Source organism: Cervus elaphus, chromosome 4, assembly GCF_910594005.1.
Source record: "Cervus elaphus chromosome 4, mCerEla1.1, whole genome shotgun sequence".
Classification (NCBI taxonomy): Eukaryota; Metazoa; Chordata; class Mammalia; order Artiodactyla; family Cervidae; genus Cervus; species Cervus elaphus.
Window position 1 is genome coordinate 4,357,716 of NC_057818.1, and position 104,095 is coordinate 4,461,810.

A 104,095-nucleotide genomic window follows, 5' to 3' on the forward strand; every position below is an offset into this window, starting at 1 on the left:
CCTCGGGGCTAGGTAGGCGTCTGGAGTCCTTTCTCTTCTTCCCCGGGTTTCCTTCCCACCCCCGGGACCACCGCCGCCCCCCGCCCACGGGAGGATTCCCCCTGAATGACCAGCTGCTCTCTGGGGCTTAAAGGTGCCGCGTCGCCTCTCGTTCAGACCGCGCGCGGCTCGGGTCACTCCGGCCCCGAGGCGGCCGGGCCGGGCCGGGTGGGGCGGGCGGGGCGGTCGAGACGGTCGAGGCGTCCCCGCCCCGGGTCCCCGCCCCGAGTCCCCGCCCGGCGCCGCGCGGGCCGCGAAGGGGTTAACGCGGGGGGCGGGGGCGCCGCCGCGCCTGCGCGCTGCCGCCCTCCATTGTCTCCGCGGCGGCGAGGAGCGCCGGCGAGCGCAGCCCGGGAGCGAGCGGCGCGGCCGGCGGGGCCCGCGCGGCAGGGCCGAGAGCGCGACGCGAGCGCGGCTTCGCGAGCTCCGCGGGCCGCCGGCGCCGCAGCCCGCCCGGGCCTCGGGGGTCCGGGCCGCCGTCCCGGCCGCGGCGTCCTGAGGCGGCACGCGCCGGCGCCCCCGCCCTCCTCCTCCGGCGGCCGCTGTCGGGCGGGCGGCCTCCTCCCCGCGGCGCCCGGCCCTCGGGAGCCCGGGGGCGGCCTGGGGCGCGCTGAGCCCGCGCACCGCGCCTCTCCGGACCGTGAGGGGAAACATGCGCCGGGCTTGGGACGCCTGCAGCCCGTAGTCTGGGTCCCGCCCGGGTCCTCTCTTTTTCCTTCTTTTTCCCTTCCCCTCCGGTCTCCTTTCTGCGCCCCCCGTATGCCCGCCCAGCCCTGCCCCCGCCGCTGAGGACAGGGGGAGGGTCTCGGCCTGCAGGCTCCCGCCCCGCCGGGGCCCGGGCGAGCATGGGCGGCAAGCAGAGCACGGCGGCCCGCTCGCGCGGCCCCTTCCCGGGGGTCTCCACCGACGACAGCGCCGTGCCCCCGCCGGGAGGGGCGCCCCACTTCGGGCACTACCGGGCGGGCGGCGGGGCCATGGGGCTCCGCAGCCGCTCGGTCAGCTCCGTGGCGGGCATGGGCATGGACCCCAGCACGGCCGGCGGGGTGCCCTTTGGCCTCTACACCCCCGCCTCCCGGGGGGCCGGCGACGCCGAGAGGGCGCCCGGCAGCGGAGGGTCGGCGTCCGACTCCACCTATGCCCACGGCAATGGTTACCAGGAGACGGGTGGCGGTCACCATAGAGACGGGATGCTGTACCTGGGCTCCCGAGCCTCGCTGGCGGATGCTCTACCTCTGCACATCGCACCCCGGTGGTTCAGCTCGCACAGTGGTGAGTCCGCGGGCGCTGGAGGCCTCGGAGGGTGGGGTGCCAGGAAGGGCGCGCCGAGGTGCCCCGCACCTTCGCACGCGTGCACGCAAAAGGTCTGGAGGTAGAGTGCGCGACCTGGATCTGGCTGCCGTCCCCTTGGTTCCCGAAGCCAAGGGATGAATGGAATACCCACCCTCTAGAAATGAGGCTTTCTGAGAGGCCGAGGAGAGCCAGGTGTGTTAGGACTTAAGGCGTTGGTTCACTTGTGGATGCCTGTTGAAGTCTCATTCATTGGCCTCCCCATCCTCAGAGAAGTCTGGCTGGTAGCAAGTCGGCCTCCGTGCTTCCTTTCTGATATTGCTGCATTGTGCTGGGTATTCCGGTAACACAGAAGGATCCAATTTGACCGAGCATCTCAGACAAAGGGTGTGAAAAGAAAATTGGGGCCAAGTGGGGTTTGGATGAGGGCAGTTGCTCTTGCTGGAGAAGTGGGTGCCCAGTTTTGCGGCTGTGTTGGAAATCTGAATTGTTTAAAATGGAGCGGCCGCCAAACTGCTGCCATAGACAGGTGTGGCCTGCTGGTCGGAGGGCCCAGCCAGGGAGCCTCCCTGGGAGGCTTTGCGGGACCGGGGCTCTGGTTACCCGTGCTGCATGCAGTAGCAGCTTTGGCTCAGTGACTCTTGGATCCCTCCATCTTTTTTCTTCTCCTCCATGCTAAAGTGCTTGGGTATTCTGCATCTTTTTGTGTCCAAGACATGGCAGTTCTCTTGCCCGGCTGTTGGCACATGTCAGGGGGAAAGGAGGAGTCAAAGGACCTGGTTGAATTCATTTTGTGAACTTCTGGTGACAGGTCAGCAAAAAGCTGGAGGAGGATTTCCTAGACTCTGGCAGGGCAGAAAAGACACTGGCAGGCGCTTCTGGAGGAAAACAGGTCTGTCTGCTTAGCTAACCTGAGAAACCAGGTTAGGCCTCTAGAAAATTGGTCAGAAGGGGTGTGGGGCCGCTATTTACTAATTGGCAAGTTGGAGTGAAGAAGTTAGCATATTCAGACTCCTTTGGGCGACTTCAGAAAATTTAGATACTGTGTAGAAGAGAGATTGCTCTATGGAGGATTTATCTGCTTGCTTTTGTGAAATAGGGGAGACACTTTGGATCTCTATTTCTGGAAGTGATGTTCTTTTTTTTTTCCCAATTCTTTAAACTGATTGTGAAATGATTTTTAGGGAGGAATAGTGACTAATTTAGGTTAATCCTTGAAAGTGGCTTTTAATTGCTAGGATGGAATTTTAATCCCTTTACAGATGTCTAGATATCATGGACTCTGCCTTGGAGAGATGTAGGGCTTGATTACCTCTGGCACTTTCAGACATCATTTGAGCAGGTTTAGACATCTTGAACTTAGTAATCTTCCTTATAAAATTTGGTCCAGAAAGGATCAGGTGTATTTTTGAGGTGATTGTAAGTTAAGTTTTTAAGAGAACTGTCATTAGTGTCTGAGTTTAAACAGAAAATCACTATAAGGCGGTTCTCAAAAGTCACAGGTAGAATTTTGTGTGTTGCAGGAATGTAATCTTAGAGAAGGAGTTCCCTTTTCTGCTCAAATTTCTTGTCTGTCTTTTACCAGAAAGTTCTTTTTCCTTATTCCACCACCAAGTTCCATGCTGGAGTTATGAGCTTGCATTTGGATTCTAAAATTCAGACCCCTCAGCTGTAAAACCTTAATTTTTTTTTTCTTTTTCCAGCCAGAGGTTAGGAAGAGCCACTGAACCAGGGACTACAGGAAAAGTTGAAGCATATTAATCCCTTTGAGGGGTTGACATTAAAGTGTGTGTGTTGGGGGCGGCTGTTAATATTTCGAGTAATATAGTCATCATAGGGCCATCTTGGCCTTTGGCAGGACATTGGACATACCTGGCTCTGCCATTCAGCACCCACACAAATTTCAGAGCGCTCTTGGTTGGGGCCGAGTGTCACCTGATTGAGAACCACTGCCTTAGGGATTTGTTGTTTTATTCGAGTGAAATAATCAGTTTTTCCTGTGCAGCTCATTTGAGAGGAACTTTGATGCTTCCGCTCTTCTGCAGCGGTGGTTCTCTCTCGCCTTCTGGAACAGGCCACAGGTCCTTCCTTCCAGGACATCCCTTTCCTCTCTTGTTCGCCGCTCACTTGAGATGTTGAGAAACTTGTTTCCATCCTAGGGCCTTTGGGTAAGGTCCCAGCAGTTCTCACTCTTGTGTCTGAGGAGCAGAGGAGTAAGGATTTCAGGGCACGGTTGACTAGGTGTCTGGAAGTTGTTGTGATGTCGTTGTTTGTGTTTCCAAGGTGCTTCTGGATCTCTTCATGGGCGCAGAAAACAGTTGTCTGTGAAGTAAGTAAGGGAGTTCAGTGAGCACTCCTCCTTCTTGGAGGAGCTGAGATCTTGGATGAGACAACTCAGCTCTTTTAAGTCTTTGTTATTTTTAAAATACAGATACAGCCTCTAAAGGTTGTTCCCCAGATCCTGCGAGGATACACGGCAGTCACATTTGCCTTCGCCAGGGTTGTGACCCTAGCTTGCTCTGTCTCTTTTGCCTGGAATGCTTTCCCTTCTATTCCGTACATGGATAACCTTTTATGATCCCTTTAGGCTTTACTTAAATTTCTCCTCAGGGACCACTCAAAATTGCCTCCCTCCTGTCAATCTCTCCCATCACTCACCTGTTACCTTAATAGCACTTAACACACTTTAGTTATCCATACACTCTTTCTGTTTACTTTGACTGAATATTTACTCCCTGAGAGCAAGACTTTGCCTCTTGATCACTGTTGTGACTCCTACACTCCGTGTTCCAGGCACAAATATTTGTTGAGTGGATGAATTTGAATGCTGTATGTCCATCACTCACCACTGTAACAGTAGGAGGTAAAATGTTTTTATTCCCATTTTACAGGTGAGGAAACTGAGGTGTCGAGGGAGGTTAAGGAACCTCCACAAGGCCAGACAGCTAATGGGAGGTAGAGCTGGGATTGCAGTGCAGGCCTGCCAGTGTCAGAATCCACTTGACCTCTTAGCCATTACCGTCTGCTTCCTCTCATCCTGAAACACAAGGAAGCTGGGGGACCTTGTGGCAATCTCACCGGCCTGCTTGTCAGAGGGCTGGGCTCCTCTCCTGCTTGGGCTGCTCGGCTCCTTAACTGCCTGACTTGTGACCTTGTACAAGTGAGTCATTTCACCTCTAAGTCAACCGTGTCTCCACCTGTAAAATGGAGATAATACCTGCTCTGCTTACCTTGCCAGGTCACTGTTGTGGTCTCAGGAAAGGGTGTTTACGAAAGCCAAGTAACATGGAATGGAAAGTGGTTATCTTACAGGGGTCACTTCTGTAGTCCTCTGCCTTCTTTCACCTCCTCTGAATCTGCTGGGCAGAAAAACTTACAGTCGTGTGAACTCTTTGTCCAGAATGAAAGCAAGTGCTCTCTGCTGAAATCTGACCTGTATTGAGGGGGCCATCCATAATAACTAGTGCCATTTGAGAAGAGCCGCCTAATAGAGTCTGAGTCCCTTCATTTCCACATTAAAATGTGTTTTGCTGTAAGGTTTTTTTACTCCTAATGGTTGCTGGGTGGTATTCTGGAGGTCTGGTCATCCTTTTATAGTCCTGTTTAATTCAGAACGCAGATGGCCAAGTGTGGGGGAGATACAGAGACCACCATGTTGGAAGGAAGAGGTTGCCCGTTTCCTGGGCCTGAATATAAAATGACTGGTCATCGAGATCTCCCTCCGCCTTCTTAGTCATATGTATGTATGCACGTGCATGTTCAGAAAACTAAACTGTTCTCTGTGGTCACCAAGCCACCAGAGGGGCCAGTAGAAGGTGACTTTTGGTAAGTCTTTGAGTCTGCCAGCAGGATATCTCATGGGTTCTGTTTTGCTGGCACTCTGGGGTTCTCAAGTGATTTGATCTTCTCTATTCTTAAATAATTAGAGTTGCCAATTCCACCGGAGTAGATCAGAAAGCTTCTTTGTGCCTCACTCTAGGTGTGCTGGATATAATGGTCCTTTCCATGGTTTCTGGAGAAGGAAAACCATTCCGTGGCCTCCAAGTAGCAGGATGAGTCCTTGCCTTGCAAAAGTTCTATTCTTAATGAAGACTAGTTTTTTTTTGGGCGGGGGGTGGGGGAGACTTTTTACAAAGCAGAAGTTTTTAGTTCTCTATTACCATGAGGGCTTGTTTTCTATAAAAGAAAAGTAGGGTTCCCTTGAGGAGAAGATAATTTCTTGAAGGTCACAGTTACTTCTTCCTCATTGAGGTTTGAAAGGTGTTGCAAAAAAAAACAAAACAAAACAAAGTGGTTTCACTCTTAAATGTGTGTTTTATGGGATGTGTACATTTTGCCATTAAACAGAGATACACCCCAAATAGGTCACAAGGAATACTCTCTGAGCCAAAGCCACTCTTTACCAGAAATGCAACTCTAGTTGCTTTTGGGAAAAGGAACATGCTTTGTATTTTACAGATGTGATATTCAACCCAAGTTTATTGGGCACTTATAAACCCAATTTTAAAACTAAACTTCAATTTTGACAGTTTCAAAATTGGGAGAAATGTCATAGGGCAGTGGTGGTAACTTAAATGGGCTCTTGGTCTCGCTCTTACTAACCCTTAAGTAGGGGGTGTTTTTAATGACTGGGTCACTGAGGTTGTGGTACCAAAATCTTGAAGTTAGTCCAAAACTTAAATCCTGTTCCTAGTCTTGTGAGGAATGCATACAAATTTTCATCTGTCTCTTTTCCAAGCTTTGTCATGGCCTGTCTCAATCAGATGGTTCCTAGTGATTATGGTGGGGGTAGGCTTGAATATGAGACCTGGCAGATTTCACCTCTGAATCTTTATTTCCTCAAAAGGTCACATGTTTATCCTTGAAACCAACAGTTGGGTTCCTGATTTTGATAGGCTGAATGGATGAGGGGTGAGTTGCCGGTGTGAGTGAATAACCTGAAGAGCAACCCTCAGGTGTGAAGCAAATAAAGAACAAAGTGGAATCTTAAAGCAGCAGCTGGGGTACTGAATAGACTGGCGAGACTGTTTACCTTGAGATCTCCCTGGAGTTGCTGGAATTGAGAGTACAGCCTTGCTCTGCTGGGAGTAAAGAGGAAGGAGGAGTTGGCTTTGCCCTGTAAAGTTAGAGGACGCATGGTAAGAACTTACAGTGCGCTCCCAAATCTGTAATGAGAAGGAGGCAGATACAAACACTGATCTCTCCTGATTTCTGTGAATGGTTCACAGAGTTTTCAAACTTGACTCTGCCCAGTATTCTCCAGAGCCTCGTTAACAAATGCAGATGGCAGGACCCCACTCCCCGAGTTCAGTAGAACCTGAATTTGTCACAAATGATCCTAAAAATGTAGTCAGAATACCCTCTCTAAATGAAAGGCACCCCTACCATGGATTTAACTTTTCTCTCCCCAGAGAATTCCGAATGCTTTTCTTATGCATTCATCCCTTTCAACATCTCTAAACTAGATTCCCAAGTGGAATCCACACAGATCTTCTCTTCTGTTGCTCCCAGAGGGTGTATTCACCCAGCAAGACCATTGTTCAGTCTTTGCCCGCTTTCTTTCACTCGGTACAAAGCGTTTTTCTCCTACAGGCAGGCCTGAGCCGGTCTGCCTTGGTCCCCAGTTGCTCAGAACAGAAAGTGGTTGTGGCAGGGACCCCTCTCCTCCTGTGCGCCTCCTCCCCTGGTTTTTCTCCTAAGGCGTGTTTGCCGTTAGCTGCTTGGCTGCAGGAGGGCTTCCTGAGTTACATCCTCTTTCTTCTATCCCCAGCCGGGAAGCTAGACAAGTCAAGATCTTAGGATAAATCCAGACTTTAAAGTGGACAAAATACCTTTTTCATTTTATTTTTTAACTGACAAAGTATGAAACCGTATGTGTAGATCTGTTGAACTAAGACACTGATGTATTCAACTGAGAGTGATTGCTTCCAGTATACCTAGGTGCCGGGCATATATACTTACGATGAAGATGATTAGCATTACTTTGTTCTTTCCAAGAATCCTTACTTCCTCACTCCTCTGAGAGAGAGTCTGAATCCTGCAGCCTGTGGAAGATTTGACCTTCTTCAGCGTTCCTCTGTTGAACACACAGACAGATTCGTGTGCTTGTCCATGAGGCTGCTGCAGGGATGGTCTCCTCTTCTTTCCTCAGTCCTGTGTCTGGGCTGGGGCAGGTCATCTGTTCTTTGTGTTTCCAGTCAAGAGCCTACCAAGAAGAAATTCCTCATATGTGCCAACACGAGCAGTCCTCTTCTCAATGGAAATTGCAAAAGAAAAACATTTGTTTGAAATTATCTTTGCCCTTCAGTATCTTTGTCATCCCTAGAGCCTCTGTTCTTTCTGGTCACTGAACACTGTTTTCTGGATGCCTCATTCACCACTTGTTTAACCCATGTCTGTAAAATTCATCCTAAGCCAAAATGTACTTCAGGAAATGTAAGTAAGAGTTTTTCCTTCTTGGTCTTGTTTTTGTCTGTGAGCTCCAGGACATTGACACTTTAGTGCTGTTTTAAGTAATTTTTAAAGGCAACGCTGGTGACCGAAATGTTATTTCTCCCCCAGAATAATTTTTAAATCTGTGTTATATTTGAGTGTTTTTTTTTTTTTTTTTTTACCCAAAGTAGAGAATATAGAAGAATGTTCCATGCTGAAAGGCTTTATGTAGACTTTGGCTGTTGAGGTGTTACCTTAGTCTCTGAAGGATGATCTTTGGAGAAACCTCTCCTTGCATTTCTGTGTATGTGGACTCTTGGTGAATTACACTCGGCTTGCCATGGCTCCAGCTTGCTTATTGGTCTTACCTTCAGCCCTTTACAAAATGTAATTAAATAAGCCATGCTTCAAAAAGAGTTATTCTGTAATCAGTCACCTCTGTATTGTACAGTGTCTTTTAAGGTCGAAGTTGATTTTTAGCATGTGGAGAAACTTAAATCTGGAGTTGCCCACACGATCTGAGACAGAGGTAGGAGGAGAATGCAAAACTGAGACCCCCCAAGACCTTAGCCAACTTGGTCATTTTGCCCACATTTCTCCAGTGTTTGGAGAACACCCCTAATCCCCCACCCCTGCTGAGATGGTGCTTTTCCTTAGAGAAAGCTATTAGGATTCGTTATCGTGATTCCCACCTTAGTACTCCAGGAATCCTGCAAGGATTTGAGGGAGCCCTAGGGATTACAGTCTAAACTGATGGAGCACTTGGTCTACCATCAATACAAATGAGTTTTCTTTTTTTTTTTTTTTTTTTAAATATGGAACGCTTCACGAATTTGCGTGTCATCCTTGCGCAGGGGCCATGCTAATCTTCTGTGTATCGTTCCAACTCTAGTATATGTGCTGCCGAAGCGAGCACCAAATGAGTTTTCTGTAATATTGTTTTATTCGCTTTAGATCATGCACACTTCTAATACCCTCAAAGGTACAGCGCCATGTAAGTCAGCTTTTCAAAGGAACTTTGTGACAACACTGCCCACTACTGTGATAAGCATTACAGACTAAAAGGTTAGATTTCCTCAATCCTGGTCAGAAATGGCTGAAAGAGTCATACCATTGTAGCCAGTTGCCCTGGCGAACTCTGGTTAAATTCAAGGCCTGTGCTCAGGACTGGCTTGCAAGCTAGCTGCCTTCCATCTTAATATCTGAACAAGCCCAGTCGTGTTGGCTGTGTTTAATCCATCCATTTCCTACCTTCTCTCCACCCAGAGGCCAGATGCAATGTAAAAGAATAGTGAGTCTAAGCATCTCCAGTATTTTGAGGTATAGGAATCTCCTATGAAGTGGCAGGCCTTTGAGAAATAGTATTATGAGCTGTTCTGTTTTTGCCCTGGCTTTGGAAAACCTTTGGATTCTTCTACTGAACATTTGTTTGAAAAAAAAAAAAAAATCTTTTTAATGAAACAGTGTGAGTCACAAAGCAGCCACTCCTTCTCATAATAGCATTTCTCACCAGGGGAATTTTTGGTAGCTGTTGGGGGAGGATTTGAGTAGGTTGTGGAAGATAAGTCCCTCGGTCGAACATAACCAAGGGGCTGCCATGTCGGAACTCTGGTGCTTTCCGGGCTGACAGCAAGCCTTGAATTCAAAGTGCAGGGCAGCAGAATAGAATGGGGAAGGCCTGTGCTCAGAGAACTGTCAGAGTCCTGACCAATGAGATTGGAGTTTCAGCATTCAAACTCTTCATTAAAACAGCATTGTAGTGTAAAAGGATCAGGAAACCGAGTCCTTGGGTTGGAGGGCCTGAGGCTGTGTACTAGAACGACCTCAAATCCCTTGTATTTCTGGATCAAGGGATGACTGTGGTCCTGATGATGAGACTCGTAAGCCACGAGCATGCCTCCTTTTTCACACTGTGAAATGGTGGCATGGTTCCTGGCGCTGACCACCTCAGACAGAGAGGATTTGTGCAGGGTCTGCGCTCTTAAGACTTCAGATCTAATAAAGCACTTAGAATAACACTCAAAGGGAACCCTTGAGCCATTGTCTTTGTGGGATGGTGAAAAGGGGATGCTCGAGACACCGAGACTTCAGAACAAGCCAGGATTATACTACCAGCACCCAGAATGCCTGTCTTCAGCCTCTCTGCCCGCCGGAACCCGAGTTTTCACTGTTTCCAACCTCAGTGACTTAACAGTGCTTCTTTGGTCCTCGTGTCTGAACCACGTCTTATGTAAGCTACAGAGAAGGAAAGTCTGAAAGGTTATTACAACTGTTGAGATTTGCTTTCCTTTGGAAAGTCAGAGCTGTCTCCATTCCGTGTTTTCCTGGCTTTGTACTTTTCTTCAAAGCCTTTTACCAGTTCCAAGTCTCCAGAGCTCAGTGAGGGGGAACAGGAAGCCAGCGTTTGATGCCTAAGAGCCAGCAATAACTAAGAGAAAAGGGCAGAAGCAGGGAACTGGGAGGGGGAGTTGTGGGCCTTGAAGGTATCCAGGCCTCTAAGATTATGGATACATCCTGCAGAGATGACTTTAACCAACTTGCTCAAACAAGGAAAAAGCAGTAGGAACCTCTGTTCTGAGAATTCACATTTCTCTTAGATGGTATAGTGGGGCTCAATATTCTTAATTGATGACATGCTTACAAAATGCCTTTTGCCTAAGGAGTTCAAAACAATTTCTTAAAAATGATTATCACTTTTATAAAATAGCAGAATAACTTTCCTCTCTTTTCCCGGAGGGTCCCCAGGGTACATCTTGTCATGGGATCCAGGCTGGAGCCTGACCCTTCCTTTTCCTGTCCGTTCACATTAGATGAACTCTGTGAAGCCCCAGTCCTGTGACTGCAAGATGGAAGGGTCACAGGGGTTCGTTCTATTTCAGTTTTGGTTTCACTTGCACATTTTAGGAAATCAAATATTGGTGTGACTCTGAGTAGGAATTCTTGTCTCTTGGAATCTTTTCAAAAATGAGCTGTTTCAGGCATTCAAGGGAGAATGTGCTTACCTACCAAGCAGATAAGTGAATAGACATTATAGATGTAACTGTATGGACCTCAAGCGATTCATGTTTCTCCTTCCCTCCCAAAGGTAACCTCTGCCCTGACTCGCCTGTTGATCATCCTATATATGTTCCTACTTTGTACTGCCTGTTTCTGTCCAAGAGTATTTACAGGATTTAACTTAAACTTCATAATGTCTCATCTTTATATCTCTGTCTATAGATAGACCTCAAAATTGGATTTGGGATCTGTAAATCCACTTTACTATTTGTTGCTCTAGCACATTCATTTTTGCTGCTCTTCTCTACTGTATGAATATAGCACAAATATCACCATTCATCCACCCATTCTCTTGGATATCAGTGGGTATTAAAGTTATTTTCAGTTACTTTGAGAATATTTTGCTGTTTCCTTGCATATTTGAGTGAGAGTTTTTCTAGAGTACATTCTTAATCATGAGATTGCTGGGTCATAGGCTCATCAAGAGGGTCTGACTCTTGATTAAATACTGCCCAGTAGATGACCAGTGTGCTGGTACCAATTTTATACTCCCCAGATAGCATATATTCACTTGTTCCATGTTCTTGCCAAAACTTGATATTGTCATACTTGAATTTTTGGCAAACTCTAGTTAAAGTGTGAGATGGTGTATCATTGTGATTTTTGTTATTTATATACTTGATATAATAAAATTTACATATAATATGCTAATGTATTTTTAATCATCATGCTTGTTCTTGTCTTTTATCCATATTTATATTGGATGATTCATCCTTTTCTTACTAGTCCATATAATATGAATTTGTGTTTTTGTTTCATTTGTTTCCAGGTACACATCTGAAGCATATGTCATACAGATGTATATCTCCCAGTTTGTGGGTTATCTCTTTATTCTCTTTGCAATTTCTTATGGTTAATTTACCTTTAATATATATCCCAATGTTTTCCCTCATGGCTTATGCATTTTGTGTCTTAAGAAAGGTTGTCTTTCCTTGAGGTCAGAAGAGATAACTTATATTGTCTTCTGAAAGTTTCTGAATTTTGTCTTTCATATTTAAGTCCTTAAGCTATGGAGATTTAAGTTGTTTGAATGGGATAAGATAAGGGTATCTTTTCCTTCTTCCATATGAATAGCCAGCTCTCTCAACAGCAAGTGAGGAATGATAAAGCCTTTTCCTACTGATCTGTAAAGCTACCTTTATCAAGTTTCAGAATACCTCTATCAAAATAATCAAGTTTCCTTCCAGGCATAGGTTTGTTCCTGGGCTTTTTGTTCTGTTCCATCAGCCAAGTTGTCTATCCTTGTGCTAATACTTTCTTAATTACTGTAGTTTTGTCTTGCTGTGTGGAAGGGCAAATCCTTTCAACTTGTTATTTATTCTCTTTCAAAGCTGTGTTGTCTAAATAAAGCTTTCTAGGGGACAAAGAAGGGAATCGGATAGAATCAGCAAAATGAAGTACACAGTACCAGGAACTGCTCTGTTTATATCTGTTTTTCTTAATGACAGGACATCTGGCAAACTGACCCTAGTGGGCAGTTTCATATTTTTTCCCCTACTATATTGCACAAACAATAACATTTCCCTATGTCTTTGTATTGCAAGCAGCAGAATAAACAGTTCTGTATGTTACAGACAACAACAATAAAAACACAAACTGGTTAGTTATTTTTGGTGCCTTTTGCTTCCATATAAAATTTAAAATCAGCTTTGTCAGCTTCTGTGGGGAAGGAACTGTTAGGATATTTATTGGAGTTTTACATTGTGTCTTTATAAAATTAGGTCTACCCATGAACCGGATGGGAATGGACTTAACAGATATAAGAACAGAATTTTTTTTTTTAACTTTTTTTAAGCTTTGAAATAATTTCAGACTTACAGAAGGAGAAGGCAATGGCGACCCACTCCAGTATTCTTGCCTGGAAAATCCCATGGACGGAGGAGCCTGGTGGGCTGCAGTCCATGGGGTTGTGAAGAGTCGGACACGACTGAGCGACTTCACTTTCACTTTTCACTTTCATGCATTGGAGAAGGAAATGGTAACCCACTCCAGTGTTCTTGCCTGGAGAATCCCAGGAACGGGGGAGCCTGGTGGGCTGCCGTCTACGGGGTCGCACAGAGTCGGACACGACTGAAGTGACTTAGCAGCAGCAGCAGACTTATAGAAAAGTTGCAAAATAAATATTGCATTTCCATTAGCCAGAATTTTCAAATGTTACTAAAAAGTCTTGAGTAATTGAATATCCACTAAGTTCTTGACTTTGCAAAGCAGCATAAAGTCCTAATATGTGAAGCATCTCAAGTCTGAGGAATGTAGATTGATCTGTTGCTAGGAGTGGGAAAACCACATGATGTTAAAGTGACGTGGTGTCTGAAGGGGTGGCTAGGCCTCACGTGGAGGTCTGCTTTCTTCCGAGTTGGTCTGTGTCCTTATGTGATCTGATGTGTATCAGGTCCCGGTGTGTGCTGTGCTGTGATCTCATCTGGTACAAAAGGGGCTTCTTGCTTTCAGTTGAGAGTCTTAGACAGCTGGACGCTGGGTAATTCCGGTCAAGTCTGCCTCTGTATCACCTGAGAATGTCTTTTGGAGCCTTGACTTGTCTGAGTCAGAGGTTCCTGTATGGGGGATGCCTGCAGTGAGACTCCCTTTCATGGAGGACACCTGTGCTTACCACTGTATCACCAATGCACACGAGACACCCCTTCTTGGGAGAGGCAGTGTGGGGTGGTGGTTAAGGTTAAGTGAGGCTTATAATAATTGTATCTTTCATATGTACTTTGTATCAATTAAATGAGCTTATTGACATATCCACCTCTCTCAAAACAGTGCCCAGCGGATAGTAAGTGATCAGTAAAAGTAACTTCTTTTTTTGTTTTTCCCCACCCCCAGCCCCAATCCCGGGGGCTGCCCCACCCCCAGCCTAAAAGTAACTTCTTAATGTCTCTGGGTGAAGCTGAGTAATTATCTAAAGATCTCGAATCTTTTTTCATGAGATTTATCCGTAGGTACCTTATAGTTTTTGTTATTGCTGTAAGTAGTAGTTTAAAATTTTTTTATAACTATTTCAGGTTTCTGGTGTATTCAGCAGACTTGCTGAACTCATAGGTCTAATAGTTTTAATGGAAAGCATCTACAGAGAAAATCCGAGCGAATCGCGTTGGTAAATAATAATGTTTCATTTCTTCTTTTCGGATTCTCTTGTGTGTCACGCCTCTTTCCTACTTTAGGATTGCTGACAGTTTCCTGTGTTAAAAGGTTTATTTGAATCTATATAACCATGGGCATTCTTGTTTTCCTCCTAGTGAAGAAAGTGCTTCTTGCATTAAAAGCATTGTCTGTGTTTTTGTTGGATAGCCTTCATTCCCTCAAAGGTGAATTCCTTTCTGTTCTTAATTTGTTAAATTAAATATTACAAATGGCTATTTTATCAGATTTCCCCGTGCATTTATTGAGATTGTTTTTCTTTATTATTTCACATACTTTTTCTTTTGGTCTATTTTGTTTGGTATTAATGTCAGTGTTCTTTTTGTAACTGTTTGCTGGTGTCTTTTCCTGTCCTTTTATTTTCAGCCCCTGTCCTAATGTCTTGGATGTATCTTCTGTAAATGACAGATAGTTGGATATTTTTTCAGGCTAATCTGAGACTGTTTAAAAACTCTGAGTGGGGGGAAAAAACTCTGAGACTTAATTGGCACATTTAATTCATTTAAAAAATATTGTGAATACAACTATATGTTAATTTAATATCTTACTATATATATTGTTATTTTGTGTTATATATCATGTGTTTTGTTTGCATTTTTCTGCTTTCCTTCTTTCTACTATATAACTTGTTTTCTTTATCACCATTTGGGAACTTTCAATTCTTTAAGAGGCTACTCTTAAATTTTTGGCCTGCATGTTTGAAAATAATCTAATGTTAAATTAATATCACTACTGTCTTCCCAAATAAAAAAGAACCCACAGTTTGTCTTAAACATTGTTGAGATTGAGTATTCTAATTCCACTTCATTTCTGTTTTTATACTCTAGAATTAGCCTCTTATTTGATAATGTCTGCTTGGTTGGAGTCACCACCTGCTTAGCAGATTTTTTGCCTACTGTTCCTTCTTTCATCATACTTCAGCCTTCTGAGTTAATTTCCTTCTTCTAGAGGTAGGCGTTAAATTTTTTCAGTGAGAATATGTTAAACATAAACACTTTATAAAATTTTTATTTATTTATTTTTGGCTCTGCTGGGTCCTCGTTGCAGCACGTGGGCTTTCTCTAATTGCAGTGAACATGGGCTGCTCTTTAGTCGGTGCCTGGGCTTCTTGTGGCAGCTTCTTTTGTTGCAGAGCATGGGCTTTTGGGCACTGTCATACCAAAGCTATGGTAGGTGTGGTGTGTGGGCTCAGTGGGCATGGCTCATGGGCTCCAGAGTACAGAGCCAGCAGCTGTGGTAGATACCCATAGCATGTGAGGTCTTAGCTCCTGGACCAGGGATCGAACCCAGGTCTCCTGCATCACAGGAGGATTCTTTTTTTTTTTTTTAACTATTTATTTAACTGTGCCAGGTTTTAGTTTCGGCATGTAGGATCTTTTTAGTTGTGGTATACAGGATCTAGTTTCCTGACCAGGGATCGAACCCAGGCCCCTTGCATTGGGAGCGCAGAGTCTTAGCCACTGGAATACCAGGAAAGTCCTGGCAGGTGGATTCTTAAAGTTCCTAAACACTTTTTTTGCTTGCAAATAAAAAAATGTTTTTATTTGCTGTAACTATTGAGTGATAATTTAGCAGAGTATAAAAATCTGTTTTGGCAGTAATTTTTTTCTCAGCAATGTTTTTGGGCAATGTTATTCCATTTCTTTATCTTCTAGCTTTTGATATTGCAGTTGAGAATTCTGATTCTCAGCTCTAAACAGTTAATTTGTGTTTTCTCTTAACTGCTTTATAACCTTTGTTCCTGGTATTCTGCAAATTTACTGTTCTGTGTTTAGGGTTTGATCTATTTCTATATTTCTTCTTGCCATTTGTCCTTGAATATGAGAGTTCATGTCTTTCAAAGTGTCCAAGAAGTTCTCAGCCATGTATCCCTTCATATTTTGCCTTTGTTTTATTCTCTCCCATCTTTCCTTTTGAGAAGCTTAGAAGTTGTGTATTGGACCTTTTTCTTCTGTCCTTCCTGCTTCTTAAACAGTTCCATATTTTCCAACTCTTTATTTCTGTATATGCTGCCCTCTTGGTAATTTTCTATTGCTTCCCTGGTGGCTCAGACAGTGAAAGCATCCGCCTGCAATGAGGGAGACCTGGATTCAGTCCCTGGGTCAGGAAGATCCCCTGGAGAAGGCAATGGCAACCCACTCTAGTATTCTTGCCTGGAGAATCCCATGGACGGAGGAGCCTGGCAGGCTGCAGTCCATGGTGTTGCAGTCAGACATAACTGACCTTTCAGTACAGTAATTCTTTCTCACCTATTTTTTTAACCTGCTCACTCAGTTTTATGTTTCATTGAACTGTATTTTAAATTCCTTGTGGGTTGTTTACTTTTTTCCTCCAATTGTGTAAAAAGACTTTTTCATGAGTAAATCATCTCTTATGGTTCTAGTTTTTCTCTTTGGGAAAATCAGTGTTCTGTTCTCTTCCTGCTCAGAAATTCCATGAAGCCCTAACAGTGGCATCATACTGTTGCGTGAACACTGTGAACAGGGAAGCGGGAAGCGGGAAGCTGGAAGCCCATCATCATTTCGTTCTCTGCTCCCAGAGGAAGAGCACCTCCTGAGTCATACAGGGCAGACTTTCAGCACTGTACCTCTTGGAGGCTCATGGCTCTTGCAGGGTCTCTTTCTATGGCAGTAGAGGACCTAACTCTTCCTCTGTCCTCAGGATATGCAGAGGGAAGTTACAGGGTAAACTTTTAGAGCTTTCCTTTTTTTTCTTTTTTTTAAAACAGAGACTGGATATATTCTCTTTCTTCTGTCCAGCATAGTATAGTATAGTCGCCTCTAGTCACATATGGCTATTTAAATTACAGTCAATTAAAGTTTGGAATTTCCTTTGAGTTCCACTAGCCATATTTCAGGTGCCCAGTAGCCACAAATTGCTAGTGACGACTACAGTTGGACAGCACAGATACAGAACATTTTCATTGTAGCCGAAAGTTGTCTCCAACAGGGCTGTTCTGAACTCTTACATAGTATTCTTATGGTAGACAGAAGGGGTACATGTCGTTTCACAAAGTGAACTTGTTGATAACCAGAACCTGGAAGTCCTTCTTTCAAGTTATCCCCATTCTGTGCTATCAGTATGCGGGAAGAATACAGAAAGGGTGCTGCACTCAGAGTGATTTACGGGTGAGGTGGTAAACCCAAGCTTACCTGTCTTAACCTGTAATGTGATACCATGGGGACGGGGTAAGTAGAGAAGTGAGTGAACCTAATGTTGAACAAACTTTGGGGAACATGGAAAAGGATTACTGCATGGATCTCTTGATTTTATGCAATTGTGGTTAAACTGAGAATAGGGAAGATGGGTTGTGAGTGGAGCAAACCAGCCCAAGGTCTTATTACTTGAAGTTTGACTCAGATTGGAAATTCCTTGTAATGAAATCATCTTTCTCCACCCCCTTAAACTGCCATCTCATTTTCCTTTGAGTTGCAGTAGAACCTTCAGGATTCTCAAGAAAAGAGATACCGCCTTTCTCCATCCCCCTCTCCCCACCACATAGACACACCCACACCTTCCTCAAATTTAGCAACATTTCACAGTGACTGGACTCAAGATAGACCAAAAATAAAAACAGTGTGGGTCATACTAGCCTGGCCCCAGCAGGTTGTAAAGAGAGGGAAAGAGCCAGTGACCCTAACCTTGTTTTTGCCTATGAAAAGAGAACATACTTCACAGGACTTCCCTGGTGTTGGTTCAGTGGCCAAGACTCTGCATTCCCGATGAAGACGGGGTTTGATCCCTGGTCAGGGAACTAGATCCTACATGCTGTAACTAAGACCTGGCGCAGCCAAATAAATATTAAAAAAAAACCAACCAAAAAACATACTTCAGTCTTTATTATGGAGGCTGCAAGGATGCAAGGACTCAGCATCCTCAGCACGGTGCTCAGGTGCCCAATCAGACTGACTGGCTGGAGCTGGTATGTGAGACTAAGCCTGTTGTTTGCTAGGATTTGAACTTGAAGTTTGCTGTTCTGAGAAGGAGCATTGTTCTGGTTGACTGCAAGTACCTATTGTGAGCCAGATATGGTAGTTGAGAAATTTTTAAAATTCTATCTGGAGTATGCATGGCTCATGGTATAGAGTAGGTACCCAAATAAAAGTTGTTCAGTGAAGATACATATGAAAAAATGATGTTAATTTTAGAGGTGAAGATAAAGATAATTTTATGGGAAAGAATCCATTACTTATTAGTTCATCCTGGTGGATTTTGTAGGCTTGGCAAAAGTAGCTTAGAGGTGACTTTTTGGAAGAAATTAATCTGAAAGAAAAAGATAGCTTATAAGATGACTGGGAGGGGTTTAGAAAGAATTCAGAGACAGCATTTCTAGAAGAAAAAAGGTTGTGAAAAGGGAAACGTCCTGTAACAGGCTGGAAAGGATAAGGTTGGAAGAAGCTGCAAACGATGAACCAATAGGCGCTTGGCAGAAACAGAAGTTAACAGACTTTTGTGGTTTCTAGATTAGCAGTTTTTTGTTTTTCAAGCAAATCTGGAAGCATAGGTTCTTCCTAGGTTTTTTTCCCGTCATGGAAATAATCAGAATATTCACTGTAAAGATTTCAAACATTGATACAGAAAGTAAAGGTTCTCTGTGATCTCTTTGGTATGTGTTTCTCCAGATTTTTGCTTGCCCCTGTGGACTAATATGTTTAAAACGGTAGAAATCACATTCTGCTTATCTCATTTCACAACCTCTTTCATTTAATCTTTTCTCCATTGTTCCATGTCACTCCTGGATTTTGTTTTGCTTTTGTCTCTGTTGTAATTTCCAGAAACTTGTGCCTGTGGGCGGGGGGTGGGGGGAACCTATTCAAAGTGGATCTGTCCCCCTCACCTTCCAGCTGTTGTGCCTCTTTGAGTGAACTCATAATGTCACAGGTTGATGCGCAGGAAGTTTGCCCCCAAAGAGCTTTTACCCTTTCTCTTTGCTCGAGAGACCATGCCTCTCATTTGGTCAGACTTCCTTAACTGTAAGTTGTTAAAAGGATGTCACAGGGAAAGATCACATAGCCCTTCCTATAAATTTAGTTTGTTCTCGGTAGAGCAATTAAATTATAAACTAGAAAGAGCCCAGAGCTCAGCCCCAAATACTGAGAGCATTTGGTAAGTAGACAGCTCCAGGCAGTAGGCTTCACAGGACCCCACTCTCTCCCAGCCATCAGTCCTGAAATAATCCGACTATGTCGAGCCTGTTCCCGAGTTCACAGCTTCTTCTCATTTTTACTTCTGATGTGATAATTGGTTCTGCCAGTAGCTGGACTTGCAGCATAAGAAATTTTTACCTTGGATGCACAATCTGAGCTGCCCTAAAAGAAAACAACAGGTGGGGGGCCGGGGTGGAAACATTTCAAGCCAAGCCTGTGTGAGGCAGCTAATCTCAGGGCTCTGCACTCGGCGGGTGCTTTTGCTTCCTCGGGGTTCTGCAAACAAACTGTCAAAGAGGCAGCATGCCAGTGGGGCCTGCAGCGACCCTCTGGGACCCAACACTGCGGTGGGATCCCGCAGAGGAACCTGTCAGGTGACAGGCGGGTGAATAACTGATTCTCCTCCTCCTCCCAGTGACCTGTGGAGCAATAAAATGACCAGTAACCAAGCGTCTTATTTAAACTGTAGAAGAAGTCTGGTCTCTCTTAAATGGACATGTGAAATGTTCCTAAATTAAAAAAAAAACACCCTTTCCTAGGGTGTAGCTTTTTTTTTAAAGATGTTGCTATTCCATGTGACTATCAAGGCCACCTATGTGGGCAGGAAGCTGGCACAGAACTTAGAAATTGAGTTTCAGTTGAGGTTGAACCCATTACCCAACAGCACAGTTAATGTTTATGGAGTTTCTGTGAGCTCACAGCCCTGTTGGGTGGCACGTGTTATTTCTCCCATGTTCCCAGGAAGTGGAGAACCAGGAGCAGAGTGGGAAAAGTGCTTGGAAGAATTCTGTAATGACTTGAGCCTGAGCCAGGCTTCATACTTGAGTCTGAACTCTTCCCTACTGAGTAGACTGTTCCTTTTATAACAATCTGTTTTTTGTTGGTTATTACACTTTTTAAAATTAGGAAACGTGCACAGTCTTAAACTGTAGTATGTAAGGCATTATTGCTAATGGCACACATTTATTTATGGCTTACTAAGAGCCAGGCAGAGTTGCATGGGGCACAGGTTTGATCCCTGGTCCGGGAAGATCCCGTGTGGGCACGGCCAAAAAACAAACAAGAAAAACCTCTCTTTCCTTGTTTCTCTGATTTTTCTCCTTCTAGTCTCCTTGAACCCACTCTAATCAGGTGTTTGTCCTCACTTCTCCGTCAAACTGTTCTTCTCAAGGTCACTGAGAAACTTCATGTCTGCTCAGGCAGTGGTTGCTTCTCAGTGCTCAGCTTTGGAAAGACAGATGCATTTGACAGGTTGATCTCCTTGAAACACTTGTTTCACTTGCTTCCAGGATACCACACTCACCTAGTTTTCTTCTTGCCTCTCATTGATCACTCTACCTCTAGCATTGAAGAAAATGGGGGCTTAGTCCTTGGACCACTTCCCATTTTTTTGTGTAGCAAAACCCTGGAGAAGAGTTCGAGAATACTGGTTATAAATGCTGTATATAATAACTCCAAAATTGACCTCTCTAGCTCAGTTTCTCCTTTGACCTAATTTTTAACTGCTTTATTGAGATGTAATTCACATGCCACACCAATTACGGATTTTCAATGTACAATTCAGTGGTTTTTAATACATTGAGAGTTGTGCAGTTATCACCACAATACATTTTAGAACATTTTCATTACCCCAAAAGAATCCCCATAGCCATTAGCAGTAACTCAGTTTGTCTCAATCTACCTCAACCCTAGACAGTTACTAATCTGCTTTCCACTGTATGTATTTGCCTATTCTGGACATGTAATAAAAGTGGAACTGTGTAATGTGTGACTTTGCGCATGTCATTCTTTCACTCAGCCTCATGTTTTAATGGTGTGTCCATATTGTGGTGTGTGTCAGCACTGCATTCCATTGTATGAGTATATTACATTTTGTCCATCTGTTGATGGATATTTGCATTGTTTCCACTTTGGGGGCATTAAAAACAATACTACTAAGGACATTCAAGTGCAAGTTTTTGTGTGGATATGTCTTTTCATTTCACCAGTGTATATACCTTGGAGTGAAATTGCTGGGTCATATGGTTACTATGTTTAATGTTTTTGAGAAACTCCAGATTATTTTCCAAAGGAAATATACCATTTTATATTCTTCCCCCACAGTATATGAGGGCTCTAATTTCTTTGCATCTTCTCCAGTACTTGTTACTATATGTTTTCTTGATAATAGCCATCCTGGTGGTTGTGCAGTGGTATCTCACTGTGGTTTTGATTTGCATTTCCCCAAGGATGTTGGGGGATGTCCCTGGGGGCTCAGCTGGTAAAGACTCTGCAGTGCAGGAGACCTGGGTTCGATCCCTGGGTTGCGAAGATCCCCTGGAGAAGGGAAAGGCCACCCACTCCAGTATTCTGGCCTGGAGAGTTCCATGGACTGTATAGTCCCTGGGGTCACAAAGAGTCTGGCATGACTGTGCGACTTTCATTTCCACTTTCACTTCCAAGAATGTTGGGCATCTTTTCTCATTTGTTGACTCTTTGTATATCTTCTTTGGAGAAATGTCCATTCACATTCTTAAGACAATTTTTTATTTGGATTGTTTCTTTTTTGTTATTGTTGTTGAACTGTAAGTTTTCTGTATGTACTTTGGATCCTAGTCTCTTGTCAGCTGCATGATTTGCAAAAATTTACCCATTCTGTTGGTTTTTTCATTTTCTTGATAGTGTCCTTTGAGGCACACAAGTTTTTAATTTTGATGAAGCCCGATTTGTTTTTTTCATTTGTTTCCTATACTTTTAAAAAGTTGTTGCCTAATTTTGGATCAGAAAGATTCACCTGTGTTCTAAGAGTTTTATAGTTTTAGGTCTTTGATCTGTTGATTTTTAATCTGTAGTGTGAGGTGGAGTTCCACCTTCGTTCTTTTTGCATGGAGATACCCAGTTTTCCCCACATCATTTATTGAAAACACTAATCTTTCCCAGTTGAATGGTCTTAGCACCCTTGTCAGTTGACCATGCGTTTATTTCTGTACCCTCTATTCTATTGGTCTGTGTGTTTCTCCTATGCCATACTGTTTCGATTACTATAGCTTTGTAGTTAATTTTGAAGTTGGGAAGTATGAGTCCTTCATCTTTGTTCTTCTTTTTCAAGATTGGGTTGCTTGCAGTTTCATTTGAATTTTAGACTCATTTTATCCATTTCTGTGAAAAAGGCAATTGAGATTTTGTTAGGGATTGCATTGAATCTTTAGATCAATTTGGGGAGTATTAACATCTAAATAGTACTAAAGTGTTCTAGTGTATGAACTTGAATGGGATGTCTTTATATTTTTGAGGTCTTCCTTGATTTCTTTCAGCTGTTTTGTAGTTTTCCATGGTCAAACCTTATCATTGCTTTCATAGTTCATTTTCCATCCTAGTTGTTTCAGCACCAGTTGCTGAAAAGACTATGCTTTCCCCTATTGAATTGTTGATTCTATTTACAGATAAAGAAAATGTGTATATACAATGGAATACTACTCAGCCATTTGCTATAATATAGATGGACTCTAGAGTATTATGCTAAATGAAATAAGTCAGAGAAACATAAATATCATATGGTTTCACTCATAATGTGGAATATAAAGAACAAACAGACAAAATGAACAAACTAGATGAAAATCAGTGCATAGATAAAGAGAACAGAGCAGTGGTTGCCTGAGAAGAGACGGTGGAGAGGGGAGGGTGAAATTGGTCAAAGTGATCAACTGTATGGTGATGGGTGGAAACTAAATTTTTGGTGGTGAGTACGCTATAGCGCATACAGAAGTAGAAATATAAAGTTGTATACATGAAGCTTGTACAATGTTGTAAACCAGTGTTATTACAAAAAAAAGAAAGGAATAAGGAAAAGAAACTGTTCACCATAGTTTATATGGTAGGTCTACTTCTAGACTGTATTCTTTTCTGCTCTCCATGTCTGTCCTTATGCCAATTCCACACTCTTTTGATTATTGTGGTGGTATAATAAGTCTTGAAATCAAAACACTATAATTCTTCTATCTTATTCTTCTAAGTTATTTTTTAGAGTATTCACTATCCTTTGAATTTCTGTATACATTTTAGAATCAGCTTGTATGTTTCCAGGAAAAAAAGCCTACAGGAATTTTGATTGAGATCAAGTGAAATTTATGAATAAATTTAAATATCGCAGCCTCAAATCTGTAAAAATAGTATTTCTCTGCATTTATGTAAGTGTTTTATTAGCGTAAAGGTCTTGCACACATTTTTCAGCAGTGTTTTATTAGCGTAAAGGTCTTGCACACATTTTTAAACATTTATCTCTAAGAATTTCACTCTAAAATTAAAACATTGTAGTAAACAGACACATAACGTAAAATTTACCATCGTAATCATTTTTAATTCAGTAGTGTTAAGTATATTGGCCAGAACTTTGTCACCTTGAAAAACTGAAACTCTGTGCCCTTTAAGCAGCACCTCGCCATTTTTCCCTCCCCTGGCCCTTGGCAACCATAATTATGCTTCTGTTTCTGTGCGTTTTGATGACTCTTGCTACCTCGTGTAAGTAAAATCATATGTTATTTGTCTTTCTGTAACTGGCTTATTTCACCTAACATGATTTCCTCAAAGTTTATCCATTTATGGCAAGTACCAGTGTTTGTTTCTATTTTAAGGCTGGTTAATATTCTGTTGCATATGTATCACATTTTGTTTAACCATTCATTCATTGATAGACACTTGAGTCGCTCCCATCTATTGACTATTGTGAATAATGCTGCTATGAACATTGGTATACATACGTCTCTTTGAAACCTTGTTTTCAGTTTATGTATACCCAGAAGTGGTATTGCTGGACCATATGGTAATTTTAATTTTTAATTTTTTGAGAAATTGCCATACGATTTTCCATAGTGACTGTACCAGTTTACATTCCCTCTGACAGTGTAGAAGGATTCCCTTTTCTCCACCATTACCAGCATTTGTTATTTCTTTTCTTATGGATAATAGACATCCTGACAGATAAGGTGATAACTTATTGTGGTTTTGATTTGTATTTCCCTCATGATTAATGACGTTAAGCATCTTTTTGTGTGCTTGTTGACTATTTATATATCTTTGGAGAAATTCTGTTCAAATCTTCTGTCCATTTTAAAATTTGGGCTGTTTGTTTTTTGTGGTTGTAGAAGTTCTTTATATATTCTGGCATTTTTTTTTTTATTAGTCTATTTTATCTTCACTATGGGCTGTTTGGGATTCCCAGGTGGCTCAGTGGTAAAGAATCTGCCTGCCAATGCAGGAGACATGGGTTCAATCTCTGGGTCAGGAAGATCCCCTGGAGGAGGAAATGGCAACCCACTCCAGTATTCTTTGACAGAAAATCCTGTGGACAGAGGACCCTGGTGGGCTACAGTCCATGGGATCATAGAGAGTCCAACACGACTGGGTGCCTGGCACAATCACCGTAGCACATGGGCTTGTTACCAAGCTTTTTACATATTGGCTTATTTTTTTAGTGGTTAGTCTAGATTTTACATCATACATCTTTAACTTATCATAGTGTACCTTCAGTCTCTATTATAGTATTTAATGTATGGGCTTCCCTAGTGGCTCAGATGGTAAAGAATTCACCTGCAATGCAGGAGACCTGGGTTTGATCCCCTGGAGGAGAGCATGGCAACCCACTCCAGTATTCTTGCCTGGAGAATCCTGTGGACAGAAGAGTCTGGCGGGCTACAGTCCATGGGATTGCAAAGAGTCGGACACGACTGAGTGACTAAGTACAGCACAGCACGTTTAATCTATAGGGAAAGAATTTCCAGTGGTATTCTTCCATTCATTTGCCTCCAGCAGAAGATTTCTAAGTCCGTCACTGCTGCCTCAAGTTCTCAAGTTCAACCACTGGACCTGAGAGGAGGGGTGAGTTGAGTAGGCCTTAAATAATAAAACTGTGATTTCACAGTTCATATAGCAGACATTATAAGATTTGAGCAAATCATAATGAGACCTGAAAAGCACATGTAGTCTTATTTTTCTGGTTCTGTGGTTCAAGTGGATAAAAGAGTGAGGGAGATTTGAGTATAAAAGAAACCGGTGAAGATTGGGCTAGCTATAATTAGTAGGAGGCTGCCAGTATCAATTTAATGTCAGTGATGAGAAGATTCAACTTACTATCTTATGTAAGAATCAAGAAGGATCCCTGGAAATCTTCTGTTTCCTAAACCCTAGCAGAACTAAGCTCTGTACCTGCTGGTATTCTTCTGAATACGAAGACTTTGTCCTGTTTCAACCAAAGCCTTCTTCTCTCTTAAGACACTACTTCCCAGCACTGAAGTGTTCACTAGCCAGCTCTCAGCTTTGAGTTGGGATCATTAAGACTTGCATAGCTGCTTTAGGCTCAGAGCGCATCTCTGCACTTCTCCTTTTAAGGATCTATCTCTGGACAAGCACGGCCTGTTCTCTGGCAGCTAAGTTATCTTCTCTGTCGTCTAAAGAATTTTGGGCAACCTGTTCAGAGACGTGGAAGCAACTTCACTAATTTTCTTTCTCAGATGTTGAAATTGTAAACACTTAAAGGGATGGTAGCACCTGTGTGGTACTTGGATGAGTGAGATTTATTCAGTGTACTTGGATACTTAGGTTTAATCTCCCTGAGCGCTATGAACTGAGCCGTGTGTGATTCAGTTTCTTTATTGTGTTTGCTTAGAGTACCTTCAAGAAAATCCTTGGGCTATGCAATACTTTACAGGTTTAGTTGCATTGATTTGGGTGAGAAGAGAGAAAGTAAACATGAGCTTGACATTTCCTGAGTGCTTGTTCAGTGCCAGCCTCCCATCTTATAGATGGGAAATGACAAAGCCAGAATTTGAATCCACCTGACTCAGCATCTGCCTTTGCATCTTTGTGCTGGGTTGCATCTTAGATATAATTGCGTTTAAACTCTCTTCCCTATTGTAAGATTGACAGGGCGTTCTGGTATAAAGGGGTTTTCCAGGTGGCGCTAGTGGTAAAGAACCTGCCTTCCACTGCAGGAGATGCAGGAGATGCGGGTTTGATCCCTGGGTCAGGAAGATCCCCTGCGGGGAGGGGGCACAGCAGCCCACTCCAGTGTTCTTGCCTGGAGAATCCCATGGACAAAGGAGCCTGGTGGGCTACAGTCCATAGGGTTGCAAAGAGTTGGACACGGCTGAAGTGACTTAGCACGCACACATGCTGGTATATCAGAGGGAAGAGATGAATGGATGAGACTATAGAAGGCTACATCTTTAGGATCCTTTGTGTCTTCTGTTTCAGTAAACTCTTAAGATAAGTGGAATCACATTGATAGGTTGGTGTGTAATGGCAATACCGTGCCTGATTTGGCCTTTCATAGTGAAGTCACTCAGTCGTGTCCGACTCTTTGTGACTCCATGGACTGTAGCCCACCAGGCTTCTCTATCCATGGGGTTTTCCAGGCAAGAATACTGGGTTGCCGTTTCCTTCTCCAGGGGATCTTCCCCACCCAGGGATCGAACCCAGCTCTCCTGCATTGAAGGTAGACGCTTTACCCTCTGAGCCACCAGGGAAGTCCCAATTTGGCCTTTAGGAAAGCACAAAACTCATGTAACCTGATTCTTTAATACAAAAATTGGGAAGCAACAAAATCTTTTGCCAACAGATATGGAAAAGTCTTTGAAGCAGACTGAGTCTTACTTATGATTACTTATTTTCTTTCCCTGGTAACTGGCTTTCAGGCTCTTCCCACCCCTGAGGTGTAGAAAACTAAGTCTGTACATGTTGACTAATGTCTGCCCATCATTTACCAAGAACATTTGAGAGCAAACTTGAAACCTGTTTTTGTTTTCTCTTGTTAGGTAACAAGACCTACCCCAAAATGTGATGGCTTAATTAAGACCACAGCTGTTTTATCTTCGCTCATAATTCTGTGGCACAGAAATTGAGGCAGGGCTCAGCTGGGTGGTTTTCATCTGTGTGGCCGCAGGCGGGGCATCTCATGAGGGGTAGTTAGTGAAGGATGTGGGGGTGGAACATGACATCCCTTCACTCACAGCTCAGGGACGCTGGTTGGTGTGGCTGGAAACTAGGATTTTTCCCTTTCCATGGGGCTTTCTCACCTCTTGTCCAGCTTAGGTTTCATTACATGGCAGCTGGATTCCGAGAACAAGCCTTCCAAGCAGGGAAGACACAGCTGTAGCTCTCTTACGGTTTAGCCTGGGCAGTGACTTGCTGCATCCCCTCCATATTCTGTGGGTCAGTAACAGGAGTCAGGGCTAGGAGAGGGGCCTTGCAGAGAAGCCTGTGGGGTGGACAGTACTGTTGTGACTGTCTTTAGAAACATCGTTTTATCGTCGACTCCTTGCCCTGGCGAGCTTGAGCCCCACCCCGGGCCATGTCAGTCAGAGTCGGAAAAAGCAGTGAGGTGAGGTGCTCTCAGGGAAGGCCCACGTGCGCGCTGCTCAGCACCCAGTCTGGCTGTTTCTGGCCTCTGCGACCTGGCATCCAGCGTGCAAGGCCACTCCCACTCTTTTGAGCCATACCGATAAGAGAAATTGAAAATAATTTAAGTGCTTTTTTTTTTCTTTTCCTAGAACACAGTCCTGTCTCTGTAAAAATTTCCCGTTCGTGCACTCACTGATGTTGGGTGCTGTTGTTTTTATGATACTAAAAAGAATGGCTAATTCCCAGTGTGAACTAGGTCTTCTGTGTCTTCTGTGATAGCTGAGCATTAGACTCCAGTAGTTACTGAGTTGAACCATTAAAAATGGCACCAGTGCTGTTGAATGTTATCTGTGGCAGTCAGAATTGTGATCCTATAGATCAGTTACACATCCTTGTTAAGAATTCAGAAAACATGTGATCGTGCACTGAAACAGATTTAAAACAGATTCAACCTGAAAAGTAGCCTAAACATTTTTAAAGGAGAAATTTGTTTTAAAATGTGGAGCCGTATTTAGATTAGAATACCTTGAATGAATCCAATATACTTCTCTGCAAATTACTTTGTTTAGAAAGGCCTAAGGCAGAACCCCATCTGATTTTGAACCGTGTAAATCTATAGGACATTTTCAAAAGAGGAGCACACAGATTTTACTCTTGGAACTACTTCAAGTCATTGGAATTAATTGCATATGAGAGTGTTACAGTTCATGAAGTGCTGAACCATGAGATTGAGCATGAGATTCTCCCATACAGTTGGCTGGCTCTCTTTGTCCACAGGTTCCCAATCCATGGATTCGACCAACTGTGGATCGAAAATATCCAGGAAAAAAATTCCAGAAAGTTCCAAAAAGCAAAACTTGAGTTTGCCACCCCTTGGCAACTGTTTGTATAGCGTTTAGATTGTATTAAGTATTATAAATAATCCTGAGATGATTTGAAGTGTATGGGTGAGGCTGTATTTAGTTTTGTGCATCTTCTATGAGGGATTGGAGCATCCGTGGATTTGGGTATCCACGAAGGGGTGGTGTGTCCTGGAACTAGTCCCCTGTGGACGGTTACTGAGGGACTATACCTGTAAGAGGTGGAGATATCCCAGGGCCTCCTTTCCTAAAGATTCTATGTAGTAGATCTCTGGTGGGACTTTGAAATCTATTTTTACTGCATGTTTCAAGAGCTTCTTAGAATTGCACGTTCGTGGGCTGCATCCTAGACCTGCTGAATCCATATCTGGGATGGGAGGATCTCTGGGTATCTGGGTTTTAACAGGTTTCCAGGTGATTCTTACATGTTTTGTGCTAAAGCTTACGAATTTTATGCCAGAAAGTTCATCTGTTGTGGTGTACAATTTTGGGATTTTTTAGTAAACTGACAGAGTTGTACAGCTATCACTGAAATCCAATTTTATAGCATTTCCATCCCCCCAAACATTGTATCTACTTACAGTCAATCCCTGCTAAGCCCCGCTGGTCTGCTGCCCTGGACTGGTGTTTTCTGGAAATTTCCTATAAATGAGATCATTGAATATGCAGTCTCTGCATTTGGCTTCCTTCTTTTAGGTTCATCCATGTTGAGGGTGTTGTTCCTTTTTATTGCTAAGTAGTATTCCATTGTGTGAATTTACCACGTTCTGTCTGTCGATTGATCAGGTGGGTTGTTTTTACTTTAAGGCAATTATGAATGGTGCTGCTGTGAACATTTATGTGTAGGTTCTTGTGTGGACATGTGTTTCCACATGGCAGTTCTTTGTTTAACCTTTCAAGAAACTGACAGACTTTTCCAAAGTGACTGTACATTTCAGCCAATGGATTGGGGAGGTGGGTATGCCAATTTTGTCACATCCTCAAAACCCCTGGTATTATCTATCAGTCTTATGAATTTATAGCTATTCTAGTAGATGGATAGTGGCATCTTATTGTGGTTTTAATTTGCATTTTCCCAATGACTAATGATGTTGAGCCTCTTCTCATGTGCTTCGTATCAATTCATATATCTTCTTTGGTGAAATGTCTACTCATATCTTTGCCCATTTGTTTTTCTGTTTTTTCAAATGGGTTGGCTGTTGTCTGAGTTGTACACTGAATTCTCTGTGTATTCTGGATATGTGATTTGAGAATATTTTCTCCCAATATGTGAGTTGTCCTTTCATTTTCTTATGGTGTTTTTTAAAGAGCAAGTATTTTAGATTTTGATTGAGTCCAGTTTCTCAAGGTTTCTCTTTTATTGATCATGTTTTTTATGTCATATATAAAAAGATCTTTGCCTAGTTCAAGGTCACGGAGATTTTTCTCCTGTGTTTTCATCTAGAAGTTCTGTAGTTTTAACTGTTACATATGTTTCTATTCCAGTTTGAGTTAACACTGGGGTATAGTGCAAGGTACAGGTGCAAGTTCTGTTGTTTTTTTTAAAGAACCACTTGTGCATTCAGTTATCTTCGCACCATTTGTTGAAAAGACCATTCTTTCTTCCCACCGAATTCCCTTGGCAAAATCAACTGGCTGTAAATGTAAAATAAAGGTTTATTTCTAGATTCAGTTTTGTTCCATTGATTTATATGTCTGTCATTATCCTACTTACTTATAGCTTTATGGTTAAGTTTTGAAATCTGGTAATGTATGTTCTAATTTGTTTTTTTCAAAATCATTTTGGCAATAGCAGGTCCTTGTATTTCCATCCAAATTTTTAGGATCAGCTTGTTGATTTCTACAAAACAGTTCTCTGTTTTTGAATCTTGATATTTTCGTTCAGGAGTCCTTGTGACTTCTCAGAGAGAAAATGAAACTGACTCTGCTCTTTGATAGGTTATAATGAATGATTCCTGAGAGACACTTGCTGTACTGGCCTCTCTCCAGCCTAGGCGTTCGGCAGGTTGAACAGCTAATGAGAACACAAGCCAAGGCCAGCTCCAGAGCAGTGATGGCTGGGGTGTTTCCCTTCACCTGGCTGTCTCACCAGTAGCTGGCACCCCATAAATGCTTAATAGGAGTGAGAGAGCATCTGCAGTAAAGAACAAGTTGAGGATAATGTCTTTATCTTCTCTGTTCTTTTTGAGCCTTCCTTATTTTAAAGCCACCCTGTGTAGCCATGAGTTGTGAAGCGGCCTGGCCAATTCCAGTTCCCCCTTCACTGAGTTACCAGCAGCTTCATGGTTTTATCAGATTTTTTTTTTTTTCACCTGTTCTTGCCTAAGCCTGTAACACATTATCACTCAAAGCAGACATGCTTTTATCTTTTCAGAAGCTTGCCAGAGGAAACTGGTATTTCCCTTCCTCAATTTAACTTAGAGGAACACTTTATCTGTGTCTTGCAGAGGATGGCTGTTCATCTTTTAACATTTTAAATGTGTAGTTCTTTTGAACAGGCTGCCTTCCAGACTATAGTTTTTATCTTTATTCTCTTTCACCAGGCCTCTTTGGGCCAGATTTGCTTAAACCCAGCTTGTGTTTGTTTGAGCATTTGACTTTAGGCAGGGTATCATTCTAGGCCCTAATAGATCTGCAAAAAATGGGTAACACTTGGTTCTGGCCCTCATGGAGTTTATACTCTGGTCAGAGAGAGAGTGTGTTGTGCAAGTGCACAATAGCTAAGAACAGCTATAGGACGGAGCAGAGAGGAGAGAGGACGACCTCGGGTCGAGTGGAGTACTGGTCTCCGAAGAATCTGCATGAATCAGAAACCACCGTTGCATATTTTAAAACCCAGATCTTGACTTTCAGAGTTTAATCCTTCGGAATTTCTTGCCTGGTTTAACCATCAGCCTTGCTGGGTAGAGAGCAGGCCCCTTATCCTGTTGACTCAGTTTGGTGCCATTGGTTTTGCAAGGATCAAATTGTTTGATGGACATTCTGTTTTCCCTTGGGAAAAAGGGCTGTATATGTAATGAATGAACCAAGAGTGACATATGGAGTAACGATATTTTAAGCACGTTATCTGTTATTTCATATTTTATTCTTCAAGGGGAGCTTAACATGGTTCTCTGTCACCCACCATCTGTTGAAAGTGGGATTTTTTTTTTTCCCTCCAACATAGTGAGATTTTTTTTTTTCTCCAACTTTGCTTAATACTTCCACCTGAAGGAGGCAGTGGAGAGGATTTGAAGTAGTGATTCTGTTAGCTGTCTCCCTTGTCCCTTTCTGTGCCATGGGAAACCCTTGTCTTTAGCAGAGTCTCTGGCAGATGACCTGGTTGGCCCAGTGGGCAGTGCTCGTCTGGAGGCCTCGGGCTCCGTGAGGGATGTGTAGTTTGAGCACCTGTTGTGAGACTTTTGTTTGTTTCTTTGTTTTTAATCTAACTCACACCCATGCAAAATAGGTTTCCCCATGCCAGTACCAGAATAACCCTGGCCAGAGCTCAAGAAAAACCTGGTAACTGACCTAAAATTAAACGCATGAACTCTCTCTGCCCTTTGCATTACAGTTTTTTATTAGGTATTCTTGATCCCCTCCCCCCCCCCCCCCCCCCACCTTAGGAAAAGGCTGGGAAGTAGCAACTGAAGTCATTACCCTAGGCATAGAGAGAGAATGGATGAGTGGGGAAAGGTGACTGCTAATAAGCAGAGAAGGGGCCGCTGCAGGTTTTACTGGATCCAGGATTTCCTTTTTAACCTAACTATAAAGTTCCTTGACATTATCAGTCCCTGGCTTTATCCAGGGTATCCCAGTCATGGTCCTGAGTTGACCTGAACCTGGTGCCTGCAATCCTTTGACTTGGCTGAGAATTCTCTTTAATGACCTCGCTGAGTGCTCCCAGGTGGAAAATGTGGTCTATTTACATTCCTGGCACCTTTCAGATTACAGGCGATCACACAAGCCGTGAGAAAGGGGCACTACCTAAAGCTGGTTTTTATTCTGACTTAAAAATTAGGTGTCTTGAAACCTAAATGGTTTTCTCTGCTGGTTTTATCCTCCTGCTGGGGTAGGAACAGTATGGGAGTGAACTTAAAGAGTCCCCTAAAAAAGCACATGTGTACAGATAGTAGAGAAGAGTACTGTGGGGCTTTTAAAATCATGAACCCCTTAGAATTTTATGTTTGCATTTATCTGGACCTCACAGAGTCTTCTATTTATATCCAAAAAATGAAGCCTTTCAAATACATAGAACAGTACAGAAAACGACATGGCAAACATCTGTGTGCCTATCACCAAGATGAAATGTCTCACATAAACACCCTGCCTGTGGGTTTATCTGCGTTTGTGCTTATATGCATCTCCATGACTTGTGTGTGTATTGAAAATGAATAGATAGAATATATCTATTTCTTTGTAACTTGCTTTTGTTTGTTTGTTTGTTTTTAATTAAGAGTTGTGTTTTTGAGATCTATCTGTGCAGATCCAGCCTATTTATTTTAGAAATAACTGCTTTGTAGTGTTCCCTTGACCTGTGGATAAATACAGTTCAATTTCTTTATCCGTTTGCACAGTGAGGGACAGTTGGTTAAGGTGCCTGTTTGTTCTCTAATTGTCAGGAGTGTTTCGGGAGGAGCGCTGTTGACTTTCTTGTGTGTGGCTCTCACATCTGGCGGTTTTACTGAGCACTTATTGGTTCTAGCAGTCTAGATTCTCCTGCCTTTCCTCACGCAGACAATCATAGCACGGCAGTGCTTCTTCCCTCTTGTATCTTTTGTCACTCCTTACTGTGTTAGATTGCCAGGGTTGCCATAGCAAGGCACCACACGCTGAGCAGCTTGGACAGCAGGAATTTCTTACAGTTCTAGAGGCTGGAAGCTTATGATCAAGATGTCCACAGAGGTGATTTCTTCTGACCCCCGCTCCTTGGCTTGTAGACGGTCTGTGTCTTTACATGGTCTTCCCTCTGTGTGCGCGCGCTGATCTCCACTTGGTGCATGGACACTAGTCATATTGGATTAGGGCCCATCCTGATGACCTGATTTTACCTTAGTGACCTCCTTCACGGCCCTGTCTCCTAGTACAGTCATATTAAGGGTTACTGGGCGTTAAGACTTCGACATGGAAATTAGGAGGGACACGCACCAGCCTTTGACACTGTGCTGTCTCAGCGGCTTACACACCACTGAATGGCTGTCCTTGATTCGTTCCTGACCACAGAGGGATTTTAAAGGGAATTTTCTTAACTCTCGCCTCTGAAAGTGCTCGTGGTTGTGACTTGTAGGTGCTTTCCCTGGGCTCGAGAAGGTCCTCTCAGAGCCTTCTTTGCTCAGGAGTGGAGGATGGAGACTTTCCAAACCAAAGAGGGCCTGCTTTCATTGGTTAGAGCTCAGAAAACTTGAATACCTGGCTCTCCTCACAGCAGGGTCCAGAGAGATGACCTGGGCCCCGTCCAAGGGCTGATTTGGAAAGAGCAGCTTGAGGCCGTGGAGGCGGTGTGTGGACGGTCAGATGCTCGCATGTAGGTGGCATTGGGGTGGTGTGGGTGGTGTGATGGTGGCGCTTTGCTCAAGTGTCCCGAGGTGGGAGGCTCCTTGTCGGTCCACTTGGGGCGTGGTGTGTGTGGCCTTGTGCTCAGAAGCTTAGCTTCTCTCCAAGTTACTCTGCCACCATTAACCTTTTTTCTGCCTAAACACCATGATTGTTTTCTGCCGGGTGCTTTGCTTTTTTTTTTTTTTTTGGCCCATTTGTCCTCCCTTTCCTTCTATTTGGGTTTACTCTATAGTCTTCCTAGGTTTTTACTTGGACACTCTCGCTAACGATTTTCCATTATTTTTGTTTTCTAATATATGCATTTTCACAACTTTATTGAGATACAATTTATATATAGTTCATCTATTTGAAGTACACAATTCTTTTAGTATTTTCAGAATTGTGCAACCATCATCACCATGAACTTAACCCCCCAAAGAAGCTCCACACCCCGCATCTTCTCCCCCACCCACCGACCAAGTCTCCCAGCATCAAGCAGTCTACTTCCTGTATTGATTTGCCTGTTCTATGTTCTGCTTTGCTGTCACACAAAAATCTTTTAATCCATAGAGGAAATTATTTTTTTTAATCCTCTTATATTGTTTCTTTCTAAAAAAATCACTTTCACATTCACATAAGAAGCCTTTTGCTAATTTAGTATTCAGGATTCATGGCTGTAGAATATCTAGTGAAAACATTATTCTTAGATCTTTTGGTGAAGTTGGCAATTACATTTCCTTAGATGATCCAATACAAATGCATACTATTATCGGCTCTGTTTTAAGTAGTATGGAAATGAGATCTCCTGAAGTAAATGAACTAACTCTCCCTCAAATGATCTTCTGGGGACTTCTTTTTTTCTATATGTTAGTTGGATTGAAACCACATTAAATCATTCATTAATTGCTTCTAGTTCTTCTGTTCTTTTTTAACCCCCACACTCATTATCGTATTTAATTACCTTGATACATACATTGGTTTTTATGTTTATGAATGTATAAGATATGCTTTTCTTTTCCCCAACTCGTTATTTTGAAAAATTTCAGTCCTACAGAAGACTTAAAGAACAGGACTACCAACACCTATATTCATTCCCCTCAGCTAGATCCAGCCAGTTAATGTTTTGCCATATTTGAACTCTGTTCCTTCTCACTCCCTTACCTCCCTCACGTATAATTTTTTCTGAGCAGTTTAGAGGTTACGGTGTAGACGCTGTACGTATCTGCAGTGTCTGTCAGATTGTGCTGTTGGGAGCCCTGCCCTTGGTGGGCGGTTTTCCCGTGTGAGGTGTAATTTTTGACTGCTAGCTCTTGGGCACCAGAATAGGAGGTGCAAGCCTGCAGCTGCCAGAGCCCAGAAGAGGCCTTTTTTCTCATCTGTAGCGCAAGCAGGCCGGCCTCCTCCCCACTCGTACTTTCTCTTTTCAGTTCTCTCGGTTTCTGGTGCTTGGGGATTTCCAGCTCTTTCTTGTGTTCGCCAGCAGCATTAGGTATTTGCAGCAATAGGATTTTCTGGTTTTCTGGGCTATCATATTACTGTAACTGGAAGTTCCCCTGGTTTTGATTTTCACAATTGAGAGACTCGGCACTTCAAATCATTTTTAAGGCTTAGGTTTATTCTGTGAACTTTTAGCAAGTGACTCAAGTTGTTACCTTTCTCACAATTTAACAAGTCCCGGAATCTTCGCTTCCAGCTTATTGTTAATCCTGATTACAAAAATCTTACAGGTTATTTTTTCTTAATGGTTGGGGGCTGAAGAAGGGATGGAGCAGAGAAAAGCAGCAGGAAGGACAGTGAAGTTGTCGGGCTGTAGAAGCTCCAAGTGTGTCCTGTTTTGCTTAATCTTCCAGTTCTTAAGGGCATCAGCACATCAGCATTTAAATGTGTCAGAATGGTTTCCTTTTCAGTGTGATCAAGCAGGAGCAAAGTTATCGCATTTTAAAAGATGAAAAGAATCGTGGTTTACTCCTCTGCTGAGGTTGTAGTCTGAAGGATTTATGACTTTTTTAACATTTTCTTTTTTTAGGCAGGATCTTACTTTCAACAACAGATGGAAACAGCTGTGTCTGGAGCATGTCCCCCTCTGCTTCTCACGAAATTTACTAGCAAATAATGGCTTGGGAGCTCTGAAAGCTGAGAGAAACCCCTTTTGACAAATCTCAGCTTGGTTGTGAAACACTCAGTTTTTTAGAAACTTCCCTCTAATTTTTAGTTTGCACATTTGCAGCTGCTCCTTTGTAACGTAGCATCTCTCTTTTTTTTTCCTCTCCTTTTGGTCCACTTGACCCACCTCTTTTCCCCCAGATTACCCGTGTGGATGATCTCAATCCTGATATTTCATGTAATGCCAAGAATGCCTGTCCCAGGGATGGAAGGGGATGTATTTAGACACAGTTGGCTTAGAAATATCAAGGAACATTTCTGACACCTGATCAAGTTTAGTTCTAGAATTAGAAGATAAACTTTTTTGTGATTGAGAGAACTCTGTAGAATTTTGATTTTTCTTCTCTATAGTCAGTGATTAGACTGAATGAGTAGTCCTTCACTAGGAAAATTTGGAATTGTCTGAGGAGCTTTTGTTTAGCTTTTTACTTTGAGATAATTATAGATTCACAGGAAGTTGTAAAAATAGTAGTGATCCATATACGTTCATACAGTTTCCCGCAGTGGTGTATATCTTATGTAGCTGTGGCGTTATATCAAAACGAGGACATTGGCATTGGTACCTTTGGGACGACCCACAGACCTTATTCACATTTCACCGTTTGATATGCACCCGTGTGTGTGTGTGTGTGTGTGTGTGTGTGTGTGTGGTTTGTGTAGTTATAGCACATGTGTCAGATGGAGCATCCATCACCACAGTCAAGCTATAGAATGTATCACCACTGAGTTCTCTAATACTTCCCTTTATTGTCATACTCCACCACCACCCCGCCCCATTCCTTAGTGTCTGGCAACTGTGCTGATTTGTTCTCTGTCTCTATAATTTTGTGATTTTGTTAATGCTCTATAAATGAATCACACAGGTATATAACTTTCAGGATTAGCTTTTTTTCATTTAGCATAATTCCCTTTCCAGGTTCTGTTTATCAATAATTCATTCCTGTTTTTGTTGTTGTTACTAAACCGCAATTTGTTTAATCCACTTGAGGAACTTCTAAAAAAATACTTGTTTTGCTGGTATAGTCATATCACTGCAACCACCACTACCTACCCCAAATACATCTTTTTTACTCTGCTTGTTTTATCACCACATTTCTTTTCTTTTCATATCGCCACTCAGTCTTATTTTTTGATGCATTTCAAAGTAAATGCAGCTATCTGTATGCTTTCCTCTGAAGATTTCAACATTCATACCATTAACTGGTTTTTAGTATTTGTTTATAGTTTCCCTTGGCATGAAATTTACGTACAGTGAAATGCACACATTTGAAGTATATATTGACTGAGTTTTGACAATGTATACACAGGAACAACACAGACCTCCACCAAGATAGAAAAATTATATCACTCTGCCAGCCTCAGCCTGTGGGTCAGGAGACTTACAGTGGGGCCCAAGCATTAGCCATTTGCAGAGGTCCCCAACTTTGAGGAGGCTGATTCTGATGTATGCCTTTGTAAAGAGTCCTTGGTGACCTGACAAGCCGCCTTCAGGCCAGCAAGCCTGTTTAACGTGAGCCCAGGTCTTCTGATCTCACATACGTGAGCAATTTCCTTATTCCTGCAAGGCCACCTCCATCCTCAAGCAGACGGACCCACCAGAGACAGCGCAGCTGGGAGAACTGTGCAGTGAGCACCCACGTAACCACCACCCGGACCCCACGGTCGGCATTTTCCTACATTTGCTTTATCATGAACTCATCAGTGCAGTCCATGTGATTGTTTTGATGCATTTCACCAAATACAGGTTTTTTGTTTTTATTTTTATTGGAGTGTAGTTGATTTATAATGTGCTAGTTTTAAGTATACAGCAAAGTGAATCAGTTATACATATACCTGTACATATATACACTTTTTTTTAGATTTTTTCCCCCATATAGACCATTATAGGGTATTGAGTTGAGTTCCCTCTGCTACACAGCAGGTTCTTACTAGTTATCTCTTTTGTGTATAGTAGGGTGTATATGTCAGTCCCAATCTCCCAGTTTATCCCTCCCCTTCCCATCCTGTGGTAACAAGTTTGTTTTCTACATCTGTGACTCTGCTTCTATTTTGTAAATAAGGTTAAATGCAGTTTTAATCTCTCCTTGATTCTGCTCCTTTGTGGCACCAGCTTTTAAAATTAAAGCAGAGTTGGTGACCCATGTGAAAATGAGGAGAATCTGAGCCTACAGATGGGAAAAGCATTTTCATTTGCTGCCGTCAGGGGTAAGACACATGTGTTCCCAAGGCCAGACATCCCGCCACTGCTCCATGAGGCATGTGTGCTGGGAATGAAGGAGGAGCCTCCCTGCGGAGGAAACGGACTCCTCCTTACAGCCCCGCCCCAGGTAGACCAGCTGTCTTCCTGAACCTGTGTTCATAGATCCTGGAGGAAATCTCCAGGGTTTTCTCTCACTGCCCATCCCACCTTTTAAAATTAAATTAGTTCAGGTGGGTGGCTAGAACCTTAACGTTAAACACTGATTATCTAAATATATGTGTAAAATGGGAACTGAGGGTCAGAAAATAATTATATTCTCCAAGTTGAGGACTCCAGCTGGAGAGAGGAAAACTGTAGCCATTAAGGGCTACCTTTGGACCTAGAGGCCTTCCTCTTCTTTGCATCTGTAATTCCCATCACAGGTGTGCCTCATGCAAAACGCAAGGAAGGGATGTATTGAATAAGCAGACTTGACTCACAGAAATAGAGGTTTTCTTCATGCCCTCAGATGATATCTCTTCATTTCTTGCTTTGAGATGACCCGTCACATTTTCAGGAAAATCTGCACTTGAGAAACATTTCTTCTGGGGTTTCCGGATCCGTCTGGCTCCTGGGCGGCCTGTTCAGGCCTTAGTCTCTGCTGTAGCATGGTCTGCTGGCTTGTCCGGCTCGTCCTGGTAGCTCACATTCTTCTGTCAGGTTCCTGCAAGTGGCCAGCATCTTCCCAAGCCCAGGGCAAAACTTTGCTTTACTTGGATTAAGTCTATGTCTCCTCTCACAGGTTTGCCCCATCCTTCCCTCCTGGTTGACAGTCCCTTCGTGCTCCGTCTCCACCCAGCAGGACCGCTTAGTTCCCTTTGGGTTTGGGGTTCCTGGTGGAGATGGCAGTGCCCATGTGGAGAATAATCGGCCTGCTGTGTGTTTCAGAGGCATAGCGTTTTCATGGACGCGTTTTGCCTTCCAGAGCCTGAAGGGTCTTGTTAACCTATCGATTCAAAAATGTGGTTCCTGGTTTGAGGAAGGAAACGAAAACCCAGCAACTGTTGTGAGCGGCAGGGGACTTTCAGGGTCTGGTTCTGGACTTCCAGTTAGGGTCCTGCTGGGGGAAACCGACTCCCGGTTGCCTTCCTGATACCTGGCTGTCCTTCCGCCTTGCTGGCGTCCGTGGCTCTGGGGACAAGCTAGGTACTGGCTTGTGGTCCCTGGTCTCAGATCCCGGGTAGAGAGGCAGTGTGGGAGGGCACGGTGGAGCCGGCATGGAGCTGCCTGGGGCTTTCTTGGGTCTTATGCTGGGTTTTCAGCCCTGACTCTGACCTCTGAATCGCGCGTGTCTGATTAAAGGTCTAGAATCATTGCTTTGTACTTTAAGAAGTAACTCAGTAATCTGCCCGTCATTTGTAGCAGCGTCCCGCGCTTCCCTGACCGCCTCCTCCGCCGGCGTCCTGGGACGGCAGGACCACGTCGCGCCGTGGCTCCTCTCGTGGTAAACCCCACGGGGGGACTGGCCTCAGCTCTTCCGTGGAGCGTCACCTCTCCTGGAGCGTGAGGCCAGCTCTGGGCCTTGGCTTTCACTGCCCCCGTCAGCTGGACGGTCTCAGCACTCCTGGGCTCTCGTACGTGGCCTTTCATAGTGGTCAAGTCCGAACAAGAGAGTCCGAGTCTCTTCCCGGTCTGCTCTGTGTAGCTCTCTTGTTTCAGAAGGGTAATAAAGGAGCAGGGCGTCTGGATGAGCCTGCTCCTCCGATCTTACCGCTTCCCAGAGCAAAGGCAGAGAGACGGCTGTGGAGGCGGCAGGGCGGGGTCCTCGCTCGTCTGCGGGGCTGGCGTCCCCCTCCCGCCGGCAGGGCCAGGCGGGGCCCCGGGCTGCGGCGGTGCGGGGAGAGTGGACGAGTGTGGGAGCATCACTCGGGCTTTCCCCCGCTGTGCCCACTTGGTGTTTTCTAAAGGAGGCGTTCCTCGGGTTTGAGTACATGGCAGCGCTGGCTAACTAGAGTGAAGGACCTCGGTGTGTGTTCAGTCTGCTTTCCTGCCCCCTCACCTGGGGTTGAAGAGTTTCGCCCTTTGTGTGCAGAACCAGGGTCCTGATTTCAGGCTGTTGGTGACTCTTGTGGAAGAACTTGGTTCCCACACTCGCCATGCCCTGGGCCCGCTGCGGGCCCACTTTCCTCTCGGAAAGGCCGTGGGCCTCATGACGGCTCGGTCGCTCCTGCTGCGGGGAGAGCCTTTCCTCTGCCCACAAAGCCAGAGGCGGCTGTGGACGCAGCAGCTGCCACCTGGAGCCAGAAAGCCCTTGCTTCTGGTTTGTGGGGAGTCACTTCTGATGGAAAGGCGTGGAAATGATGCCCATGACCTCTTCAAGTGAGCTTGGAGACAAAGGACCTTGATTTTACAGAAAAGCAGCATAAACACGTTGTCCGTAGGGGTGATTATTGCCCTTCCTTCCGAACTGAGCTTGCCCCGAGAGAGTCAGCCTCATCTCTTAACTGCACATGTCCTTGAAGGACCCAGATGGGGTCTCTCACATCACCAGCTTTGGAGAAATCAAGAAGAGTTTCTGCCCCGGTCTTTCCTCAGTACAGACATTTCTCTCGCCATTGACCCAGAGCCATTCTGGAGCTTCTCAGAATCTAGATCCGTCCTTGCTGAGCTGGCAGGTTATATTTATGTGTAATCAGGACTATTTGTTGCTTTAGAAAACTCTGAGGGCTGCAACCATTTTAGCTACTAATAGCTGGTGGTTATTTTTATAGGTCCCCCTTACCATTTCGCTTCAGAAGTTTTTTTTAAATATGTTTGAAATAGAAGGATCTGTAGGACTCTCCTGACTGTCCAGTGATTAAGACTTCACACAATCAGTGCAGGGAGCACAGGTTCAACCCCTGCTCAGGGAACTAAGATCCCATGTGCCAGGTGGCCAAAAACAGAAAGAGAAGGATCCACAGAGATGAGTCAGAATCTTCCTCGTCAGAGCTCGGGCATTTGGAGGTTGACTGTGAAAGGACTGTCTACTTCCGTAGGTTGCAGTGACTCCGATGTTCGTTCGCGTGTCATTCGGCGGCTCTGGTCAGAGGCCTTGGAAAGGAGGTACTGGGCTGAGCAGTCCTTCCTTTCTGATGACAGACTGCTCATCGATTCTAGTGATGGTTGTGGCCAGAACAGATTTGCAAGTCAGGTAGACAGTTCTTTCCGATGTCAGTGGTTAAAGAATAACGGCAGCGTGAGCACTCTAATGAGAATGGGACCTGTGTCCCAGTACAGACTTAAAGGGACTGAAGTTCACGAGTAGAGCGTGAGAGCAGAAGTCACCGTGTTCTTTCGTTGTTATATTTTTAATTTTTTTTATATTTATTTTAGTTGGAGGCTAATTACTTTACAATATTGTAGTGGTTTTTGCCATACATTGATATGAATCAGCCATGGGTTTACATGTGTTCTAATCTTATAAGCCATGTTCTTATCTAATGGAAGAGACTTTTCATGCCCGTAAGTTCAACCATCTACTTTGAGGATTCCCTTGAGAAGCAACTGGCAAACCCAGGGCGTCTGGCTCTGGACATCCTCTTGCCAGAAGAAGGCCAGCTGTCCTTCCCCAGTGCCTCGTTCAGCCCCACGGCCTCTTCCGGTTCAGTTGCTTGGCTTGTTGGAACTCAAGATGTAGGGTTCTTGTTATGATGGCGTTTCTCCTTACGGAGTCAACGCCCTTTGTATTTTCTTTCAGATTAGTTCAGTCTCCTGGTGTTTTCCTTCATTCAGAAGCCGATGGCTCCAGGGTCTCTTTGAAAACCTCCATTTTGCCAGCCTTCTCCTCCATCTCCCTACTCCTCTGACTCCTGTGTAATCCAAATGCTTATTTTTTTTCATGCCAAACAGATTTCTGATCTAAACAGATTTTAGTGGGTTATTCCAGTACAAATAGAGTTGGCAATAGAGTTTTGTTTGCTCATCAAGAATCACCAGGTTTGATCAATACTTTTTAATTTTTTGACTCTGCCACACAGCTTGTGGGATCTTAGTTCCCCAACCAGGGATGGAACCTGGGCCCTCAGCAATGAAGGCATGGAATCCTGACCACTGGACCACCAGAGAAAAATCCCCTTTTAAATGATTTTTAAATGATTTAATTTGGCCCTTGACTGAGAAGGCCCTGAGACTATAGAAGCCTTCCCTTAGCCCAGAGGTTGGCTGATTCAGGGAATCGAGGTGGCCTGATTCCTTATCGTTTCTCTGGGTCTCTGTCAGTTTTGAAGCTTCTAGTTCAAGTTCCAGAGTCAGAAATCTTAGGAAGTAGGATTGAAAATAATCTTACAGGAGCAAATGAAAACTTTATAAACAAGGGATTCATCACTCCAGGCCGCGGGATGGTCATCCACAGCTGCTCCGCGCGGAAGGCAGGGCCGCCTGCCTGCCTGCCTTGGGAACTGAGGTTTCAGCCTTGTGCTGAGTATCGGGGTGCGGGCGGGCAGAGCCGCTGTCGGCACCTCAGCATGCGTGGGGTCCAAGAGAGCAGAGCCTCTCTCCATGTGTCTGGTTCTGTAAATACTCTGATCCTTGACCTGCCCGCTTTCCTTTCCTTTGCTTTCTCTGCAGGAGTGTATAGACCTGATGGTAGCCTGGGGCCGTCCCATTCGGTGGGCTGTTCTCATCAGTGGTGGGCAGCTTTTTCCTTTTTTGGCTTCTCACTGGCCGTGTTGCAAGGGGCACTCTGAGAATAACACTGCAGAAGCAGTCACGTCCAGGGATTACTCCTCCGTACCTGCTGGCCCGGCGGCACTGCAAGCAGGAGAGGCTACGGGACAGGAGAGCAGCCAGGGCCTCGTGGAAGAGTGAGAGAAGTGTTTACAGTTAGGGCAGCTTGGAGGGGAGTCGGAGCCCTGTTGGACAATGGGGGTTCCAGCCCTTCGTGTTGCACTTGGGCACCAAACCGGTAGTACTTCTCATCACGCTGTCTGCTTTGGACAGAAATGTTTAGACTGAGTTTGATAATTTGTTAAGACATTGAAAGTGAAAGTGACAGTATTCAGTGTCCCACTGTTTGCGACCCCGTGGGCTGTACTTTCCATGGAATTCTCCAGATTAGAATACTGGAGTGGGTAGCCATTCCCTTCTCCAGGGGAATCTTCCCAGCCCAAGGATCGAACCCAGGTCTCCCACATTGCAGGCGGATTCTTGACCAGCTGAGTGACAGGAGAAGCCCAAGAATGCTAAGATGTTAGATAGCAGTAACTCTCAGTACTTAGGTTTGCTTTGGGTATAGCTTTTGCCAGTTGGATCCTGAAGTGTTTCCTTTCCTTTTCTCCTTTAAATAAATCAAGTGTGTAATTAACCACTGCCCAGTTGGTTTTCCCCATTTGAGTATAAATAACTAGATCCCGGCTTTGATCTCCAGCTGTGTAGTGTTTGGGATCTGTGAAGGAAGCCTTCAAAACGGCCCAGACCCGGCCCTGCAGGAAGGCCCCACTCTTGGCTGTCTTGGGCTCAGACGCTGGGCTCATTACAGACTCTTGGCGGTCACCTTCCCTTTTGCAGGCTTGGCGTCAGATATCTGTGGGATTTGAAAAAGAACATCATCATAAATCAAGATGGAGCACAATAAACCTCTGGTATCAGAGAAAACCAGTTTTTCTGCCATCAAAAGACTCTGGTTCTTGACGTTTGTCCTTAGGTCTTATTTGATCCTCCCAGTTGTGAGCAGAGAAGTATTTGGAGCCCAAAGCTTGAGTTTTTTTACTCTCCCTGTCGTGATTAAAAGTTGCCTAAATCAGTTTTTAAATGGACTGAAGATCTTAGGCTGGTAGATTTGACAGCTCCCCCCTTCTTCAGACTGGCTTTGTTTCATCTGACCCTTGAAAGTCATGTTGTTTTATCTTCCTCTCCGCACCCACCACCTCCCCCCCACACCCCGCCACGTTTCTCCCATCTCTCCTTTGTACTTACAGAGTCCAGCGATGTGGAGAGTTGGGGAAGGTCTGTATGACCAGACAGCTGGGTAAGTTAGGCTGATCCTACCTGGACCAAAACAGGAGGGATAAACTCTTATTAATATCTACTCATTTGAGCACCAGGGCCATGAAACCCACCCTAGCACACCAGCCTCAGGAGAGTTTAGGAGTCCAGACCCCTGGGTATTAGTCTTGGCTGTCCTCTTGATCTGGGGGAAGACTTCTGAAGTTCTCTCTGCATTTCTCCTCTGTACTCTGAGGGTGCTGGAGCTTCTTAACCATGAAGGAGGAGGCTAAGAAAGCGAGGCAAGAAGGTCTCAGGAAGACTGCCCAAGGGTTACAACCTTTCAGGGGGACACACGTGAATTCAGACCTGCAGTGACGTTCTGGTGTTCACACTGCAGGCTTTGTGATGGATTTAGTCAGAAGTAATCGGGGGAGGCGGAGAAGGCAATGGCACCCCACTCCAGTCCTCTTGCCTGGAAAATCCCATGGACGGAGGACCCTGATAGGCTGCAGTCCATGGGGTCGCGAAGAGGCAGACATGACTGAGCGACTTCACTTTCACTTTTCACTTTTATGCATGGGAGAAGGAAATGGCAACCCACTGCAGTGTTCTTGCCTGGAGAATCCCAGGGATGGGGTCGCACAGAGTCGGACCCGACTGAAGTGACTTAGCAGCAGCGCGAGGGGAAGGAGGACATGGAGAACATCCCTGTACCCGAGTATAACTTTCACTCCCCCAGCTTTCTTTTACAGAATTAATCATCTTGTCACCAGCTCGGTTTAAAGTATTAATTCAAGGAATTTGGTTTGTCACAGCTTCTGACCTGGCTGAGGCCTTTTAATGAAAAATTGGCCTAAGTGCAGTATTACCATGAGAGACTGCCCTTCTGAAGAGCCTGGCTGCTGAGACACTGGAAGACACTGGTTTATATTGTATTTCCTCTCAAGTTAATCTGTGAAACATAAAATTATACTTTTGACTTGACAGAGTATCAGTGTTCTCCCTGCTACCCTGCTCAGAAGGATCTAAGCAAATGTCTGCTCAGCAGCTTCAAAGGAATTGAGACAGTTTAAAGAAGCTGCTTTGACAGACTTGTTACATCTCATTTATAATAACACGCTTGGAACCTTATTTGTTTAAGAGCGTCTCAGAAGAAGGTAATGCCTTGTAGTTGCTCCTAAGCGCTTGAGAGGTTAGGGTGACAGAGGCAGACACCCCATGTCTCTTCAGAAAAATGCATTTCTCAGTCATGTGGGAAATAGTGCTCTCTCCTCAGAACCTCTCTAGGCGTCTCCAAAGGCAGCTGGAGAAGTTCCCTCCGACAGCAGCCCAAGGGGAATGCTTTGACCGTCTACTAAAGTTGACAGTTGCCAAGGTGAGGTGAATTATTTATCAGAAAGGGTCGATTAAAAGAGCTTAAGTAGAAGGGAGTGCTAATATGGAATACGTCTTTACCTTTTCCCAGCAGCTTTGGCTGCACACACCTGAGTTCTTTGTGAGAGTCTCTCTCCTCAGGTCACTGTAGGTGTTGGAGGTTTTGTAAGGGAGGGCTGGGGGAAGAATGCTATGTGGTGGTCCATGGAGAGTTGTCAGAGGAGGAATCTTCTGAGGTTTAGCAGTCAGCATGTGAATAACAAGTATCTCCTTGCCTTTTCTAATAGGGGCTCTCTCTTTTATTAAACAGGAATATCAATTCTGAAAATATTTTAAAATATTTACCATATGTGAGGCCTGAGGCTTCCTAACTCTTTTAGCTCACCTGAAAATAATACTGCTTTTCTGCAGGGGCAGCAGAAACCAAGGGTGTTGGGAAATCCCTGGGGTTTCAGCTGTTAGGGCTCCGCACTCTCACTGCCTGGTTGGGGAACTAAGATCTGATCCCACAAGAAAAAGAAAACTGAACTGAAGAAGACCCGCGGTCGTCACTAATTTCAGATTCGTAAGCCTTAGAATTAGAAGGAATCTGAGAGGCATGAGCCAGTCTCCTCACTTCACAGGTGAAAAAGTGGAGACTCAGAAACATCACGATTTATAACCTTGATAAGAATGCACATATTTTAGCTTCCTGCTTAGTCCCTTTCCCACTGCACAGGCTGCAGGCTGGGCCCTTGGAGCCAGGAGATACACAGGCGTGCCTTTAGGGAGGGCGGAAGGAGCCTCCAGCCTGGTGGTGCTGAGAGGTATTTACATTCCTGGAGGCGGGGGCTAGATCCCCGCCTGGCTTGGGACAGGCACTGACAGCCAGGCTCCACTTGGATGTCCTTTTACCTTATCCCCTTCATCTCCAGCTCTCCTCCCGCCTCACCTCGCTGGCCTCAACATTTGCCTTGGATAGATGTCCGTGTTCTGTTACTTTAAAAAATATGTATGGTGGAATCTCGTATGTATATTTTAAATCTCAGCCCAAAGGTCTTGATCTGTTGTTGAAAGTAAATGAAACCTTGAGTGGAAACAGCGCGCCAGTGGTTTTGAGAGCAGACACTGAAGCCTGTGAGGCTCTCTGTGAGCTCTGAAGCTGCGTGGCTGTCAGCAAGGTGGTCCTCCTGCCACCTGCTCCACAGGTGAGGGAGAATGAAGAGGGGAAACTCTGGGCCCAGAGTCACTGCTTTTGTCCTCAGTAGAAAGCTGGGGACAGGCGGGCTGTGGCCTGCCTCTGTGTGTCAGCCTCCCTCCTGCCAGGGGGAGGCCTGGAGGAGAAGTGGAGGTTGTCTTCCAGCTCAGGACTCTGCTGAAACACGGGGCCACTCCCCATTATCATTATAGTTCTTCCTCTGTGTTTCCAGGTCATCCCAGGGAGTCTAGGAGCGTTATTCCTGAAAACTTCCCCCCTACCTGGAGTCTCACGTCTGTAAAGTAGGAATAATCGTGGTGCCCAGCACGGAGGCTCAAGGGCTTAAATGCAGTCGTGCAAATGCAGCGCCCGGCGGCGCCTGTGCCTGGAGGCTCTGCTCCGGAAAGGCGCGCCTCTCTCCTCTTTCCCGCCCTCCTCTTCCCCCCCCCCCCCCCCGCCCCTCCTGCCACCTCCTGGATGGATGGAGACCCTGCGAGCAGCCGGCGCAGAGCTGCTGCGTGCTGCAAGAGCATGGAGACCTTCCCAGGCTGCTCTTGGCACCGCGTGTCTCGCGTCGGTGAGAGCCAGAGAGGCTCTTTGGAAGGACTGAGGGCCCACCCTGCCCTCAGCTCACTGCGCGTCCTCTCTCCGCGCCCCCAAGAGGACCCCACGTAAGGCGCTTGGAGCACCCGCCGGTGTGCGGAGCTCAGAGCCGGTCGCCCGGGAGTGCGGTATTTGGTGAATTGAGACGACACAGCTGCTCTTCCTGGAGCCATGGGGTGTTTCTCACCTTATCTAATGCGATGGGGGTCCTGGCTCCTGTGGTCCTTGCTCAGTAACTCTTGTGCCTTCAAATAAGGGAGAAAGGAGTGTGCTCTCATAGAGCGAGAAGCTGTACCAGTCCCATTGCTTTGGTGATCACAGTAGAACACGTGCTGCAGGCAGGCAGGCGAGGCGGAAGCGGAAATGACGGAAAGCCGGAGAGGCTCTGCGCTGCTGCCTGGCCTCGTTGCCGGGCCCCTGGAGCTCCCACGCGCAGGCTCACCCCGGGTGTTTCAGTCCGAGTCGTTCGTCAGGCCTGGACCACTGCTTTTGCCCTCTTAATAAATAGAAGTTTCAATCACTGTGGTTTTCACCGAGATCCAGGGATAATTGGGGTGGGGGTTAGGGAGTGGGAGGACGTAACAAAAAATCTTCTTTGTTTCTTATAATTCTGAAAGTAATTGAGTTCATTATCACAGGGTCAGACCCTGCAGAGGGCTGAAAGTAAAAGCTTGTGCTCCTCCTCCCGCTGCGGCAGCCTCTGGTCCGTGGGTAACCAGGCAGCCCCTGCCACGCACGGGTGTGTCTGCGGATGTGTCCAAGCTCGTGCTGCGAGCACGTGTGGGCGTCTTTGTTTTCTAAGGGTGTCACACGCTACATGTTGTTCTGCAACATTTTTAAGTTTGTGGCCAAATTTTAATATTTAGAACTCTTTTTTTAATTTTTAATTTTAGTTGTCCGCTAGCCCGTCATATGGACGTTCCACAAATTATTCACCAGACTTCTATTAACCTTGAAAATACGGAGAGAAAGTCTGAATAAGGGCCACTTGTCACCTCATCTCCACCCGGTAACCTCCCAGCTCTGCCGCAGTTGGGAGGTATTATCTCTGGAGAAACTGAGATGGAGTTTATGAACTTAGGCAGACACCAAGGAAGGGAAGGTGGGGGTGAGGTACCAAGCCAGAGGTAGGAGTGTCAGATGAGAGTCCACACTGTACCCGGAGGCTCCAGACTTCCTCGCCTGTTTAGTTCCAGAACTTCTACAGAAGGGGTGCAAGTTTGAAGGCTCTGTACTTGAAGAAACTGAACTTATTACAGAGCAGAAGTCTGGTCACAAATGAAAAACCTCCCTGGCATTCATATTACCAGAATCCCCAAATAGGAGATCAGCTATCCAATTCAGTAGTGTATTGAGAACGTCTACAAACAAGTACTGTTTCCCACCCCCCACCCCCAATACAGGGATGGTTCAGCATCAAAAAATCTGTGATATCAATAGACGAAAGAAAGGAAAATAGGATCTCAGTTGATACAGAAAAATGATTTGTAAGTTCAGCAGCATTTTTTGTTTTAAATACTCAATGAAATAATGAATAAAAGAACTTAATTTGACAGAAGTTATATAACAAATCTATAACAAACATTGTATTTAACTGAAGAAATGGTTTAATTTACTGGAGATCTTGATCAACAGATTAAGGAAAGAAGAAATTCAATGTAAGAATTGGAAGGAAAGAGATAACATTTTCACATGATGTAATCAGATATAAGATGAATCTATTAGTTTAAGTTATATATCCCTATGCTAGCAGGGATCAACTGGAAATTTAAGAAATAATAGCAGAAGAAACCATATAGTTTCTGGTGTTTAACAAAAAACAAAAATATATAGAACCTCTGTGAGAAGGGCAAATAAATGAGAAGACAGTCTGTTCTTGCATGAGATCTGTTATTGTACAGATCATAACCCGCCTTTCACACTGATTTATAAACAGGGCTATTCCAATAACTGTGGAGTAGCAAATTCCTCCAAAACCGAATAGCTTGAAACACTTTCTCTCTCACAGCTTCTATGAGCTAGTGATTGGGGAGCAGCTCTTGCAGGACTTCTGTCTTTTGGGGCTCGTTTGAGCTTGCAGTCAGATGGTAGCTGTGGATGGGACCATCGCAGAGGTGCTTCTCTCATGCACCAGTGCCTGGTCTGGGAGGACCCAAGCATTTGGGGCTTGAACAGCTGGAGATCCTTGGGCATCTCTGTGTGCAAGCTTCTCCTGTGATCTCAGCAGCATGGTGCCTTCAAGGTAGCTGGGCTTCTTACTAGGTGGCTCAGGGCTTCCACATTCCTTTGTCCCAGGAGGGAACCACGGGAAAGCCTTTTTTGACCCAGCCTTGGAAGTCACATGGCATCACCTCTGCACATTATTGATTCAGGCAGGTTGCGAAGGTCACCCTAGGTAGAAGAGAAGAGAACATAAACCCCATGTATCGATAGGAGAATGTTAATATCATTGGAGAAAGAGTGTGTGGAATGAAGCATGTGCTGGTGCAGCCATCTTTGGAAAACAGAGGCTGCCAGAGCCGCAGTTCCATTCAGAATTAAACTGGATTTTTAGGGGGACAACTTTTATTCTTAAAGGCATTTGAAATAGCAAAGTAAACTTTTACCAAGAAAAAGGGGACTTTTGGATCAGATACAAGCTAACAAGCCATAGTAATAAAAGAAGTATGGTATCTACGCCAAAATAGGTGATAGACAGAAATGGAATAGAATAAAGGTCTCAGAAATAGATCCATGTATATGTGGGAACTTAATATACTATAAAAAGGTACCCCAGGGGACTTGTCTTGTGGTCCAGTGGCTAAGACTGGACCCAGTGCAGGGGGCCCAGGTTTCCCCACTGGCCAGGGAACTAGATCCCACATGCTGCAACTAAAAATCCTGCATCCGGCAGCTGAAAGAATGAAGATGGAAGGTCCCACACACTGCAACTAGGACCTGGCGCAGCCAAAATAAGTAAATGAATATTTTAAAAAACAAAAAGGCACCACAGATCAATGAGGAAAGGATGAATTGCTTAGTAGATAGTGTTGGGAAAATTGACTCATCAGTTGGAAAAACATAAACCAGTTTACCACGTCATATCACATCCGATGGTAGATTCTGAGAGAATTAAAGGCCTAAATGAAAGTGGTAACACCACAAAATTAATAGAGGCTCACTCTCCTTTATCCACAAATGTGAAATCCAAGAAGCTCTGAAAACCAAAAGCTCTTTCATAACCCACATGGCAGCAAAACATGAGGTGAAACGCTTTGTACATTTCCTTCTCCTGCTGAATGCGAATATCACACATTTCACTGCAGTGTTTTATCAGACTTACTGTGAAAACTTAGAAACATTCAGAAAAATTAAAAGGGTTGTCCAGTGGGCACCCATATATCTACTAGCTGAACTCAATACTTATCATTTGGGTGTATTTTATCTATATATGGGTATGTGTGTGTGTGTGTGTGTGTGTGTGTATGTTTTTTTCCCTTTTTTACTAAACCATTTGAAATAAATTGCAGACATTGTGATACTCTATACGTACTGCTATGTATTGGCATTTCCATAAGGAAAGAGCCATTATCCTACAGACTCATAATAGTCAACATTTAAAAAAATTAACAGTATAATATCATAATAATATAATATCTAGTGCCCACATTCACCCCTGTCCAGTTATCCCCCACATGTCTTTCCCCACTCAGCACGTGTTTATTGAGCATATGAGCATTATCTGTTTACTGTTCATTGAATAATGTTCAGTGGACATTGTTGAACACCTGCTATTGAGGTCACTCGGGAAAATACAGAAATAAATTTAGATGTGTTCACTGTCCTCGGGAACAGTCCAGTGTGGGAGAAACAAACAACAACCATACACCAAAAAAGAAAAAAAAAAATACGATGCAGGACAGGCTGCAATAAACACCATGGTACTGGCAGAAATAAAACTCTGGAAGGACGTGAAGCAAGGAATCATTGATTTCTTCTGGAGGGGGTTTCCTCCTGCTACAGCTTTGTTGGGAGAATAGCTGACTTCTTTTCCTGGTCCTAACTCATTCTCTCTCTGTTCAGACCTTAACGTGATTCTAATTTGAGGGACATTTGGCCTTAAAGAAACCAAAAATTTACTTTTTTAGATGGCTTTATTGAACTAAGATCCAGCCAGGATTCCAGCCATTATGTTTGGTTAGTATGTTTCTTTCATTTCTCTTGATCCAGAACTGTATGTGAGTGTGTGTGGGACATTGACTGCCTGTAAAGACCAGAACCAACTGACTTATAGAGTGTCCCTCATTCTGGATTTGTCTGATTTTCTCATGGTGTCATTTAACCTGTTTCTCTGGGTACTAACTATCCCTTGCATCTCTTTATAAACTGAAAGTGAGGTCTGGAATAATTTCCATTTGAACATTTTTGGCGAGACTTCAGGTGTGTTGTGGCTATGTACTTCATATTGTGTGATGTAAGGAAACACGTGATGAAATGTCAGGCTTTTCCACCCTAGTTCTGTTAAGTTTGATAATTTGGTTAACATGGTGACTACCAGAAGTTTCCCTTGTAAAAGTCCTTTTTTCTTTCCTTCCCTCTTTGTAGTTTGCCAGTTGCTTACAGGGCAATTCATTGGTGGCTTGCAAATATCCTGTTCTCCAGTGTCCAAATTATTTTAGTGTTCTGATGATAATACCTAATGGCTTTATTATCCATTGGTGATCCTTACCTTAATTATTTCCTTGGTGGGTCACTTCAAAGCTATTAATGTGTGTAATATGTGCTGTTCTGGACTTTAATTAGGAGTTATTACTTGATATCACCTTTCTTAAGTCTGGAACAGTCTGAATTCCAAAATTCCTCTGGCCCCAAAGTTTGCAGATAAGGGATTATAAAAAAGTAGGGAGTAGGACAGAGTATCTCCCTGTCACAGGAGCAAGGAGGAGTATTATAAAGCACAAATAAGGCAAAAAACACAGATGGTATTTAAAGCCTTGAGACTCAGAAGGGAGAGGATGTAGAAAGAGAATAATAGGGGAGTCGGCACTGAGCCTTGAAGCATAGACCGTTATTATGTCTGTGCTTGTGGTTGGGAGGAAGAAGAGGAAATAGAAACGTAGACAGTGCAACCAGCGGAGTAAGAGGAAAACCAAGACAGTCCAGGTTAGAAGCCAGGTGGAGAAAGTGAGTCACAGAGGCGGGAGCGCCGACCTGGCCCTGCTCCGGGGAGACCTCAGGTAGCCAGCACCAAAAGGTGACGGTCAGGTGTGGCGGCCTGCGTGCTAGTGGTGCCCTTGACAAAGCAGTTTCCGTGCAGTGCTGAAGGCAAAAATGTGGTCAGAGTGGGCTTGGGGTGAGAGGGAGGAAAGGCATTATCAAATATAGACAACCTTGCAGAAGAGTTTTTGATACAAAACCATGAAAAGAAATGAAGAGACAGCTGTCAGTTGAAGAGGAATCAAGGCATTTTTCCAAAATTGGAGAAATACTAGCCTATTTGTTTGCTGATGAGGATGATAAAGAGAAAAAATAATAATAGTCACGTAGCCAAAATGTCAGTCCACATTTTGCAAGAACACCTATACACCAGAGGAGGCATGTGAAGTAGATTGAAATGGTTGCTCCCAGGGGAAAAGATCTGCAGAGCGGAGAATGGACTGACCCTTGGGAATGAAAGGACACAAGAAAAAGGCCTCGCTCAGGTGCACTGGAAGATTGAAACAGGTCTGGGAAGAGACGTTTGGCGTCTTACAGTGAAACCAGTCAGTCAGCCTCCATCAACAGACACGTGAGGATAGAATAAAGCCATTCCCCAGGTCTTAAAATGTAATCATCAATAATTACTTCCAGGGAGTTGAACCTGGGGACTTTTACTTTTTCCCTTGTACTCTTTTGTAGCTGTGGTTTTTGTGAAGTATCTGTGTCTTAACTAAGCAGTTTCACTTTGTGAAATTTACCCAAGGATGAAACCGGACAAGTGCTGCCAAGACACGACGTTGTTTGAAAAACTGAAGACACCCTAAATTTAGTCTAGCTGTAGGAAATTGGATACATAAATTATGTCTCCATACAGTAGAATCCCGCACCTGCCAGTGTAGGAGACACAGGTTCAGTCCCTGGGTTGGGACGATTCCCTGGAGGAGGAAATGGCAACACACTCCAGTATTCTTGCCTGGGAAATTGCACAGACAGAGGAGTCCGGCAGACTGTAGTCCATGGGGTCTCAAAAGAGCTGGATGTGACTTAACCACTGAGTGCTCACGCACAGTAGGATCCTACATAACTGTTTCTGAAAGAGACGAGGGAGATTATCCATACATTTCCATAGAAGAAAATGTATTTAAAAATGAAAAAAGTAGATTTCAGAATAGTGTAGATACAAAAAAAAAAAGTCTCAACATATAACCCAGAAATATATTTTAAAAATAAAACCCTTTTCTGTCACATAAAATTGGCCTCAAAGTTTAGAGCTGAGTCAGCTTTCTCCAGGGGTGCAGTACCCCGGAGAAGCCTTGAGCAGGAGGAGGGTGGCACTCAGGACTGGTGAACATTTTGTAACATGCTTGAGTGACGGAGAACAAAAAAAACCCTCACGCATGACACCATCCCCAGCAGTGGAACAGAAGGAAGGGGCTCACCGGACCAGGGGGTCTCACTCTGTGCGGAGGGCAGGCAGTGGGGCAGCGGCCCCCGAGACGAATCCTCTGTCAGGAGGCCAAGCTGGGTTCTGATCCATGCCCGCTGTTCCTTTTTTATGGATGATCTGGTTGATTGGTCTTGCCTATTAAAGCCAAACTCAAACACTTCTCTGTCCAAAAAGTTAAAGGCCCAGTGATCTCATTTTGGAGCATGACCTTTGGAGGAAGGGAGCCCCAGGTGTGTTCGAGGGTCTCCAACACCAGCCGCTGGGGTGAGTGACGCCAAGGGTGGTTCTAGGGTCTGAAGTCAGCACAGCAAGCTCCAGGTCTCCAGCCAAGAATCTTGCCTCCCTCCAGGGCATGAAGTGTAATCACCCTAATCCAAGCTTAGGAGTTGGCCCTGGTGGCCAGGGCTGTAAGAACACACTTGCCTTTTCACCACGTATCTATTTCCCTATTTGTCTGGGCCTTTTTCCTCTTTGTGAAATGGGCCTGAAGCTCCCTCACCAGTTTATTATACTATGAATATACTATTCTTACCCACTCCCTTTTACTTCCAGTCTCCACCGTATGTTCACATGTATTTCAGTGTGGTCCCATCAATGTTATTTTCCCTCCAGGCTCTGACCTGAATGCTCACACACTCTCCTAGACTGGGCTTATCTGTTCCCGTGGGTTTTTTCTCTCTGACTGTGTCTACCTTAATCCATATCTGCAGTGTAGATCTTCTCTCAGGGTCCCAGTTCCTTACACCAGACACACCATCGGCTCTACTTCCGTCTTGCTCACATGAGTTCCCCAAACTGAACCCAACTGAACCATCATCTTCATTCCTGCCCCCTTTCTGTTGGCCAGTCTCCTTCTAGGATTTGTATATTCATGAAAACCACGGTCTACTCAGTTTCTGAAGCCAGAAACCTGAGCATCGTTTTTTGACTATGAATACTTTTGCACCCATTCCTCTGACTTCTAAGATTAAAAAATAAAAATCCAGGAGAATGAACACGTTGGAGATCTTTTTTGGTGAGGAGACACCAAAAAACTCAGTAATCAAGGAAAATAATTGTTCAGAGTCGAGTCGACCAGATGTCCTTTCTGGATTCTAAATCCACCAGATGGCCCATTGGGCAGCGAGTCCAGAGGCCCCCACAGCACAGGGGACCCTAATGTTTCCCCAGGGTTGGCCGGCAGCAGCACAGCCTGGCCCCCTCATCCACAGCATCTTTGGCCTGAAAATCCACAGCAACCACATAACTGTTGAAAATGGGTTCATCTTTCAGTGTCGCCCCACTGGAGACTGGCTTACGCACAGAATTGAGCATTAACAGTGTAACACACAGGATTAGCGGTGTTGTAACACACGCACAAGCTCAAGAATGAGAGCAGGGAGCAGTTTTGGGTTTCGACTGTCCTGTCCGCCCCCTGCTCTTGCAGGTAAAGGTTGTAAAGCGAGCTGTGCCAGGAGTCATCCAGCCGGAAGCTGGAGCCTCCCGGAGCCGCAGCCCCAGGCCCGCAGCACGGGGGCCCCCTGCCCGCGCCTCCGAGCTGGGACCGCGTTGCTTCAGTGATGAGCCCAGCGCTGCCATCCACATGCCCTCCCCAAGCGCCAGCAGCAAGCAGGAGTGAGGCGCCCTTTCAGCCGCCCTGCGCTCTCCCTTCCCGGTCCTGGGCCATGTCAGCCAGTTATCTAGGCAGATGGAAAAAGGCACTTCAGAAGTGGAGACCAGGCTTCCCTTCTCAGGTTCGTCATTTGCCAGCTTTTGTTAATAGGGAGCCTCCCCCCGTCCCCCCTTCATCCTTAGACCTGCCTCCGGTGCAGAGGGTTGAGTTAACGACTCTGCTCCTCTGGTTGTGGCGTGCTGCCGCTGGTCTGGGTGAGGCTGTCCTCTTGGCTCTAGGTGACTGTACGTCGGTTTCCTCGCTCTGGTTCCTGTTCTCCATCCCCTGCCCTTGATGCCAGCCACGCAAGTGTGCTTCATGTATATTCTCTCGTTGTTGCGTTAGGAATTGTTGCTTTGTGTGCTGTGTTTTTATTTTTGTTTTCGGATTTCAGTGACCACATGTATATGTTTTTACCTTAAATGGCTTGGTGCTCCAGATCCTTTCGTATCTTTTCTCCACTTGGCACTGGGTTCAGATTTCTCCTGTGTGTGCATTTGGTCCATTGCTGATGCCTGCCGCACACAGACACGCCAGTGTCCACACTCTGCATGGCACTTAACTTTCCTGCTCTTCATCCGGGCTGCCTGCAGCCCGCTGTCGCCCCACGGGTGTGGTGGGGAACTTCCCGAGCCGTCTTCTGATGGGCCTGGAGGAGGATTTCTCTGGGAAACCTACCAGAAATGGGCTCACTGGGTCATAGAGCAGTGAACTTTCTACTATCATTTCTTCTAAAGATTCAAAAGAAGTGATTGTATCCCACTTCTCTCCCTTTTCTCTCCTAAGTATTAAGAAAGTATATTGCATAGACTGCCCCGGCTTTTAGCCTGCCTCTGAAATCTTGCAGTGATACCATCCAGAAAACAGGGACGAAGATTGGGGCTGTATTCTCTTGTGGGTGGGTTTGAAGTATGAATTCCTTTACTCTGAATAGTTCAGACTCACTCTGCTCTTTGTGTGTCCACGTGGAAAATGATCCACCGTGCTGAGGGTTGTCCCAGGGCCCCGTTGTCCACGGCTGTTTCTCGGCCTCTGCATGGAGGCAGCGTGGTGTAGTGGAAGCAGGCCATCCAGCGGAGTCGCAGCTTGAATCAGTGCACGTTTGGCTTCTCCACACGCTTGGCTGCCCAGCGCCTGAGCCGGAATCGTGTCGTCGGCCCACAAAGTGGGTATGGAGGACCCCGTGCACACAGCCTTCCAGGGTGGGCAGGTCGATACCTGGAGTGCTGAGATGTATTAAAGTCTCTGGAACCACATGTTGAAATATTTATGAATAGACTTACCTGAAATTGACTTCAAAATAATCCAGGTGGGTGGGGTAAAGATCAGGTGACCGTATAATTTATTGTCCAATCCTAGGCATGTCTGAGACTGAACAAAGTGAAAGTAAAAGTCACTCAGCTGTGCCAGGCCAGAATACTGGAGTGGGTGGCCATTCCCGTCTCCAGGGGATCTTCCCAACCCAGGAACTGAACCCAAGTCTCCTGCACTGCAGCCTGATACAAGGGGGCTAGTAATTCCGTCAGGACACCAAGTTTAAACCGTGAGTGTCCCCACACACTAAGGCATGGCCACCCCAGGGGAGAGACTGACTTGATCTGAGTTAATCACTGCTGAAGCTGGGTGATGAGTACCTGGGAGCTCATTATATCCTATATTTTGTTTGTCTGAAATTTTCCAAATAAAAAGGCTTTGTAAAAGGAAATGTATCTATCCGACTGTAGAAGCATTCAGAAGCTTCCCTGTCCAGGAAATGGCCCCTGGGATCCTGGTGGCCCCCACCCTGGGGTGGAAGACCCAGGTCACCAGCTGCTGCTCTTCCGCTGCCCCTGGGCACTGCCCCGAGGGGGCAGGGTGGGGACGGGCTCTGCCCGCCCTTGTTGCTCGGAGCAGTGGGAACTTGAGGGTGTTCTAGCCCAGTGAGGCTTAGTCTGGGGGCAGCGTGGGGGCAGCGCTGACCTTTTTCCTGCCCCCAGAGCTTTCAGGGCCTGCCCAGGTGTCAGCCAAAGCCCCACATCCGCTGCACACTGCAGTGCTGGGGGCAGGCACCTGCAACCTGTGCACACGCCCTCTCGGGGACACAGGCGTGGGCAGGAAGCAGCGTGACCGCAGTGGGTTCTGACGACGTCCTGTCTCGCGCGCTGTGATCCCGCTTGGTCCTCGCCGGGGTGGCAGTCGCTGGAGCCCCGGGTGGTAGCGGGTGAACGTCTGCTGGGAACCGGCTTAGTCTGACGTCGCCTCCGCTTGTCTCTGCCCGGCCACACAGCTGGAGCCTTCTCACCCGCTTCCACACAGTGTGGTTTTTGTTCACCTGACAGATGTTTTCAGGAGCCCACCCTGGGCCACCCTTGGGACATCGCAGTGGAGGCCTCCAGGGAGCGTGCGGCGGCGTGGGGGTGATACAGGCGCAGCGGCCATGGGTGCCGACGGGGTGCGGCTGGAGAGGGCTGGTGTCCCAGGAGGGTTGTCTGAGACAGTGCGAGGAATGGACCGACCTCAGGGAGGAAGCCAGCGCAGCCCCATGGGACAGGGAGGAGGAGGGTCGGCTTTCTCAGACAGTGCTGGTGGTTGGAGAAGCGACTTGCAGATACCGCCACCTGGGAGTCGTTGGTAACCTTGGTGAGGGCAGTTTGGGGGTTTAGAGTTGTTCAAGAGGGACTGTAAGGAGGCGGGGAGTGAAGAGGACCATTGCAGACAACTCTTTGCAGGTGCTTTTCATTGTACATGGGGCAGTTGCTTAAGGTGGAAGTGGAACTGAGAGAGGATTGTGGTAGGGGAGGTCTGGCCCGCACGTGCTGACTCAGTAGAGAGGGAAAATGCATTTAATGGAACTTGTTGTAAAGACCCTGATCATAAGGAAGAGCCCTGGAGGGCTTGGTTCCCTGTGTTTGTAATCTTTCTCTTGCTATCCAAATGGTTCGGAACTTTGGGGTTTTAAACCCAAACCCTTCTGATAGTCTAAATCTACAGATTCATACCCAAGGAAAACACTCCTATCATGTTGTTTAGGGAGGTTGATGGGTCCTCTGATGTCTGTTCCAGGAGCACCCAGGTCAAGAGGCTACACATCATATATGTTGCCAACACCGTCAGTCCCTGCAGGCTCTGGAAATGGTAGGAAAATGAGAGCCCCGTGGCCTTGCTTCTCTCTTCTTCCTGAGATCTCAGTTCCTTGAGGGTAGAGATGGTATAATGTTTTGCCTTGTTTCTTAAGCTTAGTGACTGGAGTAAGAGTGAGGGGACAGACTGCCTGCCTGCCTCGCTCGCGGCTCACCCTGCGTGAGAGCACAGAGCGGCTGGCCGTGCAGTCCTCACTGATGCCCGAGACAGGACACCACGCTTTGGTAACTTCCCGTCAAGCCGACAGCTCCCCTTTAACAAGTTGTTCCTTTGGGGAAATAACCTTGTCTCCTGTTAAATTTTGTGTTGGTTTCCTGTTATGGGTGTAACAAATGATCACAACACAAATTTATTGTCTTATGTTTTTGGAGGTTAAAATTCTTGAAATGGCCAAGGTGTTGCCAGGATTGCATTTCTTGTGGTGGTTCCAGAGGAGAAGCCATTTCCTTGCCTTTTGGAGCTTCTGGAGGCCACCCGCTCTCCTTGGCTCACGGCAACTTCCTTTGTCTTCAGAGCCGGCAGCTCCTACTTTGAAACGTCCCTCTGACGTCTGACTCCCTGGCTGTCTCCTTTACCTTGTGAAGAATCTGTGACCACATTGGGCACCCCCGAATGATCTGGGATAGTCTTCTGTTTTAAACCCTTAACTTATCCCATCTGTAAGGCCCTTTTCTCCATGCAAGATAATATTTACATAAAGTAACTGTGCTACAATAAAAAGTATATATTTATATCAAAAAGGTAACATTTGCAGCTTCCAGAGGTTAGGGTGTGGACACCTTGTAGGGACTGTTATTCTGCCAGCCAAACATTTCTATAGCTATTTACACATATATTCTCATTCAGAGGCTCGGTTGGTAAAATTATTCCTGGTTTACAGGTGAGAAAATGGAAGCTCAGAGAGGTCAGGTGATTTCCCCTTGGCTCCGAAATTCATGACTTGAGTGCTGGAATTCTGAGTCCTAACCACCTTGTTCCATTCTGCTTGGCTGCTCGTGTTTTAATTCTCATATCTTCCACGGATTTCAGTTAGTGATATTTGTCAGTATTTAGGTTCCTGAAATATTTGGGGAAGTTGATGTGCTGACTCAGTGAAATAAGGAAATGTCAAAACCTATGTAAATGAGGTTATCACGGCAAAAGATCAAAGTGAAGAAAGAATTTAATTCCAGTTTGCATGGCCTTCCCATTTCTCATCAGCATTCGTGTGTTAAGGTCCAGTACAGAGACTGCTTAGTGGCTTAATATTTTGTCTACTGACATATACTTGATTTTCATGTTACAGCATGTTACTAATATTTTGCTTGCCAGCCAGTCAGATTATGTATCATTAGGAGATCCCTGACTTTTTAAACCTTGGAACTATTATGAGGAAGATGAGGCGGTTTTGCCATGTTCCTGCTGCCACATTGGAGTCTCTTCCTTTGCCCTCCTTGCTCCCCCACACCAGCCTCTCCCATTTTTGTGTCCTATACTCCAAGGGGTCATTCGCTGCTTCAGGGACCTTAGAATTGATGGCCCTTCCTGCCTGTGCGTTGTGTCTGGAGGGTCCCTGGGAAATGCTTTTTCACTCACTGGTCAGTACCTCGTAGCTCTCTAGGGTCTCCTCATCTCTCTCTTTGTGGTACTCAAAGCTGTGGATGACAGAAAATCAAGGACTGAAGCATGAAGGTCTTCTCTTGCCCTGACAGTTCTCTTTCACAGGATTGATCACTCTTGAGCTCTCAAAACAACCTCACTCTATTCTTTTGGCTTCTTCCTCTTTAGATGCCATTTCAAAGCACAGTTGTGGCTGACAGGATCATGTCCGCCGAGTTCCTGCCTGCATCTCCTTCTGTGTTGGAGGTGCAGATGAGCAGCGGATGCCCTGCTGAGAAGGGGCCAGGTCTCTAGGCCCAGGCGAGACGCCAGCCAGCACTCATCCTTCCAGATAACCCAGCTCAGCCTGCCGCATGGCAGGGCCCGACCAGAGCTGATGGTTTCTATGGATCGCGTACAGCAGCGTGAGATCCGCATCCTGAGACGATACTGGGGGATGTGGAGGGGTCTTCTGGCAGACCTCCAGTGATGCGGAGGCCAGGGCTGTCAGCATGAGTAGGTGCAGGTTCCACAGTGCTAGGCAAATGGCGTTTTTCAGAATGAGCGGTCACTCAGATAAGAGTGTCATGTCCCTTTGCCGGATGAGTCAGATGCTGGCTGAACGTGATCTCGTGGTGTGTTCAAGCGTTTTCTTTCTTGTAAGTGAAAAATCTCTATCAGGCTTATGTGCATCAGGATGGACAGTGCCTTCAGAAACCCAGAAATAAACTCTTGGTCCTCCATGGATTTTATGCAGAAATTTCCATCTTTGTCCTTTTCTCTTTGCTAACTCTCCTTCTCCAACTCCACCTTCTCTCTCTCTCTTTCACACACACACCATTTTTTAAAAGTTACTTAAAAGTTGGAAATTTTAAGTATATTGATCAAGATCCCAGGACTTGGAAGAGTGTAGACTGACAATAGGGTGATTCCAAGCATAGACCCGTTTCTCTGGGAACGTCAGCTGAGGGCGCCTGTTAGGCGTGAGGGTAGACCTGCATGGCGCATGTCTTGCTCAAACAGCGTCCCCCTAGGAATCGGAAGAAGCGAGGCGCGCGTCTGCCGTCGCTGTGGGGGCAGTCCCCACGTCTCTGAGGGTGGTGACTGCCTTTTCTGCCTAAAACCCGGATGTTACGTTCCCTTTGTCTCTTCTGAGGTGGGGGGCTCCTTGGCCCCGCTTGATGCAGTTGAGTTTATGAGGAGAAGCCTGAGCAGTCCTGCCTGTTCTCAGATGTGCTCTGGCATTGCCCAGACTCCAGAAACTCCCTCTGGCCGCGGCTGTGGGTGCTGGGTCCAGGGGATGTGGGCCTGTGCTGTGTTGGGGCTTGGAATGGAGGCAGGACCTCCATTGGGAGGAAAGCTTGGTACTTGGCTGCGTAACTGGGCATTTCCTGGCCAGCCTTGTCTGTCCTATTGCCTAGCTAATAGATAAGCCTAATATCTAAGAATCTGAAGAAATTCTGCCTTGATCCTTTGGGTCCTGGGCCATCTTCCTCTTTCAACAGATGAGCTATCCTTTAATTAAGGCATCTCCAAACTAAAAGCCAGATGTTCATCTGGAGACCACATCCATACTTTGAGTCCTGATTGGCTGCCCCTAAACTTGGCCCGAGCATGCTAGCCGTGCGGTGAGGGGTTATCATTTGACAGTAATGTTTCCTGGCCAGTGCTTCAGGACTTGATCCCTCTCACACGGAGCCTTTCATCCTTTTTGTATTTGTCCTCGCTCAGGCCCAGGTCATCAGACTGTCATGCCCCTTCTTGCTTCTCTCCACCCAGTAATCCTTCTCCTAGATAGTCCTTCCAGGGCCTCTTTCTGGAAGAAGTGGGTTAGAGGGTCAAGGGGAACGGGACCAATTAACAGCATAGTTCCTGCTCCTGGCAAATGCTTTTCCCGCTTTTCTCTTGGCTGGAGTGATGCTGTTGGGCTGCACCTGGCAGGAGCGGAGCCCGGACTTGCTGTGGCCGTGGGCGAGTTTGAAGTCGCCGGGCACACGACCACATGCTCAGCCTGCAGCTCTTGCCTTTGTTCCCACAATAGGTACTCCATTGAGCCTGTTCTCATTTTTAGCCAATGAACGGGATAGATGTACTGATTGGGATTCAGCCTGTATATTTAAAGAATATTTATATATGCATTTTTCATACATCCATTGATTCTAAGGCACATACATTTCACAATTTAACAACTAAACACAATTTAACTCTAAAATTAGGATGTGTCCTATAGTCACATGCCCAAATTATAACTGACAGCTTTTTTCTCTCTCTTGGAGGTTCATAATGGTGCCTCTTAAAATTGATGGCAGAGGGGCGAAAAACTGAGAGAGTAGCATTGACATATATACACTGCTGTGTGTAAAATAGATAACGAGTAGAAGCCTGCCGTGCAGGTCAGGGAACTCGGCGCTGTGCTCTGTGGTGACCTGGAGAGGTGGGACCTTGGGGGACAGGGGGGAGGTTCTAGCGGGAGGGGATGTGTGTATACTTGCGGCTGATTCTACTGTTGAATGGTAGAATCTGGAACAGCATTGTAAAGCAGTTATACTCCAATTAAAAAAATAAATTGATGGCATCTTAGAGTCCACAAAAACACACTATCTAGGATCAGCTCATTTTTCACTTCTTTGCCCAAAGAATTTGTATATTTCCTCAAATAGGCAGATTTACTAGCGAGTCTCTGTGTATTCAAGTTGCGCTAGGTGCAGCCAAGTAAAATGGGCACCTCATATTTCACATGAGTTTGCTCTGCACAGAGCACTTGCATATCCACTGTTGGTTGGATTTTAGAATATATTGGAAAGAAGGCAGGGTGCTATCCTATGCATATATTACTGAGGAGCTTGTACAAGGCCACCTGGCTAGTGATAGAGAGTCTGTTTCTTCTGATCCCTAATATAATTTTCTTTCTTCCAGACCAGTCAGCCTAGAATCCAGAAACAGCAAAAATACACTGGTATGTTCTTCCTTGCTTAGAGTGGAGATCACTACTGAGAGAATCTCTATAGTAGGCAACAATTGGGGAATCTAAACACCCACAGAAGAAGATAGCTAAGCACAATATATTATTACTACAGAATGCAGAGGCATTGAAAATGACACATATGTGGACTGTTACTGATCCAAAGAGAATGTATATTTAAAAGAGGGAAATACGGATATCTGGGCAGAGAGGATTCTAATCAGAGTGCACGTCTCATTGCTTTGATTCTGCTGCCAACCGTTGACCTCTTCCAGCAAGCAGGGGCAGGCAGGGCCCAGAAGAGTCACAAAGGCTGAACTCCTGAGCAGATGCTAAGACAGAGAAGTTATGGAAGAGGAGACAAGAGACCCGGAAGATGGAACCAAGAACTTGACATACCAGTAGTAGGGGCACTCAAAGGAGAAAAAGGTAAAGGAAGGGGGTATCAGTGAGGACAGGTTAGAAATAGGTTAAAATATAATAGCAAACAGTCCACAAGGTCAGTAGTTTAACTCAACAAGTTTATTTCCCCCCCCATGATGCAGTAGCCAGTATAGGTATGGGACGAGGGGGTTTTGCTCGTTGTTATTCAGGAACAAAAGGTGACAGAGGCTTTGAATCATGAACTATTAATAGCACTTAAAGTTGGCTTGGAAGTGCATATATCACTTCTATTTTATTCACCAAAGCAAATCACAATCCCACTGTTAACTTCAATGGGAGGCATATATGTTCCTACCATACAGCTGGAAGGAGGAAAGCTAGAAATATTTGGTAAACGGCACTCCTGACCTACCATGAAGGGGAAAACTAAGATACATCTAAGAGTATCCCAGTAATATTGCTTAACTCTTAGGATGGAAAGAAGAATCTTTCAAGCTTTCAGGCCAAAGGAACATACCATTTACAAAGGAAAAAGAGCCACACTGGCATCAGATTTTCTATTTGCAACTCCAGGAAGCTAAAAAATGATAGAATTTTATCTGCAGACCACTGAGGAAGAAGGAAGGCAACTCAAGAATCCTATACCCAGGCAGACTTTTATCTAACATGATTCAGTTCAGTTCAGTTGCTCAGTCATGTCTGACTGTTTGCGACGCCATGGACTGCAGCACGCCAGGCCTCCCTGTCCATCACCAACTCTAAGAGCTTGCTCAAACTCATGTCCATCAAGTCGGTGATGGCATCCAACCATCTCATCCTCTGTTGTCCCCTTCTCCTCCTGCCTTCAATCTTTCCCAGCATCGGGTCTTTTCCAGTGAGTCAGTTCCTCACATCAGGTGGCCAAAGTATTGAAATTTCAACTTTAGCATCAGTCCTTCCAATGAATATTCAGGATTGATTTCCTTCAGGATTGACTGGTTTGATCTCCTTGCGGTCCAAAGAACTCTCAAGAGTCTTCTCCAACACCACAGTTCAAAAGCATCAATTCTTTGGTGCTCAGCTTTCTTTATAGTCCAACTCTCTCATCCATGTGTGTCTACTGGAAAAACTATAGTTTTGACTAGATGGACCTTTGTTGGCAAAGTCATGTCTCTGCTTTTTATTATGCTGTCTAGTTTGGTCATAGCTTTTCTTCCAAGGAACAAGTGTCTTTTTATTTCATGGCTGCAGTCACCAATCTGCAGTGATTTTGGAGCCCAAAAAAATAAAGCCTGTCACTGTTTCCCCATGTTTTGCCATGAAGTGATGAGAATGGATACCATGATCTTAGTTTTCTGAATGTTGAGCTTTAAGCCAACTTTTTCACTCTCCTCTTTCATCAAGAGGCTCTTTAGTTCTTTTTTTTCTGCCATAAGGGTGGTGTCATCTGCTTATCTGAGGTTACTGATACTTCTCCCAGCAGTCCTGATTCCAGCTTGTGCTTCATCCAGCCTGACATTTCACATGATATCCTCTGCATATAAGTTAAATAAGCAGGGTGACAATATACAGCCATGGCATACTCCTTTTCCAATTTGGAACCAATCCATTGTTCCTTGTCCAGTTTTAACTGTTGCTTCTTGACCTGCATACAGATTTCTCAGGAGATAGGTCAGGTGGTCTGGTATTCCCATCTCTTTAAGAATTTTCCACAGTTTGTTGTGATCCACACAGTCAGGTACTAAAAGTCTTAGCCATAGCAATTAAGCAAGAAAAGAAATAAAACACATCCAGTCTCAGAAAGGAAAAAACAAATTATCAAATGACAATTTTTCTAGCATTATATTATGAAAATTTCAAACATACAGAAAAGTTGAAAAGTTTAACTTATATATCTTACTTTTTGATGCATTTAGTTTTAATGTAGACATTAATACACTTCCCTCTAAATGCTTCATTCAGCCTATCATCAACTACAGTTCAGTATTTGTGTATCCTTTTTTCTGGTTGAGGTAAAATGTACAAGCAATGAAATCTCAAATCTTGAGTGTACATTCACAGAATTTTGACAGATACATGCATGTGTGTTACCTAAACCCTCCTCGTGACATTTTCATCACCCCAGAAGGTTCTCTGCCCCAACTGCTACCCCCTAGAGACAGCCACTGTTCTGATGTTTTCCACCATAGATTAACTTTCCCTGTTCTAGAACTTTGTATAATTCCTATTATATGTGCTCTTTAATGCGCTTCACTCAGCATGTTTTTAATAATCTTGTGTGTTCCATGTATCAGCAGTGTATGCTGCTTATTGCTGAGGAGTGTTCTAATTGCATTCCATGATTATATTACAGTTTAACTATCCATTGTATTGATTATCAGTTGAGTTTTTTCAGAGATTTCTTACTAAGAATAAAGCTGTGATGAATATTCTGAGACATAGTCATATAGACATGTTTTTGTTTCTTTTGGATAAATATTTAGACAGTAATTCTTGTGTTAGGAGGGCTTCCCAGGTGCTCTAATGGTAAAGAACCCGCCTGCCAGTGTAGGCGATGCAGGAGACACGGGTTCAGTCCCTGGTTCAGGAAGATCCCCTGGGGTAGGAATGGCAACCCACAGCAGTATTCATGCCAGGAAGATTCCATGGACAGGAGCATGGTGGGCCACCATCCGTGGGGCCGCAAAGAGTCAGACGTGATTGAGCAGTGGAGCGCAGCAGCCTCCTGGGTGAGGCTGTGTGTGTCTCCTAGAGAGAGCCGCCGGACCTCTTCCCAAAGTGACTGTCTTACGCTCCCTCCAAGAATATGAGAGTTCCAGTTGTTCCGTATCCTCACCAACATTTGTTGTCAGCCTTTTAAATTTGAATGTTTGACATTCTAATAAATGTATTTGAGTTCTCCAGAGAAACTGAACCAATGGGATATATAGATATACATATATATATATATAGGTGTGTATATATGGGGGGCAGTTTATTATAAGGAATTGGCTCATGCAGTGATGGTAGCTGAGAGGTCCTGTGATCTGCTGTCTGCAAGCTGAAGACCCAGGAAATCCCACCAGCTTTAGTTCTAGTCTGAGTGTGAAGGCCTGAGAACCAGGAGAAAACTGGTGTGTAGTCCAGTTCGAATGCAAGAGAGGACCAGTGTCTCCCAGGCAGAGAGCTCAGAATTTCCGTTCCTCTGGGTTTTATTCTCTGCAGGTCTTCCACAAAGTTGATGATGCCAACCCATACTGGGGAGGGCAATCTGCTTTACTCAGCCTTCAGACTCAAATGTTAATCTCATTCAGAAACTCCCAGATATAATGTTTACCAAATATCTGTGCACCCCATGACCCAGTAAACACAAAATTAACCAACACAACAGATATGTTAAGTACATACACAGACAGATGCACTCGGTATTAAATTGATTTTAAATGTCTATACTTGTGGCTGTCTCCTGATACTTGCTATGAGAATTCTGTCGGCGCCTGGGACAGTGGGTGAGCTCCAGACTCTAGAACAGAATTTAGAGGCTGAGTCCAGAAGAGACATGTCGAAAGAAGCCACAGTCAGAACTTGTGGGCCTTTCCCTAGTCCAGGGTGTTCTGCAGGAGAGGATGACCCAGACATCAACACTGAGGAACTGTGCGTTGGTTTCCAGTTATTTCTTTGATGGAGGGAGGGAGACAGAGATAGTGTGTGTTAAGAATGTGATACTTAGTCATCACATTCACATCACAGCACATACTTAGTGCTCTTGGGGACATGTTTCTTTGGTATAGAAAAATAAGTCATCCAGCGTTACCCCTTGGCCTTTCATTGTAATAAATCCCATTTAATAGAATTCATGTAGTCAAGTCTCATTTAACGGACATCAGGCACCACAAGAATGTGAGAGGGAGAAATCTGGGCCGGACACTCGGCCCTGGGTGGTAGGGACGCAGTGAGGGTGCTCCCTGCGCCCCTCGGTGGGAGGAACTCCTTCAGCCCCCCACCAGGACGGAGGGCCTGCCTGGCGTGGCTTCCTTCCCTGGCTGCTGCTTTTGCGTCTTCTCCCTTTAGGTGATCCCAGAGACAGGCAGAACTGGGGCAGGGCTAAAATAGCGCATCAGCTTAGAGGGAGGGTCTGGAAGGGAACTGGGGCAACGTGAGCACGCGTTCTGCCTGCCTGAGAAATCAGGTCTTAAAGGAGAAGGTTGCAGTTTTGGAAAATGAGAAAAGCTTTCCTTGGAATTGCAAGATAAATGCTGCAGAGGCCCGAGGGAGTTGTAACTTGAGCTGGTTTCCCCTGTCTTTCCTCAGTTGCTCTGCGGGTCAGACAGAAGCACCTGGGTCAAGTCCGAGGGGCCCAGTTAACCCCGTCCAGGAAGACTCTCAAAGCATGACCACGTGTGTGTTCCTGGGTCCCTCTTGGTTCTCTGCTGGGGGGCTCACTGACACCACCTCCCTTTAACCCAGGAGAGCAGGGGGACAGCCCCGCCCCAGGTGCAGGCTCGTCCTGTCCCCAGAGCTCCGATCTCCCGTCCAGTGAGGATTCCCCCCACTCAGGCCAGACACTTGTCAAACAACAGGAAGCAGCTGGGCTCTGGCCTTCACCTCTCTGTGTAACCCTGGGCTGATCCTGATGGCAAGAGGAAGAAGGAAGATGGAGTCTCCGTTAGGATCTCCCTCTTGGCTGGGGGTGGAAGGATCCTGTAAGCAGTGTTCGTTGGGTCGAACCCCAGCACAGGCCTGGGGTGGAGACGAGTCCCCCGCGGTGCTGTAGACGCCGGCAGAACAGTGCTGGGACGGCTCCATCCCCTGCCTCTGCCACAGCCTGGGGGGGCAGACACAGGCTTGGGAGCCGCTGGCAGAAGTGGCCGGCCAGCCTGAGCTAGCGGCGCCTCCTCCTCCCAGCAGATGTTAAAGACACGACGCGGGCAGGGCCCTTAGATTAGACAGGGGAGGGGGTGCAGCGGGCGCGTGCTGTCTGCTCACCCCGCTTCCTGGGCTCGCTGGGCAGAGTCCTCAAGACTCCCACCTGGAGCTGGCTTCCCCGTGAAGGGCAAGAGAGCATCTCTTTCCCAAATTTCCTGAGTGCTGAGGTCGCATGAAGCTGACGGAAATCATGTCAGTTGGCTGACTTCAGGGACCTCTGTTTGATCTTTGTTTGCTGGGCTGATTTTAGTTCAGTTGGGACTTTTTTTTGAAAGTGGTATCAAAATTTCCTAGTTCTTTTTTTTTTTTTTTTTTAACTGTCAGATGGCTCATAAAGATCATAGTGCAGGGGGCAGGAGTTCAGTCCCTGGTCAGGTAACTAAGACCCCACATGCTGCAGCGGAACTCAGCCCGACTTCGGGGCAACTAGAGAAGCCCTCGCAGCAACGGAGACCCAGCGCAGTCAATAAAGATAAAAGAGGCATTTCAACATCAGCCATTTCACATAAAAAAGATCACAGTACGTGTCATCCGTAGGGCTGTTGATGCTGAGCCGTGACTGGACAGCTCCGAGCAGCGCCTGGGGCAGCAGGGCGTTGGTGTCCATCCCGATCATCCGGACCTTTCGGGAAGGGAACTGGGGTCACTAGTCCCCCCAACCCCCCAGGCTCTCCATATTTTACCTTTTGCCCTTCACTTTCCATTTAAAAGGTAGTTTGCAAACTCAGCATCTTACAACCAATGCTACAGGCTCAGTGCCAAGTGGAAAGCAGAACTCGGTCCTTCCGTATTAACAGAACTCCCAGGGAAACAAAGTTATCACTTGGTAGTTTGTGGGATTATCCAGGACCGCGGTTGCTTCAGGAGGCATTGCTGGGGCGATGTGGAAGCCTTGAGGTGGATGTTTGAGGATGCCTTGTGTGTCTGCGTAGCGTTTCACATCCCTCACATTGCCGTGTGACCCTCCTGTGCTGGCCGGCCTGTCCCGCGGTCCCGGGAACACGGCGCTTGCTGGGAGGCGAGACTCCCTGGCTGTTGGGTGCCAGCCCTGGCCCTCTGGCTGCGTTACCTTGGGCACGTGACCTACCCTGGTGTCCTCTTCTGCAAAATAAGAGTTAGTGTTAATGCTGACCTGCCTCATGTTCCCAGCAAATGAGACGACCTGTAAAGCTGCCCAGATCACTGAAAATGCGGTTGATCTTGACCTGCGTGAGTGGGTGCCTTAGAGGTTGGACAGGGACCTGGTGTGTCCAGTTCCATGTCGGCTGTTCAGAAAGCACCATGCACAGTGCTCCGAAGCCCTGTGCTCTGAGGAGATGGGCCCAGCAGGGATGGCCGTGGTCAGCCCCAGCACGCTCGCGTGACCTGGGGCCGAGGTGCCCTCTGGTCCGTGCCCCCATCCCTCACCCCCCTTCCTTCTTCCTTCTTACGCACTGCCTGGCCTGCTGGTGGTGTGCCTTTGTTCAGCGCCTTTTAGCCCGCTTTCAGATTTCTTATTTGATCCTCCAAAGGGAGGTAGATGTCTCTCTTTTTCAGATGAGGAACTGAGGTCCAGGGAGAGTAGACCACTTGCTAAGGTCTTGAGGCTGGAAAACCCGGGTCATCTTGGCCTTCCCCACTGACATAACAACAGACCCTGAGGTTTATTGTTTTTTTAGCCTTACACACGCACAGACAAACGCAGAGGTAGGTGATGGAAGCAGTACTGACCCTGCTTTCATTAGAATATAGGTCTCTCCCTACTATAGGTGCTTCCTCCAAGACCTAGTATTTCCCAGCCCACCTCTTTTTGAAAACTCTGTTCTGAGGTGTGTTTCCCAACACCACCAAGCAATTAACTTAATTCTGAGGGTATCTACGTGGAGATGGCATCCGATCCCACAGGCTCAGCCCCACAGGACGGCCCCCACTTCCAAGGCCAGTCACAAGCCCGGGTTGTCACCTCCACTTCTGTCCAGCTGCCTGTTAATTGGAGGTTCCCATGCCCCCTCCATCACGTATGTTTAACATGCTAGAGTAGCTCCCAGACCTCAGAGACATTTCACTCACTAGACCAACGGTTTATTATGAAGAGATGTAACTCAGGAACAGCCCAGGGAAAGAGGTGCACAGGGCCAGGTGTGGGGAAGGAACTCAGAGCCACACTGTCTCCCCGCACACCACTCTCCCCAGACCTCTAGCCAGAGAGCTCTTAGACCCCCTGCTTGTGGGGTTTAATGGGGGCTTCATCACATAGGCATGATCGATGAAACCCCTGGCCACTGGTGACTGGTCCAGCCTCTGGGTCAGGGGTGGGGCTGGAAGTTCCAGTCCTCTCATCACATGGTTGGTTCTCTTGGCAACCGGACATCCTTAGGGACTTTCCAAAAGTCACCTCATTTACATAGACTGTGGTGCAGTTGAAAGGGGATGGTTATGAATAAAAAAACACTCCTTTAATCCTTTCACCTTTGTTTCTGGAACTGTTTTCAGGAAGTGATGACAAAAGACCAAATGTTATCGGCCTTAACGTTAGAGGATTCCAAGGGTTTTAGCTCTGTGTCAGAAACAGGACAAAGGCCAAATGTATACTTCTGATGAGAAATCACATCATCACACCTGCAGTCAACTCTTACTAATGGCAAGGACTTTAGGTTGGAAGCTAAGAAATCTGATTCTGGTCTCAGCTCGGCCCCCCACTTGTTTGACTCTTGGCCTCCTGGCATCTCTTTCTTTATCTGTACAATGAGAGGATCCGCCTAAACCTGTGAATCTCATCTTGTTTTTTCCTAGGACATAAATGTCCAGTGACGTTTCCTTGTAGATCTTTCTTGTGGGGTGTCCCTTTTTCGCAGCATCGTAGCTGTAACTTGACCGACCCTTCTCCTATACTCAGGGAATCACGGTGGGGTGCGAGGGTTTGAGCGATGCTATTGTAACAACCAGGCCTGTTCTGAGTGATCAGAGAAGTGAGTAATGTACACGGTGAAGGGCTTTTCTTTAGTGAGCAGTCACTCACCACCTCCGCTGGCTGCATTGGGACGTGGTGTCTGAGGACCTGTCAGGTCCATCCTGGCCTCCCCTCAGCCCTGCGCCCTCGGCCTGCAGACAGGGGCCTAACTTGGCAAGTTTAAAGTGAAAACATCCTGTAGTCACTTAAAGCATTGCAAAACCTTGGTCTTTTGAGTCAGAAAGAAGGGTGAACAACTGTCCCAGTGACTGGTCATTCTGTGGAATGTTATTTAGTACAAGTATTGGTGTGTTTGCGGGGCACAGGCCTGAGGACAGATTCAGGGGGACAGAGGGACTGAGGTTAGAGGTGAAGAGCATTCTCACCGTGCCAGACTCGAGTTCATGACTCACCTGTACTAGGACGCGCGATGGACCCTCCCCCTCACGTTTCTTTTCTGTGTTCTGGTTTTGTCTTTAATGGATTCATCACCACCCAGAGATCAGAAAATATAGCCCTTTCTCAAAGCTCAGCCAGAGTCCTTGAGATGACAGCACTTCCAGGACTTTTTAGCCAACGCACGTAGACCGAGTATCTCTGAGGAAAGGGGCTGGGGGAATGGGTTTGGTGCCGGGAGTCTGAGGTCCACTTTGCCCTGAGTGGCCCAGACTGTGTGTGTTCTGTCTGGTTCTGGAGCTCAGAGCCCTGTCCCTGAAGAGAGGAGGGTTCGGAGAAGACTTCATGCCAAGGGCTTGTGCCCTGCCCTGGAGCCGGCCCACTTCCTGTCTCAGCACCACCAGCTGTCCGGGTCAGGGGCTGCCCTGCAGAGCGAGCGAGCCCCCTCGGGAAGGACACTGGGGAAGGTGTGAGCTCCTCTTTTCCATGAACCCTCTCCTCATGGTACATACTGCTCCTGCGTCCAGTGAAACTGTGTGTGGACATTTAGGCTGAAAATAAACAGAAGGGTCAAATCTTCACAACAGTATTTAGACGTCCTGCATTTGACCTGGAAACTGCAGACTGGGAAAGTAGGGGTTATGGTCGCATAAGAGAAACACTGTGGTGTTTAAAATTTGATGTGGACAAATAAATAGACAACTTTTCAGTCTTTTTAGTAGAATGAAAGTGAAGTCATCTATTTGAAAAAAGTATTTTTTATGTTTTTTTTGCTGCACTGTGCAGCTTGTGGGATCTTAGTCCCTGAGCAGGGATCAAACCTGGGAAAGCAGAGTCCTAACCACTGGACCACCAGGGAATTTCCCATTTGTTCTGTTTTTAAATATTTATTTATTTGGCTGCACCAAGTCTTCATTGAGGCATGTGGGATCTTTACTTTCAGCATGCAAGATCTAGTTCCCTGACGCAGAGATCGAATCCAGGCCCCCTGTACTGGGAGCACAAGTCTTAGCCAGCAGAGCACCAGGGAGGGCGTTCCCCCTTTGGAAAGTAATTTTAATAAAAGTAAAATGGGAGAAATTGGAAAGATTTGTATTTGTAAAAATCTATATTTATCTGTAAAAATAGGTCAAAAAATAATTTATAAAAAACAATCAAAGGACTAAGTTTGCATGATGGAGTTCAGCTCAAAAGATTCTCCGCCAAAATATCCAGTGCTGATACAGTTTGATGAAACACCCCAGGTGTGTAATAAGTAAACTTCCTGGAGAATAAAGCGGCAGGGTCCGTCACCTGTGGTTGTGAAAGAGCCGCCACCCTTGGAGGAGTAAGGCCAAGGCATGTGTGGCATTCGGGAGCGCTCTGCAGGGCCACCCCGCTGCGCACACACTCCCCAGGGACAGCTGTGGGAGCCGCAGGAGGGAAGGTGCTCGGGCTGAGGGGCGGAGGTGCCCACACCTGTAGGGCTTCCTTCCCCAGGCGATCAAGCTACGTGGTTTGAGGGCCACAGAAGGATGTTAACTCTGTTATTCAAAGACAGACTGTTCAGTCACCTTGATTTGATCAATGCCTCCCTGTCCCCACTGCCCACTAGACCCCCTTGGGAAAGGATCTGAATGCAAAGAAAACTCAAGTTGGCTGCCAGAGACAGCTGGTAGGCTTTGGAAAGGGGCATGACAAGGGTGTTCAGTTCATTTCAGTTCAGTTGCTCAGTCTGTCCAACTCTTTGCGACCCCATGAACCGCAGCACACCCGGCCTCCCTGTACATCACCAACTCCCAGAGTTCACCCAAACCCATGTCTACTGAGTCGGTGATGCCATCCAACCATCTCATCCTCATCCCCTTCTCCTCCTGCCCTCAATCTTCCCAGCATCAGGGTCTTTTCAAATGAGTCAGCTCTTCACATCAGGTGGCCAAAGTATTGGAGTTTCAGCTTCAGCATCAGTCCTTCCAGTGAACACCCAGGACTGATCTCCTTTAGGATGGACTGGTTGGATCTCCTTGCAGTCCAAGGGACTCTCAAGAGTCTTCTCCAACACTACAGTTCAAAAGCATCAATTCTTTGGCACTCAGCTTTCTTCACGGTCCAACTCTCACATCCATACATGACCACTGGAAAAACTATAGCCTTGACTAGACAGATCTTTGTTGGCAAAGTAATGTCTCTGCTAAGGGTGAGCCTCCATGAAAAAATGGGAGTTGGAGGCTATAACAAAGAAACGAAATGTTGCTTGCCTTAATGCAGAAGTCAGTTGTGAGATGTATCTAGACTATCATTCCCCATGTTGATTCTGAGCCCACATGGCCAGAGTCACCCAAGAGTTTCCACCTTTATTATGGATATGCTTGGTGTGGGGAAACAAAACAAAACATTTCATTCTGTTCTCTCTTCTTTCAGGTTTCAAGTGCCCCATTTGCTCCAAGTCCGTGGCTTCCGATGAGATGGAAATGCACTTTATAATGTGTCTGAGCAAACCTCGTCTCTCCTACAACGGTGAGGGCTTGGGGGGGGTGGGTGGCCTCTGGGCAGCTTCTGCACCCTGCCTCTGAGCAGGAAGGGCAAGGGGAGTGGGGCAGGGCGGGAGTCCCTCCGGAGGCTAGTGCACCCTGTCCTTTCTTCTGCCTGCTTAGTTCCTCTCGTGTCTGGTCGGGAGACAGGCCTTGGTCACCCACAGCTGAGAGCGGAGGGTCCGTGGGAGCACCAGCTCTCGTGGGGAAGGGGAGTCCGGGCTGAGCTTTGCACGACCTGCTTAAGCCTGACTGTCCAGGGCAGAATAGATGTGATGTGTGGACACCTCTGGGGACTAAGAACTGACCCGCCACCTGGGGGCTGAGCATGAGTACATCGGGGGACTCCATGAAACCCAAGTCCCCTGCCACGACAGCCCGTGGACAGAGTGAAAGCTAACACCTGCCTAGTGTGCTGTGGCGAAGACGTGCGTGCGTGCTTGGTTGCTTCCGTCGTGTCCAACTCTTTGGGGCCCCGTGGACTCTAGCCCACCAGGCTCCTCTGTCTCTCCGGGCCAGAATACTGCAGTGGGTTGCCATTTCCTAGGGATCAAACCCAAATATCTTGCCTTGGCGTGGGTGTGCCCATGTTGCCCTCGGTGTCTTCCGGGCCTCACTCAGCCGCACTCAGACTGAGAGTCCCCTTGGAGGGAGCAGAGGTTAGCCAGCCAGCCGAGGCCTGGCCATGCCTGTTCTTGGTCTGTTCCCATTTTCTCCCTCCTCTAGCTGAAAAGCCTTCCCTGGTGGCTCAGACAGACGGTAAAGTAACCACCTGCAATGTGGGAGACATGGGTTTGATCCCTGGGTTGGGAACATCCACTGGAGAAGGGGGAACAATATTCTTTCTGGAGAATTCTGTGGACAGAGGAGTCTGGTGGGCTACCGTCCATGGGGTTGCAAAGAGTCGGACGCGATGGAGCAACTTTCACTTTCACTTGGGAGCTTCCCTCGTGGCTCAGGTGGTAAAGAATTTGCCTGCAGTGTGGGAGACCCGGGTTTGATCCCTGCGTTGGGAAGATCCCCTGGAGGAGGAAATGGCAACCCACTCCAGGATTCTTGCCTGGAGAATCCCATGGACAGTGGAGCCTGGCGGGCTACAGTCCATGGGGTCTCAAAGAGTCAGACACAGTTGAGCGACTGACATACACACAGTTGCAAAACCATCTCTTTGGGGCCAGGGGAGGGGAGGGTGTGCGTGAGAGGGTGTGTGTGTGTGAGTGTGAACGGGAGGACCTTTTTTGCAAAAGCCAGTCCTTAATCACCGGAGGCAAAGAGCAGCATGTTGCTTCTGGTCCCATCAATGGAATTTGTCTTAAGGTGAAGAAGGTGTCCCACCCCTCTGCGTGTACTGTTAACACGTGCAGTCTGTCTAAGGACACCTAAACCTTCCAGGCTTGAGGAAGGTATTTGCCACCTGGGGTCTGTATATGGAGTGTGAGTCTCCAGGGCTGGTCTGGGGCCTGTTCTGAGATACAGAAAGGAAGATTCACTGAAATTCTTGGTCACTCCCGGGAGATTGCCCATCTACACACACACACCCTTTCTGTAGATGCTAGCACCAATTGGGGAAATGTTTAGGAAATTGATAGCAGTTATGTAAGGTGAAATTTAGTTAACCACCAAAGAGGGGGGGAGGAAAAAAGAAACCTCCTAAATGAGGCTGATAGAAAGTAGTATTTTTCTTTTTATGAGGGTTGGCCTGAGCCGTAGGTTGGAAGGCCTCCAGTAGCCGCCTGCCAGATTTTTTTTTAAAAAGGCCAGTTTAGGAAAGGCAAGACTAGTTTAACTGGTTCACCTAGTGCTCAGGAGAAGACCAGGAGCTGGTGCTCCCACACGGGAGTCGGGGTGACCCGGTGGCCCGGTGGGGGTGCACCCAGAGCACAGAGTCTCCTGTCCTCTTTTCTCCTCTGTGGGTAGCTCTGAGCCCAGGATGGATGCCTCAAGGGTGAGGATGGAGTCGGGGGACCCGTTTGCTTGGATACATGTGTCCAGCTTGACGGGATCTTAAAATTTCTCTCCCTTTCCAAGGTCTCTCTGTGGTTCTGAGACTGGGGCAAGTCGCATCCTCAAGAACATGCACTCAGGTTTTGACCATCATGTTGGTCAGCCAGTAGAGTGAATCTGGAGGTGAGGGGCCTGGTTCTGCCGCGAACAGAAGGGTCACAGTCCTAGGACTGAGGAGGCCCCAATTCCATGACCAGCAGGGCTCCTTGGCTCTGGGAGAGCCTGGCGTGTGGCAGGCTCTTTTGCCAGCAGTATTGAGCGAGCTTGGTGGCTGTCAGAGCAGCTTTAAAAGCCCTGTCTGCTCAGCTTTCTTCTGGGGCACAGACCCATGCCCTGCTTCTTAGGTCCTGCCTGCCCACCCCTCCTCTCTGCCAAAGGTCATCACCTCCAGCTAAATGCTAAATGTCACACAAGATTTCTTTAAAGGAAAGGGACTCTGGCTGCCCTCAAAGCAGGGGTGCCTCCTGCTCGTTTACCCACCGCCAGCAGACCTGTGCCATGGTGCTTGTTTGGCCTGTGTCTCTGCTCGGCCTGTGTCTCTGCTCTCAGGGACCCCGTGGTTGGGATGGAAGTGCCTTTTCTTGGGCCTTGGGGAGCCAGGTTCTGGCTGGGGAGTTTGCCCAAGCCAGTGGGGGCACTGCTGGGAGCTATTACTGATGCTAGTAGCGACTGAGTCTGACGGCCTGGGGTCTGCCTGGGGGTGTCTATGCAGGCTCCATTCCTGTAGGGGGAACGGCAGGAGAGGGCTCCTGGCAGCCGGTGCATGAGGCGTGGGGGAGAGGGAGCCCTGGGGAGACGGGGCTGAGGGGCCCCCCAGGGCAGCCTCTGTGAACTTGAAGCCCCTCGGGCCTGAGGGCCCCCCTCCACTTGTCATGATGGAAGCCCAGCCCGCCTGGGCAGCGCTGGCAGTCCCACCGGGCGACGTCGGGCCTGCGCTCCCTGCAGCCAGGCTCCTGCCCCCACCCGGAGGGCGGGCCGGAGCCTTCAGTGAGATGGGTGCTGGTTTCCAGCCCCAGAGCAGAGACTGTCGCCTAGTCTCTGAAGGACAGGAGCAGGTTGGCCAAGTGGAAGGAGCAGCGCAGGGGTCCTGGCCGCTTACCCGCGACCTCAGCTGCAGCCCTGACCCTGCAGGGTCTTCAGGGTTCAGCGGGCTGTGTGTGTGACACTTGTGGCGTGCAGCTGGCCCCAGAGAAGCGAGGGCTCCCTCTTCTCCTCCTCCTCAGCCGCTCCTCTTTGATGAACAGCAGCTGTCGGGGACCAGACCAGGCAGAAGTGCGCCGTCACCTCCCACCTCCTCCCTGGCAGCAGGAGGGGAGCGCACTGCCCACCACCCTGGGCTGCTTCTCTGGTCTGCGTTGGAGCTGAGCGTTGGCCCTGTCAGCACCACCCCTCGCCTGGCTTTGCACACGGTGTCAGGAAGCTGGGGCTTGTGGGGCTTGAGGAGAAAGAACAGCTTGGTTCTGTGTTCTCATGGACCAGGATCGGTCAGGCCCCCCTGCTCTGGGGACCTCGGGGTGCCCAGCCCAGAGGCATCAGAGTCCATCTGCATAGTAATCTCAGCGTGGCTCGGGGTCCTCTCCTTTGGACGGCGAGGTCCCCTGGCAGCTGGCGGTGGGCTCCCAGCATGACAGAGCAGAAGTCCTGTAGGATCTGGGTGGTAGGCAGGCTTTAGCTTCAGCCGTGTTCCCTCCCCTGCTGGGCACCCAGGGACACCTGGGGCTGCTGATTCCTAGTGCCCGGGGGATTGGGACAGGAAGTTTTACTCAACCCACTCAGACCTGTTGCTGGATTTGGGCTCTTCCTGCCTTCCGCGGTGGGGAGATGCTGCTTCCTGGGCTCTGTGCTGTGTGTGGGCACTGCCTGCTTCCCCGAGCTCCCAGGGTCCCTGGCCCGCTCCCATTCACGAGCTCTCTGACCTCAGCAGGGTGTCTGGTTCTCTGGCCGCATTGTCCCCGTTTGCCAATCAGGAATAAAACCAGGTGTCTGCCTGGCTCGTAAGATCCTGCTGCTCATGGAACACACGCACACATGAAATCTGAGTGTGTATCACTGGCCGTGTCCACGATCAATTAAAATGTTTCAGGAGTGAGGAATTCTCCAGCTTCAGGCTCTGCTCTTTTCACATCTGGAAGCCAGCTTCTGGATATTTCTTCTGTGGTTTTGAGAACGTCTGGGTAGCCTTTTGCTGACTTCACCTCTTTTCACCTGCCTTTCAAATACTAGAGTTCACCTGCTTCAGTCGTCTGCCCTCTCTGGGTTTGTCCAAGCTCTGTATCCCCCACCTCCCGCTGTGGCCCACGTCTCTCCTCTAAACCCCAGATCTGGACCTGAGTGGACTCCGGGAGGTTTCCGTGGCCGTGTCCCCGGGGAGACTCCTGCTCAGCACCTCCCACCCAGCGCTGAGTTCATTGTTCCCGTCCCAAGCTAGCCCTCCTCCTGGGCTCCCTCTTGTCGTGACGAGCGGTTCCCCCCCGCCCCCTGTTTGCCCAGCTGCCCCAGTTTGTGTCATCCTCCCGCCCCCAGTGCTGGCACTGGCCTTGAGTTCCCCTCTGCTGCGGTGCTGCGTCAGCCTCCGGAGCAGGCTGCCCCCCACCCCTCCCAGGGCTCTTCTAGCCACTCCCAGTGGTTTCAGAAGGCCAGATGTGATCAGAGCATGACTCCAGGGCCCCTCTTCGTGCCAGAGGAAGCCCAGGCCACGCAGCAGAATGCAGGTCCCAAGCCCGTCCTTAGGACGTTGGTCTCACCTCCCCCCATGGCCCCACGACTCTGCAGCAGCGTCCTTCCCGCCCAGGTGCACAGACGCTGTCCCCTCGCCTGGAACACCCCTCCCTGATCCGTCCCCACCCCACCCAGGCATCTCCCACACTTCTCACATCTGGATCTGTGTGCGTCCTAAGACTTCCAGGAATCTCCGTGCTGTTCATTTCCGTCTTGTTCAGCCGCCCCTGCTGGGCTGTGAGTTTCTTGAATCCTGAGACCATGGCTTATTCTCTTGAGTCGCCAGTGCCCAGAATGTCACAGGAATGTCCTAGAGGGTGTTGGTTTGGCCCCCGGCTCTGCTTCTCCTGTTGTGTTTATGGCTTCACCCAGGGCCGTGGTGCACGGCAGCTTCCTTCCATTCATTCTTTTCTGGTGGGAGCGTAAGGTGTCTTTTTTTTTTCAAGCTATTTAATTGAGTTAAAATGTGTTTAACACGCAAGTAACAGTGTGACAGCATTTAGGACATTCACAACATCGTGCAACCACCGTCTCTGTCTAGTCGCAAACATTTCATCACCCCAGCAGGACCTCGTTGTATGATTCCACTTAAATAAAGGATCTAAAGGAGTCAACAGTCAACTCCATAGAACTGGAGAGCAGAAGGGTGGATGGCAGAGGAGAGCGAAACAGGCAATTGCTATTCAACAGGTAGAAAATTTCAGTTACGTAAGATGAATGAGGCTAGAGGTCTGCTCTGCAACATGATGCCTATAGCAGTAGTGTACTGTACTCTTACATTTTTATCAAGAGGGGACATCTCATGTTACCACAAAAAAAAGAAAAAGGAAAATCCCTTACTCATGAAGCACTCACTCTCCAGTGCCCCCTGACCTAACTTTGTCTCTAAATTTTCCTCTTCTGGGCATTTTGCATAAAGGGAATCATACAGCCGGTGGCCTTTTGCGTCTAGCTTCCTTCACTGGGCGCCGTGTTTTCGAGGTGCGTCCATGTTGCAGCCCGCATCAGCCCTTCACCTTTCCTGGCTCAGCGATACTCCATTGCGTGGGTCCACACGGTTCATTTCTCCATCAGCTGGTGGACATTTCCCACTCGCTGTTGTGAGTAATCCTGCGTGCACTTATATTGGCTAGAGTGCCTGTTTTTACCCCTCATTCTTGCCTAGTCCAACTCTCCATCACCATTTTTTTCCTGGAACCAGAAATCAGAGTCCCTGGCCTGTGTGTGTGTTTAGGGGGAAAGTCTGTCCAGGGAGCCAGTTTGTCTCCTGCTGCCCAGCTCCCAGTGTCTCCCTCCCCCGTCCATTTTCAGCCTCTGTCTCCTGGGCTGCGTATTTGGTGATTAACCCCATTTTGTCCTCAGATAGTTGGCGTGTGGTTTACATGTCTGGTGTCCGCAGTGAGGACCTTCACGTCAAGGTCCACCGCGGACTTTGGCCCACTCAGGCGGCCTATGCCGTCTCAACCGGCTCTCAGACCCCTGCCAGCTGGCGACTGACCCCCATCCTCTCCCACTGTCCCCTCTCTGCAGATGACGTGCTGACTAAAGACGCGGGTGAGTGTGTGATCTGCCTGGAGGAGCTGCTTCAGGGGGACACGATAGCCAGGCTGCCCTGCCTGTGCATTTATCACAAAAGGTACGCGGGAGCCGGCAGGCCCAGCTCAGCCACGCCCAGACACCAGAGGGCTCCTTCCCTGTGGTGGGAGCAAAGAGCCGGCCGTCACAAGGACCCTGAGCGGGGTCGAGGCAGAGGCCGGCAGGCGGGGACGTCTGGACGCGGGGCGCAGAGCCGCGGAGGCCGGTAGATCCCTAGCCCCCTGGAAGGTTGGGTCTCCGTGCGTCTCCACGAGCCCCACCCCTGCTCCGCAGTGTGCAGACCCTGGTCTGTGTCGCGGGGCCAGCAGGGAGGGAGGTGCTGGCTGCCCCGCCCCGCCCCTCAGCCCCAGGCCCCGCCCCTCTCTCCGGAGGCCCGCGGGCGGGAATATTCACTACCTGTGAGGCGGGCGCCGCCGTAATTAGCAAGGCTGAGATTTGTCCTCGGGCTCCAGCTCGAGCCTCATTCTTGTTTCCAACTGGAGAAAGACGCCTCACTCCGGACGGGAGGCCGCCCCGTGCCACCCGTGGCCGCCACTGCTCTCGGCCCCTCGGGCCGTGGAGCTGCTTCCTGACGCAGGCTTTCCTGAAGCCTAACTGGGGCCGACGGCCACGGGGCCGCACGCCGATGTGGCTGGTGCGGGGAGGGTCTAGGCCCGGGCCCAGCGCCGCCAGCGTCCCGGGAGGCGCTGACTAGAACCCGGGACGGGACTTCTAGCTCTGGGGGAGACGTACGCAAATAGCCGGTCTGGTTCCTTCGCAGAAAGCCATCCTGGGGCCGTTTCTGCCCCCTCCCGGCTTGGACAGCCCTTTCTGTGACTCCAGGACTTCACTGCCCGCCTTTGCCTGGCGCTCCTCAGTCCCTCCCCGGGCCACCTTCTCCCGGGAGGGCTGGCTGCTGGCGGCCCGCCACAGCCAGGCAGAGCGGGGGTCTCCTGAGAAGTCACCGCCAGGGAGGGAGCCTCAGCAGACGGCCCGCTCAGGGCGCTGACCAGCCTTCCTTGCTCTTCAAGCCTTGGAGACGGTCGCTTGGCCGCCGCTCGCAGCCCCCCGCACTCGCTGTCTCTGTAGTAGCTGTGCTGTCTTCCCGGGCTCCACGCCCCCGAGGCCCTGTCCCTCTCGAGGCCCCGCTCCCCGCTTCCTGCGGGCCTAGGCCCACGCCACCCCACCCCACGGCACGGCGCCTCCGGCTGAGCCAGCACCCATCCGAGTGCCCTGCTCCTTCCCGGCAGTAGACAGTGGGTGTCGGGTCCTCGCGGGTGAGATGTAGGAATCCTGCTCAGAGACCCAGCCCTGAGGAGCAGCTGCTCAGCCGGTGACGCGTCCCCCTTGCCGTCTCCCCCCTCAGTTGCATAGACTCGTGGTTTGAAGTGAACAGATCTTGTCCAGAACACCCTGCGGACTGACCCTGCTGGGCTCGCTTGCTGACTCCTCTCAATGGTGAGCCAGTTGACTGGGGCCCTGGAGTTGGGGGGGCGTTGCTGAGCTGCCCTCACAAACCCCCGTCTCCCCACTGAAAGGGGTCGGGGGAAGAGGGTCTAAGCAGCAGTGCTTCTGTGGGGTGGGAGTGGTTCCTGGGAGGCCTGAGAGTCCCCTCTTGCATGGTCGTCCAGAAGAATCTGGACGGTGGAGGTGGAGGTGGGGAAAGACCAGTGTGATCCAGACGCAAGTCTGCCTGAGAAGGTTCAGCAAGAGCCTCAGAAAGTGCTGGGTGGGGGGGAGCTAGGTGACTGGACTCTGTGCCTTGTGCTCCTGGGCAGGCGGAGCAGGTCCTCACCCGGGTTGGGGGAGGGAGGGTTGGTCCCGCTTCTTTGGGGATGGGGACGTCTGGCTTGCACCCCTACGTGGACATCACGGCCATTGAACGGGACAGCGTATTGTCCCTGCCGCTCTTGTCAGCAGTCATCTCATCAGGTTTTTCCCTCCTCTGGCCACCTCCCGGCCAGACTTGGGGCCCCGCCGCCACAACCCAGGTCCCTGACTGCACCACAGCCCAGCCCAGCCAGCTTCCTCCCCAGAAATGGGAGTGCCCAGGGCATTTCCCACCCTGTAACCATTGTGAGCCCCAGTGTCTCCCTCGGGCACCTTGCTTTACTGCTGAATGGCCTCTCCTGTCCCCATCCTACCTGTTCCTTCCACCAAACAGACAACACCCCCAGAGGAACCAAAACCCACGCCATCTCACACCCAAGGGTTCGGGCGCCTCTTTCCGTTCTTTCTCTCGCTCTCTCTTCCTCTCCCTCTTTCTCTCGTTTTTTTTGTTTTCTTTTGTTCTTTGTTAGGTTTGTTTCATTTATCCCAAGTAAACCCCCAGAACAGCTGACGATGTCAAACTATTCAGGGACATTTGCTCTTTTTACCTTCACCTCAAAAACTGAGGACGTGGGGTGAAGAAAACGTGAAGGGAAGAAAGAGGCAGAGGGCATGGAGCCTGGCACCAGCTTCGAGTCCAGATTCCCAGCATGACGTCCGGTTCGGGGGGCGCCCCAGCCCGGCCTCAGCAGGACGCACGCGGCCGGCCCTGGGCCCACCAAGCACGACTGACATCTTCCGGTCCCCACAGGGACAGCCAGGGCCCCGTTGCTGAGAGGAGGCTTCGGACACTGGGGCAGAGCTGAGCTGGGGACAGCAGTGGGAACAGGGCGCCCTCCTGCACTGACTTCCAGAGAATGGTCCCCCTTTCTCCCCGAGGACACCAGATTGGATGAGAGCCAGTTTGAGAGAAGAAAGAATCACCCGCTATCCTTCCCCTCATCCTCATCCCAGGAGGGAAAGGGCATTTTCTTTTTCACCTTTGAAAGGCATTGTGGGTCTGTCTCTAAAGTGTTTACAAAAAAAAAAAAATTATAAAAAAAAAGAGAAAAAAAAAGAAAAAAGTCTAGTGTCGACTGGTGTTTTCCCTCGTGATGTTTACAGATCGCTGTCTGCTGCCCGGCCAGAACCCACTCAGTGACAACCGAACAGAGCCGGGTTCTTGCCACTCGAGTGCCGATGGCGCAGAGCGAGCTCACAGCCCTCCTGTGCCCGGCACCCAGCGGCCTCTCCATCAACCACTCTGCCTTGGTTTTTTTGTTTGTTTTATCCCCCCCCCCCATTTTTCTGGCTTGATTTTGCACTTTTCTCCCCTGGGGACCCTGATATCTTGACTTCGTTGCCAAAAACGAGCCCATCAGGATGTTCTCCCCCTCCTTCCCATTTCTCCTTCCCCCTTCCCTCCTGGTTCTGGTCAGTTCAGAGGATTTAACAATCACAAGTGTCCTGCAAAAATGCCTGAACGTTTTTCCTAGACCCCTGTGTGTTTTTTTTTTTTTTTCTTTTTTCCAGAAAACTTAGACAAACAAAAGACTAAAAGGATATGTACAGCTGCCCCTGTTTTCAGGCATTCTGTTTGAGAACATTTTAGCTGTTGATGTTCATGCGTGACATCAGCTCCGGCAAGATAGGTTTCTGTATTTATATATTAAAATCCAAAACAAAAAAAAAACCTTATAAAATGTTTAAAAAATGTTCAAAGCTGGGGGAAAAGGCTTTCTTCATTAGTCAAGGTGTTTTGATATGGTATTAAAATAATGTCTAATAAAAAGATGCACTGTGTGACTTCATTTTAATCAAGTATTATTACACAACCAAGAAGTGAGCATTGAAGGTCTCTGTCCCTGCTCTCTCGCCCACCTGCTTTAGCCTTCCTTCAGGCCAGTGTCGGGGCTACAAGTGTGTGACACGGTTCTCAGCGGGTATTCCTGGGTGAGGGAACAGGGCAGGGCAGGCTGGAGTCCCGCAGGTTTACAAACCCACTCTAGCCTCATGGAATCTGTCATCACCCGTGGCGTGGTCGTGACAGAACTTTTCTGGAAAGATCTGCTGGACAAGGATCTTGCAGCCGATGGAGGCTGCAGGGACTTGTGTTCTTCCAGGCATTACCCACCACCACCACCACCATCCTTGGCTCCCCATCCTGCACCCTGCCCTTCCTGTTGCTCCGGCCGAGTCTCCATGCTGACTCACGGGCATGCTTCACTGAGGCCCAGAAAGAGGCCCTGCTTTGGAGCTGAGCCAGCTCAGAGCCCTTGAATTAGAACCAGCCACTCCGGGCTCACCAGAGTTGGCACACCTTGGGCAGGGTGGGAAGCATAGGGCAGGGGGTACCAGTGCCCACCTGGCCTCTCCCTGCACCAGACCCGCTTCCGGAGAGGCACTGCAGAGCCTGCGAAGGCAGCTCAGGAGGGGGGCACATGCTCTGCTGGCCTCCCGCCCCCCATGTGCTGCCCTGTGCGGGCTCTGACCCCACCAAGGCCCTGCAGTCGTGTTCTGTCAGACGCTTGCTGAAGCACCTGCTCTGTGCAAGGGCATTGCAGGCTGGTGGGCAGCTGTGAGCCAAGGCCTCAGCACGTCCAGCGTTCCAGATAAAGACTTGAGAGGAGTTTGGGTCCCAGCTGGTGGGATGGTGACCCCGGAAACCTGCAGTTGCTATGGTGGCAGGAACGTGGGCTCTAAACTGTCTGTCTGGGGCTTCTCTGCCTGGCAGAACCATGTTGGGGAAAGGACTCCCATCTAAACCTCAGATGCCCCACATGTGAAGTGGGAACAAAGTCACAGCTCAGAGGTCAGCGTGAGGGTCAGAAAATCTGCCCAGAAGCCCTGGCACATGCATAGCAGGCTCTCTCATGGCTTTGTCACCGCAGAGAGCACTGTTCTATTCACAGCACCTCCTGCTTCTGCCTGGCAACTGTGTCTCCCTGTTCTATATTTAATTCCTCCAGCAAAGCTGGCCCTGAACATCTCCTTGCCTGACCCCTACGCCTGCAGGCAGAGGGGAACCATGTGCCCACCTCAGTGGCTTAGGCCTGGCAGCCTTGGTGGCACCCAGGGTGAGCTGGGTAGGAAGCGGGCTGGAGCCCACGCCGGGTGCTATTCCAGGCTCCTGGGGCTGGTGTTTATCCCACCCCCAGCGACTTCACTCCCGCCCGGCTCACTGCAGCCCTCTGCTGGTGGCCGTGTCCTCTGAATTCAGCCCCAGATGGCCAGCTTCTGGGCAGGGGTGGGATGGGGTTGTCCTGGCTTCCCAGATGGAACTGGTGTCTGGCATCCTCCGTCCAAACGGTTCTCCCGAGCTCTGCTTTTCTGAAGTTGGGGGCGGGGGGGGGGATTGGCAGGAACTGGGAGGTGCGTTCCACCCACTCCCTCTGCCAAGGGCTCAGCACACTTGGCTGTTTAGTCGATAAGTCATGTCTGACTCTTTGCGACCCCATGAACTGTACCCCGCCAGGCTCCTCTGTCCATGAGATTTTCCAGGCAGGAATACTGGAGTGGGTTGCTATTGGAGGATTGCCGAGTGGATTGCACACTTGGAGAGGGTAGCTTCCCAGCCAAAGGGCACCTCACTAAAACTAGTCATCTAATAGTCCCAGGTGGCACTAGTGGTAAAGAAACCGCCTACCAATGCAGGAGACATAAGACACTCAGGTTCAATCCCTGGGTCGGGAAGATCCCGTGGAGGAGGGCATGGCAACCCACTCCAGTGTTCTTGCCCAGAGAATCCCATAGAGAAGCCTGGCAAGTATAGCCCATGGGGTCGCAAAGAGTCAGACACGACTGAAGCGAGTTAGCATGCACAGTAGCCATTTAATCATGTCGAGGTTTTTAGGTCCTTATTCCTAGGAAACAGATGCTGAATTGTCTAGGTGAATGATGTGAAAATTTCTGTAACTCATTTCCAAATGGTTTCCCAAAAATACACACATGAAGCAAGCCAGGTAACAACATTCATTGTTGAATCTTCAGTGAACAGTGTACTTGTTCTTTCAACTCTCCTGCATGTTTGGAGCTTCTCCTTACAAACTGGCTGAACACCTACTAGTTGCCAGGCGCTGGGGGGTGGGGGTGGGGTGGCACGCCAGGGAGGAGCCTTGGCCTGCAGAATGCTGCCCTTGGAGGACTGCTGGTGGCAGGCAGCCTGCGGGGAGGGGAGGCACCAATGAGTTCACGTGGCTGATGGTTAGTGCTCCTGTTTCCTTTATTGGGTGGTTTTTTTGGGGGGGTGAGGCATGAGACTTGCCCCACACCACCCTTGGCACATCCAAGGGACAGAAATGTCACAGAAGCGCGAACTCAGGGCTCAGCCCGGTGTTAGTAGAGGAGTCGTTCGAACCAAGCTTGTCTCAGTTAGTGGGGCTGCCTCTGCTGGGGGCCTGAACAGTTGATGGGGTCAATGGGGTGGGGCGAGGGGGCGGAGGCAGGAAAGGAGTTCAGCGGGGTCTTGAGAGGATAGGAGTGAAGTGAGTTGGGGGGGTTATACTGGCTCCCCTGCACCCCTTACTTAGCCTCTCCTGGGGGGCCAAGGCCACCAGGGAGGGAGGTGGGTCTGCACCAGAGGCTCCTGGGACCTGCAGGTGGGTGGGAGCTTGGAGATCTGTTTCTTGGGCTCCAGGCATCTGCTAGGCCCTGGGAAACAGGGCGCCCAGAGCTGAGAGCTGTAAGTCCCTGTGGAGGGGAGCGCGACCCCAAGCAGATACTGGTGTCTGAGTTTTGTGGTGTCAGGCGCCCTCGTGTGGGCTTAGGGGGAACAACTGCCAGGCACCCCGGATGAGGAGCTCTGGCTAAAAATAGTGACCAAGGCTGGGGCAGGCCTCAGCGGGGACAGAGCCTGAAGTTGAGAGTCAAGAAAGCTGGTAGAGAAACATACCACACCGTGGACAGGTGTGGTACCAGGAAAATCACTTCCATTTCCAGTGAGTGGTAGCAGCCACTTGAAGGACATGATCAGAATGTTCTAGAGCCGTTTGGGGGCTCAGTGGCGGGAGTCGATGGTAAGTGAGGATGGCCATAGTGTAGTCCTCAGGTCCTGGGGCTCTCACGGGCAGAGCTACTGGGACAGGATCCTGGGTCCCTGGAAATGACCTTCCTCCTGCAGCCTGAGCACTGTCCCCTCCTCAGGCTGGAACAGGTCAAAGGGCAGGGGCCGGGTGAGGGGTGAGGGCATCACGGGCGGAAGGACAGAGAATCTGGAGGAGGTGGGGCAGGCAGGCACAGGAGGCCATTCACAGGTGCAGCTTGCTCATCTCCAGACAACTGCAAGCGGGGCTCAGGTTTATTTGGGGGTGGGGTGGGGTGGGGGGCACAGGGTTGAGAACATAGAACAGAACTTCCCTTCCCCACCAGCAAAGGGGCGTTCCCCTCACCAGGCAGATGGCGCTGGGCTATGGGTGCTGCATCCCCAGCGTTTGTTCTGTCCTGGGCTGTGGAGGCTGAGGAGGGGAGTGGTCCTAGTCTTTGGGGTGACCCATGGTGCCTCTCCCAGCCAGGCCCGGATGTGTCAGAGCAGAGAGGAAGCTGCTTCACGGGGAATGACCCCGAGCAATTTTATTGAAGCAAAGGCTCCTGAGGACAGCAAGAGAGCTGGGGAGAAGCCGGCGGCCTGTCCAAGCTTCTCTCTCTCCCCCTGGCCCCGGGTTCGTTTAAAAAGGCAAGTGAAGACCTTTCCAGCTGGTGAAGACCCCTGCAGAGTCTGGGGGCTTGAAAACAGGTTCCAGAACGGGAGGTGCCACTCTCTGGGGGGGCTTGTGGGTCAGGTGCTCAGAGCCCCTCACAGCACCTTGCCTGGGTTCATGAGGCCTCGGGGATCCAGTGTGGCCTTGAGCTGCCGCATGGTCTCCATGCCCACCACGCCCACCTCCTCCAGCAGCAGCTGCCGCTTGCCCAGCCCGATGCCGTGTTCCCCGGTGCACGTGCCGTGGAGTGCCAGTGCGTGCCTGGGTGGCAACCGGAAGGGATCCTCAGCGGGAGCCCCCTCGCCCCCCACCCCGCCTTCCTGCCCCGCCTCCCGCTTCGCCCTTACCTGCCCAGCTGTTCTGCAAAGGCCTGGACTCTGAGGAGCTCCTCAGGGTCCTCGGGGTCTACCAGCAGGATGCAGTGGAAATTCCCATCACCCACGTGCCCGACGATGGTTCCTGGGGTCCCAAAAGACAGAGCTGCGGCCCCGGCCCCACCCCGGCTCACCCCGGCCCGCCCCAGGCGCCCGCGGGAGGCTGGCGGAACCTGTGAGTCTCCAGGCCTCCAGGTCCTCTTTGGTCTGCACCAGGATCTCCGGCAGCCGGGAGATGGGCACACACACGTCGGTAGAATAGCCCTGAATTGGGGCAGCTCCGTGAGCGTCCCCCGCTCCCCCGGCATGCTCGGGAGGTAAGGGATCAAGGCTACAGATGGGCTCAGGGAGCTCGACGTCTCACATGCATGTGCCCGCTCCTTCTCTAAGCCTCAGTTTCCCCTGGGGAACAAGACGACTGGCCCAGATAGGCTCCCAGGGCTCTCAGCCTGCTCCCCACCCCCAATCAGGTCCCCTAGCACTGGCTACCTGGGGCCCAGCCTCCCCTTCCTGTCCCTTACCACCTCCCCCTTCACCACCTCTTCCTCCAGGAAGTTGGCCTTCTGTGTTCAAACTCCTAAGGGCACTGTGCTGCCACTGCTTGGTCCCTGCACCCAGGGCCTGGCTCGAGGAAGGGGCTCCCTCCCAAGGATTTGGCAGTCTTGCCTGCCAGGGCCTCAGCTGGCCGCCCTGGACGATAGGGCACCAGGCTGAGGAAAGGCTCCCACGTCCATCCCAGCCTGCTCACCTTGCAGCCCGGCCGCAGGGCCAGGCTTGCATACCAGGCGTTGTGCCGGGCTGCCCAGAGGCGGCTGCGCTCCTCCGCCTCCTTGGCCCAGGAGAAGTGGGAGCCTCCATTATGACGGATGATCTCCTCTGGGGGCGGGGTGGGGGTGGGTTACACCAAGCTCTACTCTGGGGGCAGCCTGTGCCCCCTGCCCACAGCACCCCAGCACACCTGTGCGCTGCACCTGCTCTGCCAGCGCCTGCTCGGAGCCGTGGAACTCGAGGAAGAGAGTGGGTGCCACGCAGCAGTTCAGCTTGCTGTGCCTGTTACAGGCATCCATCATGACCTCATCTAGGAACTCTGGGGCCAAGGAGAGGCCAGGTGAAGTGAACCCCGGCCTTTACAGGGGGCCTCCCCCGGAGAGCCCACCTGGACTGCTCACCGATGCGGGCCACAGGCACTGCAGCCTGGAGGATGTGTACCGTGCTGTCCACCGCCGCCTGGACAGTGGGGAAGGCACAGGTGGCGGCCACCGTGGCCTCAGGGACAGGATGCAGGCGCAGGGTGGCGGCTGTGATGAGGCCCAGGGTTCCCTCGGAGCCCACAAAGAGCCCGGTGAGGTTGTAGCCGGCTGCGCTCTTCCTGGGCCCGGGGACACGAGGCAGATGAGCGCCCAGACCACGTGCCGCCGGGTCTCTGGCCAGAGGCCAGGAGGGAGCAGAGCCCAAGGTCTGGGCTGACCGCCCTCGGCACAGACTACCCCCCAGGCAGCCGCTCCCCTATGCGCCTGCTAAGTCGCTTCAGTCCTGTCCAGCTTTCTGTGACTCCGTGGACAAGGCTCCTCTGTCGCTGGGATCCTCCAGGCCAGAACCCTGGAGGGGGCTGCCGTGCCCTCCTCTGGGGATCTTCCCCGCCCAGGGATGGAACCTGCGGCTCCTGGGGCTCCTGCCTCGCAGGCGGATTCTCTGCGCCTGAGCCACCCGGGAAGACCCGCTGTTCCCTGGCACAACCCCCATCAGGCCTCTGGACCACCAGCTTGGGCCCACAGGACAGTGTCCTGTCTCGCCTCTCCCAGAGGCCCCGGCCCCGGCCGGGAGAGGGCGCTAACCGGAAGGGCCGGCCGGAAGAGGGCGCTCACCGGAAGCACGGGCAGGGCCGGGAGAGGGCACTCACCGGAAGCGCCGGCCGCGGCCCGCGGTGTGCAGCTGCCGTCCGCCGGGCAGCACCACCTCCAGGTTCAGCACGTTGTCGCGCATGGTGCCGTAGCGCACTGAGTTGGTGCCCGAGGCTCCGGTGGCCGCCATGCCACAGAGAGAGGCGTCTGCACCTGGGTCTGGAGGGCAGAGGGCAGGCAGAGGGCAGCTTGGGGCCCGCAGAGGGGTCCCGCTGAGCCTCAGAAACACCCCGTCCCCAGGGAGCCCCCCAGGCCCGGGGAAAGGCCCCGCGCCCCAGCCTACCCACAGGGAACCAGAGGCCGCAGTCCCGCAGGTGGGTGTTGAGAGCTTTGCGGGTGACGCCGGGTTCCACCACCACAGAGAAGTCTTCGGGATTCAGCTCCAGGATTCGGTCCATACGGGTCAGGTTGACACAAACGCCACCCTGGCGGGAGGCATTCAAAGGATAGCTGACCTAGGTCTTCCTCCAGGAGGACCTCAGCTCGTGGCTCCCAGCAGGCGGACCGGAGCTCCAGCATGGCAGGTAAGGGGCGCCGCTCGCCGCTCATGTGACATGTGTGACCGGAGAACCTGGCCCGCGGAGGAGGCCGCCCGCCGCGCATACCTGGACCGCGCAGACTCCACCCTCCAGGCCGGAGCCTGTGCCGAAGGGGATGATGGGAACGCCTTGGCCGTAGCACAGGGCTGCCAGCTGGCTGACCTGCTCCACGTTCTGGGGCCACACCACGGCGTCCGGAGGTTGGCACCTGCAACCAGACCCTCAGAGTGTAGGGTGTGTGCTCCCCTCAGGTCCTGCTCGTGTTTGTAGCTATTGGAAGGCCTGAGGCTGCGCAGTGGGCAGAGAACACCCTCTGGAGGCATAGAGGAGAGGTGGAGAATGCCAGAGCACCCAAAAGGGGGCCGAAGACACCCCAGGGCCCTCACTTTCAGGGGGCTTCTGATGTGGGGGGCCCACCTGTGCATGGACTCATCGTGCCCGTGCTGCTCTCGGACCACAGCCGCGGTAGACACGTGGGGGCTCCCCACAACTGCCTTCAGAGCCTCCACAAAGCCCGCGCTGAGTCTGCCCTGCAGGGGAGAAACACGTTGGCAGGGTCACTCAAAGATACCTGGGGCCACCTGGCTGGTGGGGTGGGGCTTCCATTGCCTGTGAACAGAGGCACCCACAGCCCCGCCCCACGTTGGCCGGGGGCTCCTAGGGCTCTTGGAGCCCTTCTCGGTATTTCTTCCCATTTTACTGACGGGGAAAAGAGGCCATCGAATCCATGACAGGACCTGGCCTAGAACCAGCTTCCTGCCTCCCAGGCATTCTTTCAAAATGTGTGTGTGTTCCGGAGTCCCAAGGGGGCGCTCTGGAGTCCATAAACCTTTCAGTTGAAACCCCCCAGTCCCGGTCATGGCAGACGCGGGGGCTTCAGCCCCCCTCACTCAACACCCACATCTGACATGGAGTGAGCCCAGCGATTCTTCCCTGGAGATCTCCGGATGCTGGGGCAGCATGGAGCCGGGCCCTCCACCCTCTAAGGGGCTTCTCCTCTCCTACCCACCTGCGTCCCCCTGGAGCAGTAGCCCCTCCAGGAGAACAGTCCCCAAGGTGCAGGCCGGAGCAGGCTGGCCATAGCTGTGCAGCCGCCAGTTACCACCCCAGGCTATTGGTTGTGCTGGGGGCGGGGCTGCTTAAGGTGGTGCCGCCTTAAGGTGGCCCTGCCAGAGCTTGCTGAGTCAGTACTTCTTGAAGGAGAGGTGAGGTTTACTGATCCAAAGGGAGACGGAACAGCAGCCACTACCTAACTTAAGATTATGCAATGACTTCTTGTAGTCCGAGTACCCAGAGCTCCAGACAGGCTCAGGGGCTTGGCAAATACCCTTGAGCTTTCTCATCCCACAAGACCCAGCTTCAGTGTCACAGAGTAAGCCTTGATGGGGCTCTGAGTAGGAAAGCACAGGGAGGCTCTTGGGGGATGGGGTGGGCTATTGCAGTAAGGCAAGCCAGGAAGACTTCCTGGAAGAGGAGTGCTAAGGATGAGCCGCAATTTACCAGGTAAGTGGAGGAAAAGATAATTGCATCCCTTTGTCTCCACTCTCCCACTGGGCATATCCCAGGGTCTTGGGGAGTGATGTGGCTGCTGCTCTTGAAGCTATTCCAAGCTTGGTTTTCCTCCTACAGAAACTGAAGAAATGTGTTGCTAACAGTACTGATATAAAGCTATTCTTGTCTTTGTTTTTCTTCCCAGTCAAACCAGGAATACAAACTCCTACTTGGGTCTTTCTCCCCAACCACATTTGAAATGAATCCACGTGTCCACTTTCAATGTGTTGCTTAACTGGCTTATCTCAAAAGTTGTCTCTTTGTAACTTCCCTGGTGATCCAGTAGTTAAGACTCAATGTTTCCAGTGCAGAGGATATAGGTTCAACCCCTGGTCAGGGAACTAAGATCCCACATGTCACACTGCCAAAAATTTTAAAAAGAAAAAAAAGAAAAGGTCTCTTTTACAGTTGGTTAGTTCAAATCAAGATCTAAGGAAAGCCCTCACAGAGCAACTGGTTAATGTGTCTCATAAGCCTCTCAATATACAACAGTTTCCCTCTCTCCCATTTTTCCATGCCATTTACTTGTTAAAGAAACTAGGACACTTGTTCTGTAGAATTTTCCACATTTGGTTTTTGGATGATTGCATTCTTGTGGGATTGCTTAATATATTTCTCTAGCCTCTGTATGCTGATAACTTTGATGGTGGATACCTGACATTACACATTTTTCATAACCTATAAAACTTTACAACACCAAGAGTGAATCTTAGTGGAGGCAGATTTCTAAAAGATCACTTAGCAGGTTGGTGGATCCCAGGCAAGAATGAAGACTGTGACAAGAAAATCTAACTCTATCTTTCTAAATGTATAAAGCAACCTCTCTGAAGAGGGTGGAGGAAACAGGTGCTGACTCCCCCGAATGGAGTTTTAAGTTAGACTAAAGGCAGAAGGAATTGCCCATAAGCACTGTCCTGGAGTCAGTCAAGTTGTTTCCCACAGGGAGACGAGTTAACACTTCTGAATCGGCTTTACGTGTAACTGGATTGATTGACTGAATTAGTAAGTAGGGAAAACAGACAAGTCTCCTGTGCAGAAGAATCCTAAATAAATTATGTAGAACTTTCCCCCTAAATGGAGGAAGCATAACTTCCCACTTCCTAATTGTGGGCTGCTCCTAGTGACTTCCTTCCAAAGTTACATTATGGAAAGGGGGAAAGGAAAAGGGTCACGTTATAGTGGAGAGACCTGGCAAGTGCTACTTCAGCCCAATGATCAAAATCAACATCAGCGTCAAATCATGTTGATGGTGCCTGTCCTGAGTTGGATAGCATCCTCTCAAAATTCATGTCCTTCCCAGGACCTCAGAATGGACTGTATTTGAAAACTGGGTTGTTGCAGATATAATCAGTTAAGATGGTATCCTACTGAGTAGGGGTGGCCTTTAGTCCAGTGTGACTGCTGTCCTTATAAGAAGGGGAGAAGAGGCACAGAGACGAGAGGAGAATGTCACGTGACCACAGAGGCAGCGGTGAAGGTGCTGCATCTGGGCATCGCGGAAGCTGGGAAGAAGCAATGAAGGATTCCTCACTATGGGTTTCAGATGCTGCATGGTCTTGCCAACACTTTGATTTCAGAATCAAGAACTGTGAAACGACAAATTTGTGGTGTTTTCAGTCACTCAGTTTGTGATACTTTTTTAAATAACAGGCCGAGGAAGCTAATACACTGCCCTTGATAGGATAGGATAAAAATGTTTCTTTTTACCTCTGATATCTTCCTCCCCCAAATCCATAACCCCAGTCTAACCGTGAAAGAAACATCAGACACTCACTAATAGAGGAACAGAATGCCTGACAGTATTCAAAGCTGTCAAAGTCATCAAAAACAAGGAAAGTCTGAAAAAGCCACAGCCAAGGAGAGTCCATCTTAGTTCATTCAGATTTTGTTGCTGAAGTCCATTGCTGAATGGACTTCAGTAACCCATTAACAGCAACATTTATTGGCTTACATAACATTTAATTCTCACAATTCTGGAAGCTGGGGTGTCATGGTCAAGGCATGGGCAGATCTGGTGTCTGGTAAGAACCACTTCCTGGATCAGAGACAGCTGTCTTCTCGATGAGTCCTTGCATAGTGGAAGGGGCGAGGGAGCTTTCTGAGACTGAGCACATTCATGACGGATTCACCCACCTGATGTAATCATCCCCGCAAAGACCCTACCTTTAAGTACCATTGCATCGGGGGTTAGTTTTCAACATGTAAATTTGGTGCAGACACATTCAGTCTGTAGCAAAGCCTAAGGAAACGAAGACTAAATGTAGCCTCCTGGATGGAATGTGGTAACAGAAAAAGTACAGTCAGTAAAATTAAGGAAATCTGAAAAACTATAGCTTTTAGTTAATAATATACTATTATTGATTCATTGGGCTTCCCAGGTGGTTCTTGGTAAAAAATCTGCCTGCCATTGCAGGAGACATAAGAGATTTGGGTTTGAACCCTGAGTCAGGAAGATCCCCTGGAGGAGGGCATGGCAACCCACTCCAGTATTCTTGGAGAATCCCATGGACAGAGGAGCCTGGAGGGCTCTAGCCCATTAGGGTCACAAAGAGTCAAACACGACTGAAGCAACTTAGCACTCACACACATTGGTTCATTAATTATAACAAATGAACCATACTAATTAACGTAAGATATTAATAATAGAGGAAAACTGTGCACTCTTGGGAGATACGGAGCTCTGCTATCTGCTCAATATTTGGTAAATATAAAACTTTTCTGAAAAAATTAAGTCTATTAATAAAAATACAAATAGAAAAGGAGATTAATGAGGGGGGATTGGACCCTAGTAATTAAACATACCATAAGACACAATAATAGTGAGTGTGATATTGTTTCATGAATAGACAGAAAGACCAGTGGAAGAGAAATAGAAAGTTCAGAAGTATAACCAAATACACACAAATGTTTTATGTTTGATAAAGGTGGCACCTAGTGTCAGTGTAGTAAAGATGGACTTACTAACACATGGCAGGTATCAGGGAGAAAAAGTTGGATCCATATCCAAAATAAATACCAAAGAGATAAAATATTTAAATGTAAATAAGTGACATCATAAAAGTATTAGAAGAAAATGGTATTATTTATTTACTTATTTTTGGCCGGGCTGGGTCTTCATGGCTGCTCAAGGGCTTTCTCTAGTTGCAGAGAGCGGGAGCTCCTATCTGGGCGGTGTTCGGGCTGCTCACCGCAGAGCACGTTGGCTCCTGTTGCAGAGCACGGGCGTGAGGGTGCGAAGGCTCAGGAGTTGTGGTGCGTGGGCTTAGCTGCTCTGCAGCATGTGGGGTCTTCCTGGGCCAGGGATCTAACCAGTGTCCCGGAGTGGCAAGGGGGATTCTTACTACTGGACCACCAGGGAAGCCCGAAAATGGCATTTTTTAAATGTGTTGATCCCATAGATTACAGGTTTAAAATTTCCGTTATGCAAAACGAATGAATTCTAGAAATCTACTGTACCACATTGTGCTCATGCAAAACAGTACTGCACAGCACACTTGAAAATCTGTTAAGTAGATAGAGCTCATGTTAAGTGTCCTTACATTTAAAAAAAAAAATTATTTATTTGGCTGCACTGGGTCTTACTTGCGGCACCCATCTTTGTTGCGGCACAAGTTTCTTTTTTTAGTTGCAGCATGTGAACTCTTAGCTGTGGCACGTGGGATCTAGTTCCTGGACCACATCCCCTACATTGTGAGCTCCAAGTCTTAGCCGCTGGACCACCAGGGGAGTCCCAAGTGTTCTTACACTTAAAACAATACTTTAAGAAAAAATGTTAAAGATCTAGCCAACAGGGAAAATGATGCAAGAATCATTTTTAAAAATTAATTTTTTATTGAAGGATAATTGCTTTACAGAATTGTGCTGTTTTCTGTCAAACCTCAACATGAATCAGCCATAGGTATACTTATATCCCCTAAGACACACTTTTTAAACTAAAGAAGAAACATTGCTGACACTTCATTGTCACATTTAGACCCAGAAATGTTTGCTTGACAGCAATGTGTTGAGAAGGTATGTCGTAACAGTTGTCTGATTCGTGTCAGTACACTTTAATTTCAAAAAGTACCTTTGTTGCTCCGTTTACTACTCCACTGAATCAGTTAGCTGTTGCTATAGTATAACAAACACCTAAAACTCCATGGCATAAAACAATAAACATTTATTCTTTTTCTTGATCCCAGGGTATCAGCTTGACCTGGGAAGGGGCTGGAGACTAAGGTCAGCCATGTGGGCAGTCAGATGTGCCCATGTGATCAACCTCCAGTAAAGACCCTGGATACCAAGGTTCAGCTAAGCTTAGGGTTAGCTGTGTGATTCACGTGTGATGTCACACACCACTGCTAGGAGAATCGAGTGCTGTGTGCCTGATCCCCCTGAGAGGACAGCTGGGATCGTGTGCCGTGTGTCTTCCGGACCTCGGCCTTTGTGCCTTCCATTGCTGATTTTAATCTGTATCCTTTCACTGCAGCAAAATGTAGCTGTGACTATAACAGCTTATAACAGAGTTCTGAGTCCTTCTAAGGAAAAATAGAACCTGAGTGTGGTCTGCGGGAGCCCCTAAAACACTCATATTATCATTTTGAAGCCATAAACAGCTTATCTTTGTCAGAATTAAAACTTGGCTTTTCCAGACTTTTTCCATTTGTGAACAGGTATTTGGACCAATGGAGTCCTGATCTGTTCTGTTAATATTTATGGATCTGCTCTTAAAATAGAGGAAGCTTTGATTCAGTTGCTTATTTTGTAATAATACTTTGTTCAATGGGGGAAGGAGAGTGTGGGATGAAGTAACATTGAAATACATACATTACCCTGTGTGAAGCAGAGAGCTGGCGGGAGAAGTTGCTGTACAGTGCAGGGGGCTCAGCCTGGTGCTCTGTGACCACCTCGAGGGGTGGGATGGGGTGGGAGGTGGGAAGGAGATACACGAAGGAGGGGACGTGTGTACCTGTGGCTGAATAGTGTTGATGTATGGCAGAAACCAACACAACACTGTAAAGCAATTATCCTCCAATTAAAAATAAATATATGATAAAAAAGACTAAGGCAAATAGAAGAAATAAAACAAGTTCAGAATATTTGCTTTTTAAAAGAATAATACTGTGTCCAATAATATTCAAACCTGTCTTTCTGACTTGTATGCAGTTATCGCTAAATCCTCTATAAAAACCAATGTACCCAAAATTAAACCTGATTCAGAATGACTATGATTTTTTTTCCCCTAAGGTGGGATAAGTAGGATATTCTTTTTAAAATTTTATTTAATTATTTATTTATTTTGGCTGATTCACGTCTTAGTTGCAGCACTTGGGATCATCGTTCCATCATATGGGATCTCCTAGATGTAGGACACACAGCTCTAGATGTGACACACGGGCTTAGTTGCTCTGTGGCATGTGGGATGTTAGATTCTGAGTTCTCTGACCAGGGATCCAACCCTTGTCCTCTGTATTGCAGGGCAGATTCTTTACCACTGGGCCACCAGGGAAACCTTTTTTTTTTTTTCTTTCTTTTTTTAGTGTAGTCTTTAGGTGTCTCTTCACAAAGAGGAGATAGAGCAAGGAAATAGCTGGAGTTCTTTATAATCCCAAGACCTGGCCAGCCCAAGAGAAGGGCCAGAGGAGCAGCTACCTACCCTGGTGTGTTACAGAGGCACTGCTGGCCCCCTGAGGTGGGCAGCCCTGAAAAGTTGGGTGATGCTGGGAGCTGCCCACGCCAGCAGGACGCAGGGTGCATAGGCAGCACTTGGTGCACTCGGGTGGACAGATGTGCGCGATACTGGCAGTAGCTGGGTTTCAAGCATCAGTACTTCCTGCCCCAGTCATTCATTCTTTCTTCATCTACATCAAGCACAGTGCTGGAAAGGCCGTGACAAATGAGACAGACAGTCCTCGTATGCACAGAGGATCCCTGGATCTCAGCCGCTGACCTTGTAAGACCCCTTCATTTGTTAAGGATAAAGATGGCCTTGTCAAGCACTCAAATAAGGTAGCAGGTTTTTTTGAGGCTCAGGTTGGTTCCATTCCCCAGAGTTATTTATGTTAAAAAATAAAGGAAAGAAACTCGCCTGGTGGTCCAGTGGCTAAGAATTCACCTTGCGGTCCCTAGTCAGAGAACTAAGATCCCACATGCACCTTGTGTGCTTGTGTACTCAGTCGTGTCTGACTCTTTGCAACCCTGTGAACTGTAGCCCGACAGGTTCCTCTGTCCATGGGGATTCTCCAGGCAAGAATAGTGGAGTGGGTTGCCATTTCCTCCTCCAGGGGATCTTCCCCACCCAGGGATTGAACCAGCGTGTCCTGCATCTCCTGCATTGGCAGGTGGATTCTTTTACCTCTGAGCTGCCTGGGAAGCTCCATGCTGCAGAGCAACGAAGCCTGTTGCTACAACTACTGAGGCTGCACGCCACAGCCAGAGGGTCAGTACCTCCAACGAAAGATCCCGCATGACGCAACAAAGATGTGCTGCAACGAAAACCTGATGCAACCAAATAATTTTTTAAAAAATAAAGGAAAGATAGTATATTCACTTTGCTACAAATTAGAAGAATTTTTGCAGGGTCCCTACTTTGTAATTTTGCCTTGAAAAAAGTTAATTGAAGGTCACTTCTCAGAGCCCCAAATGAGGAAGGAAAAGCTTGTGATTAGATATCATTCCTTTTCCATCATCTCGTCTATAAAAAAGAGGAAGGTCAGTCAACTGGCTGGGAGAAATTGGTGACAAGATGGAGTGGTGTTGTCAGACACTGGAAATAACACAAGGAAGGAATATCCACCGGTAGGGGTCTGATTATGGAGTCTTAGAGTTATGATTTTAGGGATTATGAAGCCCAAGAGAGTCTTGGCTCAAACCTCACCTGCTGAGTAAAGCCTTCACTAGCCATTCTGCTCAAAAATGCACCCCTCCACAAGCTCTTGATACTTTTTTGGGGGGCATGCCAAGTGGTGTGTAGGATCTTAGTTCCCTGACCAGGAATCAAACCCTTGCCCCCTGCAGTAGAATTGCAGAGTCTTAACCATTGGCCCACCAGGGAGGTCCCTGATGTGACCTTCTTAGCAGTGAACACCATCTGACATGCTCTGTTTTACTTGTTTGTTGCCTGTCTCCCCAGGTAGAACGGAAGCTCACAAAGGGAGGGCTCTGGGTTGCTCAGAGCTGTGTCCACGCACAGTGCCTGCCGCCGATGGCAAGAATGCTGAATAAAGGAGTAGAAAAGACACTTGGGGGAAAAATTAAACTTGCTCAGAAAAAGAATTGTTTCAAGACCTGGAAAGGAGTAAAGAATCACTGGTAATATTTGGCTAAAATTTCTTCTTAAACTTTGACCTCAGGTTCAGCGTTCAGATGAAGGAAGAGAAAATTGACAATTAAAATTTATGGTGATCAAGACAGTCCAGGCCATGTGGAAGTTCTTCAGATTAGACAATCCAGTGTTTTTAGCATATGGGTGAAAAAGGGGGGAAAAAAAGATATGGAGGAAGGACCTGTGTATTAAAAGACATTAATCCTGGACCATGGATTCATTTGAATTTTTAAAAAAATATTTATTTATTTGGCTATGCCAGGTCTTAGTTAGAGCTTGCAGGATCTTTAGTTTCGGCATGCAAACTCTCAGTTGCATCACGTGGGATCTAGTTCCCTGATCAGGGATCAAACCTGGGTCCACTGCATTGGGAGTTAGGAGTCTCAGCCACTGGACCACCAGGGAAGTCCCCGACTGGATCTTGAGTTTGAAAAATTTGAAGAAGTGTATGATGTTCATGGAAACAAATTGGAAATGTAAACACGAACTGGATATTTGCATAGTATTTAGGAAATACTGTAAAATGTTTAGGTGTAATAATAGTGCACAGTGACTGTGCTTTAAGTATGACCCACAGACCCCTGCAGTCTCCAAGACCCTTGCTGAGGATCCAGGAGGTCAAGGTCACTTTAAAAAAATTACTTGCTGGGGAGCCTCCTGGGGATTCCAGACAGTGGCCCTAAACTGCACTGGCAGTCACGGCCTCGTTTCAGGGTTTTCGGGCCATGCCGAGGCATGCAGGGCTGTAGTTCCCCGACCGGGGGTAGAACCCTTGCCCCCTGAAGCACACAGTCCTAACCACCAGACCACAAGGGAAGTCCCTGGTAGTCGCTGCTTTCTGCACTCTCACACAATTACAGGAAAGAAGTGCCAGTTTCACTAAAGAATGACTTCAGTGGAGCAGTAAAAATGATTAATTGTGCTTGCCTCAACCTTTCAGCGCTCGCCTTTTTAATATTCTGTCCGATGAAACAGGAAGTACATACGGAGTATAATACTTCTGCTGCACACAGAGATGCAAAGTTGTCTCCAGGAAAACCGTTGTTTGAGTCATAAGTTGACTGCTTTTCTCATGAAACATTTTTACTTGAGTGGCTGATTGTCAATCGAAGGTTGGGTGTTTGGCAGACATTTTCTCAAAGATGAATGAAGTGAGCTGTCATTTCAAGAAAAACAAGTGACTACAAGTTGTTGCTCAATGGTAAAAGTATCTTTCAAGTGAAAATTTGAATGTTGGCAAAAACCTGATTCTGCTTCCCAAAACTTATGAAAGCTTTTCTATTGAGACCAGTGGTGATATTATTATGGTCATTTGCTACTATGCAATAAAATGTATCAACATTTTAAAGATCTTTAGGACTCAGTAAGCCAGTATTTTTCAAGTGACCAGGATATGATATGACAAAATCATGGATTTGAGATAAAGGATCCATTCAAAGTGCAAGAAAGACCAATGAATTTTAATGTAACAGAGTACACAAGTTGTTTGATATAATTGGATGATCTAGGATCTGTGCCCCATGGGAATGTCATTTGAGCAAATGAACAAAAATAAAATTTTTTGCTAGTATCCAGGAACAAACCCATAGACAGAGGAGCAGAGGAGCCTGGTGGGCTCCGGTCCGTAGGGTCACCAGAGAGCAGGACATGGCTGAAGCGACTCGGCACGCACACAGGCAGGAACAAACCACACTTCACTCATGTGCTTTGGAACATTTGCTCCACTCTGAACAGTCACTAGGATAACAGAGTCTGTCTGCATCCAGTAACAATGCCATCCGAGCATGTGGTTACTGTTAGGTGCCGGCGCTTGTTGGAAAGCAAGTGGATGCTACAACATGCTGGGAACCACTGGGACATGCTGGGCAGCTGACTGAGAAGAGAGTGTGAAACCTTCGTGGAAGGTAAAAAAAATTAAAGGCAACATTTAAATTAAAATTTGCAATATGTTTTTTTTTAATCCTCCACACTTTCCCTCTATTCTTAAGAGGAAATTAATAAAGAATAATGTGCGAGGTCTTAAGAAACAGCCCCCCACACAGTACTCGACATTGTTGCATAATGCAGTTGGGAATGTAACTCATGTGTGTAGAATTTAACTCATTGGGGGAAGAGTGTCTGTTTATTCTTTTTATACATTTAAGTATTTAGTCCTTCTAAAATATGTATAACTTTTTACAAAAATAGGATCACACTCTGCATAATCTGTGTGATCTGCGATTTTGAATGTATCAAACACCTCCCCCATGGAGTTAGCATGTGTGCTCAGTCTTGTCCAACTCTTTGCAACCCCATAGACTGTAGCCTGCCAGATTCCTCTGTCAATGTGATTTCCCCAGGCAAGAATACTGGAGTGGGTTGCCACTTCCTTCTCCGGGGGATCTTCCCCACCCAGATATTGAACCCAAGTCTCCTGCATTGGCAGGTGGATTCTTTACCGCTGAGCTACCAGAGAAGCCCAATGGAGCTAGTATGCATTATCATTTTCAATGTCTCCCCAAATTCCATTTACATATTATTATTTTAATTACATCTACTGGAAGATGTTTAGATTTTTCCAGTGTTTTGTTGCAGATATAGGCTGCAATGTGAGAACATTCATGTATATACATCATTGTACAAGGTTAAAATCTAAAAATTTTAACTTTTGATACAATGAGGTCTTCAGAAAGATTTTATCTTAAAGTCCTACCAGAATTGTATAAAATTTTTTTGTGGGGGGCTTCCCTGGTGGTCCAGTGGTTAAGAATTTGCCTTGCAACGCAAGGGACACCAGTTCAATCCCTGGTCTGGGAGGATCCCGCCTGCCATGGCGCAGTAACTAAGCCTGTGTGCCACAACTACTGAGCCTTTGCTCTGGAGCCTGTGAGCCGCAACTACTGAGCCCACAAACCTAGAGCCCGCACTCTATAACAAGGGAAGCCATCGCAGTGAGATCCCCGCTCACCACAACTGGAGAAAGCAGTGTGTAGCAACGAAGACCCATCACAGCCAAAAATAAATGATAAAATAAATGAATGAATACATATTAAAAAAAATTTTTGCCAAGTTGTTCCAACCCTGGGTATCCTTACTCTTAAAAATTGTCCAAACTGATACGTCAAAATGATATTACATATGTTATCACATTGCTTTTCTTTGATTTTGAGTAAAGAGAAAACATTTTAAAAATGTTTATTTCTTTAGTTCCATCGGGTCTTTTAGTTGCAGCATACGGGGTCTTTGTTCTTCATACTGGATCTTTTGTTGCAGCCCACAGGTGGGCTGCGGCTTGGCTACATGTGGGGTCTTAGTTCCCTCCCACTGATTGACCTATATCCCCTGTTTTATAAGGTGGATTCTTACCCATTGGACCATCATGGAAGTCCCCTCTGCCTGCCTCTTGCTTGAAGAAAACTTGCCTTGTAGGCCTTTCTCAAGGTTCAAGGAACAAATTTAATCCAAGAAATGTGAACATACAAAAACAGTCAAGCAAGTCAAAATAATAATGGTTTAACCATTAAACAAATTCAGGGACCTTTAGTTACTCCTCTAGGGCTGTAGATATTATGAACCATATCCTTGAGCTACTTTGCAAATCCTGAAACCTCCACCAGGTGGAAGAAGTTAACTCAATATTGACCACAAGCATGTAGACCCCAGACGGGTTGAAACCAGAAGGTTGGTGAGTCAATCAAGGTAGATTCCTGATTACTTCATCACCAATCATAAAAATGTCCATGAGCTGATTACCCCACAATCCTCTCCTTCACCCTGTCTTTGTTTTTTTAAGATTGATTTATTTATATATTTTTGGCTGTGGGGTTCTTTGCTGCATGTGGGCTTTCTCCCGTTGCTGATTGCATGTGGGCGTCTCATTGTGGCAGCTCCACTAGCTGTGGTGCACAGGCTCTCAGGTGCTTGGGTTTCAGTAGTTGAGGCTCTAGAGCACTGGCTCAGTAGCTGTGGTGTACGGCCGTAGTTGTTCCACGGCATGTGGGATCTTCCCGCACCAGGGATCAAACCCATGTCCCCTGCGTTGGCAGGTGGACTCTCAACCACTAGACCACCAGGGAAGCCCCATCCCGTCTTTAAAAATCTTTCCCTGAAAGACGTCAGGGAATTGCATTCTTTGAAGCAGTATCTGACCCTACGCCTTGCTTAGCCTTGCAATAAACTCTGCACTTTTCTTTACCACAACCTGGCATCATATATTGGCTTCAGTGTGTGCATACAGACCCAGGTCTGGTTCAATAACAGTAGATTTTGAGACCATATATTGTTCAGTTGA

The 104,095-nt window shown here is 47.6% G+C and overlaps 2 protein-coding genes, 1 long non-coding RNA gene and 1 other non-coding gene across 8 annotated transcripts; 1 reads left to right on the plus strand and 3 right to left on the minus strand.

Annotated features, from left to right (window-relative positions):
- The first annotated feature begins 358 nt into the window (after nucleotides 1-358).
- ZNRF1 (zinc and ring finger 1) lies at nucleotides 359-84,253 on the plus strand. Of its 4 annotated transcripts, none has more exons than XR_006340424.1 (5): nucleotides 359-1,308; nucleotides 74,246-74,341; nucleotides 80,608-80,713; nucleotides 82,019-82,144; nucleotides 82,177-82,946. XR_006340424.1 is itself a non-coding variant. In XM_043898058.1 (5 exons), exons 1-4 carry the CDS (start codon nucleotides 885-887, stop codon nucleotides 82,074-82,076), a joined length of 684 nt encoding a protein of 227 aa, XP_043753993.1. In that variant the 5' UTR covers nucleotides 359-884; the 3' UTR covers nucleotides 82,077-82,110; nucleotides 82,953-84,253. The 4 variants fall into 4 exon arrangements, 3 of the variants coding, with proteins under 3 accessions (XP_043753993.1, XP_043753994.1, XP_043753992.1); XM_043898058.1 differs by lacking the exon at nucleotides 82,177-82,946 and adding an exon at nucleotides 82,953-84,253 and having other exon boundaries at nucleotides 82,019-82,110; XM_043898059.1 differs by lacking the exon at nucleotides 82,177-82,946 and adding an exon at nucleotides 83,012-84,253 and having other exon boundaries at nucleotides 82,019-82,110.
- LOC122692924 lies at nucleotides 8,568-8,674 on the minus strand. The gene has a single exon (XR_006340736.1). It is a non-coding gene; the product is annotated as a U6 spliceosomal RNA (small nuclear RNA).
- LOC122691503 lies at nucleotides 41,639-47,663 on the minus strand. The gene is made up of 3 exons (XR_006340425.1): nucleotides 47,504-47,663; nucleotides 44,151-44,222; nucleotides 41,639-43,758 (listed from the first exon to the last, which is right to left on the minus strand). It is a non-coding gene; the product is annotated as an uncharacterized LOC122691503 (long non-coding RNA).
- A 3,746-nt stretch (nucleotides 84,254-87,999) lies between the features above and the next one.
- On the minus strand, nucleotides 88,000-92,075 carry LDHD (lactate dehydrogenase D). Of its 2 annotated transcripts, none has more exons than XM_043898060.1 (11): nucleotides 91,981-92,075; nucleotides 91,389-91,501; nucleotides 91,038-91,179; nucleotides 90,716-90,857; nucleotides 90,432-90,591; nucleotides 89,701-89,900; nucleotides 89,490-89,618; nucleotides 89,280-89,407; nucleotides 88,705-88,795; nucleotides 88,505-88,616; nucleotides 88,000-88,418 (listed from the first exon to the last, which is right to left on the minus strand). In XM_043898060.1, exons 1-11 carry the CDS (start codon nucleotides 92,050-92,052, stop codon nucleotides 88,253-88,255), a joined length of 1,455 nt encoding a protein of 484 aa, XP_043753995.1. In that variant the 5' UTR covers nucleotides 92,053-92,075; the 3' UTR covers nucleotides 88,000-88,252. The 2 variants fall into 2 exon arrangements, with proteins under 2 accessions (XP_043753995.1, XP_043753996.1); XM_043898061.1 differs by having other exon boundaries at nucleotides 89,490-89,581; nucleotides 89,688-89,900.
- Nucleotides 92,076-104,095: the final 12,020 nt, after the last annotated feature.

Bases quoted from the DNA above. Each gene is read 5' to 3' on its own strand.
- LDHD (XM_043898060.1), bottom strand. From the start codon at position 92,052: ATGGCCAGCCTGCTCCGGCCTGCACCTTGGGGACTGTTCTCCTGGAGG. The intron at 88,796-89,279 runs GTGAGCAGGCTG...GCCCCAATTCAG, and splicing joins CCCTGCGGCCGGGCTGCAAG to GGCTATTCTACCGACGTGTG. The intron at 88,617-88,704 runs GTTCCGCCAGCC...TTGGGACCCCAG, and splicing joins GGAGGCCTGGAGACTCACAG to GAACCATCGTCGGGCACGTG.
- ZNRF1 (XM_043898058.1), top strand. From the start codon at position 885: ATGGGCGGCAAGCAGAGCACGGCGGCCCGCTCGCGCGGCCCCTTCCCG. The intron at 1,309-74,245 runs GTGAGTCCGCGG...CTCTTCTTTCAG, and splicing joins GTGGTTCAGCTCGCACAGTG to GTTTCAAGTGCCCCATTTGC. The intron at 74,342-80,607 runs GTGAGGGCTTGG...CCCTCTCTGCAG, and splicing joins ACCTCGTCTCTCCTACAACG to ATGACGTGCTGACTAAAGAC.